General features: G+C 38.9%; 11 protein-coding genes across 13 annotated transcripts; 5 read left to right on the top strand and 6 right to left on the bottom strand.

Annotated features, from left to right (window-relative positions):
* Positions 1-26921: 26921 nt before the first annotated feature.
* LOC138905557 (uncharacterized) lies at positions 26922-28273 on the bottom strand. The gene is made up of 3 exons (XM_070194081.1): positions 28201-28273; positions 27654-27921; positions 26922-27492 (listed from the first exon to the last, which is right to left on the bottom strand). Exons 1-3 carry the CDS (start codon positions 28271-28273, stop codon positions 26922-26924), a joined length of 912 nt encoding a protein of 303 aa, XP_070050182.1.
* Positions 28274-30235: 1962 nt separating this feature from the next.
* On the top strand, positions 30236-33996 carry LOC104100545 (phosphoglycerate mutase-like protein AT74). The gene is made up of 2 exons (XM_070181035.1): positions 30236-30861; positions 33309-33996. Exons 1-2 carry the CDS (start codon positions 30393-30395, stop codon positions 33716-33718), a joined length of 879 nt encoding a protein of 292 aa, XP_070037136.1. The 5' UTR covers positions 30236-30392; the 3' UTR covers positions 33719-33996.
* A 2899-nt stretch (positions 33997-36895) lies between these two features.
* On the top strand, positions 36896-38710 carry LOC104089582 (phosphoglycerate mutase-like protein AT74H). Its single transcript, XM_009594509.4, has 2 exons — positions 36896-37531; positions 38214-38710. Exons 1-2 carry the CDS (start codon positions 37042-37044, stop codon positions 38603-38605), a joined length of 882 nt encoding a protein of 293 aa, XP_009592804.1. The 5' UTR covers positions 36896-37041; the 3' UTR covers positions 38606-38710.
* Positions 38711-53120: 14410 nt separating this feature from the next.
* On the top strand, positions 53121-54969 carry LOC117272952 (phosphoglycerate mutase-like protein AT74H). Its single transcript, XM_070181024.1, has 2 exons — positions 53121-53765; positions 54472-54969. Exons 1-2 carry the CDS (start codon positions 53189-53191, stop codon positions 54861-54863), a joined length of 969 nt encoding a protein of 322 aa, XP_070037125.1. The 5' UTR covers positions 53121-53188; the 3' UTR covers positions 54864-54969.
* A 2977-nt stretch (positions 54970-57946) lies between these two features.
* Positions 57947-61288, bottom strand: LOC104089583 (receptor-like protein 50). Of its 2 annotated transcripts, none has more exons than XM_033654398.2 (2): positions 61180-61288; positions 57947-60984 (listed from the first exon to the last, which is right to left on the bottom strand). In XM_033654398.2, exon 2 carries the CDS (start codon positions 60970-60972, stop codon positions 58168-58170), a length of 2805 nt encoding a protein of 934 aa, XP_033510289.1. In that variant the 5' UTR covers positions 60973-60984; positions 61180-61288; the 3' UTR covers positions 57947-58167. The 2 variants fall into 2 exon arrangements, with proteins under 2 accessions (XP_033510289.1, XP_070037121.1); XM_070181020.1 differs by lacking the exon at positions 61180-61288 and having other exon boundaries at positions 57947-58676; positions 59190-61129.
* Positions 61289-63008: 1720 nt separating this feature from the next.
* On the top strand, positions 63009-65805 carry LOC104089586 (uncharacterized). Its single transcript, XM_009594514.4, has 4 exons — positions 63009-63383; positions 63556-63756; positions 65185-65208; positions 65304-65805. The coding sequence occupies exons 2-4, from the start codon at positions 63567-63569 to the stop codon at positions 65600-65602; spliced, it is 513 nt and encodes a 170-aa protein (XP_009592809.1). The 5' UTR covers positions 63009-63383; positions 63556-63566; the 3' UTR covers positions 65603-65805.
* A 3624-nt stretch (positions 65806-69429) lies between these two features.
* Positions 69430-92860, bottom strand: LOC104089587 (glutathione synthetase, chloroplastic). The gene is made up of 12 exons (XM_070181008.1): positions 92387-92860; positions 91981-92150; positions 73961-74036; positions 73351-73481; positions 72973-73095; positions 72808-72888; positions 72546-72626; positions 72386-72455; positions 71024-71145; positions 70445-70584; positions 70173-70362; positions 69430-69879 (listed from the first exon to the last, which is right to left on the bottom strand). The coding sequence occupies exons 1-12, from the start codon at positions 92744-92746 to the stop codon at positions 69756-69758; spliced, it is 1668 nt and encodes a 555-aa protein (XP_070037109.1). The 5' UTR covers positions 92747-92860; the 3' UTR covers positions 69430-69755.
* A 901-nt stretch (positions 92861-93761) lies between these two features.
* On the bottom strand, positions 93762-94937 carry LOC104110088 (uncharacterized). Its single transcript, XM_009619510.4, has one exon. It carries the CDS (start codon positions 94879-94881, stop codon positions 93985-93987), a length of 897 nt encoding a protein of 298 aa, XP_009617805.1. The 5' UTR covers positions 94882-94937; the 3' UTR covers positions 93762-93984.
* A 250-nt stretch (positions 94938-95187) lies between these two features.
* On the bottom strand, positions 95188-103438 carry LOC104110089 (uncharacterized). 2 transcript variants are annotated; one of them, XM_009619511.4, is made up of 13 exons: positions 103279-103438; positions 103001-103041; positions 102179-102271; positions 101925-102025; positions 101610-101687; positions 101374-101456; positions 100163-100214; positions 99849-99938; positions 99652-99720; positions 99268-99369; positions 98275-98343; positions 96100-96156; positions 95188-95609 (listed from the first exon to the last, which is right to left on the bottom strand). In XM_009619511.4, exons 1-13 carry the CDS (start codon positions 103347-103349, stop codon positions 95523-95525), a joined length of 993 nt encoding a protein of 330 aa, XP_009617806.1. In that variant the 5' UTR covers positions 103350-103438; the 3' UTR covers positions 95188-95522. The 2 variants fall into 2 exon arrangements, with proteins under 2 accessions (XP_009617806.1, XP_009617807.1); XM_009619512.4 differs by lacking the exon at positions 102179-102271.
* Positions 103439-127765: 24327 nt separating this feature from the next.
* On the top strand, positions 127766-128752 carry LOC104120216 (uncharacterized). The gene has a single exon (XM_070194075.1). It carries the CDS (start codon positions 127766-127768, stop codon positions 128750-128752), a length of 987 nt encoding a protein of 328 aa, XP_070050176.1.
* A 4696-nt stretch (positions 128753-133448) lies between these two features.
* LOC138905550 (uncharacterized) lies at positions 133449-134469 on the bottom strand. Its single transcript, XM_070194071.1, has 2 exons — positions 134392-134469; positions 133449-134195 (listed from the first exon to the last, which is right to left on the bottom strand). Exons 1-2 carry the CDS (start codon positions 134467-134469, stop codon positions 133449-133451), a joined length of 825 nt encoding a protein of 274 aa, XP_070050172.1.
* Between the last annotated feature and the right edge of the window lie 9710 nt (positions 134470-144179).

Raw genomic sequence — 144179 nt, 5'->3', positions numbered from 1 at the left:
AAAAGCGGATAGGCGATTACAGAAGCGGAGGCAAGGCAACCTAGGCAAAACCGCAGATGCGGTTAATTATTCTGTAAAAGCGAAGGTACTGGGCAGTGAACAAAAAAATAGAGGGGTCCGAGATTTTCTCATTTTTGGACATTTCAAACACGGGTTAAGGCGATTTTTGAGAGAGAATTCATGGAAAAACTTGAGGTAAGTCACTTGTGATCATTTTTAGTCAATAATATCGAATTATCATTGAGTATTTCGACTAAATTATGTGTTTTTGAGGTAAAATTCGAGGATTTGGGCCTAGGGATTTCAAAATAATTTAAGATTTAGAGGTTGAGTTGATGTCGGAATTTGGTAAATTTGGTAAGGTTGGACTCGTGGTTGAATGGGTGTTCATATTTTGTAAACTTTTTTCGGGTTCCGAGACGTGGGCCCTACTGATGATTTTTGATTTGAATTTTGAATTTTGTTGGAACATTAGTATTTTCATATGGAATTGATTCCTATAATTTGTGTTGACTGTATCGAATTAATTGTGACTAGATTCGAGGCGTTCAGAGGCCAATTCGCGAGGCAAGGGCATATTGGAATAGAGAATTACACGGTTTGAGGTAAGTAACATTTCTAAACTTGGAGCTGAGGGTATGAACCTTGAATATACGTGTTATGTGATTTGTTTGGAAGTGATGCACATGCTAGGTGACGGGCGTGTGGGCGTACACCGTAGAAACTGTGACGTAATTGATTTTGTGAAATTGTGTAGTCAAATATTCTTAGCATTGTCCATGTACTTTCATGTGTTAAGGAAATCTAGCTGATAATCATGTTAAAAACCATGATGAGGCTATATGCCTATATTATTGAGATCCACATAGGTCATGTTGTTGTTGAATTATTTGCTTAAATTGCAATTTCGTACTCAGTCATATACATTCATTTCATATCATATCTCAGTCTTTGTTGTTATTTATTGATACATCATGTCATCATTTTGGGCTAGTTTCATGACATTGTGAGCCCGAGAGACTGGAGATATTAATGACCGAGTTAGGCCGAGGGCCTGATTGTGAGGATATTATGGGATCGCGCTGCACGCCGCATCAGACCATTTTGGCTTTGTATTTATTAATATTAAATGGATTGGGGCTGCACGGCGCAATAGGCCTTATAGGCTTTATTATTATGGGATCGGACTGCAGTAGGCCACATCGGCTTTATATAGTGCTTGGGCTGAAGGAGCCCCTATGGAGTCTGCACCCCCCACAATGAGCGCAAATGATTTTATATTTGGGATGGACTTCCCATGGCATGGAGTTGCCTTATTTATTTATAATCTCTCTGGGCATGGATCTTTCCCGAATTATTTATTATATTTGGGATAGAGTTCCCTGGGCTGGATTGGCCCTGTACAGTACTGAGTGACTGAGTATCAGTTATTATGTATATATATATGGGATGGATCTTCCCTAGGATGGATTGGCCATATACAATACTGAGTGATTGAGTACTCTGAGAGTGTGAGTAAATGAGTTCATCATTGTGCTGCATTGAATTAGACATGCATACTTGATATAGGCATAGAAAAGTATTTTTTTCTCATGCCATCTGATAATGAAATTTCTTATCTGTCGTTAAAGTTTTTGAGAAAAATCACATATTTTAGACTCACTCATATTTTTGGTGACTTTTGGCAAAAGAATTGAGTTTTACTGTTATATTGAAAAGAAAATATTTATTTTCCTGGATTTTATACGAGCTGGGTATTTTATTATTGAGTTATTACTTGTGCTGCTTTAAACTGTATTGTTATGAGATGTTATCGGTTATTGGTGTGGACTCTGACCTTGGTATAAGCTCGTCACTGCTTTCATCTAAGGTTAGATTTGTTACTTATTGAGTACATGGGGTCGGTTGTACTCATACTACACTCATGCACCTTGCGTGCAGATTTCTGATGCTAATGTAGCTGCGTACGACAGGAGCTGGATCTGAAGATGTACCTGCATTCCAGTCATTGTTGCCTCTTGTTCATGGTAGCTTTAGAATTTTTAATATGTTGATGTATATTTCAAACAGATGATGTATTTTTATTTCACACCAGCTTTATAAATTCTAAGCTTAGAAGCTCATAATTTGTACTACCAGTCCTTGGGAGTATATTAGAATTAGTTAAATATTAACTGAATCGGATTATTGTTATTTGGCTTACCTAGCGGATGAGGTTAGGTGTCATCACGGCTAGTTGAATTTTGGGTCGTGACAACAAATATGAATTCTTCTAATATGAACAATCCTAAATGCTAAATGATAACACATGAAATATTTTAAAGGTTCAATGACAAGGTAACTCACAATTATACAACTAAATTTAATTAAACATTAACTAAACCCTAATTTATATAATTAAAATAATTAAAATTACTTAAATTAAAAATGTAGATAACTAACTTTGAAATGCTAGGATAAGGGGTTTGATTTTGGGTGGCGGAGGACGCAGTGGGGCCGGCGGAGCAGTGGCGGGGGAGGGGAGGGAGAATTCTAGGTGCTTTGCTTATTTTGTGAGGAGGGAGATAGGAGTTGATTTTGGGTGGGGATTTAGGGAAATCGCGACAGTGGGGAGGAGAAGAAGAGAGATAGAGAAAAGAGGGAAATGGAGAAAAACTCGCCTGGTACAGACCTAATTTAAAATTTTCCGACCGAAATCAGTCGGAAATTTAGGTCGGTAAATTTAAGTGGCCTTTGACCCATTTGACCACGACCATTCCGACCGAAATCGGTTGGTAATTTAATGTTAAATTAAAAAAATATATTTAATTTAAATACCAACCAAAGTCGGTCGATATTTTAATTTTAGATTTTTAAAAAAATTATTTAATTATAGTTACTATATAATATATAATTAATGATGTATGTATATATGTATATATTCACACACACACACACACACACACACACATATATATATATATATATATATATATATATATATATCAATCGTGGGATTTGACCGAGTATATATTGTTGTTGCTACAACTTAAGTTTTAATATAGCACTACATCTTATAACACTATACATTTTATTTTTAAATGTGTTATAGCGTGTTGGATGCAGATACTTAGACTCGATCGCTCCAACATTAAAATTCAATATATATTTAATTTACTAAGGTCGTCAGTACGCCCGAAGTCAGTCGGTTTTAGCCAAGATCCAAATTATAGGTACTATTTAATATTTAATAATTTTGTACGTATATACATACACAGACACATATATATACTCTAATCGTGTGATTTGACCGAGTATATGTTGTTGTTGCTACACCTTAAGTTTTAATATAGTACTACATCTTATAACACTATATATTTTATTTTTAAATGTGTTATAGCTGATACTTAGACTCGATCGCTCCAACATTAATTATAGGTACTATATAATATATAATTAATTATGTATGTATATATTCATACACACACACATATACACATATACACACACGCACACACATATGATTTGTTTTCTTATTTATCATCGATCAAGCATTCGAGTATGAACAGTTGAGAATAAATCACCAACGCTGGTCATATGTATGTAAGAGTAAATTATCATAAATGAAATAAAATCATACACTCTATTAGAATCTATTACACGTATACGGATATGAAGTATAATTTATACGAAAGCACACGGGTGATAAACATTATATATATAATTGATCGAATTTAATTGATATAGTCGTTGTATCCGACATGCTATGATATATATATATATATATATATATATATATATATATATATATATATATATATATATATATATATATATATATATATAGATGCGACATCGCCGAATTGTATCAGCTCTATGTGATAATCTGCTATAAGATGTAATGCTATATTAAAACTTAAGTTGTAGCAACAACAATATATATATATATATATATATATATATATATATATATATATATATATATATATATATATATATATATATATATTACAATTTAGGATGTTAAATATATGTAGACGGTTGATAACACATTTCTTGCTTGATGTAAGAAAAGGACTTGACAAAATTGATATAGATATGGGATATAATTTTAGATCACAAGATTTTTGCTTGATGAAACATTGGACGGATGTATAATTGCAATTGCACTTGGGTTGAAAGATGTGATAGTAAATGATGGGGAAATGATTGTACCCAAAGAAAAAAAAAGATGGGGAAACGATACCCAACTTTGAATCATGAGATGAAGCCAATATGACTCCGACTTTGAAAATTATTGAGCTTGTGGGGACCAAGAAAATAGACCTCCAAAAGTAATTGACAAGGACGTATGCATGAAAATGGCCGTGAATAAACTTCCAATCATAATAAGATGAATAAATATCAAAGCAAATTCATCGAAATTTCCTTTATATAAAGCCCCTTGTAGATGTTAGTAAATTATTGTGCCAAGAATATACTCTAGCTAATGCTATTTTTTGTTCCATTCATTACAAACAAGAGGTCTCCCCCGCCAAACCCTTTACTCAATAAGAAGAAGATTCTGTTACTAGAAGCTAAGGTGTTAGATTACAATACGTATATAAGCTAGTCATCTCTAGTGCGTAAATAAGAAATTCAACGAATTAACTCATAAAAACTGTCAAATTTGATACCTCTAATAACTGCAGTGGCGGAGTCAAGCGTTGAACCTCATGAGCTCGAGATTGTAATCATTTTTAAGTTATTAGATTCTAATATAATAATTTGTATATATTTAATGGTTCTTAAGACAAATAAAACGATTGAACAAAAGTTATTGGGTTCGGCGGAACCCTCATCCCAGGGTACTCTAGCTCCACCCCTAATAACTGATACTATATTTTTTAATACTTGAAGACTATGCAGTATTATTATGATGCTATAACATGTTTTAAGCGATTTATGCATTACTTTTTACATTCCTTTTTTGAAAGCAACACAAAAAAAGAAAGTGAGGTTTGGTGATGTTGGACGAGTTGAGTCCTGTTATTTAATCCATTTTGACCGAGCGCATTTAACTGGAACCATGTTGGTCAGGCGGCTGCTCTTTTTTGATTATTCTTGCTCCAAACTTGATCACATTTGAGTCTCTACGTTTCTTTGGTATAATAATAAAATAGGCAAAGAACTCCGCGGCGACCTCGATTTCATGTCTAATTTTTACTTGACATAAATTGGAAGGTTAAATTTGAATTTTTGGAGCTCCTTATATTGACTGTTGTAAACTATATTTCCGTAATACTCTTTTTTTTTTTTAAAAAAGACTAAGAGAAGATATTTCTAGTATTTATTAGCCCAGAATAGAGAGCAAAAACTCTTTTATTCCAAAAAATGAACAAGTATAGCAAAAGTTGATGATTGAACAGAAAGAAACATCCTCATGGGTACAGCTTGACCAGCAGACACGATAAATACGTAATATTAAGGAGATTTTTTTCTTTTCTCTTATGTGAAAAAAGCAATATAGATTCTACTTTAAGTATGTTTTCATATCTTAGCTTAATTTTGATCAGTCGCACAAAAAAGTCATCATTCGAACAAATCAACTGCCACTTCTTTTCTCGTTTGGGTCGAGGAAATGGTCTGAAAGCCGACGTTCTTTTTTATATTTGGGCCAAGGTCTGGCATATCTCTTTCTTCTCGTTTGAGTGCATGAACCAGCCCAATCCCTTTTACTTTATCTCTCTTTATTTTATTTTCTGCAAATAAATAAAAGGGTAAAGATTACTTTTACCCCGTAACTGAAACTATTTATATCCGGTAGCCGTAAAAGTATATAAAAATTATATATTTTTGTAAATAATATACAGAAATGCATATATATACAAAAATAAATATATATATTTTCGGCTATTATTTTGAGAGCAACTATACAATGTCATTTTTCCTAAATAAAATGCGAGGATTAGAGTGTCGCAATATATTTGATTAAAACATAATTAGGAAATAATAAATTTATGATATATTATGAAAAATTAAAAACTAAAAGAGGGACAAAATTGACTAATTTACCGGCGCACCAATCATTGTGCTGAGCAACTTTTACAACAAACATGGAGTTAGCCTTTTTGGCCAAACTTCTAAAATCAGTTTATTTTGAAAATTATTTTTTTTAAAAGTATATTTGACGAGAAACAGTTTGTTTTTGGCTAATTAAGCTCTTTTGAGCAGCAATTATTGTTTGATCTAACTTTTAAAAAATATTTCTAGGTATATTTTTTCTCAAAAGTATTTTTCAAGAAAGTGCTTTTAGGAAAATCTACTTTTCTCGTCTTCTTGAAAATTATTTTTGCTTCTAGTCAAAATTAAATTATTTTTTTTAAAAACTTGACTAAATACTTTAACTTTAAAAAAGTACTTTCAACAGAAAAAACGCAAAACACTTTTGATTTTTTTTTAAAAAAACTTGGCCTATGAAAAAGGAAAAGACAGAAGGGAGAACATTAAATTATACTTTTAGCGGTCGTTTTCGTGGTAAGTTTTTTGGTTGCTCAATTAACAAAAGTATAAAATAGACATTTTCAAGAAGAGAATTGAGACCATGACCCGGTGCCTTTGAGACTACTCAATATTTTTACTTTTATTGACAAGTAAAAAAGGCATTCGAAGATTCATCCGAAATGACGATAGATGATATCTGCAATAACTTCAATTTTCATGTGCTATTTTGACTTGACATAAATAGTGTTATGATGTTTGAATACATAGTTTGCTAAACTGACTATCGTAAACTGTATTGCTATACTACTAATTGAACAATCTATTTTACTTTCAAACCTTATTATTCTTCCTACTCAAGTTTCAACTTAATTACATGGACATATACAATTTATCAATTATATACATTTTAGGAATTAAATGAGATATCAATTAAGTCCTTTATTCACGCTATACAATATCTAACGTGCATATCCCACTCTCCCCATGTTTCTCTGCCCACACCCCCACGCTTCTGATCGTCTCTCCCTCCATTAACGCTTTCTTCCATATTTGTTCAAAAAGCTTTTCCATTTTCTCTCTCAAATTTCCTGATTTCTCTCTCAAAATCCCTACGAAATCCTTCGTTCATCAAATTTTTCTTCCCTTACGATGAAGAAGAAAGGAACTCCGAGGAAAAGCCCTAAAAAATCTACTGATGGTGAAATTCCTACATCTGATTTGGGTACTTTTTCACATGATTCACCCAAAAAAAATGGTGAAATCCCGACATACAACACCAGAGAGAAAGTTCACGCTTTCCCCTCGTGAAGCTAGGACAGAAGCGCGAACAAAACTCAAGCATGACAGGGATGCTACTGAAGTTTCGTCATCTGCTAAATCAGTAAGACGGAAGGGAAAAGAAATTGCCGGTGATGACGATTTCGTGGAAGAAGAAGTGATTCCCAAATCTACAAAAAAAAAAAAAAAAGTTTCTCTTGCTGGCAAACCTTCAAAAAGGAAGAAGTTTCAAAAATCTTCTAAAAACATACCCCAACAGTCTTTAGGACAAGGTAAAATTGAAGTAATTACAATTTTTGTTTTTTATTTTTAGTTAAAAGGTTGCTTTCATGCTTATCTTGATAGGCTGAACTTTGGGCTGAGGGAGTTTGCTCTTATTACTGGCCTCAAATGTGTTACAGAAGTAACAGACTTTGGTTACACACCTAAATATGATAGTAAAACAATGAGGAGTTATTTTCCGAACAAGGAGAAAGTTGAGAAGTCGTACCTGAAACAAATTATCTGTAGTCGTAGTTGGGTGAATGACGAGGATGCAGTCAAGCAATATATTCTGTATCTTATAGAGTTCTTCCCCTATTCTTCAAAGAAAGAGAATGATTTAATAGACCACATTAGGTTCTATTTGGTTGACTCAAGGTAGTATGCGAATTTCACATGGAGTATAGATGTTTATACACATTTGCTTCAGTCAGTTAGGCATAAGTCGAACCCATCTGTGCATTTTTATCTTCTTCGAGGTTTTTCACTCGCTATGCAAATCTGGTTGTATGAGTGTTGCTTTACAATTAACACAGATATTGCTACAGGGATTGGTAATTCGATCCCCCATATCCTTAACTGGACAGCAACAAAGGACGAGATATGGACTTCTGCATTGGAAGAGAGGATGATCAAACCATCATGGATCAAGGTAAATTTTTCCACATATGTTAATGGTAACACAAAATATTAACATGCTTAACACAACAATTTTACATGTTTATGGTATAGATAATATAACTACAAATTGTATACATATGTTGATTAACTCCCTCATATTGTTCTTTCCCTTAGTTCACCAACATGATTGAAGCCCCAAAAGAGCTATCTAGAATGACTTTGCCATACAAAGTTGACTATATAGTTGAAGAAGCTGAAACGCAGGCCGAGCATCCGAGAAATGCACTATCTTCATCCGGTACTAAGTAGTCAATGGGAATAGATGAAAAATCGGTAATTCTGCAACAACAAAAAAATTAAGAAAAGATATTGATAAGGTAATAGCTTATGATATTCCTAACTGATTTATGTAATTTATGTTATGACAAATATTTCTTTAACTCTTTTTATTTTTCGCCTTAGGTCGGTTCAGACTTTGGATTGTTCAAGAAATAGGTATACCTAATTCTTTATTTTTAGGATTTTTAATATTTCTGTAAGCCTCTTATTGTCAGATACATTCTAAGCTTTTTTTGGTTTTCTAGGTTTTTGAATGTAACGATCCGACTTGTCATTTTAAGAATTAATGCCCCGTTCAATGACTTAAGGTCCCAAAAAACTTTATAATATATATTATGACCCGCGGGTGTGGTCTAGTTTGATTTTCGGAAGATTTAGAATTTAATTGAAAGAGAAATTCTCATTTTGAAGCTTAAAAGAAAAGAGTTGACCAAAGAGTTGACTTTTGAGCAAACGACCTCGGAATAGAATTTTGATGATGTCAATAGCTTCGTATGATAATTTCAGACTTAGGCGCGTGTTCAGATTTGGATTTGAAAGTCCGTAGGATAATTCGACGCATTTTGGCGAAAGTTGGAAAATAGATGATTTTTGGAAAGTTCGATCGAAGGTTGAATTTTTGATAACGAGGTCGGAATCCAATTTTGGAAATTGGAATAAGTCCGTTATGTCACTTATGACTTGTGCGCAAAATTTGAGGTCAATCGGACTTGATTCGATAGGTTTCGGCATCGAATGTTGAAGTTGGAAATTTCATAATAGACTAAAGTTTCAAGTGAGTTTGCACAAGACCTAAATTCAAACGAGCATACCTCTCTTGATATAGAGAGTTATATGGTGTGTTACCTATCAAAAGAAAGGTCTATGTGTCTAGTTTTTCACCCTTCAAACCGTTCATCATTTGGACATTCCTACAAGAAGTTATGACCAAATTACCAAAGGCTGACAGAATGCGATTCTGCGACCAATTATGCGACCATTATGCGATCGCAAAACTGTTATGCGACCGCAAACTGGTCGCAAAATGGTCCAGAACAGCCCAGTTCTGGGCACCAATTTGTGCGATCATTTTGCGACCCGCACACCAATTGTGCGGTCCATTGTGCGACCGCATAACTGAGTTCGGAGAGTTAATTTTTTTATTTTTATAACCTGACCCTATTTTGATAAATAGGCTTTGGGGTTTATTTTGGGGCAATTATCTGAGGTTTTTTAGAGAGAAGTGAGAGTGTTCTAGAGAGAGGAAGTAGATAAAGTATTTTGTTCATCAAGATCGTGTCCAAACTTTGAAATCCAACAAGGAAATCTCATAAGTTCTTCATCTAAGAGGTAAGGTTCCATACCCTAGTTTTCAATTTCGAATTTTGGTAGAAGATAGTTGATTAGGAGTATGATTCTTAGGTATGAGAGTATTATTTATATATGTATGTACCAATAAGATTTGTGGGAAGATTATTGGGCTAAAATAAGTAAAGATTGGGTTGAGGAGTGAAGGAAATCTTGTAGAAGAACCTTGTAGTCAAATTTGCACACTTAGTGATTGATAAAATGCTCAAATGAGCTGAAACCATGAAAATCTTCCTAATTATGGGTCACTTTTGTTATGTTTCTAAATAGATTAAAGTTGCTAGGATTTCCGGAACCTCGTAGTAATATAAGGAAGGCTCAAGAAAGATTGGAGCCGCCCGGAGGTCAATTCATGTGAGAAAGCTATTTTGGAATATCGACCTAACTTCAAAAAGGTAAGTATCTTGCTTAACCTCGAGTGGGAGAATTTCCCCTTAGGCATTGAGTCTTATGTGCAATTTGTGTAATTGAAAACCATGTACGCAAGGTGACAAGTACGTACTTAGTTTATATGTGTAAATTTTATTGAGTTAAAGTCTTGAGCATATTGTGTAATAAATTGGATAATTGTTGGCATATATTTAATCATCTATTTATCGTGCCTAAATTCTTGTTGTTGACTCTGTTGTTATATGACAAATTGATGTGATTGTTATTTGATTATTTATGAAATTTCGTGAATTTGCTGGTTTGATAATTATTGGAATTTAATTTCATTTTGGATTTTTTCCTCTGCAAATAATTAATTAAATGAGCTTAAAAAGAGGTGTTTATATAATTATTGAAAAGTTGGAGTTAATGAAGACTTTGCTTTATGTTGAGTAATTTCTATCTCTGTTGATTATTTTTGGGTGTTGTACATATTGTGTGGATCTTTCGGCTATTTGTTGTGAAATTAATTGACTTGGTTGTATCTTTAGAATTTTGGTTATAGCCATTGGGAAAATTGTGATATGAATTGATTTTGTTATGTTGCCGTGATAATTTTTCGTGTAAATTGTTGTGTTGTGTTAATTATTATTTTGAAGATATAAGAGTGGTATTTCAGCGTTGATATTATGTGGGTATAAGGGTGGCATTTCACTGTGGTTGTGGTTGTTGGAATATTGTCTGGGCGGAGCGATAAGGGTGGCAATAGGAGCGATAAGGGTGGCTATTGATATTTTCTGGGTGGAGCGATAAGGGTGGTTATAGGAGTGATTAGTGTGGCAATAGGAGCAATAAGGGTGGCTATTGTCAGGGACGATATGGGATGATATGGGGTTGTGGGTTTGATGATTTTCATGTGATGTTGTTATATTCTTGTGTTTATTTCTATACCTTGTGCAATTTTTCTTGTTGTTGGTAAATTGATGATGTCACGATCCAAAATCTCACCCGTCGTGATGGCGCCTATCTCAATACTAGGCAAGCCGAAAATCTCAACAAACCACAATTTCTCTCAAGATTGAAAATATAATATTTAAATACAATACAAACACTCCCCAAAACCTGGTGTCACTGAGTACATGAGCATTAAATATGAATACAAGTCTGAAAAATACTCATACTATAATAGTCTGAGACCAAATACGGTAAACAAAGAGATAGAGAAGGAGAGACAAGGTCTGCAGAACACAACAACTACCTCAAAATCTCCTAAAAATCAACCGCGCGAAAGCATCAACACCCGCTATGTCCGGGAATACCTGGATCTGCACACGAAGTGCAGGGTGTAGTATGAGTACAACCAACTCAGTAAGTAACAATAATAAATAAGGAACTGAAGATAGTAACGAGCTATACAGTTATGGTTTATTTCGAGTAATTCCAGCCAAGAATAGACATGTTATCAAATCTGGCAGATTAATGTCAAATCAATTTTTATACAGTTCCTGTTCATGTAATCCGTATATCAACAATATTTCAGAGATTTTCCAACAATGACCGATAGCAACTACGTGCAACAACAAATGGAAATCAAGTACAACCTCTTAGGACAACAATCACTCACTGGGCTCCCAGCCCTCATCACTCCCTGGGCTCCCAGCTCTCATCACTCTCTCAATGGGTACCCGCGCTCACTGGGGGTGTACAAACTCCGGAGGGGCTCCTACAACCCAAGCGTTATAATCTGCACGGACAACTCACGTGTTGCACGGATAACTCACGTGCCATAATATAAATATCTGGATCCGCACAGACAACTCACGTGCTGCACGGCCAACTCTCGTGCTATAGTATAATATAAGGATCCGCACGGCCAACTCACGTGCCATAGTATCAATATCTCACAATCAGGCCCTCGGCCTCACTAAGTCATAAATCTCTCCAATCTCTCGGGCTCTCAAAAATCATGAAATCAGCCCAAACAATAATGATATGATGTATCAATAATAATAACAAAGACTGAGATAAAATGTACAAGTAAAAATTGAGACTGAGCAAATATAGCATTTAGCAGGCAATTCAACAAGTACACGACCTCTGTGGGTCCCAACAGTACTATCACATAGCCTAAGCATGATTTCTAACATGATTTACAGTCAAATTTTATCAACACATAGAATGCATATAGCTAACAACAAATTATTCAACTTTACGGTTTCCCGGGACGGACCAAGTCACAATCCCCTCGGCGCACGCCCACACGCACGTCACCTAGCATGTGCGTCACCTCCAAAATAATCACATGATACCAAAATTCGGGGTTTAATACCCTCAGGACCAGATTTAAAACTGTTACTTACTTCAAGCCGTGAAATTCTTATTCTGCAATGTCCTTTCCTCGTGAATTGGTCTCCAAACATCTCGAATCTGGTCATAAATAATTCGTTTCAATCAATAATATTCATTGGAATTAATTCCATAAGAAAATAATGATTTTCCATAAAAATCCGAAATTACCTCAAAAATTGCCCGTGGGGCCCATGTCTCAGAACTCGACAAAAGTTACAAAATCCAGAAGCCCATTCAACCATGAGTCTAACCATAACAATTTTACCAAAATCCGACCCCAACTCGACCTTTAAATCTTCAATTTAAACCAAGAGGGTTTTCAAACTTTCCCAACTCAATTCACCAATTAAATGATAAAAACTACCATGGATTCGGGTAATTTAACCAATATTGAGTTAAGAACACTTACCCTGTTGTTTTCTCTGAAAATCACCCAAAAATCGCCTCAATCCGAGCTCCAAATCGTCAAAAAGTGAAAATGAGTCCCATTTTCAGAACTTAAACTCATTGCCCAGGCTTTTCTTCTTCGCAAACGCGGTCAGTGCCACGCGTTCGTGAAGCAAAAAATAGCTCCCGTCCAAATTCCTCCTTCGCGAATGCGACATCACCCTCGCGTTCGCGAAGCACAAAATGCCTCTGCCTCAATGCCTTCTATGCGAACACGTTCAACCCATCGCGAACGCGATGCTTCGTCCCCCCTCACTACGCGAACGCGTAGACCAATTGCCTGGGGTCCTCAGCTAATTCCTCTCTTCTTCGCGAACGCATAACACCTCTCGCGTTCGCGATGCAAACCCAGTCCACCCTTCGTGAATGCGTTCTTCTCTTTGCAAACGCGAAGAGCAAATATTGCCAGCCTCTCAGTTCCTCTTCGCGAATGTGAGGCTCCACTCGCGAACGCGATGAAGGAAACCAGATGGTGCATCAGCAGAGTTTCAAGTCCAAAATCCAACCCGTTAACCATCTGAAACTCACCCGAGACCCTCGGGGCCTCGACCAAATATACCAACAAGTCCTAAAATATCATACGGACTTAGTCGAATCCTCAAATCACCTCAAACAATGCTAAAACCATGAATTGCACCCCAATTCAAGCCTAATGAACTTTGAAATTTCTAATTTCTACAAACGACTCTGGAACCTATCAAATCACATCCGATTGACCTCAAATTTGGAACACAAGTCATAAATGACATAGCAAAGGTATTCCAATTTTCAGAATCGGATTCTGACCCCGATATCAAAAATTCAACCCCCGGTCAAACTTCCCAAAAATTCAACTTTCGTAATTTCAAGCCTAATTCTACTATGGACCTCCAAATAATATTCCGGACACGCTCCTAAGCCCAAAATCACTATACGGAGCTATTTAAATCATCAAAATTTAAATCCGAGGTCGTTTACACATAGGTCCATATCCGGTCCATTTGTCTAACTTAAATTTTCAATTATGAGACTAAGTGTCTCATTTCACTCCGAGTTCTTTTTGGACTCGAACCAACTAACCCGATAAATCATAAATCAATTTCAAGACATAAATTGAGCAGTAAATAGAAGAACGGGATTATAATATTCAAAACGACCGGTCGGGTCATTACAGATGACAATCTGATTTATGTTAAAATTGAGAGCATGTGCCTATTGTCAGGAGGATTATAAAATAAAATGTGGGCACGAGGTGCCGTGAGTAAATAATGAGGATATTGACACGTGAATTATCCTTGTAGTTGTGATATGAATTGTGAGCACGAGGTGCTGTGATTAAATGATAATGATATTTGGCACGTGAATTGTCCGTGCAGTTATGATATGAAATGAGGGCACGAGGTACCGAAAATATGATGATTTAATTATGGGCACGTAGTGCCATGGAAATATGAAAAATTGGTTGAGACCCTTGTTTACAAAAAATATTGAAATGGGCTGAGACCCGTATTTTTATGATTATGAAACGATGTGTCACATGGTGACTTTTTAATTGAAAGAATTATATTCAAAATATTTATTTGAAAGGATTTTTATGTAGAAGGTATTATATGAAAGAATTATATTTGAAAGGTAATTATTTGAGAAAATTATATTTGAAAGAGAGTTATTTGAAGGATTTGATTTATTATGTGTAATTGTATTTATTAATTGTTGAGCGATATTAATGGTATTCTTGTTGTCTGCTGCGCATATTACTGGTTATTTTATGTTGCCCTTATTGTTATCTTCTTCCTATTATTTTGTATATTATATTGCACAGGCTATTAGACTAGTGAGTGTCTTGACTGTACCTCGTCTCTACTCCACTGAGGTTAGTTTTGATACTTACTGGGTACCGACCGTGGTGTACTCATACTACACTTCTGCATATTTTTGTGCAGAGCCAGGTATTGGAGTTATTGGACTTGAGAAGAGTTAAAGAGGGATCGTAAGGATTCAAGGTAGAGTTGTTTGGTCGTCGCAGTCCCTTGGAGTCATTTCATTTCATTGTACTGTTAATTTTTAATCAAACAGTATTCTATATTCGGTCCTCGTGATCATTCCATGTATTCAGTTAGAGTTCGTGACTCAGTACTACCACTCTTGGGAGGTTGTACATTCATATTTGTTTGGCTGTTAGTTTTGGTTACTTATTTAATTAAAAAAAATAGCTCCAAAAATGTAATTGAAATCGGCTTACCTAGTCTTAGAGACTAGGTGCCATCACGACGCTTGTGGTGGGATTTTTAGGTCGTGACAAGTTGGTATCAGAGCTCTAGGTTCTACGAGTCACGAACGAGTCTAGTAGAGTCTTGTGGATCGATACGAAGACGTCTGTACTTATCTTCGAGAGGCTACAAAACTGTTAGGAAATTTCCATTTCTTTTATTCCTGTCGTGCAAAATTTGTTGAATTTGGAATTTGAACCTTTGTATCTCCATTCTCCCACAGATGGTGAGGACACGTGCTACTGGGTTAGCTGAGCAGGCATCCGCACATACTGCTAGGGTTGCAAGAGGCCAGGGCCGAGGTAGAGGCCGAGGAAGGGCACGTACTGCGACTAGAGCACCTGTCAGAACAATAGTTGAGGAGCCACTAGTAACTCCAGTTGGGGGACAGGTACCAGAAGCACCTGTTGTTACCCCGGGACTTTAGGAGACTTTAGCACAGTTCCTGAGTATGTTTGGTACATTAACTCAGGCGGGATTGATCAATGTTGCACCAAACATTCCGCAGATTGGGGGAGTAGATCAGACTCCTACCACAACTTCAGAGCAGCAGGTTCATGTTGGACAGGTTCCGGGTGTAGTACCGGTACAACCTGTTATTCCGGTTCGTCCTGAGGTCAGGCCCGAGGCATCAGAAGAAGAACAAAAGAGACTTGAAAGGTTTAAGAAATATGATCCACCAACTTTTAGTGGCACAGCTACAGAGGATGCCCAAGGATTTCTGGAAAATTATCACCATATTCTCCGCACCATGGGTATTGTGGAAGTGAGCAGAGTTTTCTTTACTACATTTCAACTGTCAGGCGCAGCGTATCAGTGGTGGCAAATCTATGAAGAAGGTAGACCAGCCAATGCCACACCACTAACTTAGGCTCAATTTTTAGAAATGTTCTTGAAAGAGTTTGTTCCCCAGACTCTCAGAGATGTGTGACACACAGAGTTTGAACGATTGTGTCAGGGAACTATGACAGTGTCAGAATATGCTATCAGGTTCAGTGAGTTAGCCCGTCATGCACCTATCTTAGGTCCTACATTCAGAGAACGGGTCTGCAGATTCATTGAGGGGCTCGATTATGATATTAAAATATGCATGGCTCGAGAGTTGCAAACTGATGCTCCATTTCAACAAGTTGTGGAGATTGCAAGGAAAATTGAGGGTGTTTTAGGCGAGGAAAGGGAGTCTAAGGAGGCCAAAAGTTCTCGAAGATCTGGAGGGTTCAGTGGATTTTACTCTTCAGCTAGAACCCATTATAGCGGAGGCTCGAGCAGTCGGTCAGCTCAGTCCGCACATCAGATTACTCGGAGTGTTCCAGTTTACAATGCACCACCGACACAAGATTCTTACAGTGGTTATTCCAGTTATTCGGCACAGACTCAGTACGAGCAGCCGCGACCTCAGAGGGGTTGTTATGAGTGTGGTGATACTAGGCATATCATGAGAGATTGTCCCAGACTTGGGAGGGGTGGATTTTATCTAAACACTCCAGCCACAAGCTTTATTCCAGTTGATACTACACGTGCACAGTCAGCTAAAGGTGGAGGACAGGCGGGTAGTGGGCGCTTAAGAGGTAGAGGCCCGACCCATTGATTTAATCACTATGATTTGGCTGAGGCCAATACACCATATGGTGTTGTTATACGTATGATCCTGATTTTATTATAAAAGGATATTTTGCTTAATTTGATTCAGTTCTGAATATTGAGGTGAGTCCTCCTATTATGCTCCACTTATGGGTGAGTTTCGTAAATTTGTGACCCACTTATATGTTTATCCCTGTTGGGAGATTTAAAGATGTGAACCCGTATTTGTCATTTTATTTTTGGTACACCATTGAGTGCTATAAGCCCAAAAGTAATTTTTATTATCCATTACAATGGGTTTAATGTGTTTTGGAATAATTGATTCCAATTTTTATGAATTATATGCCCTACCGGTAGGAGGGTTCATAATATGTTGTGAAAATTATTTATGAAATATATTGAAAAGAAGAAAGAAAGAAAATTAAAAATTTCAGTTGGCACAATGTGCAACATACTTATGATTCGGAGATGAGGATGAGATCCTCGTATTTTTAAATGATGTAAAATATTTAAACCGGGCTGCAAGCCGCGATGGAAGTTATGTAAGGACGAGGTCCTTGTGGTGAAATATTTATGAGTTTAAAATTTTCCCTTTGTGAAATTTAATTATACAATAGTATTAATAGGGAGTTAGCCTGTTAGGCTTATTTAATAATTCTTGTATATTTTTCTGTGCATATTCAGCCTTTTTTGTGCTGTAAACATTGAGTTTTAACCTATGAGATGAGTGCCCAGGTGGCGTTAAATATGACTCATTAATCTGAGTAAGCAATCATGAGGTCTTCATGCCTCACATTCTGTTTTTAGTGTTGTAAAAATTCGAAATGAGGTGGTGGTTAATATGAGATTAAATGATGATACTGGAATTAATTATGAACAGCTTTTAAGATTAAAGATGTGGTAATGAGCATACATATGATGTGTTTCATGTCCTGATATCATTATGATAATCCAATGCTTGTAATGCTGAGATTGGTGTTATTGATATATACCTTTTGGTATTTTATTGGGTTGTGGAGGTGTTGTTAGGAGTTGTTTTGGTATTACTCTGGCAGGTGGATAGGCCCAATTACATGGGGGACTCTGCCGAAATTTCTAAAAAATTTGGGAGTTAGTAAAATTTGGAGGATTGAGATTTGCAAAGGAAGAGATAAATATGTTATGTGTTTGAGGGCGAATGATCCTAAGAGGGGAAAAATGTAGCAACCCGGAAAATATTTGAAGTATTTCAACACTATCAATAAAGTTGATGTGTGCATAGGCACTAGTTACTATAGCCAGTTGAGACTAATACCGTGTGTCGAAGTGCAAATCAGGCCTTTTGGAAATGATTGGAGAGTTAGGAAATTTGCTTTAAAGCTTATAAGAATGGAGAAAAGAAATAATCTCAATTGAGATGATGTCGTCGGACCCGTGTTAAATTACGGGAATGTAGAATCACCCACAAGTATGTGTGTAAGAATGCACTCAGTAATTTAAAGTCCTCAGAAAGAGTCTTGGCACGTTCGAGGACGAACGTATGTTTAAGAGGTGGAGAATGTAACGACCCAACTTGTCATTTTAAGAATTAACGCCATGTTCAATGACATAAGGTCCCAAGCAACTTTATAATATGTATTATGACCCGCGGGTGTGGTCGAGTTTGATTTTCGAAAGATTTAGAATTTAATTGAAAGAGAAATTCTCACTTTGAAGCTTAAATAGAAAGAGTTGACTTTTGAACAAACGACCTCGGAATAGAATTTTGATGATGTCAATAGCTTCGTATGGTGATTTCGGACTTAAGCGCGTGTTCGGATTTGGATTTGGAAGTCCGTAGGACAATTCGACGCATTTTGGCGAAAGTTGGAAAATAGACGATTTTCGGAAAGTTCGATCGAAGATTGAGTTTTTGATAACAAGGTTGGAATCCGATTCTGGAAATTGGAATAGGTCCGTTATGTCACTTATGACTTGTGTGCAAAATTTGAGGTCAATCGGACTTGATTCGGTAGGTTTCAGCATCGAATGTTGAAGTTGGAAATTTCATAATAGACTAAAGTTTCAAGTGAGTTCGCACAAGACCTAACTTCAAATGACCATACCTCTCTTGATATGAAGATTTATATGTATGTTACCTATAAAAATAAAGGTCTATGTGTCTAGTTTCCCACCCTTCAAACCGTTCGTCATTTGGACATTCCTACAAGAAGTTATGACCAAATTACCAAAGGCTGACAGAATGCGATTCTGCGACCATTATGCGATCGCAAAATGGTTATGCGACCGCAAACTGGTCGCAAAATGGTCCAGAACAGCCCAGTTCTGGGCACCGATTAGTGAGATCATTTTGCGACCCGCACACCAATTGTGCGGTCCATTGTGCGACCGCATAACTGAGTTCGGAGGGTTAATTTTTCTATTTTTATAACCTGACCCTATTTTGATAAATAGGCTTTGGGGTTTATTTTGGGGCAATTATCTGAGGTTTTTTAGAGAGAAGTGAGAATGTTCTATAGAGAGGAAGTAGATGAAGTATTTTGTTCATCAAGATCTTGTCCAAACTTTGAAATCCAACAAGGAAATCTCACAAGTTCTTCATCTAAGAGGTAAGGTTCCATACCCTAGTTTTCAATTTCGAATTTGGGTAGAAGATGGTTGATTAGGAGTATGATTCTTGGGTATGAGAGTATTATTTATATATGTATGTACCAATAAAATTTGTGGGAAGATTATTGAGCTAAAATAAGTAAAGATTGGGTCGAGGAGTAAAGGAAATCTTGTAGAAGAACCTTGTAGCCAAATTTGCACACCTAGTGATTGATAAAATGCTCAAATGAGCTGAAACCATGAAAATCTTCCTAATTATGGCTCACTTTTGTTATGTTTCTAAATTGATTGAAGTTGCTAGGATTTCCGGAACCTCGTAGTAATGTAAGGAAGGCTGAAGAAAGATTGGAGCCGCCCGGAGGTCAATTCACGTGAGAAAGCTATTTTGGAATATCGACCTAACTTCAAAAAGGTAAGTATCTTGCTTAACCTCGAATGGGAGAATTTCCCCTTAGGCATTGAGTCTTATGTGCAATTTGTGTAATTGAAAACCATGTACGCGAGGTGACAAGTACATACTTGGTTTATATGTGCAAATTTTATTGAGTTAAAGTCTTGAGCATATTGTGTAATAAATTGGATAATTGTTGGCATATATTTAATCATCTATTTGTCGTGCCTAAATCCTTGTTGTTGACTCTGTTGTTATATGACAAATTGATGTGATTGTTATTTGATTATTTATGAAATTTCATGAATTTGCTGGTTTGATAATTATTGGAATTTAATTTCATTTTGAATTTTTCCCTCTGCAAATAATTAATTAAATGAGCTTAAGAAGAGGTATTTATATAAGTATTGAAAAGTTGGCGTTAATGAAGACTTTGCTTTATGTTGAGTAATTTCTATCTCTGTTGATTGTTTTTGGGTGTTGTACACATTGTGTGGATCCTTCGGCTATTTGTTGTGAAATTAATTGACTTGGTTGTATCTTTGGAATTTTGGTTGTATCCATTGGGAAAATTGTGATATGAATTGATTTTGTTATGTTGCCGTGATAATTTTTCGTGTAAATTATTGTGTTGTGTTAATTATTATTTTGAAGATATAAGAGTGGTATTTTAGCATTGATATTATGTGGGTATAAGGGTGGCATTTCACTGTGGTTGTGGTTGTTGGAATATTGTCTGGGCGGAGCGATAAGGGTGGCAATAGGAGCGATAAAGGTGGCTATTGATATTGTCTGGGTAGAGCGATAAGGGTGGTTATAGGAGTGATTAGTGTGGCAATAGGAGCAATAAGGGTGGCTATTGTCAGGGACGATATGGGATGATATGGGGTTGTGGGTTTGATGATTTTCATGTGATGTTGTTATATTCTTGTGTTTATTTCTATACTCTGTGTAATTTTTCTTGTTGTTGGTAAATTGATGATATCACGATCCAAAATCTCACCCGTCGTGATGGCGCCTATCTCAATACTAGGCAAGCCAAAAATCTCAACAAACCACAATTTCTCTCAAGATTGAAAATATAACATTTAAATACAATACAAACACTCCCCAAAACCTGGTGTCACTGAGTACATGAGCATCTAATATGAATACAAGTCTGAAAAATACTCATACTATAATATTCTGAGACCAAATACGGTAAACAAAGAGATAGAGAAGGAGAGACAAGGTCTGTAGAACACAACAACTACCTCAAAATCTCCTAAAAATCAACCGCGCGAAAGGATCAACACCCGCTATGTCCGAAAATATCTGGATCTGCACACGAAGTACAGGGTGTAGTATGAGTACAATCAACTCAGCAAGTAACAATAATAAATAAGGAACTGAAGGTAGTAACGAGCTATACAGTTATGGTTTATTTCGAGTAATTCCAGCCAAGAATAGACATGTTATCAAATCTGGCAGATTAATGTCAAATAAATTTTTATGCAGTTCCTGTTCATGTAATCCGTATATCAACAATATTTCAGAGATTTTCCAACAATGACCGATAGCAACTACGTGCAACAACAAATGGAAATCAAGTACAACCTCTTAGGACAACAATCACTCACTGGGCTCCCAGCCCTCATCACTCTCTGGGCTCCCAGCTCTCATCACTCTCTCAATGGGTACCCGCGCTTACTGGGGGTGTACAAATTCCAGAGGGGCTCCTACAGTCCAAGCGCTATAATCTGCACGGACAACTCACGTGTTGCACGGATAACTCACGTGCCATAATATAAATATCTGGATCCGCACAGCCAACTCACGTGCTGCACGGCCAACTCACGTGCTATAGTATAATTTAAGGATCCACGGATTATAAAATGAAACGTGAGTAAATAATGAGGATATTGGCACGTGAATTGTCCGTGTAGTTGTGATATAAATTGTGGGCACGAGGTGCTGTGATTAAATGATAATGATATTTGGCATGTGAATTGTCCGTGCAGTTGTGATATGAAATAAGGGCACGAGGTCCCGGAAAAATATGATGATTTAATTATGGACACGAGGTGCCGTAGAAATATGAAAAATGGGTTGAGACCCGTGTTTACGAAAAATATGAAAATAGGCTGAGATCCGTATTTTTATGATTATGAAACGAGGTGTCACATTGTGACTTTTTAATTGAAAGAATTATATTCAAAATATTTATTTGAAAGGATTTTTATGTAGAAGGTATTATATGAAAGAATTATATTTGAAAGGTAATTATTTGAGAAAATTATATTTGAAAGAGAGTTATTTAAAAGAATTATGTGTGAAAGACATTTATTTGAAGGATTTGATTTATTGTGTGTAATTGTATTTATTAATTGTTGAGCAATATTAATGGTATTCTTGTTGTCTATTGTGCATATTACTGGTTATTTTATATTGCCCTTATTGTTATATGCTTCCTATTATTTTGTGTATTATATTACACAGGCTATTAGACTAATGAGTGTCTTGACTGTACCTCGTCTCTACTCCACTGAGGTTAGTATTGATACTTACTGGGTACCGACCGTGATGTACTCATACTACACTTCTGTATATTTTTGTGAAGAGCCAGGTATTGGAGTTATTGAGAAGAGCTAAAGCGGGATCGTAAGGATTCAAGGTAAAGCTGCTTGGTCGTCGCAGTCCCTTGGAGTCTTTTTATTTCATTGTACTGTTAATTTTTAATCAAACAGTATTGTATATTCGGTCCTCGTGATTATTCCATGTATTCAGTTAGAATTCGTGACTCAGTACTACCAGTCTTGGCAGGTTGTACATTCACATATGTTCGGCTGTTAGTTTTGGTTATTTATTTACTTAAAAAAAATGACTCCAAAAATGTAATTGAAATCGGCTTACCTAGTCTTAGAGACTAGGTGCCATCACGACACCTGTGATGGAATTTTTGGGTCGTGACATTGAAGAACTAGGTGGCATGCATGAGCTATTCACTGATTCCATCAAGACTGTGTTACAAGCAATTAATAGTCAACATGATACTAACATTAATGCTAAAGTGTCATTTAAAATATAGACATTTTGAAAAATATTTTTACCCGGTTTATATTTATATTAGCATTCATAAAGCATATGGCCTCAGAAGATCTGCTTGCAGGTTAGTGGCAGTTCTGGAAAAAATGATGAGCATTATAAAGCAAAGAACACATAACAGTATCATGGCAACAGTGTTAAACAAGTGTTGGGCAGCAACACTAAAATAAGTATTTGAATAATTTTATCCCAATTTGATGACATGACTTACATAGGTTAAACATATTACTAAATTATCAACAAATTATCTACATTATATTTCCAATTGTTGTTGTAGATACAGGACATATGTATGACATTCAAAAAGAGCAGAATGTTCTTGTATCATGTCCTATAGGTGTTGACTTATCTTCCCAATTTCAAGAGGCATTCAAGAAAGAAACTGCAGGTATGATTTAATATATTTTTTTCTACATATTACATTTCAGCTACATGACATTATTTCAACAAATTAACTATAACTTAATTACAATTTATCCATATTTTATTTCTATTAGAACAAATTACCTACAATTCTCTTTCATTGTATACATTTGTTGTCACGGAGAAGAGAACTATGCATGTGCACTCTTCAAATCAGGATGCAAATATTGTCATACAAGGAGAGCATTTCAATGAAGAGAATGAGACTATGTATTTTCACTCTTCAATTCAAGAAGCAAATATTTCTCATCAAGGAGAGGATTGCAACGAAAATTTTAGTAGTATTAATAATATAATTATAGACAAAAAACAACAAGTTTTAAATAATTTATAATTTTTCAACATATCTGATGCAAGCAACATACCATATTATTCTTTTATTTTTTAACTTTGTAGATAAACCAGTCGACTTCATCAATGCAGCTGACTCGGACAATAATTCCAAGTATGGAGAAAGGGTAATAACACTTGATGATTTTGAGCTGCCTGAGAACTTCTCACAGATAGTTAAGTTCGGCGAGGTTAATGAAGATGAGACAACCCTTGTACAACAAGGAAGAACAAAGGTTCCTGGAAAGTTTGCTAGATCCCTCTTTCTCCCTTATTTCAGTTCTGGTGAAAGCGGTTCTGTTGGATCTCCCCTAATTTCCAACATCAAATATCCATTTACTGGGGTTATTGGCGACAATATTGATCCTGATTTGTTGGAAGAATTCAATAAGTGGTTACATTTAGGTACCGATACGGTTTCAAAGAGGTTAGATTCTGCACTTTTTTATATTATCAAGGGCATATAATTTATGGATTTTCACTTGCAACTATATTTTAATTGGATTTTCTATGTCTTTAAATAGGAAGAAGGCGCCTTATACAGTAAAAGATAACCTGCTCAACCCGTGGTTTGATTTTGGATTGGAGAAAGTTGATAAAAAGGACTGGTTTTATACTTTGGCACATACTGGATAAATCCTGAACAACACGGTTCGCTCATACCCTGGCATATAATTATAAGCTGAAGTTTATGTTCTTTTAGATATCTATAGATATTTTATTTAAAATTTGTAGTTGAATTGTCTGATATAGTGAGAAATTATGTAATTTATTTTTAGCAACACATTGATGTTATTTTATACTATTTGAGGAAAAGATGAAAGTATGGTCCTGAAAACAGAACTTGATTTACAACCACTGACTGTAGGTTCAAGACTAGAATAGAATAAATTTATAAGAGGTACATAAATGCACCTGCCGAGATGAAGCTTATTGTTGTCAAACTCCAGGACATCGTATCAGAATACATATTGGGGTACCAATTACTTGCAAATATTGCATGGGGAAAAGTTGATTTTATGATTATGCCCATCAATATTGTTGATATATTTTACTGATTGTTGGCTGTATTTGACATTATCGATATGGTTCTATATGTTTATGATTCTATAGTTTCTTCACGTAATCACAAACTTGTTGAATTTATTGTCGACAAGTTTGTTGTTATGATTCCCCTCTACTTGTTATGCACCGCCTTCTATGGCAAGCGTCCAGACGTCAACTACAAGAACACAAAGGCATACATTGAAAAAGGTATTACTGACCCTCTTGACATTCAGTGATTGGTCGGTGAAATGCCCCAACAAAAAGAGGGATCACTGTATGTACTGCTTTTTCTTCAATTTACCCAATTGAATTTTACATTGAATGCTAAAGCTTTTCCCATAATATTTATTGTAGTGATTGCGGTGTATACATGGCGGCTTTTGCAGAATATGTCAGCATTGGACAACTCTCGATTTCAAAGGAAGACTTTTCTTATATTGATCAACCCCGTAGACGCTATAGAGCGCTTCTTTGGGATTATGCTAGAAAAAAGTAAGAGCTTGGTGAAAATTAGTGAAAGTGAGGTTACTGGGAGATTAGCAAGAAGAAAAGGTACACCAGTTGTGAGGGAGATAACAAAAGTCCGAAACAGAAAGAATTAGTTACCTTTTTTCAGTACCTAAATTGTAGTGAAAGTGTTTAGTTGTAGCTCGATTGTATTAAAGTTGTAGAAAAAGTGTTTACTAAGAATAATTCAGCTACAATTTATTTGTAGCAGAATTGTGCTAAAGTTATTTTAGCTTGTGTTTATTATTTTGTCCAGAATTCTCCTACTTACATATCAAAACATCTGTAGAATATTTTTTTGTTAAAAGTTGTTAGTACTTGATCTCCTTATTGGTATTATATAATATATATATTTTGTTGTCTTATTTTAGCATATTAGATCATACTTAACATATTATGTGAATATATGTTACTCTAAATGTAAGGTCTCAAACGTTTAGCTTTACAATTAAATGAAATTTCAAGCAACGATACGCTGCTACTCTCAGCTAACAATTTCTTTACACAATAACTATAATTATGTCTACAACTATTATACAACAGTACAATATCTATTCAAATTTAGCAGTATTATTAAAAAAATCTTAAAATTAATAAACAAACACAATTATTAATGAAAAAACAATTACACACCAATGGCATTAAAAGAAAAAATCTGTTCACCAAACATTCGTTATATGAGACAATCTTTATTTAAATTAGCAACACAATTACGACACAAGTATAATTATCCAGAAGAGAACAAATACAACTGAATATGTCTTAAAGATCAGATTATCATCAACAATACTCAGTAAAACAAGAAATTCTTTAAACTACATCAATTCTTATTTCCTTTTTGAAGCATTCCTACAAGATCTTTTGTTATGCCCTTCTTATCCGCAGTTGCCACATGAAACCTTGTACGTCTTTGCCTTTATTTCATCATATGGTTTATATCTTTATTTTTGAGGTCTCCCTGGCTGCCTTTTCCCAGTAGGTGGCAGGACAACTTCTTCTGCTATATGTTGTGGCACATCCCATTTGCTTTTATCAGGTAAAGGATCCACTGGTATTTCATAAGTCTACAGAAGGCTCTCCCCCGTATAATAAGGAGAGCAGTAGTTTTCATAAGACTTGTTTTTGTACCTCAAAGTCGCCAAAGCATGTGGACAAGGAAGTTCATCAAGTTGAAATTGTCCACAACTATATCTCTTGTGTTTGAAGGCAAACAGTGAAGCGCTTCACACCATCTATCACAATATGGATATAATCTGTTGAAGCCCTCACCTATAATTTTATTACAAACATACAAGAAGTTGTTAGCACTTGATAAAAAATAAAATAACTACAATTGTACAACAACATATCTATAATTATCAGTATATATTTAGTTTAGTGAAATCAATGATCTGATGTTATGGACGATAACTTACTCTCATCTTCTGTGATAAGCCATGTTGTCCTCCAACTCTTTGTTGTATTTTTTTCTAAGGTAGGTAAATGTACCCTTTGCATTCAATAATATTTTATTAGTCCAACATTCAAGAAGTGTCCTCATGTACTCTAATAGTTGAACTACGGGCAGACCTCTTGTATATTTAGTTACCGTATTCAAGGACTCTGCAATATTTGATGTCATCGCCCATGTTCTGTTCACCGTAGCATGTACCCGAAACCATTTGCGATAACCAATATCGTATAGGTATTCTTTAACACGTGGGATGCCGGTATAAACTGTTGATGTTGCCTTCAATATACTCTCATTCTTACAATGAATCTACATTATCTGATGCATTCATTATGCTAGCTGTTAGCAAGATGGCCCTATATGCCGACTTTAAGAAGGTGCCATCGACTACTACAACTAGCCTACAATGTTCCCAACCCTTGATGGACGTATTAAGAGCAACAAATGCATACAAAAAATAATCATATTCAGTCTTCTGTAATTTCACTACCGACCCCGGATAAGTCTCCTCCAAAACATACAAATAACTCGACAGACAACTGTAGGATTTAGCAGGATGACCTCTCAAAAATTCCAAAGCCTTTTCCTTTGCTCTCCAAGCTTGCATGTATGTTAAGTTCACACCATGTTGCGACAACATATCAGTTTGTATGTCTTTTAGTGTGTATATTATTTTAGGATCCGCATATTTTGGCATGACCATGCTGCCAACTACCATGGCAGTAGCTTTACGTTGCATGTATGTGTTATCCATCAACGAGCATGTGTGCAAGCTATTAAATTTTCTAACCTTGAACAGTGCTGATTCATTTATGGTGGTGCACTTAAAGTGCCACGTACAATTGTCACCAACACATATGAGGCAGTAGCTACAGAATAAAAATAATGATAAAATATTATGCAAATTTTAGTTATCAAGACATCAGGCTGTTGATGTACAACAAATTGTTCTAAACAAAGTATATACAATTTATATACATAAAAATTATAATTTATTAACAATATGCTATTGACAAAAAAATGTTCTTACCTTCTTGCACTAGACCTTTTCACCCTAAATTGGAACTTATTCATGACAACATAGTGCTTCATTGCACTGACAATTGTTTGCTTGTCTTGGTAAACTTGGCCTACTTCAATTGCTTTTGGCGTATGTTCCGTTGTAGTTATACTTTCATACTCCACAATTGTCGTGGATGTTGGCATATCAATCAACTTCACTGTTCCTGATACTTCTTCAAATGGGTTACAATTGCTTGACATTTGTACCACGTTAGTATTACGATAATCAGTAATACCTGCACTCATTTAAAAGTATAGTAATTCAGACCTCTGTATATTCAGGTGTTTAGTATTTGACATAATTTAAATTTGTAGTATACTTGTAGATAATTTATTCTGTGATCATAATTAGCAAATTTTCATCATTAATTACTGTGTAACAGATGCACTACAATTATTTTTAGACATATAACAGTTGCACTACAATTATTCTGTAGTATAGTTGTAGATAATTTGTAGTAAAATTGTAGAGCACTTGAAATTGAAAAACATGAGGACTAAAAAATATAGCAAACCTGCAATTGTGCTCGCATTCGACATACTGCATTCCAAATTGAAATCCCTTACTGTTATACACAACAGATACATTCCTAAATTTTGTTTTCTTTTTTCATCTCTATATACACTCGAACTCCCATATCGTTCCGAATTTTTATTGGAGGACAACATTCGTTCACTGTGTATTTAATCTCGATGATTTTTACAGAAGTATCGATTATTAGGTGCTCTGCAATTGCGGCATTCAACTGACTATAATTTGAATCTTCATTGACTATAATTCCGTCAAAATCAAAATCTATATATCTCCCGAAGCTATCCCACCGACCATTGAGCTGAAGCATTATCGCCAATTTTGATATAATATCCCCAAATTCAATTCAATTATAAAGAAAAAATTACGCAATCCTATAAATTTTTTAGAAATCAGCTATATGTTCAGAGCCGATTGTCAATACTTTACGTTAATCTGCAATTGTTTTCTTCAAAAAGTATTTTTTTTGAATTTGTTGCCTTGTTTATGGAAAATCAGAGGAAATCTGCGTTAGAGAAGGATTCTGCAAAAATTGGGGCGATGATTGCGTATTATGTTTGTTGTAGATTTTTACCGTCTAAATTTTATAACTGAAATATATTATCTCCCAAATATCACGCGTCTAAAAATGGAAGTTTACCGAAATAAGGAGTCTATTTTAAACGAATGTATATTTTTTGTAGGGAAATGTGTTTATGGCGGGTAATTTCTAAAATTGGGATAATTTTGATAATAAGATTTCATATAGTGTATAGGAAAGAAAAAATCCCTGCAGATATTCGACCTAGACTCCCAGAGTAGTGAGCAAACATGCATTAATTTAATCATAATCATAGATTAGTTGAATCCGTAGCGAAGTCACATTGAAGGAAGGTGGTCAAATTGAACACCCTTCGTTAAAAAAAAATATATATATTTATAATACTATATTTTTTATATAAATCAAAAGTTACTTTTTATACACATATATTCAATCTCGAACATTTTTAACGAAATCTTATTTTCCTACTGAGTTGAATGTAACGGTATAGATGATAGTCACTACTTTCTTTGGTTCACAATAAGTGATTTTTTAATTTTTTTTAATGATTTAAAATAAGTAATTTTTTTAAATTTCAAAAAAAAATTAATTATTTTTTTTATACACTGTCCTTTAGAGTAAATAATGTTAAAGTATATGTTAGGAGTGTTGACGTGAAGTTCAATCTTATCATCATCGTCATTCTGCTTTCTTAGGCCGACATGGTTTTGCAAAGTGTCCAATCGCTGGCACATATCCCTTGGTCAAAACATCTAGAGTTTTGAATGTAATTTTTTTCTTACATGAAAAAGCCCCTAATTAAGATTCTACCTTTGGTATGGTTTCACATCTTCGCTTAATTTGATCACTCGCACAAAAAATTCATTATGTCAAATGGCTGCGAACTTTGCAGATAGGTTAAGATTTCAAGAGAGACAAAAAATGGTTGGTCATTTATTTTAATCTATCTAGGTTTTGGTGGTAATAATTATTCGATAAATATATCGGATAAATTTTTCTTAAACATGTCATTCTTAAAATTTGGAATTTAATAATACTCCTAAGTGATTGTGTACTGTTACGAAGTATCAAAACTTTTCGCTAATTTAAGCTAGTAATTTTTTTTATTTTTTTTTACGTTTAAAAATCCTTTCAATGAGTTCTCAAATAATTACTTTACTTAGTGTAGCACTCAATGGACAAAATAATCTTTTGTGTAAGCAATATATAGTTTATACACATTGTACCATATATGTTAAGCTGCAAACTGTTATGCTTTATTAGACGACACTTCATTTGGTTAACAAAATGAAATCACTATTTTCTTGTCACACGTATTGCGTGGAAAAGAAAACTCACACGATTGGATTCAAAAGTCAAAAACAGACCGCCAAAACGTACAGTCAACTCATACAATAAATGTAACTTAGAGTTTTTAAATTTCCAATGCAATTTAAGAATAAAATTCAAATTAAAATCTCCAAGTATCCAACACGTTCCCACTTCCAGCAATAAAGAAACCACCGGAAAACTGCTTCTCAAATCTCTATAAATTGTCAACCAATCACCATTTATGGCAGTCCATTTCCAAAATCTCGAAAACCAATACCTAGAAATTTTTCTTGAACAAAGAAAAAACCAAGTGAAGAAGCATAATGATAAACAGCACAACTGAAAGCAGCGATGTTAAGTACCACCTACCAAAGCGCATAATACTGGTCCGTCACGGCGAGAGCCAAGGGAACAAGGACGACAATGCCTACAGCATCACCCCAGATTACAAAATCCCTTTAACTACACGTGGGATTGAGCAAGCCAACCAAGTTGGGTCCCGCATTCTTGATGTTGTCTCCGACCACGGATCATCAGACAACTGGAAGGTTTACTTCTATGTTTCTCCTTACGTCCGCACGCGCTCCACGCTCCGGGAGATTGGCCGGGCATTTCCGAGGAATAGGGTGCTTGGGGTGAGAGAAGAGTGCAGAGTTAGAGAACAGGATTTTGGGAATTTTCAAGTGGCTGAGCGTATGAAAGTGATTAAGGAGACTCGTGAGAGGTTTGGGAGATTCTTTTATCGCTTTCCTGAGGGTGAATCCGCTGCTGATGTTTACGATCGAGTTTCCCGTAAGCATTTTGTATACTCTCTCTTTGATTTTGCAATATTATGTCTATCATTTGTTATAATACGATGTTTTAGTTCCCCTTTGTTCTATTTTTGTCTAGCAAGAATGTTAAAGCAAGATATCGAATTTCTTTAATATTTAGATACTTCCTACATTCCATTTCTATGTGACACTTTCTCTTCTTTGATCCACTCTAAAATATTGAATCTTTTCTATACTTTGAAATTCTTTAATTTCATTACATTAATTTTACCTTGAAAGACATGTTCTTGTATGAATGATATTGTATGTTGAAGATGAAAAGTTTCTAAGATTACTTTTGATATATTATATATATATATATATATATATATATATATATATATATATATGCTTATGCATAAATTGTATATCTTTTGTTCTCAGTCTGTGCCTAGTCAAACTAGTCATATAAAATGAAATAGAAGGAGCCTAATCTTAAGATAGTTAATTGTATATTGGTTGCTGGTATGCATTTGTTGAATTTTTACCACAGGAGGTTCATTTCATATGGTGTCTTAATAGCTCTGTGTTGTGATAATTTGATGAGCTTTCTAATGACTTACTGCATCAGCCTATGGAGTGCGGACTTTCTGCTAGAGATTGTGTGAGCAAGTTATTTTGTCCGGTCTACATCTGAAATGCGATCTTTATCTAGGATTTTAAGATACATTTGACTATTTGAGAGCTTTCTGGCATCTTATCTTGCCTAGGTTTTCTTACTGTGGTTGGGATGGGGGATGGTGGTGTTGCTGGTTTTAGAATATTAGAGACATTCTCCTAGAAAAGTACCAATTTGTAAGCTAAGTTGCTCGGATTCGGGTGCGGATCTAGAGGACGGATCCGATCTAAATTTTAAGATTCGAGGGTATGGATCCAGGTACAGATACGGGTGCGGGGATTCGGCTAAAAATAATTCATGTTTCTTAAAATAGAGTTATAAAAATATATCTAAATTGTAAGACATTATGTGAAAAACTAAAAAATATTCTAATAAGGAAAAATATTGATCAAAAGGAGAATCTGAGAAGGAGATAAATGGAAAAGGTCTGACATAATTTATTTTATATATAAGGTATTATGTTTTCTTCAATTTCACCCTAACTTTTGTTTGGATTTCAAAAATTATTGTATCTGTCCTGAATTTCTTTGTCGATTTTGGTCAAAGTACCCAAAATCGGTTGACCATCACACACCACACCCACACCCACGTTGTATCGACACGGGTGCAACATTGAAAGTAAAGAATCCGAGCAACTTAGTTTGTAGGGGAAAACCTCTTTTAGTTGAGTGCATTTTGTTCTAACCAAGACGTTTCTGTTTTGGCTTAGACCAAGATTAGGTCATGATGTAGGTTTTATAGTTAGCATAATGTTTAGGTTGCTATGAGATCCATCGGTTTTCGCCACTCAAAGTCAAGGCGGATTTCAGTGTGTCCTGCTCTTTGAGATTTGTGTTAAAATATGTTGGTGGTATTAATCTTGCATTACTGATGTCCACATTGAATTAGTTTAACAGCATCAGACTTTTTGACCTGTATATTATAATAGCAAATCATACTAAAAAGAGGTGCAGGTAAAATCTAGCCTTGCAGCCTGTGCCCATTATGTTGTTCATATTGCTGAACGAAGGCCAAACGTTAATTTGCTATAGCAATTCTTCCTTCGGGTGGCATTACAATTCTTTTAATGGTTTACTTGAAAATTATATTTCTTGGCCTGCATTCTCATCTCTCATATATCTCTAATTATAGCTTTGGGTCTCATAACAACTTCGCTCCGTGTCTTTCTATTTTTCTATTAATTGATCTCAACTATTATTCTGATTGAAACCAAGACACAATCTTCAAATAAAACGTTGATGAAATGGCTAAAGTAACCAGAATACGAATTTATGGTTTAAAAGAAATACTGTTGCAGAAAAGATTTATACCGCCCTTCTAGATATAAAGCTGAATAAGCTTTGGTCCTTCCTCTATTGGCTGGGATAAAAACTGTTGTGCTAATGAATAGTTGTCATGCTAAAATAAGATTAGTATATCAAACTTCTATGCTATGAGTCTCTAATGCCTTTCAAAAGATTATATTGAAGAGATGTTTTATTCAGTCTTTGTGTTAAATAGTACTGTAACTTCCATTATGTCTTCATAAAGTGTAATCGACTTGCTGTCTTCAGATTGTTACCGCCTTGAATGGATAATAAAGTGATGTGCTTCAAATAATTAACTTATACACAATAGTACACAGTAACTATTACTCCATATGCTTACATGCATCTACAAAACAATTCTCAGTTATAGTGCACTGGTGGTTCAGTGCTCTGAATGAGGAAGATGTTTGCATATTCAGCAGCAATCTAGAAGCGTGAAGTTTTAAATCTATGAACTTTTAGTTTGATATTGAGTTTCATGTCAAAACTTCTGTAATGTAGATTTCCTTGAATCTCTATGGAGGGATGTTGATATGAAGCGGCACCATCACGAACCTAATGATGAGTTGAATCTTATAATTATATCCCATGGTCTGGCTAGTCGAGTCTTTCTAATGAAGTGGTTCAAGTGGACAGTTGAGCAATTCGAGTACCTAAACAATCTTGGGAATTGTGAGTTTCGAGTTATGGAAATAGGGGCTGGTGGTGAATATAGCTTGGCAGTCCATCATAGTGATGAAGAGATGCTAGAATGGGGGCTATCCCCTGAGATGATAGCAGACCAAAAATGGCGGGCTAACGCTAACAGGGGTTCCCTGAACGATCATTGCCCTTGGTACCTTGATGCTTTCTTTGATCATCTAGCAGATTCAAATGACGAAATTGGCGAAGATGTGAAATCAAGCACATAGCACTGTTGCTGTGCATTTGTTCCAATTCATTACTTGCTGTTGTATTGTTCGTTTGGTTCACTGACAGAAATGTGTGTAAGATCTTCTCTAGTTTCATGTGGTTGTTCCAGTTTTAGGCTCGCAGAGGTTTGATTCCTCTTGTAGGCATTATCAATGTCAATTTCTTGTAAATTTAAAACCTTCAATTGTATATTTAATAGTATTTGACATCAAGGACGAAGTGTGACAGTTTGTTTTGACTGGTGAAATTATGGTTTTCTAACCATATGGAGATTCAATTAGTATTGAGTGGTGAACTTTACAAATTCTGTACCAGCTTTCACTGCTGAAAGTATTGAGAGCGGTGTTTGTGTTTTAACCAGTTCCATAATTGTCCTGTCCTTCTGCTTCCGAAAGTTGTTTGTTTCTGGAATTCTTTCCCTTGTCAACTGACCCTTGTGATACTTTTGGTGATTGATATAAAGATATTTCATGCTATTACAAATCTTTAAAATTAAAAGATAAATTTTAACTGGAGCATAACAGATATTTCATGGTATAACGATAATTTATGTAGAGCAGTAAAATCGGATCTTTTTTTGAAGTATTTTGGCATGTGAACTAGGAGGCTAATGAATTTGAGCATGAGATAATAGTTGTGTATCAGAATGAGCCAAGTTTTCTGAAATTGAAAAATGAAACTTTATAAATATGACCCCATATATATGTTTTCCAAAGTTGAGCCATGAGTTTTTCTTTTTAAGTTGGAGTTATGAGCTTTTAGACTTGAGTTTCCGAAGCTATGTTGGTCCAAGCCATTCGCCGAAAAATTATACTACATATAAGATAAAATATTATTTGTTATTAATTAAAAATAGACTTTGAACACCCTTGCATAGCACACTGACAAAAGGTGTTCAAATTTTAAACACCCTAATTAAATTTTCTGGCTTCGCCAGTGACCCCGTATATATGTTTTCCAAAGTTGAGCCATGAGTTTTTCTTTTTAAGTTGGAGTTATGAGCTTTTAGACTTGAGCTACAGCGTACAGGCATTATTGATTGATATTGAACAACAATATCATGAATATGCCATTAATTTCTTTAAACTTATGTCGAACGATTTTAAATAATTAATATAGTTGGGAAACAAATTTCTCAATGCAATATTTCGCCAGTAAGATCAGATCGTAAAAATTGCACGGAACGCCCTATTTGGTCGCCCCCATTTAACATATATCCATTTGTTTTTAAAAATTTTAACTTGTACCCACTGTTTAAACAACTTCAACTCCTCCTTTGTTTTCTAAATGCTTAAGAATTCTAATTTTAATTGCTACTGAAACACGAAAGCACGAGTTGATTCCTTGTGCTTTTACTAATGGTCTTGTTTTATATGAGTATTGCTTTTCAAATTTCCTGATAATTCCATTATTCTAAGGCTAAAATATATAATAAATAGTAGTTAGCAACTAGATCTTAATGACAACTTGTTATTGTTGTTTTAGAACTTTAGCTCTAAGAATGCTGAAATTCAACAAATATAAACAAAAACTTCAGCTCCTAGAATGCTGAAGTTCAGCAAATACAAAACAAACTTCAGCCCTGAAGTTCATCACAAACATAACAAAGTTTCAGCTAAAACATGCTGAAGTTCAGCAAATATAGAATAAAACTTCAGCTAAAACATACTGAAGTTCAGCAAATATAGAACAAAACTTCAACTAAAACATGTTGAAGTTTAGCAAATACAGGACAAAGCTTCAACTAAAACATGCTGAAATTCAACAAATATAGAACATAACTTCAGCTACTAGAATGCTTAAGTTCAGCAACACATAATATTGTATTATTGAAATGAAGTTTGCCATTTGCACTATGAACTGAAGTTTGTGTGATTGCCTTTGCAAGTCAGGCCAAACTTCATGCAAAGATATCTGAAGTTTTGTTACACTTCAGGCAAAAACTTTTGTTACTTTAGGCCCGTCTGCCTGAAATTACGCAAAAAGTGGGTACGCTTGCAATTTGTTTTACAAAACGAGTATAAATTAAAACGTGATCCAAAAAGCGGGTATAGATGCAAATGCATTGTCGATATTAATAAAATTTCACAAACGTAGGACCTGACTCTACTCATATGCTAAATGAAGACCCGACCGTATGGGACGCGGGTCGTCGCTCCTTACAAGATAGCTGGACATCACTCTTGACTCTACTTGACTTGACTTAACTTTCTAGTTAAGTTTAGTCCTTCGTTATTCAAACAAAAGGACATATAAGGAGAACAGACGAAGTTAATTGACTTAATTAGGGAAGTCTTTTGTTTATGACAGCTACAAGTTTGAAATTGTCCTTCTAATTTCATGTGCAACTGTAAACATATGTATAACCTAGCTACAAATTTTACTTACCCAAGTTTACTAAGGACGGACAATTAGATATTCTCTTACCACTCAATTAATAAATTTTAAGGAAGTGATTCCTAGTGTCTGTTTCAGCCAGACCACCCAAGAAGTCCATTGATGGAAGAGAAATTGCCTTCAGTTTTCCTAAATATGCTGCACAGTTTAATTTTTTTCTATCTTTTCAGAAAATGACTTAAAAGATGTAACTTGAATGTTTAAGTGAAATTAACTTTATTACTACAAAATTTTGCCGTTTGTTTAGGGACAGGATGATTCTGCAGGACACGTTAAATCAATATATATTGCCTAGTCCTTTTCGGCAGGTCCTTACGTTGTCTTCCACTAAAGAAATGCGAGGAAGTTTAACAATAAAAAGGAAAAGGACACAAGATGCTAAAACATCATGTGGGAAGTTCTTGGAACGTTACATACTTCGTCTCATTTGTTTTAAGTCAGGCATGTCAACGTACGTAGTTCAGAGAATATTTAGGCAGTGTATTCATTACGATTTACGAGCATGTTAATTTTAGTTCTTATTCGCAAGGTTTTGTTCGATACATTAACTTTGTTTATTGGACGTAAAGTATATCCAGGGTTAATTAGCTAGTATTTCTTTTTTATAGGAACTATTTACAAGGAAAAGACATAAACATCTTCAACTGTTTATAATAGAAATTTACATACAATTCACATATAAATAACTTGATTGTCCAATTACTTTTTACACTTGAACTTAAACTCAACCTATATTATAGGTTTTTCAAGTATCCGATGCTCAGTCCAAGTTGTAGCTTGCACCATCACTTTCAAACTATACCAAAAGCCAATATATATACAACCTCAACGTGTTGCATGATATTCACCCAATAACACAAACAAACAATATATAGACTTCATTACTAGACTTTCTACGTGTTCCCTTTGTATCTGCTCAAATATAATGTCCCTTGGTAAAATTCTAACCAGTGGCACAACTCACACCACCAGCAACAACCATTTGCCCAAACGCATAATCCTAGTCCGACACGGCGAGTGTTTAGCAAATGCTGACATTAACGTCTACGGAACAACCCCAAATCACAAAATTGAACTGACACAGAAAGGGATTGAGCAGGCCAAGCAAACTGGATCCCTCATCAAGAAACTGATCATTTCTGAAAATGCTGTTGAATCTAACAATTGGAAGGTTTTCTTTTATGTTTCACCTGCAGAGCGCACCAGAAGAACGCTGAGAGAGATAGGCCAATCGTTTCCAAAGAGGAAAGTGATGGGAGTGAAGGAAGAGTACAGGCTAAGAGAATTGAGTTTTGGTAACTATCATGATCCTGCAAGTATTGCAAAGGTTAAAGAGGAACGAGTGACGTATGGAAGGTTTTATTATAGAGTACTTGGAGGTGGAACTATAGCGGAGGTTTATGACCGCATATCAAGTAAGTACTCTTTTAACCAATTTTAGAACAAAATCGGATTACACTAGATATATTTAATGAAATTTAAATATTTGGTAAGTATTCGACAAATAAGTTGTAGTTTTCCACTTTCCTATAGTAAAGTGGCAAAAGGATACATGCCGAAGGATAGTCAACGTGTACTAAATCTAAATTGTGACGAAATAAAAGTACACGGTGAATATTGTTTGGAACAGGGTGACTGAAATTGTTGTTGTTGTTTTTTTTTAATTTATTTTACAGAATAAAGATGAGCTTTTCTATTTAATCCTTCATAATCAATGAGTATTTGTTACCTTGAGCATTCATTTGGAATGGATACTCAAACTTGATTTGACTAGTGAAGAAAATAATCTGTTTTGACTTTTCTACAGATAGCAAGCTCACAAGGCCATATACCTAAGAAAAAGAGAAATCCTACTAATGTCATCTGCTAGGAAATGAAATTAGGAGGTGGTACTAATGCAATAAGAAATTAGGATGTATACACGTGTAGTTTAATAGAGTATCAATTTGTACTTTAACTTAATGCATAGGTTTTATTTTTATCAGACTACCAATTACAATATATCATAAATATTTACTTGCAATTACTTTATATTATGTAAATACTTTCTAACAAGTGCCAATGCTTAAAATTTTGAACTCATACAATAATGTGCAGGTTTTGTGGAATGCTTAAGCAGGGACATAGAGATGAAGAAGTTTTGTGACGATCCACCTCAAGAGACCAACATAATCATTGTTACACATGGACTGAGCAGTCGCATTTTCCTAATGAAATGGTTCGAGTGGACTGTTGAGCAGTTTGAAGATCTTAACAGGATGAAAACTTGTGAATTTCAAGTTCTTCAATTGGGGAACGGAGGGGAATACAGCCTAGCATTTCATCACGACGATAAGAAACTTAGGGAATGGGGATTATCCCTTGACATGATAGAAGATCAGAAACGTAGAGCTTATGGCCCAATTGTTAATTCGCTGGAACTTTGTGATTTATATCCTTACATGGATTGCTTTGCAGAAGATTCAGATGAAGAGAATACTATTATGTAATACTCTAGTCCTCTCAAATGTGTAAGCAAATTAATTAATTAATTAAGGTGTTGGATATCTCAACTAATTAGTATATTATGATCAATAAGATCTTTAACAACTAAACGTCCCTCTCTCATTTGTCTTTTTCCTTTTTTGATGTCTCTCTCTTTGGCATTTTGTTTCAAGATCCTAATTCAATTTGATACCCTAGCGACACCAAGTAGTAAAACTGGAAAATTGTGGGATCATTAATTAGGTTTAATGAGAGTCTTAATTCTCTGAACCATTCAAAATTACAAAGTTTATCACAAAGTAAAAAAATAAAGTCAGTATGTTTTGCATGTAAATATTTTAATTTCTTTCCCTAAGGTGTATGACAAAAATGTAGGTTTAGGTTTCAATTTAGTATGCAAAATGTTAGATGTATTTAATTCACTTAGTCTCATTAATAGAATGCTTATACGTAAAAATACGTATGTATAGGGTAAAATATGTTATGACACATGGCCGTCCGGAAAAGGGACACATAGAACCCAAGATAGGGGGATGGTTGAAGACGGAAAACAACTGTTTCGTTTGTCACGGAGAAGAACAATGCTCATAAAGATATGATAAATGCTCTTCTCCGGGGGCGGATCTATGTAGTGGAGAAGGGATGCCACGCCATCCAGACGCTCGGGTAAAATTCTGGTATTTCACACAATAAAATGGATACAGGTAAAGGGTGCATAGTAACAAAGTAATGGTAGGTGCCAACGGTCAAATCACCAGTTTTTAGGCCTTTAGCCCAGGATCGAAACTCATTTTGTACGTAGTGAGACCTTTTTATTCTTTTTGTCCTTTTCTCTTATTCCTTCTTTTCTTAGTTTTTATTTTCGTCATCGTTGTATTTTCTCTCTTTGTTACAACACCAGTTTATTATTTATTTAGATTATGTATTTGCTTCCTTTTTTATTTTCTAGATCTCCAAAGTTTTGTTTGAATATAATTTTAATTATTTTTCTTTGTTATTTATCTAGTGTTATTTTTTTCTTGATATCAAATTGGACCAAATATTTTTAGTTTGGTGATTGCGTATTTATTTATGTACCAAAATTTTGGAAGCCGTATCGAATTAATTCAAGATAGATCGAACCGAACCGAGATATTTAAAATATAGTGAATCGATCAAACATCACTCTTTTTCAATATCCTTGACCGGTGGTACCTTGGCATTAAAATTTAAATTGAGCGGGACCCGCATCCATGAAATTCTGGATCCGCTTCTACTCTTCTCCCGATAGCATTTAATAGGGAATATTCATAGCATTAAGATCAGTTACCCGTTACAAGGAATTTAGCATTTATGTTCACCGTTATATATATATCTTCATCAATGTCCCTCATAGTTGACATTGAAGAAGGGCACGACTCTAGAACCTTCTTCATAGCTATAAATAGTGAGCTCAGTTGTCAAGGACACAGATTTTCTAGCAAAGTTACACTATATTTTACACAAAGCTCAATCCAATCTTATCTTCTTATTTCTTAATTTCTTTGTTGTTGTGCCCGAAAACCCTGTTCCCGAAATTGTTGCTTCTGTTATTTCGTCTATATCCTAAGGCTAAGTATTGCGCAACTCTTCAATTATATATTTATTTCAGGATCAAATTAATTCAGTTATTTAGAAATCACGTATAAATTTAACTATACCATTTTTGCATTTCAATTAGCGCATTGCACTTTTCTGTGAAGCTGCTTTATAGGTTTTATATACTATCGTATTTGATCAAGAGTTTATTGATCTAGCCAACAACAACAAATTATAAAACAATATAAATAACGGGAAGCAATATTCATTTGCAACTAATCTAATTGGGAATGAAATATTGAGGCATAGCGGACAATGGAAATGCGTCTATTCAGATACATGTAACGAGATATGTTATGATATAAAAATACCTGAAAGCCTTTAATCATCTGCGTAAACTTGGAACTTGGCTGTGAGATTTCCCTGTTTTCTGCTTCCAATACAGTTCGCTAATGCTACTAGTACGTCTTTTCTTTACATCAACCTTGCTAAATACCCGGAAAATTAGTCCATCAACCAGCTTGTTGTAACCTTCTATCCATCCTTTGGAAACCAAGAGTGGTAGAAATATGATTGTCATACCCACTGCAAAGCCTAATGCAGCGGGTACATAGATGTCGGCCTTACTAATATATAGGGAAAATTACTGACATGACACGTGGCCGATTAAAGGAAAGACACGTGAAACACAAGATGGGAATGGTTATCGAACATAGCTGTTCCGCTTGTTACCAGAAGGAATAACGATCATAAATGGAATATTAAATGCTTTGCACCCGATAACATTTAATATAGAATATTTTGCAGCATTAAGGATGATGGTCCGTTATAAGGAATTTATCATTTATGTCCAACGTTACATCTTCATCAATGGCCCTCATAATTGATATTAAAGAAGGGCATGATCCTAGGACTTTCTTTCCCTATACATAGCTATAAATAGGGAGCTCAGTGATCATTGTAAGGGGACGAATTTTCTGGCTAACTTAAACTACATTCTATGCAGCATTTTAATACAATTTTATTCTCTCGCTTTTGATCTTATCATTGTTGTGCCCAGAAACCTTGTTCCCGGACTCATTAGCTTTGTTGTTTCATCTATATTTTAAGGCTAAGTATTTTATATTTCATCAGTTATTTCATTACTTTTTTGATCAAATTAATTCACCTGTCTAGAAACCACGAACAAATTCAATTGCACCATTTTTCAGGTAAACAGTTTGGCACCCACCGTGGGGCCTAGAAAGTCATGCAGTTAAATTGATCCTTGCCTTTTTTACTAACGTGTTTGATTATTTTGTCTCAGCAAAAATCACAAAAGAAATGACTAGAAAACACTGTTAATGGCACACGCAACCCTGAAATTCAAGGGGAACAACCTCATTTCGAGGATTCAATCAGTAACACTCGCAATGAGGGGAATGACATCACACTAGTGCATGACGGGCGATATCCTCGACAGGTTCGGGAGAGGACTCCTGATGATGCTGATGAGGAACATGTAGCGGATGCAGTGAGGGTCGTGTAAGAGCAACATGCAATCATTCAAGGCCATCTCATGCGGCAGGATTAGGTTATGACGGAACTAAAGCAGGTGCTATCAGATGCTTCAAATAATGTGAACAGGCGAGATCCAATTCCTCCCGAGGTTCTCGCAAACCAAACGACGCAGAGTCGACAACAACACTCCTAGGGGCGAAGTTGGCTCCGATGGGTCCGGGGGGAGTAGATCCGGCCTCAACAACGATAACGATCCATTCAAGGAGGAACTTTTGCGGTTCATGAAGGAAGTAAACGCCCGCATGGATCAAATCCCGGGGGCACCACCAGTATTGAAGGGCCCGAACTCAAAGAAGTATATTCAGTTACCGTACAAGCCGAGTGCAACCCCAGAATTGATCCCGAAGCGGTTCAAAATACCCAAAGTGCCGAAGTATGATGGAACTTTAGATCCATAGGAGCACATTACCACCTACACAACAACGGTAAAAGGAAATGATTTGGTTCCTCATGAAATTGAGTCGGTGTTGCTGAAAATATTTGGTGAGACTCTCACAAGGGGAGCTTTAACGTAGTATTTATTATTTCCCGAGCATTCCATAGATTCCTTTGAGATGCTCACAGATTCCTTCATCAAGGCTCATGCCGGTACCAGGAAGGTACAGGCCCGAAAGGCCGATATATTCAGGATCGCGCAGGGAGAATCTGAGTTATTACGAGAGTTTGTCACCCGGTTCCAGAAGGAAAGGATGTTGCTACCATCAGTCTCAAATAAAGGGGCAGCTAAAGCGTTCACCAAAGGTTTAAATCCGAGAAGCTCGGACGCTTCCCGGAAGTTGAAGGAAAGTCTGCTCGAGTTCCAAGCGACGATTTGGGTGTATGTCCACAACCGGTACGAGTCAAAAAAAAGGATTGAAGACGATCAGGTTGGCTTTCTATCGTCGACCAAAGGACGGGAGAAGAACAGAGAAAAAATGAAAGATGATATTGACACTTATAGACGAACTTCGACGGGCCAGTTTTTGCCCTACGAGCGGACAGAAGGTCGTGGCAGGAACTTCCGAACAGCAGACTGGTTCACCGTTGATAGAACGACCGATTGTGGCCGAAACTACAGATCGCTGCAAGATAGAGAAATCCCGGGGTCACGAGATTCTTCTTACCCAAAGTTATCAGAATATAACTTCAATGTCAGTGTCGTAGAGTTGGTGTCGGCCATGAGGAATATCAAAGCATCACGATTCCCAAGACCTATAAAATCCGATCACAGCTAGAGGGATCCCAATTTGTGGTATGAATACCATAGCACTAACGGCCATCGGACTGGGGACTGTCGACACCTCCTGGAGGAAGTGGCAACGCTGTTAAAGAATGGTCATCTCAGAGAATTCTTGAGTGATCGAGCTAAAAATAACTATGGTCGTAACATGGGCGATGCGGAAACCTCGAAAGCAGGAGAAATACCTTCACGCCAAATGATCAACACGATCTTCGGAGGGAATGAAATTAACGGGGTCACCTTTTCGGCAGCGAAGAAGACAAAAGTGTCGATAACTCATAGTAAAAGGCTCCGGGAAGACGATATCACATTCACGGACAAAAATGCAAACGGATTACTACTGCCGCACAATGACGCCTTGGTAATTTCTTTAAATGTGTTAGATTGTAAAATTAAACGTGTTTTAGTAGATCCAGGAAGTTTAGCTAATATCATACAATGGAGAGTACTGGAGCAAGCTAAACGCACCAGAAGCATTATCCCAGCAACGAAACTCCTCACCAGATTCAACCTCGCAAGCGTGACAACCCGGGAAGAAATTTTGCTACTCACGAACGCTGAGGGAGTAATGAAGACAATACCCTTCGAAGTGGTAGATGGAGACATGGGGTATAGCATCATCTTGGGAAGACCATTGTTGTACGAGATGAAAGTCATGCCTTCAACATATCACTATTTGTTAAAATTTCCGACACCCGAGAGGATCAAACAAATAAGGGGTGATCAACCGGCAGCAAGGGAGATGAATGCATTTTTGGTTTCCAGTAGCAAAGGAAAGGAACGTGCGGCATAGCAATTACTGGAATTGACACCTGCCCCCGAATCGGAGGAAGATAACCCGGGGACAGAAGAGTCGGAACAATATCAGGTACCAAGGTATTTTCAAATACCAGAAGAGACAAACGCGACGAAGTCCACGACAGAAGAACTGGAGCAGGTTGTGTTATTCAAAGAATTCCTAGAAAGGAAATTCAATTTGGGAACAGGACTGTACCCGGAACACAAGTATGCTTTTATTGAATTCCTTAAAATTAACGCCGATTGTTTTACATGGTCGCACGAGGATATGACAGGGATCCCAATGGAGATAGCTGTACACAAGTTAAGCTTGGATCCCAACATACCTCCGGTAAGGCAAAAGAAGTGCCTTATTGCTAAAGCAAGGAATAAATTCGCCAAAGAAAAGGTAACCCGTTTACTTAAGATTGGTTCAATCCGAGAGGTAAGATATCCAGACTAGATAGCCAATGTAGTAGTAGTACCTAAGAAAAATAATAAATTTTGCATGTGCGTAGATTATAAGGACCTTAATAAGGCATGCCCGAAAGACTCATTCTCATTGCCAAATATCGATCAAATGATTGATGCCACGGCCAGGCACGAGTTAATGAGTTTCCTCGATGCTTATTCTGGGTACAATCAAATCATGATGAACCAGAAGATCATGAAAAAACTTTGTTTATAATAAATTTTGGTATATATTATTACAATGTGATGCCCTTCGGGCTAAAAAGGTGCTTGAGCCACTTATTAATGGCTTGTGAATAAGATGTTCGAAAAACAAATAGGAAAGACTATGGAAGTATATATAGATGATATGATCGTTAAGTCTTTGAATGCAGGTGACCACTTGAAACATTTGCAAGAAACATTCGACATCCTGAGAGAGCATAATATGAAACTCAACCCCGAGAAGTGCGCGTTCGGGGTTAATTCGGGTAAGTTCCTAGGATTCTTAGTCTCACAAAGGGAAATTGAGGTAAATCCCGATAAAATCAAGCCCATAGAGGACATCCCGGATCAATTGTCTAACATAAAAGAAGTACAGAGGCTCACAGGGAGATTGGCAGCTTTGAGCATGTTCATTTCCCGTTCATCAGAAAAATGTCATCGCTTCTTCGTACTACTCAATAAGAAAAACAATTTCGAATGTACATCAGAGTGTCGGCAAGCCTTGAAGGAGTAGAAGAAATATCGGTCAAGCCCTTTGTTGCTCTCAAAACCAAAATAAGGTGAAACGTTGCTAGTTTATCTCGCAGTTTCAAAAGTTGTAGTAAGTGCAGTTTTAGTCCGAGAGGACGAAGGTACGCAATCTCCCATTTATTACATTAGCAAAATTTAAATGGGATGAGAAATTCGCTACCCACATCTAGAGAAGCTGGCCTTAGCTCTCGTAGTCGCCGCTCGAAAGTTGAGGCCTTACTTCCAGCGCACTCGATAGCTGTGGTGACTACTTTCCCTCTGAGGAATATCCTCCATAAACTCGAGCTCTCGGGTAGATTAGTCAAATGGGCCGTCGAAATGAGCAAATTCGATATAGAGTATAAACCGAGGACTGCAATTAAGTCGCAAGTCTTAGCCGACTTCGTCGCCGATTTCAGTCCGGGACTATTGCCTCTGGTAGCCAAAGAGGCAATAATGGTGTCAGAATCAACATCGAGAGTTTGGACCTTATTTACGGACGGAGCTTCAAATTTAAAATGGTCCGAGCTCGAAATAGTCTTAATAACGCCTTCGGGGGAAACCTTAAGGTAAGCCATCAGAATGATTTCTTTAACTAACAATGAAGCAGAGTACGAAGCTTTGATTCCAGGGCTCGAATTGGCCTTGGGGCTTGGCTTCAAAGTCATCGAAATCAAATGTGATTCGCAGTTGGTGGTAAATCAGGTCTATGAAATTTTTGACACCAAAGAGGAACATATGCAACAATACGTGGTAAAGGTTCAGGCTCTATTGGCATGATTCTGGGAGTGGTCAATAACTCATATCCTGAGGGAAGATAACGCGAAAGCAGATGCATTGGAAAATTTGGGCTCATCAACAGAAATCCAAGGATCAGAATCAGGGACGGTAGTACAACTGATGAACTCAGCCTTGGACACAGATGGTTACTATGAGGTGAATTCGACTAGTTTGGTCTCGGACTAGAGAAATGAAATAATTGATTATCTCGAGCATGGAAAGTTGCGCGAAGACCCCAAAGCATCAAGAGCGTTGCACGCCAAAGCTACACGTTATAGCTTCAAGAAAGGCCAATTGTACAGAAAATCCTTTCAAGGCCGTTGGCCCAGTGCTTAGGAGCATCAGAAGCTAACTATGTCATGAGAGAAGTCCGCGAAGGGATATGCGGCAACCACTCAAGTGCATATTCTTTGGTGCTGAAACTAATTTGGGCAGGGTATTACTGGCCCCGTATGGAACAAGATGCTAAAGACTTCGTACAAAAATGTGGTAAGTGTCAACGCTACGCACCACTTGTACATCAACCGGAAGAACCCTTGCATTCGGTTCTATCCTCGTGGTCGTTCATGAAATGGGGGATGGATATCGTCGGACCACTGCCACTGGCTCCTGGAAAGGTAAGGTTTCTTTTAATTTTGACTGACTATTTTTTCTAAATGGGTGGAAGCAGGTCCTTATCAGAAGATCGGAGAACACGAAGTGGTCGATTTCCTATGGAAAAATATAATTTGCAGGTTTGGAATACCAAAAGCGATTGCATGCGACAATGGGCCGCAGTTTATCGGTGCAAAAGTTACAAAGTTCCTTGAAGACTTAAAGATAAAGAGGATTACCTCTTCACCTTATCATCCGAGCGCAAATGGTCAAGAGGAGTCAACAAACAAAGTGATTATTCAAAATCTCAAGAAAAGGTTTGAAGCAGCAAAAGGCAGCTGGCCCGAAGAATTACCTGGGGTTCTATGGGCCTACCGAACAACGGCCAAGTCAAGCACGGGAGAGACCCATTTTTCCCTTATATACGATGTAGAAGCTTTGATACCGGTGGAAGCAGAGGAACCAACCTTAAGGTATTTCTAGGCGAACGAAGGATCGAACAACGAAGCAATGCTAATTAACTTGGAGCTGCTCGAGGAACGCAGGGACTTGGCACACGTCCAAATGGGGGTTCAAAAGCAAAGAATGGAGCGATATTATAATCGAAGAGCCAACCTCTAATATTTCAAAGTAGGAGACTTGCTCTTGAGGAAGGTAACTCAAAACACCCGGGAGCTCAACGCGGGCAAGTTAGGCCCAACATGGGAAGGCCCTTACTGGGTTTCAGCTATCACTAGGAAAGGATCATACGAGTTGGAGAACCAAAATGGAGACAAGTTGCCCAACAACTGGAACGTGGATCACCTCAAAAGATATCACTGTTGACGAACAACAGTCAAATGGAAAGTATGTGCTGCACTCTTTTTCCCTTCGTTCAGTTTTTGTCCCAATTGGGTTTTTCTAGCAAGGTTTTTAACGAGGCAGCAACGGAAAGTATACTATTAAGACATAAGTTATAAGACCTTTGATAACAAGGCAAACAAGCAAGTTTCCACTCGGGGACGATTAGATAATCTTTGCTTCAATAGCAAATTCCCACCGGGAAGTTAAGTTTGCTACCGAAAAGAGGTTACCCGATTGTTCACGAGCACAAACCACTAGAGGATTGTTAGGTATTCTTCCGCTCGATAGAATGGGTTCCTAATGGGAAACAAGATATGTTGACCAGTGAAGGATTACCTATTAATTCATTGGTGGGATCTTCGAAGATACAAGACTTCCAGTGTTCCAATTCGCATTCTTCGCATTCGAATACTAGGGGGAATGATATGAGGTTACGACAACACTGAATGTCAGGCAACACTGAATACCACGTCAACCGAGGAACAGAAATCCGGAACAAAATATATCATCGGGACCGGGGACTGTGCAGCCAGCCCCGTAGAAATAAGTTGTATAAGATAACCACAAGTCATGGCAATTTCTTTATAGCCACAAGTCATGGCAATCCTTTTTCTGCATAGCAAAATGCTTATGTACTTTTGAAAATAGAAGGAATTAAATGAAATGGAATCCTTTTGTTTTTATCTTGTTTCTTGTTTGAACGATGAGTTAATTTTACTATTTGAAAGTTAAACAAGTACTTCAAATAATTGTGTCGTAATGAACAGGAGACGTCCTCTTCAAGAGCACCGTAAACATAAGAAGGCCCTCTCTTATAAAAACCCCCATGTTAAAGGGTTGGTTCCGAAAGAATCAATGCCCGGAATCCATAATGCCATCGGGGAAAAATACACCTGAAGTTGCATACAGAAAAGACACAAAAAGCAAACTTGCGCAAATACTTATTGAACCTCTCATGTAAAATGGATAATTCTCGGAACCAAAATGCTTCGAAGAAAGAGCATCCGAGATTACACATAATAAAGCACGAACAGAACAACATCCGCAGAATACTTAAGCAAGTACGAAAGTTAAAGACTTGCATGAATATTCAAAACGAAAATAAGACTCAAACGATACTTGAGCAAAAAATATGCTTTTATTTACAAGGGCACATCAGAGTTATAAAGGTATAAAATAGAAAAATAAAGAAAAAGCTAAGCTACAACGTCTCCGGAATCAGGAGGAAGAGAATTATCCGCATCCCCGGGAGTCGGTTCCACCGATGGCTTAACGTTTTCCCCAGCTTGGTCTTCGGCATCATCACCTTCCGGTCCCTCTTCAGTTTCCAAAAACTCAGAACCGGAATCAAAAAAACCTGGAGCGTCAGACTGCGTCGGGAGTCCATTTTTTGCAGCCAACTAAAGCTCTCGGGCCTTAGCAATTTCGGCATCAATATCAATGATACCAGTCTTGACCTCTTCCAAGGTTTTTTTCCTCATGCTATACATGGAATAAGTTTTTCCAACAATGAGGGAAGTCGCTCGGCGCTTGAGTTCTTCTTTGAGTTGAGTAATTTCGGCGGAAAGGTTTTTTCAGGTGGACCTAGCAAATTTGAGACTGACATCGAGCTCACGGACAATTGAACTATAAATCCTATTATGCTTGATAGTTTTCCTGTACTTCTCTTCCAACTGGGCATGTTTCGTTACCACACATCGAGCTCTTCACTTTTGGAGTTTAAGGCTACCTCTAAGTTAATCACTCTTTCAGCGGAGGCAGCCTCACGATCGTTTGCAGGATTAATAGCGTTCTGGACTTCTGCCCATTTAGCCTTGGCTTCATCAAATCTAACCCTCAGCGGCCCAATCTCTTGGCTAAGGGTTATCACTTCTTGCTTGCTTTGCTGCAAATGGGCCTCCAAAACAACGGCCTCGGTAGCCTTGGTTTCCAGTTCCGAGAGGCAGAGAACAGTCTGGTCCCGTTCTGCCAAAAGCTGATCCCGTTCAGAAGTAAGTTCTTCCTTCTCACGAATCAGTCTTTGGAGGCCCTCAGGAGCAAGAAAGTTGGCCTATAAAATAAGAAGAGGTAAAACTTAGAGTACATTTGTTCAAAAGTAGAAGAAATAACAGAAGAAGAAAAGTGCATACCGCTGCGGCGTTATGCATAGCATTGTTCAACAAACACTCTCCCGAGAGTGTCTGAGTCTTCTCCCAGACTTTTTCTGAAGCCAAAGGCTTCAAATAGTTAGCAAGCTCCACTTGCCTCGAAAGCAAGTTACACCCGGTGGAGACCGAAAGGGTAACACTTCTCCTCCTTTGTGGATATTCAGAAGGGGCAGCATAATTTTGCACCAAATTCCCATGAACTGGGGACTGTGGAGGAGGTGCACCTTCTTCGTGGTCAGGCGCGGCCGATAGAGATGATGTAGCAACCTTTGTTTGAAGAGTGGACAAAGATGGAAATGATGTAGCAGTTGCTGGTGATGGTGAATGTGGAGATGAAGCTGATGAGTGGAAGAGTGAGAAGCATCTGCATCAAATGCAGTGCTGGTTATTTGATGCTCGCCAACCAAAGACGACATGGACCCGGTACTCAGCCTCGCAGTACCGGTTACAGCAATTGGGGCCCGACAGCGAGAGTTGGCATTAACTACCAAATTAATTTCTCTCCAAAGTGCTGAGACGTCATCTTCAGTTGTTGCAATTGTCTCAACAGGTCGAGCATCCTGTTGAGATGATGAGGATCGTATCCTTTTATGTAAAGAAGCTCCCTCATCACTAGCTTCTTCATTATCGTCGATCATCACAATGTCTATGACCGGCCCGGAAGGACGACCAGTCAACATCGCCACTGGAGATGATTCAGGGGAATCAACCTTTGCCCTCTTATTCTTTTCCCCGGCCGCAGAGGAACGTCTTCTTTTTGGTTGCTAGTTCTCTAGCCGAGGACTCCGTGAAGAAACGTTTGCTCCCGAAGCAGGCCTGGAGACGCTTGTTCGAGTAAGTGCCTCCTGAAGCAGCCTCACCGCATCAGCAAGGTCAGCCAAAACATCCTCCTCGGGGATATCAACTGACCCCGCAGGTAGACCTAATTTCGTGAATATGTCAGAAGAGTTCAACCAAGTTCTTCATATACAAAAAGTGGAAACGAGGTAAATTAAAGTTACCATGATTTTTGGCTTTCCACCCGTATTTAATTGACAGCTCTTTCCACAAACGGGTTTCGGGCGTTGTGATGTCTAAGATCTTTTGAACCCACCAGTCCAAGCCCTCTACCATTGGTGGGATCCATTGAGTCGCTGAAACAAATGAAGATTGAAGGATCAATACAAGCATGAAAGGATATCTAGTAAGAAAAGGTGTATAAAAGAAAACTTACGAGAGCGGTTCCAAGTAACAGGAAAGGATGAAGTCATTGTTGGAATAATGTCACTGGTGGAGACTGCAACAAACTGTTCCATCCACCCACGGTCGTTGTCTTCATCCATGCTAGACAACAAAGCATGGTGGCCACGCTTGCAAAGGTTTATCATTCCCCCGCGAAAGATTTTGGGGGAATAACGATTCATCATATGAGCTAGGGTTAGTTCCTCTTCAATTTCTAGGCGCAAACACCAAAGGCAGGCGACTGTCCTCCACACTGAAGGACTTACCTGTGCCAAACATACTTGGTAGCAAAGGCAAAACTCCGCAATCACGGAATCAAGCTCTCCGCTCAAAGAAAACGCACCTAAAGTAAAGGGATACGTGAAAAAATATGTAAACCCTTCCCTGGGAAGGGTCACTCGCTCCGATAGGTCAGGAGCAATGATGTCACCCTCATGACAGTGGCAGTCCTCCTTCACAGCAGGAATACTGGAAGGGCGAATAGAAGAAGGGTACCTACTAACAGCCCATATGCGAGGGATATCAGCAGGAAATTTCTCTTCAAAGTCCTTCGAAGTACTAAGCCTTCTTGGGATGATGGAACTCACTGTTGGAGGAACAGAATCCTCAGTTTTGTTCTTGCCCTTTGAAGAACTAGTACGTTTTGAAGAGGAGGCCATTGAAATAAAAGGATGGAAAATTTCTAGTTCGAAGAAGATCAGAGAAAAGTTGGGAAATAAAGATGCAAATTAGAAGTTTGAGAGATTATGAAGTACATAAGAGAAGGATGGTGCGTATAAGTAAAATTTTGGCAGCTAAATTCATGGCCATGATTACCTCGATAAACGGCAAAAGCTGTGATGAATCGTGAGATGGCGCGTGTTCGGGGCATTAAATGCGGAGAGACGTGCGTCTAATCAACTGTCAGAGAACTTCAAAGGGAGTTATAATAATTCCCGCCAAAAAGGTGCTTTCTATCAACTTCTCGGTAACTCAAGATTGTGTCACCGGAAAGCAGGAGGACTATCTGTATGGGAAAAAATACGACATGATATGTGGTCGCTTAAAGGAAGGACACGTGGAACGCAAGATGGGGATGGCCATCAAATATAGTTGTTCCGCTTGTCACCGGAAGGAATAACGATCATAAATGGAGTATTAAATGCTTTGCGCCCGGTAACATTTAATACAGAATATTTTGCAGCATTAAGGATGATGGTCTGTTACAAGGAATTTAACATTTGTCCAACGTTACATCTTCATCAATGACCCTCATAATTGACATTAAATAATGGCATGATCCTAGGACTTCCTTTCCCTATACATAGCTAAAAATAGGGAGCTTAGTGATCATTGTAAGGGGACGAATTTTCTGACTAACTTAAACTACATTCTATGCAGTATTTTAATATAATTTTATTCTTTCGCTTTTGATCTTATCATTGTTGTGCCCAGAAAACCTTGTTTCCGGACTCATTAGCTCTGTTGTTCCATCTACATTTTAAGGCTATGTATTTTATATTTCATCAGTTATTTCATTACTTTTTGGATCAAATTAATTCACTTGTCTAGAAATCACGAACAAATTCAACTATACCGTTTTTCGGGTAAACAACAAAACATTTGCTCGTCTTCGGATGCTGGCTGCACAGGTGATATTCACGTAATTTCACAAAATTAGAACCTGACTCTACTCATACGCTAAATGAAAACCGTGTGGGACACGGGTCGTCGCTCCCTACAACATATATGGCTGGACATCACTCTTGACTCTACTTGACTTGACTTAACTTTCTAGTTAAGTCTAGCCCTTCGTTATTCCAACAAAAGGACATATATAAGGAGAACAAATAAAGTTAATTGACTTAATTAGGGAAGTCTTTTGATTATGACAAGTTTGAAATTGTCCTTATAATTTCATGTGGAACTGTAAACATATGTATAACCTAGCTACATATTTACTTACCCAAATTTACATGAGAATATAATTTAACAGAAGGAAGGACAAGTAGATATTCTCTTACCACTCAATTAAGAATTTTTAAGGAACTGATTCCTAGTTATCTCCCATGGGTGGTCTGGCTGATTGATGGAAGAGAAATTGCCTTCAGTTTTCTCAAATAATAACTTTAAAGATGTAACCTGAATGTTTAAGTGAGAGTAACTTTATTACAAAAATTTGCCGTTTGTTTCGGGCCAGGATGATTCTGCAGGACACGTAAATCAATATATATTGTCTAGTCCCTTTTAACAGGTTCTTAGTCTTCCGCTAAAGAAAGAGGAAGTTTAACACAAAATTAAAGAGGAAAAGGACAAAGGATGCCAACATGTGGGAAGTTCTTGGAATGTTACGTAAGTAGTTGATCAGACTTCTGAGAATATTTAGGCAGGGTATTCATTAAGAGAATGTTAATTTTAGTTCTTATTCGCAAGGTATTGTTCGATATTAACTTTGTTTTATTGGACGTAGAGTATATCTAGGGGTAATTAGTTATCTTTTGTAGGAACTATTTACGAGTAAAACACATATCTTCAACTGTTTTATAGTAGTAGAAATTTACATGATATTCTCTTATAAGTAATTAACTTGTCCAAATAATTTTTAAAACTCCAGCTTATATTATATTATACGTTTTCTAAGTCTCCGATGCTCAGTCCAAGTTATAGCTTGCCATCACTTTCAACCTATACCAAAAACCAATATATATGCAACCTGAACTTCCTACATGATCATCCAAAATAACACAAACAAACAATATATAGAATTCATTACTAGACTTTGTACTTATTCCCCTTGTATCTGTTCTAATATAATGTCTCTGGGTAAAATGCTAACCAATGGCACTACCCACACCAACACCAGCAACCATTTTCCCAAACGCATAATCCTAGTCCGCCACGGCGAGTGTTTAGCAAATGCTGACATTAACGTTTACGGAACAACCCCAAATCACAAAATTGAACTGACACAAAAAGGGATTGAGCAGGCCAAGCAAACTGGATCCCTCATCAAGAAACTGATCACTTCTGAAAATGCTGTTGAATCTAACAATTGGAAAGTTTTTTTCTATGTTTCCCCTGCAGAGCGCACGAGAAGAACGTTGAGAGAGATGGGCCAATCGTTTCCAAAGAGGAAATTGATGGGAGTGAAGGAAGAGTACAGGCTCAGAGAATTGAGTTTTGGTAACTATCACAATCCTGCAAGTATTGCAAAGGTTAAAGAGGAACGAGTGAAGTACGGGAGGTTTTATTATAGAGTTCCTGGAGGTGAAACTGGGGCTGAAGTTTATGACCGCATATCAAGTAAGTTCTGTTTTAATCAATTTTAGAACCAAATTGGACCATACTAGATATGTTTTAATGAAATATAAATATTTGGTAAGTATTCGAAAAAGATGATGTAGTTTCCACTTTCTTAACAGGGAAATGGCAAAAGAATACATGTCAAAAGATGGTCAACGTGTATTTAATTTAAATTGTGAACGAAAAGTAGAACAATTGTTTAGAACAGGGTGATTGTAATTATTGTTGTTATGCGTTTGGACTTTGGAGTGCTGTCTTTTTTCATTTAATCCTTCTTGAGGGAGTATATGATACCTTGAGCATTCATTTGGAATGGATTATTCAGTAAACTTGAACTTGATTTGACTAGTGAAGAAAATAATAATCTGTTTTGGACTTTTCTACGGTTTGCAAGCTCACAAGGTCTTCTCCTCCACTGTCCCCTGCCACCTCCCAAAAAAAAAAAAAAAAAAAAGAGAAATGCTACTAATCTCATATGCTAGGAAATGAAATAAGGAGGTGGTATAAATGCAAAAAGAACCTAAATTATATACACGGGTAGTTTAATGATTTTTTATGGTATCAATTTGTACTTTAACCTAATACATAATTTTTATTTTTTATCAGGTTACCAATTGTGATTTATCATGAATATTTACTTGCAATTATACTTTCTAACAAGTTGGCACCAATGCTTAAAATTTTGAACTCATACAATAATGTGCAGGTTTTGTGGAATGCTTAAGGAGGGACATAGAGATGAAGAAGTTTTGTGACGATACATCTCAAGATACCAACATCATAATTGTTACACATGGACTGAGCAGTCGCATCTTCCTAATGAAATGGTTCGAGTGGACTATTGAGCAATTTGAGGATCTTAACAGGATGAAAACTTGTGAATTTCAAGTCCTGCAATTAGGGCAGAGAGGAGAATACAGCCTAGCATTTCATCACAACGATAAGAAACTTAGGGAATGGGGATTATCCCTTGACATGATAGAAGATCAGAAACGTAGAGCTTATGGCCCAATTGTTAATTCGCTGGAACTTTGTGATTTATATCCTTACATGGATTGCTTTGCAGAAGATTCAGATGAAGAGAATACTATTATATAATACTCTAGTCCTCTTAATGTGTTAGAAAATTAATTAAGGAAGGTGTTGGATATCTCTACTGATTAGTATATTATACTTATATAAACAATAAGATTTTTAACTAAAAGTCTCTCTCTTTTTTCGTCTTTTTCTTTTTCCTTCTGTTATGTCTCTCTCTTTGGTATCAGGTATGCTACTAAATTTTGTTTCAAGATCCTAATTCAATCTGATACTCTAGTGACACCAAATAGTAACCTGAAATCATTTATTAGGTTTAAGGCGTGTATTAATTCTCCGAACCATTCAAAAATACTAAGTTTATCATAAAGTAAAAAAATAAAGTCGGTGTGTTTTGCATGTAAATATTTTAATTTTTTCCCCTAAGGTGTATGACAAAAATGTAGGTTTAGCTTTCAATTTAGTATCCAAAATGTTAGATATCTTAAATTCACTTGTCTCATTAATAGAATGCTTTACTACGTACTTTTTTCACTTATTGAACCGCAGCTCAACTCCTTATTCCAATAAAGAAAATGGAGTAACATTTTGGGTTGGATTCTTATTCCCAGAATCTAAATTCTCTGTGAATTGTGATCTATTAGTATAAAGGACTTCTTTGGATCATGAATTCACTTAACATGGACCTGACAAGTATGAATGGAAATTTTTGTCACCTGTGCTCACCAGACGTCTGTCGAAATGCCTGAGCACAACTTTCTGGTAACGAAAGAATGCCCTTGCCAGCTTAAGATAAATGTCATGCTTCGCGATAACTATGATGCATTTCAATTAGCACATTGCACTTTTCTGAAAAGCTGCTTTATAGGTTTTATATACTATCGTTTTTTATCAAGAATTTACTGATCTAGCCAGCAACAAACAAAAAGTACTACTATAAATAACGGGGAAGCAATGTTCACTTGCAATTAATCTAATTGGGAATGAAATAGTCAGGCATTCCATGGTCGCCGTAGCGGCCAATGGAAATGCGTCCATTCAGCTACATGTAATGAGATATTGTATGATATAAAACGACCTGAAAGCCTTTAATCATTTTCTTGAACTTGGAATTTGGGTGTGAGATTTCCCTGCTTTCTTCTTCCAATATAGTTCGCTAATGCTAGTAGTGCGTCTTTTCTTTACATCAACCTTGCTAAATACGCGGAAAATTAGTCCATCAACCAACTTGTTGTAACCTTCTCTCCGTCCTTTTGAAACCAAGAGTGGTAGAAATATGATTGTCATACCTAATGCAGCGGGTACATAGATGTCGGCCTTATTAAACATTTGCTCGTCTTCAGATGCTGGCTGCACAGATGCTTCTTCTCTGTCCTTATATATTGCAAGCTTTGTTCATTGGGAAGCCGCCCTTGTTTCCCATGAATGATTTATCATCAAAGGTTTGAATTCATCATTCCAACAAGTTCATTGTATGATAAATTTAAGAATGAAAGATGTGGGATGCCTCAGAGCTTCTCTGGGACGTGCCTTAACTTATTGAATGAAAGGTCTAGCGACCCCAATTGCTTCAAATTTCCAATTGCAGGTGGGATTTGGCCAGTGAGAGCATTGTGCGATAAGTTTAGAAGATAAAGAGATTTAAGTTCTCCGACTGTCTCAGGGATTCCTCCAACAAAACTATTGTTCGAAAAGTCAATTGAGTTGAAGGTAAACCAAATCTTTGGCACGGACATTTCTTGTCCCTTAAGAGTAAGAGTGACTGTATCCTGATAGTAAATCTCTACTTGTGCGCTTGAATCATCTCCAAAAAACTCTATTGGCAGCATACAGGTGATCAACTCGTGATATCGCTGAGTCAATCTTCATAGCTTCCAGCTCCAAGAATAAATTTCTTGGCAGAATGCCACTAAAATTATTGGAAGCTAGGTCAATGATTTGGAGAGCAGGCCAGGTATAATTGACTCCAGAGCAATCAATGTTGCCATTGAAATTATTGAAGCGTAACACAAGTACATGGAGATTTGACAACCTTCTCAACCAACAGGAAAAGGAATCACTTATCTTGTTGCTCCCCACTTTTAACACCTTTAGATTGCTGCAATTGGATAAAGACCGAGAAATCTTCCCTTCCAAGAGATTATGGCTTAGATCTATTGTCTCCAAGCGACACTCCTCTGAAAAGTTTCCAGGCATATTACTTCTGAGATTGTTTCCTCCAAGGTTCAGTACTGTCAGGCTTTGTTTAGCTAAGCATGATGGTATACTGCCGCTCAAACTATTGCTGGACAAGTCAAGTACTTCAAGATAGGTCGCACTGCATATTGAAGAAGGCATTTGAGAGGTGATTGCTGAAATCAGGTGAGATAAAACCATCAAATTTATTGCTAGACAAGTCCACATATAGTGCTGTAGGTGATGGTAATGGGACTTCACCGGTAAGCAGGTTTGCATGAATATCAAAGGAATTTAGAAAGCCAACTCTAAAGGGTGCTTGTAAATGTGAGAATTGATTATGAGATAGATTCACTGAATGGCTCTCTCTGTGAAAAGTTCCCATATCCAGCTTGGTATTTCACCTCTGATTTGGTTGTTCGATAGATCCAACAATGCCAACCCAGTTTGACTTGACCTGGATATTAAGTAAAGAGAAAAATACTCCTACTAATAATGAGACCATATTCTAAAAGCTCAATTCTAACTCTTGTAGCATAAATACAACTCTCACCTGCCTAGTGCTGAGCAGGTGGTTGTGGAAATGCTTCTTCGAAGTTGACCTGAGGTAATATTATTTTCTTTTTTGGCTTCTGACAATGCTATGCTTTGATTTACTTTTTGAGAGCGTTACATGAATATCCATTAGGACATTCTTTCTCTACTTGCTGCAATAAAAGTTTTAAACTGTTTATTTAGATGGATTTTTCTACAAATCATTCACTTTCAGGGGAAGAACGTGCTGGTGCCGGTTTTACTTTGATTAAGTCAGTATAGTAGTTATCAGGTTCGTTATGACTATGCACTGATGTTTCCTACAATTACAAAGTAGAAAGCAAGATTGCGTCTTTTTAAATTTAAACTTTTATCTTATGGGTTGACAAACTACTTTGCTATCTAATAAGTAGCAATCAAAATGAATGGACCAGCAATTACGAAACACTGATAACTCACAGTGGAAACAATTATATACTGAAGTATTACAAGATGGAGGAATGTACAAGGCACTGTTTCTTTATTCTGGCAAAAAAGGACTGCAATTGCTTCAAAAAAATAGGAAGGACTTCAGCTCAAAACTGTTATCTTGCCATACAGAGTCCAATAGAATAAGAAACATAAACCTTTCTCTGCAATCATTTCGTGAACCTAATGACTACCTGTTGATTTCCGTCTTCTTCCAAGATGGTTCGCTAATGCTCTTACTCGTTATCCCATCATGATCTCGTTGCTCAAATATCCTTAAAATCCATCTGTCAACTAGTTTGTTGTACGACTGGTTCCATCTTTTAGAGAACAAAAGTGGTAGAAAGATGATCCCAATGCCAACAGCAAATCCTAACATAATGCTTACATAAATCTCCGTCCTTGAAATTAAATTCTCCTCCTCAAATTCTGGCTCTGAAGGTGCTACTGCTGAAATATTTTTGCAAGTTCTATTCAGCTGAAACCCGCATAGCCCCTTGTTTCCTCTGAAACTTTCCGCAAAGGTATCAAATTGGGTACTTCGTGGTATCACTCCAACCAGTTCATTATATGATAAATTTAAGAAGGAAAGAAATGTGAGGCTAGCAAGCTTTTCTGGGATATTTCCATCTAACTTGTTGAATGACAGGTCCAGTGATCCCAATTGCTTCAGATTTCCAAATGCTGGAGAGATTTGACCTGTGAGATTGTTGTGTGAAATATTGAGAAGATAAAGTGATTTGAGATCTCCAACTGTCTCTGATATGTCCCCCACAAAATTGTTACTTGAAAAATCAATGGAGGTGAAGAAGACGGGGATCTTTGCCAATGTCATGTTTTGTCCTTTAAGAAAAAGACCGACTGTATCCTGATAGTAAATTGGCCTAACAGATACAGACTCAAAATGCAAGTGATCAAAGCGTGAATGGGCTATAGCTGGATCAGCAGTCATTGCATTTAGCTCCAAGAATGAATTTCGGGATAGAATGCCCCCTAAATTATTGGAAGCTAGGTCAATGATTTGAAGAGCTGTCCAGTTGGAACTCATTCCAGAGCAATCAATGTTCCCATGGAAACGATTGAAGCGTAATGCAAGTACGTGCAAATTGGATAAGTTCCTCAACCAGCAGGGGAAGGTATCCCTGATCTTGTTGTTTCCCAGATTCATTAGCTTTAGATTTGTGCAGTTGGACAAAGAACGAGGAAGCTGACCTGATAAGAGATTCTGACTGAGATCAAGGCTTTGTAACTGACAGTTATGAGAAAAATTTCGTGGTATATTTCCTGCAAGTTTGTTTTTTCCCAGGTTCAATACTTTCAGTGTGCTGCTCGTTTCTGCCAAACATGGTGGTATTGTGCCATTCAATCTATTGTTAGACAAATCAAGTACTTCAAGATAGCTGTCCTTGCAGATTGAAGAAGGGATATTGCCAATAACTTTGTTGTTTGCAATTGAGAAGAACCAAGCAATTTCAAGATAATTGCCAAAGTCAGGCGGCATCAAAGTAGCAAAGTTATTGTTGGAGAAGTCCACGTATTTAGCTGCTATTGGTGGTAGTGGAATATTTCCAGTGAGCATATTTGAATGCAGATCAAGGAAATCTAGAATGCCAAATCTATAAGGCTCTTGAAAATGCGTGAATTGATTGCCAGAAAGATTCAGAAAACGTAGATTTCCATCATTGATTTCCCACAACCAGTTTGGTATTTCACCAGTAAGTTGGCTGCTTGAGAGATCTAGCATCTGCAAGCTGGATTGGTTCTTGAGGAAGGAGATATTCTGCAGGTGGCACGACACCAAGAATAAACCACCAAGCTGGGGGAGCAAGGCAAAGTCTGATTCACTTATATTTGTGTCAATTGATAAGCTGTTGTGGGATAGATCAAGGCTTCCAAGGTTATTGAGCTTTGTAAACTTCTTCAAGTGCACAGTTCCACTGAAATTGTTGGATGAAAGTGCAAGAGTTCCGAGATCGTGTAGCTCAAAGAAAAACTCAGGTATTGGCCCTTCCAATTTGTTGGCACTCAAGTCAAGAGTTACTAGTGGAGAAGTTACATTTTGTAATTCAGTTATTTGCCCAGAAAATTTGTTGTTGGCCAGATATAAACTCACAAGTGAGGGTAGGTGAAAGAACGATGCTGGAATGAGCCCAGAAAGTGAATTATTACTCAAGTCAAGATACTCAAGATTCTCATGGCCTTCCCAGTCCGATGATATTCCTGTCAAATTATTCCCAGCAGCAGTTATATAGGTGAGGTTCTTGGACAGCTTAAAAGTTGGAAAAGAACCGGTGAAGCTATTCCAGTTGAAATCCAGATAAGAAAGCTGGGTTAGATTTTCCATAGAAGATGGAATTGAACCTGTAAAATTACATAACCTAAGGTCAACATGCGACAACATCGTAAGGTTCTCGATGGACGTGGGAATACTTCCTGAGAATCCTGTATAGCTCAGATCCAGAGTGTGTAGAGATCCATTTGAAGGAAATTCAGGTAAAGAACCCCAAAGTTCATTTTGTGATAAGTTAATAGTCTGCAGAGTTGATACCTGGAATATCTTCTGAGGCACTTCTCCTATCAAGTTGCAGGAATATAGACTCAAGACAGTTAGATTGGAGAAGTCTAAAAAGAAGTCTGGAATTGGAGCAGATAAATTGTTCACATCAAGACGGATAACAGAGAGAAACTTAAGATTTGCTAACTGGTTGATACTGCCGGAGAACGATTCATAGCTAAGGTCAAGACCAATAACTTGCCCTGCATCATTGCAGGTGATGCCCTGCCATTGACAGCAGTCAATCCTCTGATTCCACTTAACCAGCTTGGTGGATACTTCAGAATCATAAGTAAGATTATTTTTGAACTGCAGCAGCAACACCTTCTGATCCTGAAGACATTTGCTGGAATTAGCTGCGGCCACTACATAACTCATTCTACAGCAGATGGAGAGTAGCAGGATCAAGAAAAGCTGGGAAAACATTATTTGACTTCTCATTGAGAGTGTGACCTGAATGGAAAATTGAAGCTTCAGCTGATGTGAGACGTAAAAATAGCAAAACCTTGTATGAGGCACATGGGATGATAAAAAATATGGATTCTTTTTTTTTTTGGTTGTTGTATAATATTATGGCTAACAGATCAATAATTTGCCTATTTTAAGTAGAACAAGAAATGCATGGCAATAAATTTTTATTTTAGATACCTTAAACCGTGTGGGACTGTGACCAGAAAGGAAAGTTGAAGCTTCGAATAGCAATACTAATTGTCTGAGGCATGTGGGATATCGATCATCATCCTCGTGAAAATAAGTAACGTGATGCTTTTCCTGATATTAATTAGTCGTTCTTTATTATCCTTTTGCTAGCAGTACTATGATTATATTATTTCACTATCTATAGAGTGGAGGAAACAGACTACCTACTACGACACAAGGAGTCAAAGTTGGAATGCTTCATTTTCTTCTCTTTCTTGACTGTTTAATATTTAATTGCCATATGATTCCACTGAATTATTTTAAATTGAGACTTGAGAGGTTTCGTCTTTTCACACCTGCTTTACTTGAGAGATTTTCTTCTTTTTTCCTCTTTTAAACTTGTTTGCTTGGATTTAAAATTGTATTTTGGGTAATATATTATGTGAACGTTAGCTGTGATTACATTCGTATCAGGTGGTCACTGGCCAGTCTCCAGGAACGAAAAACAAGTCTTTTAGCACGTCTGTTTATTTAATATTTTATCTATTTTGCTTAATTTTGATACTTTTAACTTACTTTTGGCTTGTGGTATCCTTTGAAATAATATTGTCTTTCAACTCCTTTTCCCTTTCTCTCTGTCACTTGTCACTATTATTTCGTTTTACCTGCTTGAACCCTCATTATTTGATTTCTGGTCTTTTTATTTGTTGCTCTCTTAATGCCATTTAATTAAAGGTGAATTCGACATAGTACCCTCCAAAAATATAGTATACTTACACTATTCCTCAAGTTCCTAATGGGGCAAAAATCCCCTTCCACCATAATGGTTTGGTGTTGGATATTATAAATTCAACGATAACTAAGCAAAATTTGTTAAAAGAAAAGAGGTTTTCTTAAGTTTCTTTTTCTTTTTTAAAATTGTCAATACATAATATTAAATAGTTTGTATATTTCTGTGCTACCTTACTATCTTTCTTCTAACATCCACACCATCTCAACCATACTCAATTCAGGCTCAAGCACCCACCCAACATCTCTCTCACACCTCCAACATACATATGTGAAAATTTTAGTAAGTCCAAGTCACACTTTGGCACATCGTATCATTAAATGCATGTAGAGGATAAATAATAAAGTAACGGGCCATTACATAACCTCATGTAGTCAATTGTTCGAGTGGCTTGGCCCATATTCTATAGTCCGCTTGTAGAGGTCTAATTTGCCTTTTCAAATTTCAAATCAAATTGAAAAAATAAGAAAGAATTATCCCAAATAGTCGTCTACCTAATCTCTTAAACTAAAAATAACCGTTAGATGTTTAATATATGCATAGTTGTGTTTAATTAATATATAATTTATGTATACCGATTAAAAAATATAAACATTGAATCTGACGGCTATTTATGTAACAATCCATTGAATAATCCGTAGTGTTATATATGTGAGTGCGCACACATGCAAGGTTTTGGGAGGGGAGGAGGCTGGAGGGGGCCAAAAAGTTTAGGATAAGTGAATAATGATATTGCTTCTGTTTCAATTTATACGAACATATTTTTTTTTTAGTCCGTCCCAAAAAGAATGATCACTTTCCTTATTTGAAAACAATTTAACTTTATGCAGAAGTATCACTTAAAAAATGGGCGAATGTAGCAAAATCATAAACTGTAAATGACATGCCTGTGCCAGATTGGTCCATTCAATAATATAACTACTCTAGCTTCCCCACAACCACATTTCCCGGTTTTGATTAACTTTAATTCAAATGTGATTACTTCTAATACACCTATTCTAGTGTTTGAATCATGATCAAATACTACCTTTACTACTTTCATTAAAAAGCATGGACTTCTTCTTCACTACATAATGTCTCCGATTTTCTCTCTACACAACTGTTCTAGTAATGTTGCATCTGTAAATAACCCCATAAATTTCGTTTCTCTCCTTTTTGGGATCTGAGTCACTTTTACTTTCCCTAATAATAACTCAAAACACCTCAGCGGACATTTGGTTTTTGATAAGCCTCTCTGTCTCTTAGAATATTGAGCTTACTACTCACTACAATCACTTTGTGCTTTATAAAGTCTTTTCCATTTGGTGGTTCACAAGGCATTTATATATCCATTTTGTTAAAGTGGGTTTTTGTTCAGACTTGCTCAAATGATTGAGTTTGAGTTAAAGATAACGTAATAAAGTTTTGATCTCTTTTGACCCAGGTATGTAAAAATGTAGTTTTTTGGATGAGATGTGAAATTGGGTTTTTCAGATTTGTTCTTTTGTTGTCTTCTTGTAATTTCATTTTGAAAGTAAAAAGATTTGGTTTGTCCTATTTGTCTGTTTCTATTTCACTGACAAGTTGGGTTTTTGGAACTTCTACTGTTGTTTTAGGGGCACTTTTTATGGCTTACCCATCAGACCAGAGGTCCTCTGGTAGGGGGACAGTGAGATTTGTTATGGTTCTGGTGGGTTTGTTTCTGGTTGTTTACATGGTCAGACCGCCAAGATTGCGCCCCTCTTCTAAGGCTGTGGGTTCATGTCCTCCGTGTTTCTGTGATTGTGAGGAGGAATCCATGCTCTCCCTGCCTTTAGGTCAGTTCACATCTTTCTTTGGATGCTAAGTCTTGCTTATCTACCAAATGCTTGTTAATGGACCAAAAAAAGTATAGGTTGTGTACTTATATGTTGCCTAATTTGATCCTAATGACTAAACATAATGCCTGATTATATATTGAAGCATGTAGCATTCACCAGTTCATTTAATTAAAGTTGAAATGCTGCTTAAGTGATATGATATTGTTTAACGCCTTCGCTTGTACCTGCTATGCCTTTAATCTATGTTTGCACTCGTTTGATTCAGTTTTGTGAAATACATGTGGAATTCTCTGGGGACGTGAATTGATTCTTTAAACGGAAACTCTTAAGCCTTCTTGGGAATTTTTTCTTTCTTTTTGATAAGGTAATGTAGATGCTTTCATGGGGTTGGCTTGTCATCAAATTTGGTGAGTTAATGATTCATTTTTCTATTGAACTGAAAAAACTGGTCGAATCCTCAAATTTATATGACCTCGCTTGTTAGTTGTTACCACTTATATAAGGTGGAGAATAAACTAAAACTAGATGTTAGAAGTAATTTCTGTGACTTGAAACCTTGGAGGTACCATATGTTCCTATTTGAGTGTGGCAAGAGAATAATCATGACAGAAGTAAGTTGAAGGAGTGAATTGTGCTATATATTCAAAGACTATATCGTCCTTGTATAAAACCAAATGCTGTGTATAGTTATACTTCCAAATTCGTAACCAGGAGTTCAGGCAGTTGATCTTAAGTTATGTCTTCTGGGAAATTGATTTGTTGAGAACCGGTGCAGGTCTCAAGTTTTAAACAAAATGTTAGCGAAAGGCACTATAAGTGAAATTTCTAATTCAAGGTTCATATGAGAATTAGTGTACTGAAAGAGGAACTATTGCATGTTGCTGGCACATGAGAGAAATTCTTTATGCCAGTCAAGCTTCTTTAAAAATGAGAGCTTTTTGATAAATTTACATCAGCAAAATGCAGTACAAGAGAGGGTTCAAGAAAGAGTAGTTCCAAGAGTTTGCTGAAATGATTTATTCCCTTAGCCTGATTGGAGAGACTGAATGCCTTCAAAATCAACTAAGAGTAGAGGTACTCTACTTTTGAAGAGGAGGAGGATTGTTTACATATAAGTGATGATGCTTAAATCAATATATCTTACGCTTCAAATATTTAATACTATGCTACAGTTTTAATCCTTCAGAGTTTCTAAATCAACGTGCAAGGTATTTGAATCTTATAGCCTTCTATTTAACTGGTAGAAGAAAATGTTAAGGTATATCTTTATTCAGTAGTTCCGCTTTTCTCTTGCTGTTTGATGTTGGAAAAACAGCATAACTGTCGGAAATACATTTGTCCGAATTGACATCCTTGATATTCTCTGTAATTGTTTTCCCCCTCTTTCCTGCTGATTCTCATCTCCTATTATGTGTTGTTTTGCAGACATCTTAAACAGCTCATTGGCAGGTTAGTTCACTGCTTCATTTAGTCCCTGAAAAAGTTAAGGAGTGGTTTAACTTGGTTTTCAAATCTTTGCATTATTTTGTTTGTTGTGGATGCAGACTGTGGTAAAGACGATCCTCAAATGAATGAAGAGATGAAGAAGGATATTGCAACTTTACTGTCAGAGGAGCTTAACTTGCAGAAGAATGTTACTAATGACGTTCTGGATCGCACCAAGGTTCTAATTATGAGCGCCAAAAGAGCATCTTCACACTATCAAAAAGAATCAGAGAAGTGCAACATAGGGATAGATACATGTGAGGGAGGTAGGGAGAAGGCTCAAGCTGCACTGATAGAAGAGCGTAAGCTCTCTGCACTGTGGGAGACACGAGCCATTGAGTTTGGATGGAAGGACTAGTAAAGAGTTTATTCAAAGGAAAATAACTATTTAAATTTTGTTGTGCGGTAGAGAATAGACATGCACTTGTATGCTTCTTTCTGTGTACACCCTTTTTTTGTGAATATAGTTTATGCTTTTGGTCTTAGGTTTTCATTCTTTGTACTTCAGATTGTGTTGAATTCAGTTTATTGGTTTATTAAAGTTAAGTGGTGTTAGTACAATTCATATCTTAGTGAACATATGTGTGGTTTTCAATTTGGAGCAGCATACTTGTGACACGAAATTTCATGACTTAGGGACAACATTTGATTTGATACAATACATGCCAATTTTGGTCATCTTGCTGCCATGTCATGAGTACTGTTACGCGGCGCCTTCCTGAAGTTCCTTGGAAGGGCGACGTAAGGCTAAGCAACCGATGTCAGTGTGGTTGCTATGCGCCAACCGAGGTCCTCGCCGTACACTAGACTAGATTGTCAGTGCTGTACGGGAAAACCAATGTCGTGAGCAATTGAGCAGCGGAAAATGAGCAATTGATGATGAAAGCTGATGATTGTATTGATGATGATGAAAGCTATTACAAGATGCAATGCGGTGTCGGGGGGGAGAGACACCAGTACAGAGAATTGTTTGAATGCTTGAATGTTTGAATGCTTTGGTCCCCCTTATCCCGTATGTTTAGCATGAGTGCGAAAAATTAACGCACGTAGTCCCGCACCGACCTGGTGTGGCGGAGTTCACGCAACTTTCTCCGTGCATTGTATTCCACGTTTTCGGGGAAGAACTGCAGGCGTATGGCGGCCTTTAGTTCTGCCCATGTCTGGAGAGTATCTTCACCGGCCCTGATGGCTTCGTATTTGACTCGCCACCAGAGTTTTGCATCGCCTTGAAGATACATGGCAGCAGTTGCTACCTTCTTGGATTCCTCCAACTGTCCAACGGCATTGAAGTATTGTTCGATGTCGAAGATGAAGTTTTCCACTTCTTTAGCATCCCAGGCTCCGTTGTATGGCTTGGGCTCCGGAATTTTCAGATTTTGTGGCATGGGGGCAATGTTCATGGCACCCCTGATGTGGTTTTCGCCTCCTTTGAGCAGGCTTTGAAGGGCAGCATTGACAACATTGAGCTGGCCTGTCAAGTTGTCTATGGTTTGCTGCATGACGGTCAGTCTGTCTGCCTCTAGTTCCCGATAGGCTAAATCCTCGGCACGCTCCTGTTGGAGGTCCTCGAATTTGCCATGAATTTTGGTTGCCTCGACGGCAGCTGTTTCCCGGTCTTCCTCAGAGTCTTGACTGATGTTTGTTATGTCAATTTCTGCCTGGATGAGTCTGCGGTCCAGGTCGTCCAACCTTTGCACTAGGCTGGTCTTTAGATCGGGCACCATTTCCACGATGGGCCGTAATGCGTCAACCGTTCCCTCAAGGGTCGCGATGCGATCCCCATAATTCACTATGGTCAGAAATGGTGGTAATTACAATGTAATCCCTCGTCCGATGTCGAGCCTAGGCTTTGATACCAACTGTTATGCGGCGCCTTCCTGAAGTTCCTTGGAAGGGCGACGTAAGGCTAAGCAACCGATGTCAGTGCGGTTGCTATGCGCCAACTGAGGTCCTCGCCGTACGCTAGTCTAGCGTACGGAGGGGACCTCAGTTGGCGGACGGCAACCGTACTGACATCGGTTGCTTAGCCTTACGTCGCCCTTCCAAGGAACTTCAGGAAGGCGCCGTGTAACAGTACATATTGCACTTTCGAGAGTCCAGTAATGGAATGATATTTGAGAAATAAACTGTGCGATATACCAACTTAATAATTACAACAACAATAACACCGTGGGGTTTGGGAGGGTAGTGTGTACACAGACTTTACCCCTACCTTTGAGGATAGAGAGGTTGTTTCCAATAGACCCTCGGCTCAGGAAAGCATAGCACCACATTAATGAAAAAAATACACAAGAAAGGACAATACCAAAAGCAGAATAGAAAGAACAAGACAGTAAGGTGATCAACAATGAAAGAAAACAACGGTTAGTCATAAAAACCTACTACCAACAGAAAGCGAGACTGCATGCCAATACTATTGTTATGAACACTCTAGACTACCTACTCTACTACCCTAATCCTCGACCTCCATACCTTTCTATCAAGGGTCATGTCCTCGGTCAACTGAAGTTGTGTCATGTCTTGTCTAATCACCTCTCCCCACCTCTTATTTGGCCTAACTCTACCTCTCCGTAGGCCCTCCAATGTCAACCTCTCACACCTCCTCACCGGGGCGTCTGTGCTCCTCCTCTTCACATGCCCAAACCACCTAAATCGCGCTTCCCACATCTTGTCCTCAATAGGGGCCACATCCACCTTGTCGCGAATAACCACATTTCTGATCCTATCTAACCTGGTGTGCCCGCACATCCATTTTAACATCTTCATCTCCGCTACCTTCATCTTCTGGACATGCGCGATCTTGACTAGCCAACACTCAGCCTCATACAACATTGTAGGTCTGACCACCACTCTGTAGAACTTACCCTTAAGTTTCGGTGGCACCTTTTTGTCACACAAAACACCGGAAGCGAGTCTTCATTTCATCCATCCCACCGCAATGCGATGTGTGACATCTTCATTAATCTCCTCATCCCCCTGAATAATAGACCCAAGGTACTTAAAATTCCCTCTCCTAGGGATGACCTGTGATTCCAGCCACACCTCCCCTTCCCCTCCTTGAGTTCCGCCACTGAACTTACACTCCAAGTATTTTGTCTTGGTCCTGCTCAACTTGAAACCTTTAGATTCCAGGGTTTGCCTCCATACCTCTAACTGCGCATTTACACCGTCTCGCGTCTCGTCAATCAATACAATATCATCTGCAAATAGCATGCACCACGGCACCTCCCCTTGGATGTGGCGCGTTAGTACCTCCATCACCAGAGCAAACAAAAAAGGACTGAGTGCCGACCCCTAATGCAACCCCATCATAACCGGAAAATGGTCCGAGTCCCCACCCACCGTCCTCACTCGGGTCTTTACCACATCATACATGTCCTTAATCAACCTAACGTAGGCAACAGGTATACCTCTAACCTCCAAACATCTCCACAAAAGCTCTCTCAGAACTTTATCGTACGTCTTTTCTAAGTCGGTGATCACCATATGCAAGTCCTTCTTTCACTCCCTATACTGCTCCATCAATCTCCTAACAAGGTGGATGGCTTATGTAGTCGAACGCCTCGGCATAAACCCAAACTGGTTCTCGAAAATATACACACTCCTCGTCACCCTTAGCTCTACCACTCTCTCCCAGACTTTTATAGTATCGCTAAACAGCTTGATACCCTGATAGTTATTGCAATTTTGGATATCACCCTTGTTTTTGTATACAGGAACCATCGTGCTCCACTTCCACTCTTCGGGCATCTTTTTCATTCTAAAAATAACATTAAGTAACCTAGTGAGCCAATCCAAGCCTGCCTTGCCCGCACACATCCAAAACTCCACCGGGATTTTATCCGACCCGGTCGCTTTGCCCCTGCTCATCTTACGCATAGCCCCATCAACTTCATCCACTCTAATCCGCCTACAATACCCAAAGTCACAACGACTCTCGGAGAGTTCCAAATCACCTAGTACAATGCTCTTGTCCCCCTCCTCGTTCAAGAGACTATGGAAGTAGGTCTGCCATCTCCGACGTATAAGCTCCTCATCCAACAAAACTCTACCTTTTTCGTCCTTGATACACTTCACTTGGTCCAACTTAATAATTACATACGGTAAAATGTTTCTTAAATACACTATTATAACTAAATCATATTTAATCAATACGCATTCTCACATAAATTTATCACTTAATCATGGTAGTAAAAACAAATGTAAATAACACGAGTGATGTGCAACAAATCATACGTTCAAATTCAGTGATCAGCTTGTAGCAGATAAGTAAAGCCCTTGCATAAACAAAGAGAGCACTGAATTGTGTTTACGATCAAGAACTTTGGATCTATTATCAATCTTGTGTCCACTTCCTTCAGAAAAAATATGGAGCTCTATTTATTTAAGATTAAACAAGAAAAATACAAGGTTGAACAAGCGCTATAAGACTGGTGTGTTCCAAGGTAATGTAGGAAAGACTGATGCAGCCTCCGCATTCAACCCCAGTAACAATGCAAGAGCCAATCTCATCAAACCAAGTATATACTGTCCAACACTGCAAAACCAGCTGCAACCCCACCCTCATTTGACGAAGAGACCTTTGTTCTCATCAAGTAACCAGCCTGTTGGTTGATTAGAACTTCCGTTTTGTTCCTGCATATGAAGTACATATCAAAACAAGGCACTGGAGGACAAGAATGGTTGTAAAATTCTGGTTTAAAAAATATTCATCATTCTTGGCCAATCTTTTTATAAAGAAACTGCGCCCTATTTAACATTATGAGTCAACCATAAGCTGAAAGCAGGACTGGACAGTGGCTCAGGAATAAGGGTCGTTTCAGTGTTTCTCCCCTTCTGGGAGTTATGTTTTGATCCTTCTGTTTGGGTTTTTTGGGGGGGGGGGGGGGGGTTGTGAGGATAAGCAATACGAGACATTCACTATTTACCTTAAATAAGTTCCATATATCCCAAGTTCTGATATGGTTTGTTCCTTATGAGGGATGCCTTCTCGCATTAGTATCGAGTGAGAAACGGTTGGAAAAATCCTCTGCATTAGTATAAACGCATCACTTCCAGTGCCTTCCTTCTGCAGTTTCAGAAGAGCTTCCCTCACATCTTCCCCATAGATATTGTTTCCTGAGGTGAGATGATCTAATGTCAGACATTTTGATAAAAATTACTATTACAATATACATAGAAGCAATTTCATGAGCAAGACCTCCTCCTTCTCGTTGCGGTTTCATTACGTACAAGCCGGGTCTCTCAATTGCATCCTTGACTGTGTTGGATTCATCCAAACTCCACAAGCCTGCAAAGCATTTTCGTAGTTTGGCAATGGCCTCTTTGTTTTCAAGAAACCTGCTCATAAACAAGGACGAAAGTTTAACAGATTATACATATGGCTGTTCCAAGCAGTTAATTTCTCATGAGTTACAAGTGATTGCATAATCACATCAATTAATGCTCTCAACTTACAAAGTATACATAGAGTTATTATTTCATTTTCTTTCTAATACCCTGTCTGGAATTTTATACTATATTTTTCCCTTCCTATGTTTATTTTTTTGCTTTCCCTTTACTCCACAGAGAAAGGGTGCACGGAATGTCAATACTCATCTTTATCAATTTATGAATCACTAAATGCATTGAGTTTTGCCTTTCCAGTTTCCAGGACCCATAAAGGAGAGGAAGAGGGAATACACCAAAAATAATCCAGTCTCAACTTCAAAGACTACCTATAGACAGCTATTAACCTTATCAACAAATCACAAGAGACACAACTTGAATTAAATTTTACCTTTCTAGTACATTGGGTTTTGCAAGCTCTTGCTGAATCTTCTTGGTCCCAGCTAAATGATAGGAAATTGACGGGCACTTGACTGCACGTGACTGCTCCATCAGAAGCCTAGCACTCCATTCCTATGATAAAAAGAGTTGCATAAAACAGATCAAGAAAGACCGTTAGGTTATTGTTAAGTGCATGCATAAGTTGAAACTGTTGAATCACATTGAGATGCAATAGTAAAATGGATCATCTCTCTGTTTGTGATCACTTTCATAGTCCCAAAATTGAAAAGTAATTATGAACCAAACCCAGCTCAACCTCCAAATATTTAAAAATTTAAAAATCAGATATTAAAATGGTGCTCATGCACACACACACAGTCAAATTAGAGATGTCTCAGAAGATTTTGCAGAAAGTAGATATGCATAACACCTTCACTAAAAGAACCACAGACTGCCTCTTTAACTGTTCCTTGAAAACGATGGGAACATATATTTATAGTTATCTTACCCTGAGTTGCATTTAACCCCTTGCGTTTCAATGTCAAACAACTAGACCTCTCCATCCTCAACTAAAGGACAGAAGTCTACTGTCTTCTGTCTTCCTTCTACACTCAATCTTCATCACTAGCTTAAACCCCAGTAGCTTTTGCTTAAACCTTGTATTTGTATTAGAAAATTCATAAAATATGTATAAATATTTAATTGCGAACCCAGTAACTAAGACAAACTATGGGTTCAGTGATAAGTTCGGAATTCATAAACTTCAAATCGTAGCTCCGTCTCTCCTTTCCACCCTTCCACTCAACACACTCCACCATGTGCTCATTCATCTTCCCCCCAGGTCTTCCCATTTTGCCCTCACTCTCCTTATTTAACCTTTTATCCTGATGCAAAATATGCCTTATAAAATGGGTAGACAGCCTGTCACAAAGTTTGATCCTCCAAAAGCTGATTTTCAATAGAAAAGTTCAGAGCTTATACACGCATATTACAGTGTATACAATCAAACAGTAAGCGAAACGTGCACAACATCCACGGAAAGTTTTTCGTTACTTCAAACTCATTTGAGGGAGCCAACCTGATCCACCGTACACCCGGGACACCATGCTCACTAGTTTCACTACCGATTTCCCCTTGGAACTATTTTTCTTTCCATTTTTGCTTAAGGTATTTAGGGACTCAATAAATGAATCGAGCCATGTGCACAAAATTGTGTCTGGATAGATAATAACAGTCAGCAAAGAGTGAAGTTTTGCACGTACGATTCAGCAAAAGGTGTTTAAGATTGCTTGGTGGAGCATGGGAATTCAAAAGAATGACATCAGCAGCATAAAGCAAACCAGAATGCCAAGCAGAAAAAAAGTTGACTTACAGATTCCGCGTGATAGTCACTTGGTGCATAGCCAGCTCTAAAATAAATGACTGCCACTGCTTCACCATCTCTGCAATCCTAAGATTTTAAGCTTCTCATATAGAAACTGCAAATTCAATAACTTTAACATTGAAATGTACTTTACTAAAAAGCGACATACACAACGAGGGTACCATCTTCTAGAAGCTCTCCATGTGCATCAATTTCCGCTAGCGTCTTTCTGGTAGTTGTAACTTGATGTGTGTTAAAAGCTAAGGAAATATTTCCAGGACAATTTACAAGCAAAAACCATGACAGATGTACTACCAATCCATATCTTGTTATATTTCAAACCAATATAATTCTAACTGTCTTAAGTATGGCCATTTCCTCTTATTATGATATGCACATCAAATACAAATCCATCACGTAAAGTAGGATATTTTTCTCTCAGTGAAGCCGAAAGCCAATGCTGATCGTACATGTTGCGCTCTTCAGCTTGAACCACAAACATAACTACAGCCCTGCATTACGTATTTAAGTTAGTGTAACTTCAAAGTTATTTCATTGTAGCATAAGAAACTAAACATCCCTCGAATCAAATCGACCTTGGATCACCATATTCATTCCAAGCTTTAGCCAGTGCTTCCGCAAATTGATTTACGGAATTGTTTGTGGGAATTTTGTTAGGATTTAATGCAATGCGTTCTCTGTATTGATGAAGCAAGCTCCTGCAAATGACAGTTGAGATCCAGTTCCATATGAGTTTCAGAGGAGAAAGAGTTAGCAATATGATCTGAAATTCTGAAGTATCTTTTTGAGCATTCACACATGAATACAACAACGATTTCATCCTCTAAAAAAATGAAAACAGCAAACAACTTGATAAAATTACAATAAAAGTTCTGGATTAGAATATTAAGATAGCATTTCATAATTTCAAAAATGAAAAATTTACCATGAAAGTTAACATAAACTAATTTTACCTGTGAAGCTCACTGACAAGACAACCTAGCCCCGAAAATGATGATGAAATAGTGTTAAGCTCTATTTGCAGAAGTAATTTAGTTTGCTCATCCAGCATATAGTCTGAGCGATGCAACCCCAAGCGTATTTCCTACATTAATGTCGTATCAAATGGTAAATCATCCCCTAAAACCAAAGAAATAACAAAATACTGACAGTCTGACTACAACTAAGAAAAGTAGATTTAGGCACATAATTACAAAGCATTCCCCTTCTTATAAAGACAGAGAAAATACAAGACAACCTTTCCTCTCCTGATGATCAAATATGAGAGAATCAACATCTGAAGCAGCAAGGGCCAAGGAGAATCTTTTTACTAAAGCACAATCGGAGAACACCATCTCAATGATATAGGATCCAAACAAAATTATGGTGATTGATATCTAGTATTAGGAATATCAAAATCACGCAACAACCCCACAGAACTAGGAAACTTGACTTCGTCAGTTTATGCTTTAGACTCAACTGAGAAAACTAAAGAAGTTGAAAAGAAATGTCAATATATAAAGAGCTTACAAATGCAGTACACGTATTACGAAAACTAAATATGTATGCATGATCAAACTGTACCTCTTTCTTATTGATTTTTAGCATCTTGGAGTGGATTTCTAGTAGTCTGGAGGTGAAAGGATCAACTTTTTTCGTCCTACAATATAAAGCAGATAAAGTTCAGACCTGATCTGTCCAAATCTCCTGATCCAAAAGATACTCGCATTCACAAAGAATAATGTATGTAATCCTTGAAGGAAGAGATCTCAAAAACATTAGATGCCTAGTTCGGATCGATTTCACCCAAAAAAAGGAGAGGAAAAAAAACAAAGCTAAGAATGGTTTTCCTATTTGAAACTGAGATCTTCAGAAAATCATTAAGTAGAGGCTATTTTTAGGGTATTTGATCAATACATGTAAAGAAACTCTACATGATTTTAAACTTATTTTAAGAAGCTAGTGGAGTAAATTTGGTCATCCAGTGAATTCAATTTTCATGGGAGCTTAATCCTTGGACTTCCAAAAGCAACCTTCTATCACTAAAATTACTGAAAGTTTTGATGTCATTATGCCAATAGAACCTTTATTTTCATAGATGTCATGTCAATGGCGCTAAGCCAGGGGAAATGGGCGTGGATGTAAGGCTTGATTCGCAGGTCATCCCAAGTAGAGGCAGCTTCAAGTACCTTGGTTCGGTTATCCAGGGGGGAGGGGAGATCGACGAGGATGTCACACACCGTATTGGGGTAGGATGGATGAAGTGGAGGTTAGCATCTGGAGTCCTGTGTGACAAAAGAGTGCCACCGATACTCAAAGGTAAGTTTTATAAAGGGGTGGTTAGACCGACCATGATGTATGGGGCTGAGTGTTGGCCCGTTAAGAACTCACATATCCAGAAGATGAAAGTAGCAGAAATGAGAATGTTGCGGTAGATGTGCGGGCACACTAGGTGTGATGACCCAAAATGTCATCTTTAAAATTAATAAGTAATTTTGTTTTCTAAGACCTCGAAAAACACCATTTATCATTCCTCAACTTGCGTGCGCAGTCCGTACATTTTTCCAGAAAGTTTTTATGTGAAAAATGGATTAAAATGGAAAATAGAGCTTTAAAACTCAACTGAGTTGACTTTGGTCAACATTTTTAGCAAACGGACCCGAGTCAGTGTTTTGACAGTTCCAGTAGCTTCGTATCGTGATTTGGGACTTGGGCGTATGCCCGAAATTTAATTTGGAGGTCCCTAGCTCAAGTTATGACCATTTAACCGAACTAGCAATTTAAAGGCTAAATATTCCAAGTTTGACCGCGGGGTTCACTTTTTGATATCGGAGCCGGAATCCGATTCTGGAAATTTGAACAGCTCCGTTATGTCATTTATGACTTGTGTGCCAAATTTGAAGTCATTCTGAATTCATTTAATATGTTTTGGCACGAGATTTGCAAATTGAAAGTTTAAAACTCGAAGTTCGAATCGGGGTGTGAATTGTAAATTCAGTGTTGTTTGACGTGATTTTAGACCCCGAGTCAGTCCGTATTATGTTACGGGACTTGTTGGTATATTCGGACTGGGTCCCGAGTACCCCGAGAGTGAAACGGATTGAAATCGGATCAAGAATTCGACTTAAGCAAAATCTGTATTTTTGCCTTCTATGATAATCGCACCTGCGGATTTTTGACCGCAGGTGCGAGCTCGCAGAAGCGAGCATTCGATCACAGATGCGGCCCTTTTGCGCAGAAGCGGACGTCGCAGGTGCGACATTTTGTCCGCAGATGAGGAACCTCGCCTGGCAGCCCCTTTTCCGCAGATGCGAGATTTTTCTTGCAGATGCGAGCTCGCAAGTGCGAGCCCAGGCACCGCAGGTGCGGAAATGCCTGGGCAGTGTATATATCGAAGAGTCCGACAATTTTACTCATTTTTGAGTTTTAAGTCTCGGATTTGGGCGATTTCAAGGGGGATTTTCACGACTTTGAATTGGGTAAGTGTTCTTTAACCAAAAGTAATTATATTTCACAAATCCATGTCTATATTCATCATTTATTTCGGATTTAGATGAAAGAAATTGGAATTTTTGTAAAACTTTCCAAAAACGAAAAATTAAGATTTGAAGGTCCATTTGATATCGGAATTGGACAAATTTGGTATGGTTGAACTCGTATCGGAACGGGTGTTCGGATTTCGCGAGTTTTTTCGGGATTTGAGACGTGGGTCCCACTGCCGAATATTTTAATGAATTTCGAATTTTTATCCGGAAAATTTGTAAATTCATATGGAATTAATTCCTATGATTAGTATTGAATATATTTAATTGTTTGTGAATAGATTTGAAGCTTTCGGAGACAAATTTAAAAGGAAAAGCTGTTGTTGAATAATTGATTGGAATTTGCAAAGCGAGGTAAGTGTCGGGGTTAACTTTGACTTGAGAGAATAGAACCCTTAAATTGTTTGTTATGTGAATTGCATGTAAATTTAATATAGGCGAGGTGACGAGTGTTTATACGTCTTCAAATTAATTGTTTGCTTGCTTACTTGAAAAATCATAAATTGTTTTTAATCATAAATAAATTATTCTAATAATTGTTTCTCTCTTATTCTTTGCAAATATAAATTCTTGAATTTCTGCATTAATTGTTACATGCTATTCGAATTATGTGCATCAATTGTTATTTGACATTTAGTATAATAAATATTAAACTGCCTATTTGCTCCCCGATTTCCATAATAATTTGATATTTGTCATTGTTTGCTTCATAATTAAACCATAATTATTGTATGTTTGTTGTCTCGTAATTTTATATTAATTGTTACATTTATTGAGAAAATTTCTTCTATAAGAATTGGTAAATGAAAATGTTGGAGGAGCGGATTGCACGCCGCAACATGATTGATTATAATGAATATATTGGAGGATCGGGTTGCACGCCGCAACAGACTTATTAAAAGTCAATATTGGAGGATCGGGTTGCACGCCGCAACAAACTAATTAAAAGTCAATATTGGAGGATCGGGTTGCACGCCGCAACAGACTTGATTAAAATAAATATATTGTGAGAGCGGGTTGCACGCTGCAACAGAATTGAATGTGAATATATTGTGAGAGCGGGTTGCACGCTGCAACAGAATTGAATGTGAATATATTGTGAGAGCGGGTTGCACGCTGCAACAGAAGGTTGAAATAATAATGGATTATGACTGCTGGGTTGGTTTCAATTATTATAAATGAGTTACCTGAATTATTTATATTATTGTTGTTGTTACTAATATTGCGTTCGGGTTAATGTAAGTGACTCGTCAATACTTCGTCGATGTTAGGCTCAGCACTTACCAGTACATGGGGTCGGTTGTACTGATACTACACTCTGCACTTCTTGTGCAGATTTTGGAGTTGGTCCCAGTGGCGTACCATAGACTTGCTCGGATTTCAGCTACCAGAGAAGACTTGAGGTATAACTGCATGGCGTCCGCAGTTCTGAAGTCTCCGTCTATTGTACTTTAGTTATGTGTTTATTTCCAGACAGCTTTATTTTATTCAGACCATTAATTGTATTTATTCTAGAAGCTCGTGCACTTGTGACACCAATTCTGGGATGGTATTTAGACACCGATGTTATTATGGATTATTTCAAAATTGCTTTCGCATTTGCTTCCTTGTTATTAATAAATTTAAAATTTGTTTTCAAAATGGATAATGTTATTCTAACTGTGAGAAGGCACGGGAGAAAATATGTTATTGATATTAGATGAACAATACAATACAAGAGGTCCTTATTTATAGCTATACTATACAAGGACATACTACTCTTCTACCAATGTGGGACAATACTACACTATATACATGCTTAAAACTAACACTCCCCCTCAAGCAAGTGCATACAAATCATATGTACCGAGCTTGTTACATATATAACCAATACGAGGACCAGTGAGAGACTTGGTGAAAATATCTGCAAGTTGATCATTCGACCTCACAAACTTTGTAGCAATCTCTCCTGAAAGTATCTTTTCTCTGACGAAGTGACAATCAATCTCAATGTGTTTAGTTCTCTCATGGAACACCGGATTTGATGCAATATGAAGGGCAGCTTGATTATCGCACACAAGTTCCATCCGACTGATTTCACCAAATTTCAACTCCTTGAGCAATTGTTTGGTCCAGACTAGCTCACATGTTGCCATAGCCATTGCTCGATATTCTGCTTCTGCACTAGACCGAGCAACTACATTCTGTTTCTTGCTCTTCCAGGACACCAAATTTCCTCCTACTAAAACACAATATCCAGACGTAAAACGTCTATCAGAAGGTGATCCTGCCCAATCAGTATCTGAGTATCCAATGATCTGCTCATGACCTCGATCCTCAAAGAGTAACCCTTTGCCTGGAGCCGATTTTATATATCGAATAATGCGGACAACTGCATCCCAATGACTATCACAGGGAGAATTCATAAACTGACTTACAACACTCACAGGATAAGAAATGTCGGGTCTAGTCACTGTGAGATAATTTAATTTTCCAACCAGCCGCCTATAGCTTGCAGGATCGCTAAGCGGCTCCCCCTGTCCTGGCATAAGTTTAGAATTCGGATCCATCGGAGTGTCAACATGTCTGCAACCTATCATCTCCGTCTTATCAAGAATGTCTAAAGCATATTTTCTTTGAGAAATAACAATACCTGAGCTAGACTGGGCAACCTCAATACCTAGAAAGTACTTCAATCTGCCTAGATCCTTAGTTTGGAAGTGCTGGAAGAGATGCTGCTTCAGATTGGTAATACCATCCTGATCATTGCCAGTAATAACAATATCATCAACATAGACTACCAGATAAATACAGAGACTTGAAGCAGAGTGCCGATAAAACACAGAGTGATCAGCTTCACTACGAATCATGCCAAACTCCTGGATAACCGTGCTGAACTTACCAAACCAGGCTCGAGGAGACTGCTTTAGACCATAAAGTGACCGACGCAAGCGACATACAAGGCCACGAGACTCCCCCTGAGCAACAAAATCAGGTGGTTGCTCCATATAAACCTCACCCTCAAGATCACCGCGAAGAAAGGCATTTTTAATGTCCAACTGATAGAGGGGCCAATGACGAACCGCAGCCATGGATAGAAAAAGGCGGACTGAAGCCACTTTAGCCACGGGAGAGAAGGTATCACTGTAATCGAGCCCAAATATCTGAGTATATCCTTTGGCAACAAGACGGGCCTTAAGTCGATCAATCTGTCCATCGGGACCAACTTTGACTGCATAAACCCAACGACAACCAACAGTAGATTTACCTGAGGGAAGAGGAACAAGCTCCCAAGTACCACTTGTATGTAAAGCAGACATCTCGTCACTCATAGCCTGTCGCCATCCTGGATGAGACAACGTTTCACCTGTAGACTTAAGGATGGAAACCGAGGACAAAGAAGATATAAAAGCATAATGGGGAGATGACAGACGATGATAGCTCAAACCGACATAATGAGGATTAGGGTTAAGTGTGGTCCGTATACCTTTCCGAAGTGCAATCGGTGTACTAGGAGCAGGGTCCGCAGCAGGAGCAGGGTCAGGTGCAGGACGAGAACCAGTTGGGCCTGATGGAAGACGCAAACGACGATGATAAGTCAAGAGTGGTGTTCCTGTGGCTGGGGAACTAGGGGGAACAACACTAGACTCCTCAACGGTTGGTATGGATGAAACCTCTGTGGTCGAAGGTGGAGGAGGAGCTATAGTAAACTCCTCAAAGGTCGGTATAGGTAAGACCTCAGATATATCATGGTGGTCAGCAGAGGTAAAGAAAGGTTAAGACTCAAAAAATGTGACGTTAGCTGACATAAGGTACCTACGAAGATCTGGAGAATAACAACGATATCCCTTCTGAACACGAGAATAACCAAGGAAGACACACTTGAGAGCACGAGGAGCTAACTTATCTTTCTCAGGGGCTAAGTTATGAACAAAATACGTGCTCCCAAAAACACAAGGTGGAAGAGAGTATAAGGGTGACTGGGGAAACAATACTGAATGCGGAATCTGATTTTTGATGGGAGATGAAGGCATCCGATTAATCAAATAACAAGCTGTGAGAACTGCATCGCCCCAAAAACGCAACGGAACACGAGATTCAATTAGAAGTGTGCGAGCAGTCTCAATAAGGTGCTTATTCTTTCTCTCAGCAACCCCATTTTGCTGAGGGGTATAAGGACAAGATGTCTGATGAATAATTCCTTGAGAAGTCATAAACTGCTGAAATTGAGAAGATAAATATTCTAAGGCATTATCATTGCGAAAAATGCGAATAGAAACACCAAATTGGTTTTTGATTTCAGCACAGAAACTCTGGAATATAGAAAATAACTCAGAACGATCTTTCATTAAGAAAAGCCAAGTACATCTTGAATAATCATCAATGAAACTGACAAAATAACGAAATCCCAAGGATGAACTGACTCTACTAGGACCCCATATATCAGAATGAACTAAGGAGAAGACAGACTCTGCATGACTCTCAACACTACGCGAAAAGGAGGCTCGGGTATGTTTCCCAAGTTGACACGACTCACAATCTAATGTAGACAAACTAGATAAACTAGGCACCATCTTCTGAAGTTTGGATAAACTCGGATGTCCTAAACGTCTGTGGATTAGATCTGGAGGATCTGTAACTAGACATGTTGTGGAAGGACTGAGTGAGTTAAGGTAGTAAAGGCCTTCTGATTCACGTCCTGTACCAATTGTCTGTCCCGTACTGCGGTCCTGCATAATAAAAGAATCGTCAATAAAATATATACCACAATGGAGGACACGAGTCAAACGACTAACAGATGCAAGACTAAAAGGACAGCCAGGGACATAAAGAACGGAATCTAGGGTGATAGAAGACAAGGGATTAGCTTGTCCAACTCCTTTTGCCTTAGTTTGACATCCATTGGCTAAAGTAACAGTGGGAAGAGACTGTGAATATACAATATTTGACAAAAGTGATATATTACCAGAGATGTGATCAGAAGCGCCGGAGTCCATGACCCATGGGCCAAGAGTGCTAGACTGGGAAACACAAGCAAAAGAATTACCAGTAACAGAAGTATCAGTCTGAGCAACTGAGGCTACTTGTGGAGATGTCTGCTTACTTGCTCGATACTGAAGGAGCTCATTATATTCTTCTTTAGATAAAGAAAATCCTTGGTTACCTGGAGTCTCGGTCTGAGCAATGTAAGCATTTTTGGGTGGACGACCATGTAAGGAATAGCACATTTCACGAGTGTGTCCAAGTTTGTGACAATAAGAACACTTGGGTCTAGATCTTCCAAAACGACCTCCTCCTCGTCTATGCTCCATAGTTTGAGATGCCCGAACATCCATTGTCTGGGATGCAAGAACAGAGGAATCAAGTATCTGTGATGAGATCACTGGTGGACTTGGTGCTGCAGCAAGGCGGAGTAATCGAGAGAATAATTCATCAACTGTCGGGACAGACGGACTAGCCAAAATCTGGTCGCGTACTGAATCAAGATCATTAGGAAGTCCAGCGAGGGTAAGAACGAGAAACATCTTCTGTCGCTGCTCTTGTTGTTTTTCCACACTAGCAGAAACTGGCATCAACTTCTCAAATTCCTCCATGACTGCCTGTACTTGACCCAAGTAAGTAGACATATCCAATTCCTGCTTCTTTAAGTTTGTCATCCGTGATATCACATCATAGAAGCGAGATATGTCATTAGTGTATAAGGTCCGTGCCTTTGCCCAAACCAAATAACATGTCTGGAATGGACGAAACAAGGGCATCAACTTGGAATCAATAGATCGCCACAAGATGCTACATAACTGAGCATCGATTTTTGCCCAAAGTGCTATTGCCTTTTCATCTCCATCGCTAGACTGTTTGATTAGATGATCTTGAACACCTTGACCTCTACACCATAACTCGACAGATGAAGCCCAAGCTAAGTAGTTTGAACCTCCCATTAAAGGTTTCCGAGGTAATAATAGCACTAGAGCTTCCAGAACTCATGTTTCTAGACCCAAAAGCATCAAATCCCAAAGACATTGTTGCAAATTATTACCAAATAGGAGAAAGAATCAACTGTAATCCACTGAAACAGTATACGGAAACACAGAAACAGAATACTGAAATACTGTAGCTGTCGGAATAGTACTGTAGCTGCCGGAAAAAACTCAAAGTTTTCGGAATGAAATGAAAACAGTAGGGGTAGGATCGGAATTACCAGGCAACCCAACTGTTCTGAAGGAAGATTTTCAAAAATGGCCGGAAGTGGTCGTACGCGCCGGCGCGTGAGCTTCGCGCTGAGCTTCTGGTGGCGCGTGGAGGCGCGTGAGGAGGCTGCTGCCGTAGTTTTTCACTGGGGTTTGGTCGCCGGACAGTGACGACTCTTGTGGTAGTGTTGGATTTTGCACAACACTGACAAAAATGAAGCAGATAGAAAACAACCTTAAAAAAGTACTGATTTCTCTTTCCCGAAATCGCTGGAATTTATGCACAGCGATAAGTCTCTCACAATTGCTCTGATACCATGTGAGAAGGCACAGGAGAAAATATGTTATTGATATTAGATAACAATACAATACAAGAAGTCCTTATTTATAGCTATACTATACAAGGACATACTACTCTTCTACCAATGTGGGACAATACTACACTATATACATGTTGTAAACTAACACTAACGTTGGCTTGCCTAGCAAGTGAAATGTTAGGCGCCATCACGGTCCGAAGGTGGGAATTTCGGATCGTGACAGTTGGTATCAGAGCACTAGGTTACATAGGTCTCACGAGTCACGAGCAAGCTTAGTAGAGTCTGAAGGATCGGTACGGAGACGTCTGTACTTATCTCTCAGAGGCTATGAAGTTTAGGAACAATATCACTTCTTTTTTATTCTGTCGTGCGATTTTATTCTATCATCGATGATTGAACCATTCTACTCTTATTCTCTCGCAGATGGTGAGAACACGTAATACCTCTACCGATGGACAGGGACCAGAACCCCGGTGGCAACTACGGCCAGGGGTAGAGGTCGAGGCCGAGGTCGTTCTAGAGGCCGAGGTAGTTGCACCTGTTGAAGAACCTCAGATAGACCTTCAAGAGTAGGTCCCAGTTCAGAGTGTACCAGTTGGACCAGTTCAGGTCCCGGAAGGATTCATAGCCACTCCAGTGCTTCAGGACGCTCTAGTCCGATTGGTGAGTCTTATGGAGGGTGTGGCCCAGAATGGTACATTTCTAATGGCACCAGCCGTCTCACAGACTGAGGGAGGAGCACAAACTCCCACTACTCCTGCTCCGGAGCAGATGGCTCCCCAGAATCAGGCTCTAGCAGCCCCGCCAGTTGGGGTAGTTCAGCCAGTTGTTGCGGCACAGACCGGTGATAGGCCCGCCATGTCTTTTGAGGCCTTATTGAGACTGGATAAGTTCACTAAGCTCTTTCCAGTTCACTTCAGTGGTACACCTTCTGAGGACCCACTGGATTATCTTGAACACTGCCATGAGGTGCTGCGGAACATGGGTATAGTTGAGACCAATGGGGTTGATTTTGCTGTATTCCAGATGACGGGTTCCGCCAAGAGGTGGTGGAGAGATTACATATTGACCCGACCAGTCGGATCACCTGCACCTACCTGGGAACAGTTCTCTCAGCTATTTCTGGAGAAGTTCATCCCTATCATACTGAGAGAGGAATTCCGCAAGCAATTTGAGCGTCTACAGCAGGGCACTATGACTGTTACTCAGTATGAGTCCCGTTTTGTGGATTTGGCCTGTCATGCTCTCCTTTTACTACCTACGGAGGGAGAGAGAGTGAGGAGGTTCATTGAGGGACTCACTCACCCTATCAGACTTCAGATGGCCAAGGAGACCGGAGGTGAAATTTCTTTTCAGGCAGCTGCTAATGTCGCAAGGAGGATCGAGATGGTTCTTGCACAGGAAAGAGGGCAAAGGTCCGATAAGAGGCCTTGTCAATTCGGTGGTTACAGTGGTGCCTCGTTTGGAGGCAGGGGTAATTTTGGTAGGGGTCATCCTCCCAGACCATTTCATTCAGCACTTCATGTATCTCCCGGTGCTTCAGGGAGTCACGGTCCTATTATGCCTTACTCTGGGCAGCCAGTATTCAGTGCACATTCAGCTCCTATCAGTGCACCACCACTCCAGAGTTACTACAGTGGTTATCCGGCCCATCTGGGTCAGCTTCAGCTTCAGCTTCAGCAGCCACGACATCAGGATGGGTGTAATGAGTGTGGGAACATTGGTCACATCAGGAGGTATTGCCCTAGACTGGCGAGTAACAGATCTCGGCAAGATTCTCGTGCCATCATACCGACATCGGTTGCTTCACCGCCTGCTCAGCCAGCTAGAGGTAGGGGTCAAGCCATTAGAGGTGGAGGCCAGGCAGTTAGAGGCCGTCTCAGAGATGCAGTTCAGAGTGGTGGGGCCCAGCCCCGATTTTATGCTTTTCCAGCTAGGCCTGAGGCCGAGTCATCTGATGTTGTGATCACAGGTATTATTCCAGTTTTCCATAGAAATGCTTCAGTTCTATTTGATCCAGGATCTACTTATTCCTATGTGTCCTCCTATTTTGCTTCATATTTGGTTGTGCTTTGTGATTTTCTGAGTGCTTCTGTGTGTGTATCTACACCGGTGGGAGACTCTGTGGTAGTAGATCATGTCTACCGTTCGTGTGTGGTTACTATTGGTAATCTTGAAACTAGTGTGGATCTTCTACTTCTTGATATGGTAGATTTTGATGTCATCTTGGGTATGGATTGGCTGTCTCCTTATCATGCTATATTGGACTGTCATGCCAAGACAGTGACCCTAGCTATGCTGGGGTTACCTCGATTAGAGTGGAAAGGAACTCCTGGCCATTCTACCAGCAGGGTTATTTCTTATATGAAAGCTCGGTGTATGGTAGAGAAAGGGTGTCTAGCCTATTTGGATTATATTCGCGATCCCAGTGCGAATGTCCTTCTATGGACTCAGTACCAGTTGTTCGTGAATTTTTGGAAGTATTTCCTGCAGATCTGCCAGGGATGCCACCCGACAGAGATATTGACTTCTGTATTGATTTGGCTCCGGCACTCAGCCCATTTCTATTCCACCATATCGTATGGCCCGCCAGAGTTGAAAGAATTGAAAGAGCAGTTACAAGACTTGCTTGATCAGGGATTCATTAGACCCAGTGTCTCGCCCTGGGGTGCACCAGTATTATTTGTAAAGAAGAAAGATGGCTCGATGCGGATGTGTATAGACTATCGGCAGTTGAACAAGGCCACTATCAAAAACAAATATCCGCTGCCAAGAATTGATGACTTATTTGATCAGCTTCAGAGTGCCAAGGTATTTTCGAAAATTGATTTGAGATCTGGTTACCATCAATTGAAGATTAGGGCATCTGATGTCCCTAAGACAGTTTTTCGGACTCGGTATGGGCATTACGAGTTCCTAATGATGTCATTTGGGTTGACAAATGCTCCAGCAGCATTTATGGATTTGATGAATCGAGTGTTCAAGCCTTATTTGAATTCTTTTGTGGTTGTATTCATTGATGATATCTTGATTTACTCCAGCAGTCGAGAGAAGCATGAGCAACATCTTCGAAGTGTGCTTCACACCTTGAAGAATAATCAGTTTTATGCCAAATTTTCAAAATGCGAGTTTTGGTTAGACTCAGTTGCCTTTTTGGGGCATGTTGTATCGGCAGAAGGCATAAAGGTGGATCATAAGAAGATTGAGGCTGTTCAGAATTGGCCTAGACCTACTTCGGTTACAGAGATCCGGAGTTTCCTGGGTTTGGCAGGTTATTATCGTCGGTTCGCGGAAGGGTTTTCATTTATAGCAAGCACCTTGACCAGACTAACCCAGAAGGGCGTTCCATTCAGATGGTCAGACGAGTGTGAGTTGAGCTTTCAGAAGCTCAAGACCGCTTTGACTACGGCGCCAGTATTGGTATTACCCACAGGCTCAGGATCGTATACGGTATATTGTGATGCATCTCACATTGGGCTTGGTGCAGTATTAATGCAAGATGGCAAGGTAATTGCATATGCTTCGCGGCAGTTGAAAGTTCACGAGAAGAATCATCCTGTTCATGACTTAGAATTGGCAGCCATTGTTCATGAGCTGAAGATTTGGATGCATTACCTCTACGGTGTCTCGTGCGAGGTATTTACTAATCATCGTAGCCTCCAGTGTCTGTTCAAACAAAAGGATCTTAATTTGAGGCAGAGAAGATGGTTGGAGTTGTTGAAAGACTACGATATCACCATTTTATATCACCCCGGAAAGGCCAATGTGGTGGCCGATGCCTTGAGTAGAAAGGCTGTGAGTATGGGCAGTCTTGCGTATATTCCGGTTGGTGAGAGGCTATTAGCTGCAGATGTTCAGACTTTGGCTAACCAGTTCGTGAGGCTAGATGTTTCAGAACCCAGTCGGGCTCTAGCTTGCACAGTCGCTCGGTCTTCTTTATATGAGTGCATCAGAGAGAGGCAGTATGATGATCCTCATTTACTTGTCATTAAGGACACGGTGCGGCACGGTGATGCCAAACAGGTTGATGTGGGGGAAGATGGAGTTCTGCGAATGCAGGGCCGTATTTGTGTGCCTAATGTGGATGAGCTTCGTGAATTAATTCTTGAAGAGGCACACAGTTCCAGGTATTCTATTCATCCAGGTACCGCAAAAATGTATCAAGATTTGTGGCAACATTATTAGTGGAGGAGAATGAAAAAGGATATAGTTGCACATGTAACTCAGTGTCTGAATTGTCAGCAAATTAAGTATGAGCATCAGAGACCTGGTGGTTTGTTTCAGAAGTTAGAAATTCCTGAGTGGAAGTGGTAGCGTATCACAATGGATTTTGTTGTTGGGCTCCCACGGACTCAGAGAAAATTTGACGATGTTTGTGTCATTGTGGACAGGTTGACCAAGTCAGCCCATTTCATTCCAGTGGCAGTTACCTATTCTTCAGAGAGGTTAGCTGAAATTTACATTCGTGAGATTGTCCGCCTTCACGGTGTGCCCGTGTCTATTATTTCAGATTGAGGTACGCAGTTTACCTCACATTTCTGGAGGGTTGTACAGCGTGAGTTAGGCACGCGGGTGGAGTTGAGTACAATATTTCATCCACAAACAGACGGACAGTCAGAGCGCACTATTCAGATATTGGAAGATATGCTTCGCGTTTGTGTTATAGACTTTGGAGGTTCTTGGGATCATTACTTACCACTTGCAGAGTTTGCTTATAATAATAGCTATCAGTCGAGCATTCAGATGGCTCCATATGAGGCATTATACGGAAGGCGATGCCGATCGTCAGTTGGTTGGTTTGAACCGGGAGAGGCTCGGTTGTTGGGTACCGATTTGGTACAGGATACCTTGGATAAGGTCAAGATTATTTAGAATCGACTTCGCACAGCTAAATCTAGGCAAAAGAGTTATGTCGACCGTAAAGTTCGTGATATTGCATTCATGGTTGGAGAACGAATATTGCTCCAGGTTTCACCTATGAAAGGTGTAATGAGGTTCGGAAAGAAGGGCAAGTTGAGCCCTAGGTATATCGGACCCTTTGAAATTCTTGAAAGTGTGGGTGAAGTAGCCTACAGGCTTGCATTACCACCTAATTTATCAGCGGTTCATTAGGTGTTCCATGTGTCTATGCTCCGGAAATATCATGGTGATCCGTCCCATGTGTTAGATTTCAACTCAGTCCAATTGGACAAAGATTTGATTTATGAGGAGGAGTCGGTGGCTATTCTAGCCCGGCAGGTCCGACGGTTGAGGTCAAAGAGTTATCCTTCAGTTCGGGTGCAATGGAGAGCTCAACCGGTAGAGGCATCTACCTGGGAGTCCGAGTCGGACATGCAGAGTAAATATCCACAGCTTTTCTCCAGCTCAGGTACTTTTTCTAACTCCGTTCGAGGACGAACGTTTGTTTTAGAGGTGGAGAATGTGATGACCCAAAATGTCATCTTTAAAATTAATAAGTAATTCTGTGTTCTAAGACCTCGAAAAGCACCATTTATCATTCCTCGACTTGCGTGCTCAATCCGTACATTTTTCCGGAAAGTTTTTATGTGAAAAATGGATTAAAATGGAAAATAGAGCTTTAAAACTCAACTGAGTTGACTTTGGTCAACATTTTTAGCAAACGGACCCGAGTCAGTGTTTTGATAGCTCCGGTAGCTCCGTATCGTGATTTGGGACTTGGGCGTATGCCCGAAATTTAATTTGGTCCCTAACTCAAGTTATGACCATTTAACGGAACTAGCAATTTAAAGGCTAAATATTCCAAGTTTGACCGCGGGGTTGACTTTTTGATATTGGAGCCGGAATCCGATTCTGGAAATTTGAACAGCTCCGTTATGTCATTTATGAGTTGTGTGCCAAATTTGAAGTCATTCTGAATTCATTTAATATGTTTTGGCACGAGATTTGCAAATTGAAAGTTTAAAACTCGAAGTTCGAATCGGGGTGTGAATTGTAAATTCAGTGTTGTTTGACGTGATTTTAGACCCCGAGTCAGTCCGTATTATGTTACGGGACTTGTTGGTATATTCGGACTGGGTCCCGAGTACCCCGAGAGTGAAACGGATTGAAATCGGATCAAGAATTCGACTTAAGCAAAATCTGTATTTTTGCCTTCTGTGATAATCGCACCTGCGGATATTTTACCGCAGGTGCGAGCTCGCAGAAGCGAGCATTCGATCGCAGATGCGGTCTTCGCAGGTGCGGCCCTTTTGCGCAGAAGCGGACGTCGCAGGTGCGACATTTTGTCCGCAGATGAGGAACCTCGCCTGGCAGCCCCTTTTCCGCAGATGCGAGATTTTTCTTGCAGATGCGAGCTCGCAAGTGCGAGCCCAGGCACCGCAGGTGCGGAAATACCTGGGCAGTGTATATATCGAAGAGTCCGACAATTTTACTCATTTTTGAGTTTTAAGTCTCGGATTTGGGCGATTTCAAGGGGGATTTTCACGACTTTGAATTGGGTAAGTGTTCTTTAACCAAAAGTGATTATATTTCACAAATCCATGTCTATATTCATCATTTATTTCGGATTTAGATGAAAGAAATTGGAATTTTTGTAAAACTTTCCAAAACGCAAAAATTAAGATTTGAAGGTCCATTTGATATCGGAATTTGACAAATTTGGTATGGTCTCGTATCGGAACGGGTGTTCGGATTTCGTGAGTTTTTCCGGGATTTGAGACGTGGGTCCCACTGCCGAATATTTTAATGAATTTCGGATTTTTATCCGGAAAATTTATAAATTCATATGGAATTAATTCCTATGATTAGTATTGAATATATTTAATTGTTTGTGAATAGATTTGAAGCTTTCGGAGACAAATTTAAAAGGAAAAGCTGTTGTTGAATAATTGATTGGAATTTGCAAAGCGAGGTAAGTGTCGGGATTAACTTTGACTTGAGGGAATAGAACCCTTAAATTGTTTGTTATGTGAATTGCATGTAAACGACGTATAGGCGAGGTGACGAGTGTCTATACGTCGTCAAATTAATTGTTTGCTTGCTTACTTGAAAAATCATAAATTGTTTTTAATCATAAATAAATTATTCTAATAATTGTTTCTCTCTTATTCTTTGCAAATATAAATTCTTGAATTCCTGCATTAATTGTTACATGCTATTCGAATTATGTGCATCAATTGTTATTTGACATTTAGCATAATAAATATTAAACTGCCTATTTGCTCCCTGATTTCCATAATAATTTGATATTTGTCATTGTTTGCTTCATAATTAAACCATAATTATTGTATGTTTGTTGTCTCGTAATTTTATATTAATTGTTACATTTATTGAGAAAATTTCTTCTATAAGAATTGGTAAATGAAAATGTTGGAGGAGCGGATTGCACGCCGCAACATGATTGATTATAATGAATATATTGGAGGATCGGGTTGCACGCCGCAACAGACTTATTAAAAGTCAATATTGGAGGATCGGGTTGCACGCCGCAACAAACTTATTAAAAGTCAATATTGGAGGATCGGGTTGCACGCCGCAACAGACTTGATTAAAATAAATATATTGTGAGAGCGGGTTGCACGCTGCAACAGAATTGAATGTGAATATATTGTGAGAGCGGGTTGCACGCTGCAACAGAATTGGTTGAAATAATAATGGATTATGACTGCTGGGTTGGTTTCAATTATTATAAATGAGTTACCTGAATTGTTTATATTATTGTTGTTGTTACTAATATTGCGTTCGGGTTAATGTAAGTGACTCGTCAATACTTCGTCGATGTTAGGCTCAGCACTTACCAGTACATGGGGTCGGTTGTACTGATACTACACTCTGCACTTCTTGTGCAGATTTTGGAGTTGGTCCCAGCGGCGTACCATAGACTTGCTCGGATTTCAGCTACCAGAGAAGACTTGAGGTATAACTGCATGGCGTCCGCAGTTCTGAAGTCTCCGTCTATTGTACTTTAGTTATGTGTTTATTTCCAGACAGCTTTATTTTATTCAGACCATTAATTGTATTTATTCTAGAAGCTCGTGCACTTGTGACACCAATTCTGGGATGGTATTTAGACACCGATGTTATTATGGATTATTTCAAAATTGCTTTTGCATTTGCTTCCTTGTTATTAATAAATTTAAAATTTGTTTTCAAAATGGATAATGTTATTCTAACGTTGGCTTGCCTAGCAAGTGAAATGTTAGGCGCTATCACGGTCCGAAGGTGGGAATTTCGGGTCGTGACACTAGGATAGATAAGATTAGGAATGATGATATTCGGGAGAAGGTGCACGTGGCTCCCATTGATGACAAGATGCGGGAAGCGAGGCTTAGATGGTTCGGACATGTTTAGAGGAGAAGCCCAGATGCTCCGGTACGGAGGTGTGAGCAGCTGGTTGCGGAGGGCACGAGAAGAGGTAGAGAGCGGCCTAAGAAGTATTGGGGAGAGGTGATCAGGCAGGATATGGCGAGGCTCCAGATTTCCGAGGACATGACACTTGATAGGAAGATGTGGAGGTCGAGTATTAGGGTTGTAGGTTAGGAGGTAGTTGAGTCGTGCCTTACTTCATACCATAGTGGGATTAGCCATGTAGGGTTTTGGTCTAAGATAGCTAGTGGGAATGTTGTGGCTTACTATTTCGCTTTTCAGTGCATGTCCTATTTACTAGCTATCGCTTTTGCTTTGCATCTTTCTTCTAGATTTCATGGTGTTCCTATTTTTCTTATGACTGTTGTGGTGATACTAATATTTACTAATATTGTCTCCCTTTGCTTTGTATCTTTCTTCTGGATTTCATGGTGTTCCTATTTATCCTATGATTGTTGTTGTGATACTAATATTGTCTCCCTTTTTATCCTTTTTGTCCTTGTCTTTTTGTTTTTTTTGAGCCGAGGGTCTTTCGGAAACAGCATCTCTACTCCTTCGGGGTAGGGGTAAGGTCTGCGTACACACTAACCTCCCCAGACCCCATTAGTGGGATTTTACTGGGTTGTTGTTGTTGTTGTTGTCATGTCAATGGCATATTACGTAGGTATCTCAGTATTTATAATCATGTTTCCAACATCAGATTGGTAACAAGGCCTAACTGTGCATGCCAATAAAAACTGGACACGTTATGTTGAAGAGACAGTAATATTATATTTAGACGAATTGTACAAAGTAAAGGACTTTCTGTTACACCATACTGGTTTAAGAAAGAAATTTGAATAACAATTAAGCATAACTACAGGAGGGCCAAAAAAGGTTGCATCTTTGACATTTCAAGCAGTAGGAAATGAGGAAGCACTCAAGTTTCACTGATTTTGTGGGCCAGGTATGATATTAGCTGAGCCAAACGAGATTAATATTACGTGGACTCGCTATAAGTATCAGAAACAGGTTACCTCCATTGCGCAAGAGCTCCCACAGATATGGCATTTAAGTTTCACAAAACACTAAAAGAAGTACCATTATCTCTTTCAATCCCCAAAGACCTGAACTATGTTATATGTCAGCCAGGACAAACTATTACAAGTATACAGGCATATATACTAGAGACTTGTGCATTCAGTTTCAGTACATTTTTAAGGGCATAATAAGCACAGTAGCAATTATGTGCAAATGAGAAAATTACCAACCTAGACAGTGATTGCTGCAAAAATTCTCCATCCTGACTCACACGATCGACGAGTTCATTGAAAATTGGAGCAACTTCACAAGCTTGCTTCCATTGACTTTCAGGGAATGACATTGGTAAAAGAGCAACTGGAGCATGAACCATACCAACACCAGGAACAGTTCCTGACTTCTTCAAATTTCAAGAAAACACAATTAAAACAGTAAAGAAATAACACCTAACAACCTTCTTGATCAACAAATTACAAAAGATAAAATAAAGCACCAAACTTTAATCAAAGTAGTACAATAAATTTATAAAAAAAAAAAAAAATTCATAGATAATTCAGTAATATAAACTCCTTTCTCTGTGATTAAACAAGAAAAAAAGAGGAAATAAATAAAGTTTATATTGACATAAAGACTGACCTCTGAATTCCTGTCACCAACAACAAGACCACGAAGAGAGCAAAAGACAAGTGCATCATAAGAAAGTTTCTGCAGCAATTTCGGGTCAATATCATGAGGATCAACAATGGGTTTCACAGAATCTTCCACTTGGGTCTGCATTTTTTTAGCACACTTCAATGGCAAGATTGCCGAAAATGGGGATTTAGGTATTAAAATTTTGGAAGATTTGTGAAGATGGGGTTCCAAGAATCTAGTGGCTGAGCAGAAATTTAAAGAGTTTGAGTGTGAGTCTTGGAGTTGAAAAGGAGCGGTAGCACAATAGTGTGTTAAGCAAGTGCTGCTGCTTTGTGAAAAAGATGAAGAATAGCCGCTGCCCATTTTGACATTCTTTGGACCCCTCTTTTGTGTTGCCTTATTATCGTCCAAAGTGCCTCTTTACGTTTGGCTGGTTGCTAATGACAGAGAATTGTTTCTTGAATTTGCCAATTTGGAAAGTGTGTGGCACCTTTGTTTTATTAATTGTGGGAACAAGCGAAAAAGAAGATGCTAAAAATTATCAATTCATCCCATATAATTATGTTTTATCTCCAATCGACCCAGTCTTTAATTGAAAATGGGAAGATGTCACTGCTTACATCAAGAATTAGGGAAATGGTAGAAAACTATATATATCTACGGTAAAGTAGAGGCAAAACTAGGAGAATAGATCTTGACTATTGAAGAGTAAGAAATATCACTCTTCTGAGGATTATATCACAGTAAGTATTATGTATCACAAATTGTGAGGATTTTTTCCTCATGCCTAAATATTGCAAATATAGTTAAATTATGATGTATGTTTTGAAAAATATGAGTATATTTCATGACAACCCCAAACAGAAGCAGACGCATATTATAGGTTGAGGGGTCACCGGCATCCGAAAACTTCGACAGAAATTTCATGTATACTTGCAAATTTTTTCAAAAAATAGTTAGATATTAGCATAGGCCCGTATCAATCTTTATGAACAGTGATAAATTTATATTGAATATCATGATGTCCCGCGACCGTCGAATTCTGGGTCCGCCTAACTAGTATTGAAGTCCATTTTTGTTGGAAGATGATTAGCAATTCAAATTTAAATTGATATATATTCTTATTTTAATTTACAACTTTTAAGGTTTAAGTGTTTCATTAGGTATAAAAACTAGATGTGACTAAATATTTTTACGAAAATGAAAAAATTTGGATTACAATTTGGAAGCGAGTGACATTCTTATATGTTCGAACAAATGTTATATTGCATACATTTCAGTTATATTCCAAGGACGTCATTTCAGTTTCATATTCTCGTAATTATTTCCAACAACAAATGAATTAGAAATCTTAATTACGATCAGTATTCGATATAGATAGGATAATTATTAATTATAATTTTCATATCCATAATCAATCAGAAATTATTCTTATATCATTAACTTTTCTCTTTCATAGTAAACAAAAAACTAATATTTAATTTAATTAATAAGTTAACTTCTTTCATATCCCTAACATAATATGCATCATTAACAAGGCCATTTGTTCTATTCCACGAGAGGAATGCATTATAAATTTACTAAATTTTTTCAGCAATGATTTACTTATTCTGATCCCAATTTTCGTTTGCATTCGAGCCCACCTTGAGAATTGATTTCAATGGTTTTGGCTCTTCTTTTTCTTGTTCTTTGATGTAAGGCACTTTTTCTGTAGATTTCTTTTTCTTCTTCTTCTTCTTCTTACTGAAATAAATCTCCTCCACATTATCATTTATGCTAACCATTTTCTTCGGAGCTTTGTTTTGAGTTTCAATTGATGGTCCAGGGGCTTCTTCCTCAACAATCTCGTCGTCGTTCTCTTCACTAGTTTGCTGAGAAAGATCATTTTCTCCATTTTTAAGGACTGAATCATCTTCAACTGCAGTTTCTTCCAACTTGGGAAGTACATCAGAAGCCGAATCTTCAGAATGCAGAATCTGTTCATTGCTTGAGCTATTCTTGTTACCTGGATTAGCTCGAGATTGGCTCGTTTTGACCAAACTGTAATTCATGGAATCACCCAAAGTCACAGGCTTGATAGCTTCAGCAACAAGGCTCTGCACAACAAATTCGAAGAGCCTATTGATAATAAGGAAGCCATTGCACCAAGAATAATCCAAACTCGTGATCATGTTAACATGACCTGCTGTAGTATCTTTGAACAAGTTGAATAGCCATCTACAGATGGATAAACTGTAGCACACAGGGCATCCAAAAGACACGATATAACACAAGAATTCATTGCAAATGCCAAGGAGCTGGATCTTGTTTTCTCCTTTGTCCATTTCTTGGTCTGTTTTAAGAAAGGAAATTGAAAAAATAATGTAGGCTTTTAGACTGCTGTAGCCATTAGATTCTTTCTGCCAAAGACAGGCAACAGTTGCAAGCAATGTTCCTTTTCTTTTCTTGGGAGCAAAAACAAAGGCAAAACCAGATAGCATCTTATATTTCCCCTCCATAAAGCTAATGCTTATAGGTTTTATTCCTTCCCTCTTTCTCAACTTAGAGTTTCTTACAAATGATTACCAAAGAAGGGGCTCTGATTGTTAATTTCAGCTTGAGAACATGAAGCCAATTGACCAAGGAAAACTAATAAAGAGGATTAAAGGGCTTGTTCAGCTTTAACTGAGCACAATACTTTGGAACAACGAAATACTAATTGATCATAGGAGCACATGAAGAGAACGAAACCAAACAAGATGGATTACCATTTACCAAGCGATGAAGCAAGTGAATATGCTTCTCCTTACACAATTTTCACCAAGTCAAAGGAAAGACATTCCCTTAGATCACACTGACAACTCTTTAAAACAATTCCAGAAAACAAAAATACATCTTTATAGGTGTTCCTTTAAGAACAATTATGTAGGACTTGCACCTGCTTATTGAGTCATAAAATGGCAGCTACACAAGTCTAAAGGAAAATTTTCTGAATGGACTACAGAATAAAGCACATGAAAGTACTCTTCAACCCAAGAGGAAGGTCCCCAAATAATTAGCTTGAGAGGAACCAAAGACGTATATCTAAGGGTTGGATAAGTTACAAATTCTAGCATCTTACAAAATTGAACAATACCATTTCCTCTTCACAACAGTCTATCTAAAGTTTGATTCGTCCACATAGACGCCAGTATGCTCCAGGGTGGAAGAGAGACTTCTCAAAAACCCATATATCACGTACCAAGACCTGGATCCGAAAAAAACATAATATGAGAAAATAGTGCTTCCTACTGCTATTAAGTAGGCAGTCAGATAGTTGTACTTGCTAACAAAATGCTTCACTAACATAACTACTATGATGGTGGAAAACTATAATTTTCAGCAGGAAAACACCCAATATTTAGACCTCGTAGGGTCTCACTGTCACTAATATCTACGGTTAACTTAGCACCCCTTTACTAGATGCAACCAGGAATGCTGTGTTTTTTTTTAATATTGAAATTTTTAAGAGGCTTGAAAGGTAATGCTTCTGGCATCCCAGTCCATATGTTAATATCCCAGATAGATATTTGTAAGAAGGAAGCCATTATCTAGGGTTCTAGTCTAGATAACAACTATTCAGCATTCACCAATTTTGAAGTGTAGAAAAGTGACTTTCTTCACAGTGATGTCGGATGCATTCAGTCAATGAAATTGGCATTTGCAAGAATGCATTATATAGAATCTCTATCACATACCTCCTTATTTCTATCTCCTGAGACAACGGCTCCTTTCCCATCATATGCCTCAAACTTCTGCAATAATAGCTTAATATCAACACAGGACAGTCATTTCTAATACCCTAGACCGCATTAAAATAATAGACGTGTTGGTCTTTTAGATTTTCAATATTAAAAGTAAAACCTGATGCACTCTTGGAAACTAAATGGAGTTACTTTGGACTAGTAAATCATGAGAGAGTCTGTTCTCCAATTATTTCATTTTCTACAAACAGATTTTTCTCAGGTGATATGATGTTTAAAATCAAGGACATGAACTCTTAGCCAGCTTTCTCCAAAAGCACTTATATACTCTAGTTACTTGATTCAGACAGAGTGTCGTATCATATTCTTTGAAAAGTTTTTTTTTATAAGGTAAATAATTTTATTAACAATTGGGGACTAACCCCGTATACAAGCCGTATACCAAAAAAAAGAGAACCTACACCGAAATATAGTTCTCAACAAAACAGATCCAATCCTCTATACAAATAGGGACCTCATGAGTACACCAAAAAGAAACTAGGAACAAGAAACTACTTTGCAATTTCACAAAATCTTGTTCCACCCCTTCAAAAGCCCTCCTATTTCTCTCTTTCCATATCACCCACATGATTGCTAAGGGAGCGACACTCCATGCCCTTGGACTTCTCTTTCCACTCATGTGAACCCAACTATGCAACGCCTCCTTCACTGTACCCGGCATCACCCATTGCACCCCAAACAAATATAAATTAAATTTTGAAAAAGGTCCTTATTTTTCAACTCCTGACAAGGATAACAAAATCTCTTCCTCAGACCCTCAAAGTTTATTCCTTTTCTTATCCATAAGTGGCAGCAGGATCTCTTAGTTTAAAGGTAGCAAGATAAGGGTTTATTCCCTTATCCATAAGTTACAGCAGGATCTCGTAGTTTCAAGGTAGCAACAGTGTTATCAAAGGCGAAAAGCGCAAAAAAGCTTTAAGGTCCGTTGGGACTTTAAGCGCAAAGCGCAAATAAAGCGTGAGCTTTAATGAAAAAAGGCGCAACCGGAGAAAAAGTAAAAATATGTATATGTAGTCCAAGACTAATAATTATAATCATGAATAATTTATATGGACAAAGAAATTGAAAAAAAAAATTACGATAAAGTGAAATATCAAATGTTTAATGTCGCATTTTCAGGATTACACTCATTGGCAAGGAAAAATATGCCTTAGAGCCTTGATGCGACACTAAAGCGCCCACAAAGCGAGGCGAAGCGCTCAACATGTTTTGAGCCTCGCTTCAGGGCTTAAGCGCGCCTTTGACAACACTGGGTAGCAAGATAAGGCCGATATGATGCTAACAGAACTCTTTCTTTTTTTGAGGCTTATTTAACAACCACAAAAATTAATTTATTAACTTTTCTTTATTACACTACGTGACCAACGCATAAACATAATTTTCAAAACTCTGATGAATGAATCTGCAAAAATCAATTAATTTGTCCATTTACAGACAAAGAAGCAAGTTTGTCATTAACTGCAAATCATTGTCATTTGCAAGCACAGTCCAGTTAGTGCATCTGTTTTGGGCACAGAGGCCACTGGTTCATGAATAAGCAGCTTGAAACCAGAAAGTGAGCTTTCAATACTCTTGTTTCTTTCCTTGCAAGCAGGAAATTTTCATGAGCTAAAGTAGTCTATCAAAAGAAGCAAGCAATTAGGTCAACTCACTGCCTAATGCCATGACATGGTTCAATTTAAGGTTGTATGCAGGAACCCTGTTTTAGGTACTAGGGTAGGAGAACACCGGACGGCACCTATTCCCTTCATTCTTTTCTCAGGTTACGATCAGAATGATGACATTATCTTTCGCTTGTCTTTTTTTCTTTTCCGAGTAATTCTCTATAAAATGGATGTCTTTGATTGCCATGTTGATTAATGATTAGCGCTAAACAAACATTACTCGCCAGGTTTACTCGGAAGTCCTAAAGGTGTGGTCATATGGACAAATTATGCAGATATCTGGCCATATCAACTGGTTTGGATGTCAAGTGTTACAACTGAATCAAGCATTACAATCGTGAGATCCAGAAAAGTTGAAACAACTACAACACCATTGACGGGAGCAGGCATCAGCACCAAATGAGCTCAAAACAGTCCAAAAAAATTCGATTACTGGCCAGTTTACCTGCTTAGACAGAAACTCGAGTGTAAGCTGTATGAACGCCTTACTCAGATCATTTTTGTCAACACCAATCTGCAAAAGAAGCGGCTACAGAGTTCTATCATTGCAAAACTAAGAAGCGGTAAAAGTTCAAGGACCAAACTTTCACATGAATAATCACTTGGCAGAGAGAAAATCTAAAGACAATGAAATCCGTTTCTTGTTACATGATAGAGGTTCCATTTGATGTTATAGTATTTCCCAAATTTTTGGGGAAAAAGATTTGAGTGGAGGAGAAGGGTAAACAATTTAACATCAGAAAGTAAAGAGCTTTCAATTCACATAATCTTTTGACATAATGAGCTCTACAGTTTGTCTTCGTCTAAAAAAGGTAAGAAGAAATCCAAGACATATATATGATATCGAAAACTGAGTAGAAAAGCAACTTAAAAACTTCCAATATCCAAATAGCCTCTTAATCTTTATCCTCCCAGTTAAACTAGAACTCTCTCCCAATCAATCACATGGTAACCTCATTTTAAAGTGAAGACATAGGTGACATCACAGGCACAAAAAGTAATAATATCATCAGAAGCTCGAGTACACTATTTTTAAAGTCTAAACCCTTGTGGGTTTTGTTATCGACCCTATTGAATATGGTTTCTCCAAGAAAGACGATTACCAAAACCAAACCAGGAAGAGAATTTATGAAGGGTTAGCAAAAAAGGCTTGGCTCCGGAAAAACCAAATCAGAGAGACCAAAAAGTAGATTGTATCCATCACATGAAAAAGTGGTCATCAGAACCCGAAGAAGAGAATTTATAAAGGGTCAGCAGAAAAGGCTTTGCTCCTGACAAACCAAATAATAAGAGACCAAAAATGTAGATCATATCCATCACATGAAAAATGTAATCATCTTGAACTCCACCTAGTGTCCTGGTAGTGTTATATAATGTTTCCTACACATGCAAATCTAGACAGTTACAAGCTTAAGCAGGGTTAAGGTTTGGTACTTGCCAATCGAGCTCGCAGAGTTCGCACTTTAACAATTGGTTCAATTAGTTCCCAGTGGACAGTAGGCCACACTGATTCTCGTTGCTTGATCTCATTCTTGAGAGCCTGTCTTGTAAGATCAAAGGAAAAAATATGTCAAACAAACTAGTTTTGATTTTTAAGTCAGAAAGAGGGAATTAATTAATAGCCCATGACAGACATAGATAACACTGCACCACCTCGACGGCCAACTATGTATCGAAGTGGTTCAAGAACCACTCACACAAACAGGACCTACCCCCATGCCAAAAGCATAATCTCGACATTTCATCCAAATGACCAGGTTAAGCAGCAAGATTGAAGGCTCCGTATGAATTCAGAGTAAAAATACCAGGTAAAAGAACTTACAGAGTACATATGCTCCGTGACTAATTTCCTCAAAGGTGTCTTTCCTCCGTTTGCGATTTGCGTATTTATCTGAAAGGGAAAAGGCAGAAATACACACGAGTCAAATGCTGAACATAAAATATGTAACAAATACACAGAAACCACAGATTGACGATAAGTCGATAACTCAAAAGTCTATAATTATGAAAAAAGCACACCTCTTTGTATATGCCAACAGCTTCAGCATAGAACTTTTGTTTTGAATATCCAGATTTTCGTAATTTAGCAATGGCATATGCACTTTTGAGCTGCAAAGACAAATTTGATGCGTAAAAACTAATTCAGAACTTTGTGCGTGCTCACCCTAATATAATCTCAATAAAAGTTTTTAACCACTCAGAGTCCAGGTAAAAGGAATAGGCTACAGGAAAAGGAATTTAAGAATAGCAGATCTTGAAACAATTTCTTTTCTGTGAAGTAGCAGATACACAAAAGGGTGTACATATATAATGGTCAGATTACAAATAATTACCTCTGAACTAAGTTCCTCCTTTGTCCTTTTCCAACCACTTCTAGTGAAATACCTGATATCAACATTACAAAAGTTGAACACGGATTGTTTTGCACGATTGCACTAAGTATAAAGAACTCCAAATCACTTAATGAAGCACTTTTACTTTTATGTATAAGTTTGGTCTAGAAAGATGGTGTTGTCGTCATCCCTTCATGATGAATTAAGGATAGTGGTCTATGAAGAATAACTGAACTAAGCACAACTAAAAGAATAATGATCCTTTTCTTTCTTTGGCAAGTAATGTTAGAATTTTGTCCGCATAGAGCGGAATGGATATAGAGGAGTCTTATAGCCAACCCCAACTATTCGGGATTGAGGCTCAGTTGATTAATTGGATGATTGAATGCAAGAATTTGTAAATAGTACAATCAGCACTATGTGCTGGGAGTACATAAGTTGGTTTACACAGGCCTAGATATATGCCTGTAAGGAACTGATGAAGCCAAGGTGAATTCTCCTGCCATTCCCTACTTTGAACTAAATGTTTTTTTTTTTTTGATAAGGTACAGTTTATTGATAACAGTACCAAGATAATACAGCAGCAAGTACAAAAAACAGGACTTGTTTACATTACAGGTTCAAAGATTCTAACAAGTCCAGAATGTCATACATATTTGAACAAAATTTACTTTCATCCAATATTACAAATTTTGAACACATCTATATTTGACAACATGAAGCATCTCCTCTTTGTCTTGAAAACACCTCTTATTTCTACTTTGAACTAGAGTATTGCTAATAAAATAGTCCATTGGTTTCTTATATGTTTCTATACACCAACCCCGTAAGAACTTACTACCTCTTCTGTGCACCATGGTGCTTATTGTCCATATTTAGCTTGCCCCACTTTTCTCCACAATCCACATTATATTTTTCTACTTACAATACCGTCTCTTGTGAGCATATACAATCCCTCCTGTCTGAATCAATGCCATTTTGGATATTATAACTAGAACAAGAATATGACGGTCCCATTTATCAAGAAAATAATAAAAAGAATTGGGTTGTCCCAGCTTGCCACATCAAAAGTTACCTAAATACCATAACAGTTTTCTCTCTGTTAGATATAGACTAAAACTGATTCCAGAGAGTATTCTCTTATATTTAATGTTAATCAGAAGAGAGAGCAGCCAAAATCGATAGCCAATTTTACGAACAGTTTTACGTACCTCTTCCAGAATGGGATTTTCTCACGAGGGGTATAAGGATCATATACGATTCCCGGACTAACCATAGACACTTTGACTGCTCCCTATAAATGGAAAAAATTCAAAACTTAAACATTTATCCAACTTAATTCTAAAAGCTGTAAAAAATTAATCTGTTATATACTAACAAGTAACAACCAAAATGAAATGCATATTTATTCTTCATTAGCAGTGTCTCCATTAAAAGGTTTTGTTACCATTTGTCGTGCTTGGGCTGGAGCTTTTGCTTGCGTTGTAACTGATCGCATGTCACCATAGCTTATTGGCTCCTGCATCTACATGGAAAGTAAAAGTGATGGGAGTAATCAAATCTATCATTCAACAAAATATTCCTAATGATTCTCTTGACTTTCAATATGCTCTCTCAAACACAAGGTGCTGAAACCACTTGAGACAGCTAATAATTACTCAGCAAGTTAAAACTCAGATAAAATGCTCACAGAATAAGAATTACAAAAAGAAAAAAAGCTGGCTCCTGATACAATTTTGAATTTATTTTAAATACAACTTACTGTAGTGGAATGGAGCATTGGTTTATCTCCAGATGTCCAGGGGATACATCCATGGTCCTTACGTACGCAGGATGATATGTTCCTCAATGTGAGATGTGGAACTGACCACAGGAGCAAACAGCTGAATTAAGAAAGATCTTCGTTCTAATAATAGCTCAGAATTCAACTTTTAAAAGGCAGAAAGGTCAACAGAAAGAAAAAAGGAAAGAAAATGAAGAAAGAAACTAATTGATTTAGAGTGAGTGGTCTTGCACCAACTGAACAGGTCTTTGCCGTAGATATATTATTCCATGGATGGAAGTCCGTCCATTTATATAAGCAAGAGGAATTGCTCCAGCACTTTGTATCTGATCACAGGGAAAGACAATTCATTCCAATAGATAGAGTTATCCCTAATAAGAACTAAATGATTGAAACACAAAAAGGACAGCAGAAATTGTAAATAGGATAATCAAAAAACAACATATTTATTCCAACATGAATGCAATTAAGCTATACATACACCAGTTTAATATAGCATATCGTAGTGTAACCAATCCCATTAAGTGAACATGATACTCTTAATACAAGGGGAAATGATCAAATATGCTCCTGTACTATCCAAATTAGAGCAACGTTACCCTTCATTAATTTTTTGGTCTAATATACCCTCACTGTCATGAAAAAGTCTCATTTTTGCTCTTGACCAGTAAGGCAGCTCCAACCTGAGGGTAATTTTAAACCATAGTCAACCATTGACGGTAGAATTGGACCTATTTTCTGGAGGTTTTTGGACACCTGGAGTACACCCATTTTATGCTGAAGCTCCCGTAATGGCAAGGGCAAATACGAGAAATTCTTTTAATGGCAAGGTTATGAATTGACCAAAAGTGTAACAGAGGATTGAGCAATTTTGGACAGTACAGGGGCAAATTTGGACCGTTTCCCTAAAAACAATTAAAAGGTACAATTCATTCGCCTATTCCACTTATATCTTTCCATCAGCTTCTAGACACAACCAAAATGAAGTAAATTTCAACAACCCCATTTGAGAAATAGAACATCAGAACGTATTAGCGTTATATGCATATACATACCATTTGTAATAGCTTTTGAATAGCTTCTTGAGCTGGTTAGCCTGCATTATCAGAAAAAGAATCAGATTTGAAACAAAGAGACACATTTAATCCAAAAAAAAAATCAAAAAAAAAGGCATCAAACAAGATAGTGGAAAAAGGGTAGCTGGCTTATTGCTAATAAACTCGATATCATATGTTGATAAATTACCAGTCTTTGGAGAAAAAATTATATATGCATTACTAGAATTTGAGCATACAGAATAAAAAATGGCTGAAACTATAATTAAGCTAATTACAAGGTCGAAAACTCTCGAATTTCAAGTGTTTGATAGATGTTTCGAAGCGCATGATATCGTCCTAAAGCCATCTATGATCAAGGAGAGGGGAAACAGAGCGGAAAAGGAAGGTTTTTGGAACTTTGAGAAGAGGGTTTAAGGAGGATTTGTTTGCTCCTTCGCAGCATAACTTAGTTGCTACTTCTTACCACTTAATGACTTCCACCTGTCACCCTTTTTTTAACGGAAAAGGGCCAAAAATGCCCCTCTACTATGCCAAATTGAGGGCATCTGCCCTCCGTTAAAACTTTGGCACAAGCCTACCCCTCCCGTTAATACCTTGGGCCAAAAATGCCCCTTTTTCGTTCCCCATCCAACAGAAATGCCCCTTTTTCGTTCTTCACCCAACTTACTGCAGCGCCAACTACTGGGGATTGAGGTGCGTCGTCAGTTATAAATTTGCATTTTAGTTCCAAATTTTGTTTACAATGTTATGAAGTGTTTAATGCATTGGCTTATTAGAGATTCTGGAGGAATCAATCACTGGAGTCCCTTTTCTTAACCTTAGCACTGATGATAGCTCTTATGTAAAGGCATTAGGCTCAAACATTAACATGAATCCACTGCCAAAATAGTTTTTCAGCAAGCTTTATTGCACTGTAATTATACATTAACTTGAAAATGCATCACAATAGTAGTAGTTAAGTCAATTTGTTATAGGCTCAAACAACATTGTTAATGTCTTTTACCATACTAAATACATTTCATACTTCATATTTCGTCAAACATCCTAATGCCATTACAATCGATCGAACAACAACAATGCATTTAATACATTGGTTTCAATCTGAATATCCCAACAAAGCAACCCAATAACATAAGAATGATAATCCACTGCCAAAATAGTTTTTCTTTCAACTTTGCAACTACTCGATCATGATCAATAGAAGAAGCTTCAAAGGCAGCAACTTTTCCCTTTAATACATTGATTTCAATATGAAGATGATCTGATTTTTTTCTGTAGAAAATCTGTTTTCCTCACAAGAGCCTCCTCTTTAATTTATTGATGATAACTAAAGCTCTTGAAGAAAATTCATCATCTTCCCTAAAAAGCGAGGGGTTGGAGAGAGTGGGAGGGGAGGTGGTACATTAATCTATTTATATCTATATTATTATAAAAGCACGAATGTTTTATGCTAAACGTTGAACGATTAAAATATCCTTGAAACTTTGATTGACTTTTATGCCCTTAAGTATTTGTATAATTTAAGAATATAATTGCAATTACCCAAGGTTAGAATTCTTTTCAGATTTAAATTGCACATATGCAACCCTACAAAGTTTATAGTTTATTTCCGTTAGGATTCATATTAGATACGATTTACATTATTCAATCAAAGTTAAACTTTCACTAGGATTCTTATAATTTATACACTTAGAATTCTTGTCATCAGTGCCACATAGTTCAAGCGAAATCCAATTATTTTATATAAGTTCTCTTCTCTTATTATTTATTTACTCCTCTACGTATTGTCTCTTAGCTTGATATTTTTATATTTTAGTTTTTGAATTTCACATATAATATCATCATTGGTGATTGATACTTCTTGAGATTTATGTGATTTTTATGGATTGTAATTGCTCATCCAATTTTTAGTAACTTCAAATTATTCACATGAATTGGTTATAAGTTTAAATTTTCGTAGACTGAAATATTTTATAGTGTGTTTAATACCAACATTGAACTGAAAAGACAATTTAAAAGTTAACAAAAATTACTATAATACTTAGGAATGTATTTTTACTATACTATTTGCACGAAACTCTATACAGACTAGATGCTAATGAATAATTGTAACATAAAATACTGGTAACTTCTGAATTAGAGCTAAAAATTAACATATAGTGGAATCAATAATTAAAGATTAAAAAATAGGTTGCAAAATTTCACTTATAAATTTGAAAATCACAAGTGTATATTTTAATGTTAAAAAATTTATTCTATATAAGATTTTGTTTCATATGGTATGAGTATGATTCTTTGGACGGAAATTAGGTGGAATGACTTCTTTGAGTGTGTTTGCTTGGTTATGCATCGTTTTAACGATTTTCATTAGTTTATAAGTTAGAGTAAAATGAAAATATTTAAGAAACTTTATGATGATTCTAAAAATAAAAATTGAGGTTTCTAAGAACAGACACTTTCTAATGTTGAGTAACTGAATAATTTTTTCGAGACAATGATTTTTCTCCTTTTGTTATGCCAATAAATGGTTAATGATATCTAGCTACTTGGTGTAAAACATATTATTTAACTACATTTTTATACAAGTAATAGTACCGCCTAGTTGTTGATTTTGACGCTCTAGAAAACGTCTCTTCATTTGAAAAATTTTCCACTCATTGATACAATTATTGAAAGAACTATATCTCTTGTCATATATATTTTGTTAATTTAATATGAATTTATAAAAGTATTTTCTTATCATATATTTTTTTTATTGATTAACACGGAAAATTACGTGCAACGCACGTGGATAGAAACTAATATTATTATAAAAGTACTGTCACGACCCGAAATTTCCTACCGATGGAACCGTGATGGCGCCTAACATTTCACTTGTCAGGCAAGCCAACGTTAGAGAATCATTAAACCAATTCCTAATTTTCATTCAGTAAATAATAATAATTATCTAAGATGAAATATAATAAGTGCGGAATATCATAAAAATGTATTAATTACTACCACCCGGATCTGGAGTCACAATTCACGAGCATTCTAGAATTTGCTACAAGTAATAGTCAGAAAGAAATACAATTGTTTGAATGAAAGAAACAGTAGAACAAAAAAGATAGATGGAACTTCAAGGTCTGTGAACGCCGACAGATCTACCTTGAGTCTTCGGACAGCGGACCAATAGCAAAATCTCGATCAACCCGAGCCGGTATCAAAATCTGCACAGAAAGTGCAGAGTGCAGCATCAGTACAACCGACCCCATGTACTAGTAAGTGTTGAGCCTAACCTCGACGAAGTAGTGACGAGGCTAAGGCAAGGCATCTACAAATCAACCTGTACAATTTAACAGTATATATGCAAATAACAGAAATAAAAAACTAAACAGGAAATGTCGGGAGGGGAACATACTGAGGGGAATACAAGATAAAGAACTACAACAGCATGATCACGGAGCAGTCAATATACCATGAATCAACAGGAATAGTGAATACAGTAAGAAAAAATGCACAGCATCACCATTCGTGCTTTTACTCTCAATCTCACCATAAAATTAATAGAAACGGCAAGGCATCACCCTTCGTGCATTAACTCTCATATCATGGCACGGCATCACCCTTCGTGCATTAACACTCACAATATGGCACGGCATCACCCTTCGTGCATTAACACTCTCCCTTACCATAATGCAATGCATAAATAACAACAGGGAGATAGAATAACAAGTACAAACCTTAATTCAACATTTGGTTCCATAATATCAATCTCAACTTTGAAATAAAAAAAAATTCAATTACCACCAGAAAATCCGTAAACATGATAAGAACGATAAATTGAACAACACTAGTATAACACGTAGCAATTTGGCATAGGAATGAGACAATATAAGAAAAAAATAGAGAAATATGGAAAACAGGTAAATTGGCGGCGCATAAGTACTCGTCACCTCACATATACGCCGCTCACATGAATTTCACTTAGCAAGTAATCTAAGGTTCCTGATTCCCTCAAGTTAGGGTTAGACACAACACTTACCTCGCTCCGAAGGCCACTTAATTCTCAATCACAACTTTTCCTTTGGAATTCACCTCCAAACCACTTGTATCTATTCAAAAATGACTCAATAATATCAAATATTTCTAAAGGAATCAAATATATTGCATAAATTAAATTTCTCAAATTTTCCTCCAAAAAGTCAAAAAATCGACCCCGGACCTACTTGGTCAAAACCCGAGGTTCGGACCAAAATCCATTTACCCATTCATCCCCGAGCCCGAATATATAATTGGTTTTGGAATCAGACCTCAAATTGAGGTCTAAATCCCCAAATTTTCGAAATCCCTAGTTTCTACCCTAACCCCTAATTCTACCATGAAAACTCTAGATTTTAGGTTGAAAATTCAAGAAATGTAATGGGTAATTGAAAGAAAATGGTTTAGAATTACTTACCAATAATTTGGGGAAGAAAATGACTTTTGAAAATCGCCTCCACCCGTTTGGTTCTTGAAAAATATTGAAGAAATGGCTTAAACCCGTGTTTGGAGTATGTTTTAAGTCACTGGACAGGCCTTCATCGCGTTCGCGAGAGGCCTGTCGCGATCGCGATGCACACCGGCCTAAGGCCTTCGCATTCACGAGTCTTTCTATGCATTCTCGTAAGGCAGCTCCCCCCAAACCTTCACGTTCGCGACCCAGTGGACGCGTTCGCGTAGAAGAACATGACCCCTTCCCCCATGTCCCTTAAACTATCGCGTTCGCATGAGACAGATCGTGTTCGCGAAGGGTACCACCCCCAACGCTTCGCGTTCGCGAAGAAGAAATTTTCCCTGCCCCCATTTTACCTTTCGCGTTCGCGACACTACGCATGCGAATGCGACGAAGGGCACACCAGAACAGCTGCTGCAGCAAAAATCTCAGATTTTCTAAGTGCAAATCACCTCGTAGCCTATTTGAAACTCACCTGAACCCTCGGGGCTCCAAACCAAACATGCACACAAGTCTAAAAATATCATACGGACCTGATCGCGCGATCAAATTGCCAAAATAACATCTAGAACTCCGAATTTAACACCAAATCGAATGAAATTCTCAAGAACACTTTAAAATTATTATTTTCTAAACCGAAGGTCCGAATCACGTCAAATCAACTCCGTTTCTCACCAAATTTTTCAGACATGTCTTAAATATCATAACGAACCTGTACCGGGCTCTGGAACCAAAATACGGACCCGATACTAACAATGCCAAATATCAATCAATTCTTAAAAACAAATAATTTTCAGAAATTTAATTTTCATCAAAAATTCATAACTTGAGCTAGGGACCTTCGAATTCGATTCCCGGCATACGCCCAGGTCCCATAATTCGATACGGACCCACTGGGACTGTCAAAACACGGATCCATACCTATTTACCAAAAATGTTGACCGAAGTCGACGAAAATCAACTTTTAAGGCATAAATTCTTATTTTTATCAATTTTCAACATAAAAGCTTTCCGGAAACTTGCCCGGACTGCGCACGCAAATCGAAGAGGGTAAAAATGAGATTTTTAAGGCTTAAGAGCGCAGATTCGAGTTCTAAAACATAAGATGACCTTTTGGGTCATCACAATCTCCACCTCTAAAACAACCGTTCGTCCTCGAACGGACATAGAAAAGTACATGGGCTGGTGAAAAGGTGGGATATCTATTCTACATATCGGACTCGGACTCCCAAGTAGCTGCCGCAATAGGCTGACCTCTCCACTGCACTTGAACTGAAGGGTAACTCTTTGATCTCAACTGGCGAACTTGCCGGGCTAGAATTGCCACTGGCTCCTCCTCGTAAGTCAATTCTTTGTCCAACTGGACAAAGTTGAAATCTAACACTTGGGACGGAATAAGAGTAGAATGGTTCAATCATCGATGATAGAATAAAATCGCATGACGGAATAAGAAAGAAGTGATATTGTTCCTAAACTTCATTTCCTCTGAGAGATAAGTACAGACGTCTCCGTACCGATCTTTCAGACTCTACTAAGCTTGCTCGTGACTCGTGAGACCTATGTAACCTAGTGCTCTGATCCCAACTGTCACGACCCGAATTTCCCACCTTCGGACTGTGATGGCGCCTAACATTTCACTTGCTAGGCAAGCCAACGTTAGAATAATATTAACCGTTTTTAAAATAATTTTTAAATTTATTAATAACAAGGAAGCAAATGCGGAAGCAATTTTGAAATAATTCATAATAATAACGGTGTCTAAATACCATCCCAGAATTGGTGTCACAAATACACGAACTTCTAGAATAAATACAAATAAAGGTCTGAATAAAATAAAGCTGTGTGAAAATAAACACACAGGTAAAGTACAATAGACGGGGACTTCGGAACTGCGGACGCCATGCAGTTATACCTCAAGTCTCCTCTGATAGCTGAAATCCGAGCAAGTCTATGGTACGCCGCTGGGACCAACTCCAAGATCTGCACAAGAAGTGCAGAGTGTAGTATCAGTACAACCGATCCCATGTACTGGTAAGTGCTGAGCCTAACCTCGACGAAGTAGTGATGAGGCTAAGGCGGTTCACTTACATTAACCTGTACGCAATATTAGTAACAACAACAATAATAGAAATAAATCAGGTAATTCATTTATAATAAATGAAGGCAACTCAGCACTCATAACCAATAATCATTTCCATTAATTCTGTTGCAGCGTGCAACCCGCTCTCACAATATATTCACATTCAATTCTGTTGCAGCGTGCAATCCGCTCTCACAATATATTCATATTCAGTTCTGTTGCGGCGTGCAACCCGCTCCTCCAACATATTCATTTTAATCAAGTCTATTGCGGCGTGCAACCCGATCCTCCAATATTAACTTTTTAACAAGTTTGTTGCGGCGTGCAACCCGATCCTCCAATATTGACTTTTAATAAGTCTGTTGCGGCGTGCAACCCGATCCTCCAATATTGACTTTTAATAAGTCTGTTGCGGCGTGCAACCCGATCCTCCAATATAGACTTTTAATAAGTCTGTTGCGGCGTGCAACCCGATCCTTCAATATATTCATTATAATTAATCATGTTGCGGCGTGCAACCCGTTCCTGCAACATTTTCATTTACCAATTCTTATAGAAGAAATTTTTCCAATAAATGTAACAATTAATATAAAATTATAAGACAACAAGCATACAATAATTATGATTTAATTATGAAGCAAACAATGACAACTAGCAAATTATTATGGAAATCAGGGAGCAAATAGGCACTTTAATATTTATTATACTAAATGTCAAATAACAATTAAGGCACATAATTCAAATAGCATGTAACAATTAATGCAGAAATTCAAGAATTTATATTTGCAAAGAATAAGAGAGAAATAATTATTATAATAATTAATTTATGATTAAAAATAATTTGTGATTTTTTAAGTAAGCAGGCAAACAATTAATTTGATGATGTATAGACACTCGTCACCTCGCCTATACGTCGTTTACATGCAATTCACATAACAAACAATTTAAGGGTTCTATTCCCTCAAGTCAAGGTTAACCCCAACACTTACCTCGCTTTGCAAATTCCAATCAATTATTCAACCATAACTTTTCTTTTAAATTTGCCTCAGAAAGCTTCAAATCTATTCACAAATAATTAAATATATTCAATACTAATCATAGGAATTAATTCCATATGAATTTATAAATTTTTCGGATAAAAATCCGAAATTCATTAAAATATTCGGCAGTGGGACCCATGTCTCAAATCCTAGAAAAACTGACGAAATCCGAACACCCATTCCGATACGAGTTCAACCATACCAAATTTGTCCAATTCCGATATCAAACGGACCTTCAAATCTTAATTTTTTATTTTTGGAAGATTTTATAAAAATCTGATTTTTCTTCCATAAATTCACGGATTCATGATATAAATGAGTATGAAATCATGAAATATAATCAATATAGGATAAGAAACACTTACCCCAATGTTTTTCCGTGAAAATCGCCCAAAAATCGCCTTACCCGGGCTTAAAAATAAAAAAGAATTTAAAATGGGTCGAAACCCCATTTCCAGAACTTAAGTTCTGTTTCTGAGATTTTTACCCTTCGCGAACGCGGTCAGTGCCTCGCGTTCGCGAAGCACAATTATGTGCTGTCAAATTTTACTCTTCGCGAACACGAGGGCTACCTCGCGAACGCGATGCATGCCTGGCTTGACCTTTGCGAACGCGAGATGCCCTTCGCGAACGCGAAGGCTAATTTTTCCTGGCCAGTCTCTTTCCCTTCGCGAACGCGAGGCTTCTATCACGAAGGCGAAGCTTTGAACCTCAAGCCTTCGCGAACGCGGTCACTATGGCGCGAACGCGAAGCACAAAACATGCCAGCCCAATTAGCTCTTCGCGTTCGCGAGAGTACCTTCGCGAACGCGAAGAAGAACACACCAGAAGCTTGAAGTCTGCAGAAAACCAGATTTCCTAAGTTCGAAATCATCCCGTAGCCTATCCGAAACTCACCCGAGCCCTCGGGGCTCCAAACCAAACATGCACACAAGTTCTAAAACATCATACGAACTTGCTCGCACGTTCGAATCGCCAAAATAACACCTAGAACTATGAATCGTACACCAAATCAAAGGAAGTTTTCAAGAAAACTTTAAAACTTATATTTTTATAACCGGACGTCCGAATCACGTCAAATCAACTCCGATTCTCACCAACTTCGGCACACAAGTCATAAATGTTATAGTGGACCTATATCGCGCTCCAGAACCAAAATACGAACCCGAGGTCAATAAATCCAACATCAGTAGTTTCTTAGAAATCATTAAGCTTTCAAGCTTTTAATTTTTCATCAAAATTCTATAACTCGGGCTAGGGACCTCTAAATTTGATTCCGGGCATACGCCCAAGTCTCAAATCATGATACGGACCTACCAAAATTTTTAAAACACTGATCCGGGTCCGTTTGCTTAAAATGTTGACCAAAGTCAACTTAGTTGAGTTTTAAAGCTCTATTTCCCATTTTAATCTATTTTTCACATAAAAACTTTCCGAAAAAATGTACGGACTGCGCACGCAAGTCGAGGAATGATAAATTATACTTTTCGAGGTCTTAGAACACAGAATTACTTATTAAATTTAAAGATGACATTTTGGGTCATCACAGTAAGAGTCAATACCACATGATTTTGCAAACATAAAGATCTAAAAAGAGAAATGTTAGATCGATCTTTTTACTCTTTATAAATAAAATTTATGGTAGATAAAATTATAATTATAATTATAGTTAAATATTCAAAATAAGAGATGAACTAACATTAAGAATTTGAATCAATAGAAAATAAATTATTTTTTATATTAAGACCAAAAAAACAAAATTTCAATTAATTATTTAGCAAAAGAATTCATTGTAATTATTTTTTAAATTTATCATACGAGTAAAATTATTTTTCAAGTTAAAAAGAATATCTTAGGGTACTTAAATTTATTCTCTAAAAAGAGCGTTAGAGATTAAAAAAATTAGATCGCAAAGTAAAAAAGATTAATATAGTATTAAAAAGGCCATACAAGTGATTGAGGAAGCACAATCAAAGTTAAATCGTAAATAAAAATAAGCTTCCAAGACTATATTATAAAGAGTGGATTCTGATATAGCGGGATTATCCTTTGTAGATGCCTTCAGCGGAATCGAAATAATATTCCTATGTCATGCATTACTTGTAAATGTCATATCAAGAGGCATGATACTGTTAGCAATAATAACAAGTGGTGTACCATCAACGATTGTATTATGAGGTCATACAATTCACTTTAGATTTGATATACCCCTTCAAATAACTGAAATAACCATCACAAATATATCAAAGCGAGCAATAGTGCTAAATTTATAAGGAAGGTCAAATTGAGAATATAGGATGAGGGACTTATGGCTAAGCGTCAAAGAATCGAAACAATGGTCTAGAGTTTTAGAGATATACTAGATATCAATGAACTGTTTGGTGAAAAAAGTAATAGTTTAGGAGGTGATTTATGTCATGTACTATTAGTAGTTTCAAAATCAACAAAAACAGAGACTGTAAAAACTAGCTTGCCAAATTTATACTTATGGCCTCAAATGAAAAAGATTCAAATGACAGAAAATATAAAAGTAAGAACAGATCCAACATTGAGTGACTTCTTGCTTCCAGTCGAAAACGAAGAAGAGCACCCAAAAAAAAATAATTTGATTCTTCCAGAACACTTGGTTACAAGGGTAATAGTAGTACATTTAATAAGAAAAATATTTTCATCATTAGATTAAAATACAAATTGTGCAAATTAAATGATAGAAATTAAAGAGCTATCTTAGCTAGCAGAAATGAATATGTTGATCAACTAAATAAAAGGTTGATTGCTAAGTTTTATGGTAAAAATAAAATATTTTTTAGTTTTGACTCAATAGAAGATGATCCATACCAACAATTACTACCAAGAAGAATACTTAAATACTTTAATATCAAATGGCCTTCCACATCTATGTTTGTTGTCAAGTTTATTATTTCTTACGTATGTTAGTGTCACCGTATATATAATAGACTAAGTTAAAATTGATCTTCCATTGCATATAGGTTGATTTTGAAGAGAAATGTGCCCGTCATACTACTACAAAACTTAGATCTGGCGAATAGCTTATGTAATAGTACACAATTAGTATATACAAGTTTTGGCAATAAAGTCATACATGCATAAATTATGATATTGTTAAACGTGCTTCTAAGTATGTGTTTATCCCCAAATTAACTTTCTTCTTCCATAACTAAAGAATATCCTTTTTAATTTGTGTAAAAAAAAATTCAATATGTTTATGTTTTGTAATTATAATAAATAAAGCACAAGGGCAAACATCCTAAATATTGGACTATATTTACAACAATATATTTTCTTACACGAATAACTATATGCTGCACTTTCAAGAGGGATATTAATATCGACAACAAGAGTACTGGTAATAGTAGAACAACCAAAGCATTAGAATGAAACATGCACAAAAAAAACATCATCTACAAAGAAGTTTTCGGTAAGATACCATCATATTAGATACATTTAAATTACAAATATATAATTATCTAATTATGACTAAATTGATCATTTTTGTAAGTTCTGATGGTGTCCTTTCATTTTTAATTCACGTATTATGCTAATGTAATAATATTTTTCTTGTATTATTATATATAAAATTTCTCTCATTAATTAAATTTTTTTCTTCCTTCATATAAATAAATATTTAAACCATCATATGTCATTATTTACGTGCAACGCACATTTATAGATACTAGTTATTATAAAAAGTCCCTAAATTATTTTCTGTTGGGTGGGGAACGAAAAAGGGCAATTTTGGCCCAAGGTATTAACGGGAGAGGTAGGCCTGAGCCAAAGTTTTAACGGAGGGCAGATGCCCTCAATTTCACATAGTAGAAGGGCATTTTTGACCCTTTTTTATTTTTTTAAAAAAGTTTCATTTTCTGGTATTACATTTGTTTTTGCACCTGGTTTTACACTTTGGTATGACTAAAAATTTTTGAAATGAATTTGTTTTATTGAGCTTGGTTGGAGAGCACAGAATATGTTTTTAAAAATAATTACTAAAAATTGATATTAGTATTAGCAAATCAAACAGTATTTCAATGACAAGACTTCTAGATCCATAGAGACGACGGCAAAGTATAATTTTCATTAAAAATAATATTTGCCGCAAAGACTTCTATAAAACAACTCCTAATCAATGTATAAGAGTAGAAATGTATACGGTCAAAATTGTATGGTTAATCGAGATCGAGGTGGCAGATCGAGATTCAATCCCAAGTTATATTGGATCGTTACATGAATAAATATTGCCTAGCTCGTGATTCAGGGATCGATCGAGATCGAGATCGGCTAAGGTCGAGACCGAAAATGATAGAAATCTAGCGAGATCGAAGGAAGCCTGCTAAGTCGAATAACAGAAAGCCGAGGAATCCGTGACCGGGCAAGGATTGTGGCGGAGATCTCGGCATGTATCAAGTCAAGACCGGTTGATTAGCCAATCGGGAGATTTTCTTATGTATTTCAAATTGTACCATCTGTAGAATTTCTCTACTATATAAAGGGGGTTCCAATCATTTTGTAGGTACAGATTCACGCATAACAAAGCAATATATTACGTTTTCTCTCTTAAGCTCCCTTATTCAGTAGTTCAGTTCTTATTCTTCAATAATACACTTAGTTGGTGCGGGGGCAACCTAGCTCAAGGGCCAAGGCTGTATAATATATCGGTTTGCTTTATTTTACAGTTAATTTCTAACTTCAATTTTCATATATTCTCAGTTTGTGCCAAGTGAAATCACATGTCCTTAAAACCACTTATAAATTTAATTGTTATCCGATTTTAAGGGTAAACAGTTTGACACCCACCATGAGGCTAAGGATAATAGTGATTGCCTGGTGCTAATTTTTATAACACACACTGCTTTACACTTATTCTTGTAAGTATTTTTTATTCCAGGATCAGCATGTCGAACTCTCGAGCAGTACCCACACACATCGACAATGGCCTTGGTTTTCATGGCGAAAACGACAACGTAGCCGCCCCAGGATACGATATGCTTCTAGTTGACCTCGAGGGAGTATCAGTTGCAGACCCCATCGACGCCCGTTCCCATGTTGCCCTGAATGCAAATCTGAGCGTCGATCTCAAAAATAGCGTCCGCAGAGACGTTCGATCAGCCGGTTAGAACGCACAGGGCGGCGAAGAAGGCAAAATCAGCCTTCGAATAATATTCAAAATGCTGCAGACTCAACAAGCTGCCATAGCATAACTTCAAAATCAGAACCACGCACCGAGTAGGGTCGAACCCGAGCCATCACAGGAAGTTTTTCACAGGGCCGAACCGGTGCTGGAGAGGTCAAATAAGAATGAGTCAGGGACCAACCCCGCTATCTTGAAAATGTTCGAGGAGCCGACAAAGCGAATTGAATCGGGGGAGAAGAAGATTGAAGCAAATGACAAAAAAATAGAAATATATAACTCCCGAGTTGAACAAATTCCGGGGGCATCACCGATTTTGATAGGTTTGGATTCAAAGAAGTTCGTACAAGAGCCTCCCCCCATCCCCCCCCCCGAGTGCGGCTCCTAAGCCCATTCCGAAGAAATTTCGCATGCCAAAAATTCCCAAGTATAATGGAACTACCGACCCCAACGAGCATGTCACTTCTTACACATGTGCAATAAAGGGGAACGATATAGAGGACGATGAGATTGAGTCTGTACTGCTAAAGAAATTTGGAGAAACTTTATCAAAGGGGGTGATGATATGGTACCATAATTTGCTACCTAATTCCATTGATTCTTTTGACATGCTCGCAGATTCCTTCGTCAAACACACGCTGGAGCGATAAAGGTCGAGACTAGAAAGTCGCACCTCTTCAAAGTAAAACAGAAAGACAACGAAATGCTCAGAGAATTCATATCTCGGTTCCAAATGGAGCATATGGATCAGCCCCCGGTCGCCGACGATTGGGCCGTTTAGGCTTTCACTCAAGGACTAAACATACGAAGTTTGGTAGCCTCACAAAAATTAGAGCAGAACTTGATCGAATATCCAGTTGTAACCTGGGACTATGTGCATAATCGGTACCAGTCAAAGTGTCACGACCCAAAATCCTAACCTGTCGTGATGGCGCCTATCTCGATACTAGACAAGCCGACAACCTCAATAAACCATAATTTCTTTTAAGTTTGAAAATATAATATTTAAACACAATCCACAAGTCTCGCAAATACCGACACAAATACTCCCAAAACCTGATGTCACTGAGTACATGAGTATCTATACATTACAAGTCTGGAAAATATGGTCTATAATAATCTGAGACCAAATACAATAAACAAAAGGATAGGGAAGGAGAGACAAGGTCTGCGACACATGGCAGCTACCTCTGAATCTCCAGAAAATCGACTGTGTGAAAGAATCAACACCCACTGTATCCGAGATCACCTGGATCTGCACACGAAGTGCAGGGTGTAGTATGAGTACAACCAACTCAGTAAGTAACAATAATAAATAAAGAACTGAAAGTAGTGACGAGCTTCTCAGGTAAGTCCAAATACTGTACTTTCCAATATAAACGAGTAGGCATGCTCTCAAGTTCAACATTTAAAATTTTACTGAAATTTCATATCAAGTTTGACCGAAATAGAAAATAATGTTTTTACGAAATTTCCAAAATAGTGATATATGACAGCTGAAATGCAGCAAATAATATAATCAATGCATCCTCTCAGAGTAACAGTCACTCAGTCATCCCATTCACTCTAACCTCACAGTCACTCTTTCCTCATAGTTACTCATTCCTCACAGTCACTCATTACTCGGCACTCGCACTCAGTAGGTACCTGCGCTCACTGGGGGTGTGTACAAACTCCGGAGGGGCTCATTCAGCCCAAGCGGTATATCAAGGCAATTATGGCATATAACAATGAAATATGCTGCAGCGTGCAGCTCGATCCCATAAATATCCTCACAATTAGGTCTTCGGTCTCACTCAGTCATCAACCTCTCCAGTCTCTCGGGCTCTCAGAAATCATGATAAGCAGCCCAACAACAATGATATGATGCATCAATAATGAATAAGAGAGACTGAGGTAAAAATGTGCAAATAAAACTGTGACTGAGTGCAAAACAACAATTTAGCAAATAATTTCACAAGTACACGACCTCTGTGGGTCCCAACAGTGTAAACATATGATTTAAACATGATTCATAGATCAATTTCTCTAATACGGGAAAAAATGTACGGATATCAATAGATTTTTCAACTACACAGTTCCATGGAATTGCCCAAGTCATAATTCCTACGGTGCACGCCCACACGCCCGTCACCTAGCATGTGCATCACCTCAAAACCAATCTAATACATATCCCGGGGTTTCATACCCTAATGACCAAATGTAGAACTGTTACTTACCTCAAACCGTGAAATTCTTTATTCCGTTAGGTCTTTGCCTCATGAATTGGCCTCCAAATGCCTCGAATCTAGCCACAAATAATTCGATTCAGTCAATAACATTTATTGGAATTAATTCCATATGAAAATATAAATTTTCCATAAAAATCTAAAATTTAACTCAAAAATTACCCGTGGGCCACGTCTCAGAACCCGACAAAAGTTACTAAATCCGAAAGCCCATTCAACTACGAGTCTAACCATACCAATTTTACTTAATTCCGAGTATCAACTCGACCCTCAAATTTTCAAATTAAACCAAGAGGGTTTTCTAATCTTTCCAACTTAATTCACCCATTAAATATTAAAAACAACCATGAATTCGGGTAATTTGACCAATAATGAGTTAAGAACACTTATCCCATTGTTTTCCTTGAAAATATCCCAAATATCGCCTCTTCCCGAGCTCTAATCCGTCAAAAATGGAAAATGGGACAAAATCCCATTTTCAGAACTAAAACTTTCTGTCCAGACCCCTCTTATTCGTGAACGCAACAGGTCCCTAGCATTCCCAAAGCACAAAATCGTGCTTTCCAACATTGCTCTTCGCGAACACGAGACACTGCTTGCGAACCCGATGTTTTACCGAGCTCTTCTTCACGAAGGCGAAGGCGAAAACCCATGCCCACTATTTCTTTCCTTCGCGAACGCGATACCCAATCGCGAACGCGATGAACAACCCAGCTCCTCTTCGCGAACGCGAAGGAAAAATATTGCCTGCCTCAAATTCCCCTCCGCGAACGCGAGGGCCCACTCGCGAACGCGAAGAAGGAAACCAGAAAAACACACCACCACTCTTCAGGCAACATGCCAAGTCCAAAAAAGTTCTGTTAACCTCCCAAAACTCACTCGAGGTCCCCACCTCAACCAAGCATAACGTCAAGTCCCATAATATCATACGAACTTAGTCGAACCCTCAAATTATCTCAAACAACACTAAAACCATGAACAATACCCCAATTCAAGCCTAATCAACTTTGAAATTTCAAGTTTCCACAAACGACGCCGGAACCTATCAAATCAAGTCCGATTGACCTCAAATTTTTCACACAAGTCATAAATGACATAACAAACCTATTAAAATTTTCAGAATCGGATTTCGATCCAGATATATAAAAGTCACCCCCGGTCAAACTTTCCAAAAATTCAACTTTCGCCATTTCAAGCCTAATTCCACTACGGACCACCAAATAATTTTCCGGACACACTCCGAAGTACAAAATCACCATAGAGAGCTAGTGGAATCATTATAATTCAAATCTGAGGTCGTTTACACATAAGTCAACATCCGGTTAACTTTTCCAACTTAAGTTTTCAATTATGAGACTAAGTGTCTCATTTCACTCCAAAATCCTTCCGGACCCGAACCAACTAAACCGGTAAGTCATAAAAAACTGTAAAGAATAACTTGAGCAGTAAATGGGGGAACGAGGTTATAATACTCAGAATGACCGGCCGGGTCGTTACATTCTCCCCCTCTTAAACAAACGTTCGTCCTCGAACGGGTTTAGAATCATACCTGGAGTCTCAAATAGGTGTGGACATTTGCTCCGCATCTCCTGCTCAATCTCCCAAGTAGCTTCTCCGACTGGCTGGCCTCTCCACTGTACCTTCACTGATGCTATGTTCTTTGACCTCAGCTTCCGAACATGCCGGTCTAAAATAGCCACCAGCTCCACATCATAAGTCAAATTACCGTCCGGCTGCAGTGTACTGAAATCTAAAATATGAGACGGATCTCCGACATACTTTCGGAGCATGGATACATGGAATACTGGATGAACACCTGATAGACTAGGTGGCAAGGCAAGTTCATAAGCCACCTCTCCAGTTTTCTTAAGTATCTCAAAAGGCCCAATATACCGAGGGATCAACTTGCCCTTCTTCCCGAACCTCAACACACCCTTCATGGGCGAAATCTTGAGCAAAACCTTTTCCCCAACCATGTAAGCAACATCACGGACCTTCCGGTTGGCATAACTCTTCTGTCTAAACTGCGCCATGTGAAGCCGCTCCTGAATCAATTTAACCTTCTCTAAAGCATCCTGAACCAAATCAGTACCCAATAGCCTAGCCTCACCCGGCTCAAACCAACCCACCGGAGACCGACACTATCTCCCATATAAAGCCTCATACAGAGCCATCTAAATGCTCGATTGGTAGCTGTTATTGTAAGCAAACTCTACCAGTGGCAAAAATTTATCCCAAGAACCTCCAAAATCATTGACACAAGCACGTAGCATATCCTCCAATGTCTGAATAGTGCGCTCGGACTGTCTGTCTGAGGGTGAAATGTTGTACTTAGATGAACCCGTGTACCTAATTCTCGTTGCACTGCTCTCCAAAATTGTGATGCAAACTGCGTGCCCCGATCTGAAATGATGGACATTGGCACACCGTGTAGGCAAACAATCTCGCGGATATAAATTTCAGCCAACCATTCCAAAGAATAAGTAGTACCAACTGGAATAAAATACGCGGACTTGGTCAATCGATCCACAATCACCCAAACAATATCAAACTTTCTCAAAGTCCGTGGAAGTCCAACTACGAAATCCATGGTAATACGCTCCCATTTCCACTCAAGAGTTTCAAGTCTCTGAAGCAATCCTCCCGGTCTCTGATGCTCGTACTTTACATGTTGACACTTTAAACACCGAGCTACAAACCCAACTATATCTTTCTTCATTCGCCTCCACCAATAGTGCTGCCTCAAATCCTGTTACCTCTTTGCGGCACCTGGATGAATGTAGTACCACGAACTGTGAGATTCCTGGAGAATCAACTCACGCAAACCATCTACATTAGGTACACATAGCCTGCCCTGCATCCGTAATACACCGTCATCCCCAATAGTGACTTCCTTGGCATCATCGTGCTGAACTGTGTCTTTAACGACAAGCAGATGGGGATTATCATACTGGCGCTCTCTAATGCGATCATATAGAGAAGACCGAGAAACCACACAAGCCAGAACTCGATTCGGCTCGGAAACATCCAATCTAACAAACTGGTTAGCCAAGGCCTGAACATCCAAGGCTAAATGCCTCTCTGCTACCGGTAAATATGCTAAGCTTCCCAAACTCTCCGCTTTATGACTCAAGGCATCGGCCACCACATTGGCCTTTCCAGGATGATAGAGAATTATGATATCATAGTCCTTAAGCAACTCCAACCACCTTCGCTACAGCAAACTAAGATCCTTCTATTTAAACAAATATTGTAGACTCTGATGATCAGTGTAAATCTCACAATGGACCCCGTACAAATAATGCCGCCAAATTTTTAAGGCATGAACAATAGCTGCTAACTCAAGGTCGTGGACTGGATAATTCTTCTCATGTAACTTTAACTGTCTGGAAGCATAGGCAATCACCCTACCGTCTTGTATAAGCACTGTGCCAAGACCAATACGCGACGCGTCATAATACATAGTATAAGACCCTGAACCTGTAGGCAACACCAATACTGGAGCTGTAGTCAAAGCTGTCTTGACCTTCTGAAAGCTCTCTTCACACTCATCCGACCACCTGAACGGGGCATCTTTTTGGGTCAATTTAGTCATAGGCACCGCAATAGATGAGAAACCCTCCACGAAGCGATGATAATAACCAGCCAAGCCGAGAAAACTCCGAATCTCAGTAACTGAAGATGGCCTGGGCCAAATCTGAACTGCCTCTATTTTCTTCGGATCCACCTTAATCCCTTCACTGGACACTATGTGTCCCAAGAATGCCACTGAACTAAGCTAAAATTCACATTTAGAGAATTTGGCATATAGTTTCTCCTCTCTCAGCCTCTACAATACAATACCCAAGTGCTGTGCATGCTCCTCCAGGCTACATGAGTACACCAGGATATCATCAATAAATACCACGACAAATGAGTCAAGATACAGTTGAAATACGCTATTCATCAGGTGCATAAATGCTGCTGGGGCATTGGTTAGCCCAAGTGACATCACAAGAAATTCATAGTGACCATAACGAGTCCTGAATGCCGTCTTTAGAATATCCGAATCCCGAATTTTCAACTGGTGATACCGAGATCTCAAATCAATTTTGGAGAATACCCTCACTCCCTGAAGTTGGTCAAATAAATCATCAATACGTGGCAAAGGATACTTATTCTTGATTGTAACTTTGTTCAACTGCCTGTAATCGATACACACTCGCATAGTACCATCTTTCTTTTTCACAAATAGAACCAGTGCACCCCAAGGCGACACACTAGGCCTAATAAACCCCTTATCAAGAAGCTCCTAAAGTTGCTCTTTCAATTCTTTTAACTCGGCTGGTGCCATACGATACGGAGAAATAGAAATAGGCTGAGTGCCCGACACCAAGTCAATACCGAAATTAATATCCATGTCGGGCGGCATACCCGGCAGGCCTGCAGGAAATACATCCGAAAAGTCTCTCACTACCAGTACTGAATCAATAGTTGGAGTATCTGCATCAACATCTCTCACAAAAGCCAAATATGACAAACACCCCTTCCCAGCCATACGTTGGGCTTTCAAATAAGAAATTACCCTGCTGGGAACATAATCTAGAGAACCTCTCTATTCGACCTCGGCAACCCCGACATTTCCAACGTCACAGTTTTTGCGTGATAATCCAGAATAGCATGACATGGAGACAACCAATCCATACCCAGGATTACATCACAATCAACCATACTAAGCAATAAGAGATCAACTTTAGTATCCAGTCCCTCAATAGTTACCACACATGACCGATGTACACGGTCCACAATAATAGTATCGCCCACCGGCGTGGATACATGAACAAGTGAAACTAAGGACTCACGGGGCATATCCAGATAATGAGTAAAGTACGATGATACATACAAATAAGTAGAACTAGGGTCAAATAATATAGAAGCTTCCATGTGGCACACTGAGACAATACCTGTGATCACTGCATCTAAGGCAACGACATCTGACCTGGCACGAAAAACATAGAATCAGGCCTGACCGCCACCTGGTCGGCCTCCCCCTCTTGGGTGACCCCTAGCTGACTGACCCCCACCCCGAGTTGGTTGGGCGGGTGGTGAAGTAACTGGTGCTGAAGTCGTAGTCTGACTTCTCTACTGCATTGGACCTCCCGAGCGACGAGGACATTGTCTCCACATAAGCCCAAATTCCCCCACTCAAAGTAGCTCCCCGGTACTAGTGGTGGTGCTGACTAAATCGGGCCTCGAGAACCAGAATAACTGCTAGAAGCACCCGGTGCAAATGGACCCTGAACTAAAGGAGCACGGGACAAACTCTGGGCTGGCAGGGCACTGAGAGATGACTGACCCTGATGAGAACTATATGAACCCTGGCTGGATGAGGCACCAAAATGAACTGGACGACCCGCCTGAGTGTGTCTGTAAGAATGACCCCTACCGCGGTAAAACTGACCCCCCTAAAGGAATACCGCTGAAATCACCTGCACCACGAGGCCTCTTGGCCTCCCTCTCTCTGCCCTCCTGGCTACGAACTATCTCTATCTATCGAGAAAAGTCAACTACCTTATTAAAAGTAGCACCAGATACTCTCTCCCGAGTCATAAGTAACTATAAATGATATGTTAGTCCATCAATGAACCTCATAATCCTCTCCCTATCAGTGGGAACCAAACAAACTGTGTGACGAGCCAACTCAGAAAATCTCATCTCTTACTGCGTCACATACATACCATCCTGACGTAACTGCTCAAACTATCTACGCATCTCCTCTCTGCGAGACTGCGGCACAAACTTCTCCAAAAAGAGAATGTAGAATTCCTGCCATGTAAGTGGTACAACACCGATCGGCCTGCGCCTCTCATAAGACTCCCACCATCTGAAGGCAGCTCCAGAAAACTGAAAAGTAATGAACGAGATCCTACTGGTCTCCAAAATACCCGCTGTTCGAAGCATCCGCTGGCACTTATCCAGAAAACCCTGAGCATCCGCTGACTCAGCACCGCTAAATGATGGAGGTCGAAGCCTCCCAAATCTCTCAAGTATCCTCTGGTCATCATCTGCTATAACGGGGACTACCGGGGCCTGAACAGCTGTAGCTGGCTGGGCTGGTAGTGCCCCCGGTATATAAAGTTCCTGAACTACCTGATCTGGAGTACGGGCTACAGGTGTATGAGTACCTCCTCCGACCTGAGAAGTGGCAGGTGTGGCCTGAGCCAAAACCACCTGAGCAAGACCAGTGCAAACTGTCAATATCTGGGCCAAAGTTTTCTGAAGGCCTGGAATCTCAATGGGCACAACTGGTGCCTGAGCTGGTCCTGTCGGCTCAGCTATATCTGGAATCTGCTCCTGAGCTGGAGCAACTGGTGGTACTACAGCTGCAGGTCCAACTGTGGTAAGAGCTATACTTTGACCTTTACCTCGACCTCGGCCTCTACCACAGCCCCGGCCTCTCGCGGCTCTAGCTGGTGGCACTGGTGGCTGATCGTCCGATCTAGTAGTAAGTGTTCTCACCATCTATGAGAGAATAAAATAACAGAAATTTAGTTTCCGAAATCAACAAATTCACACGACAGAGTACAAGAAATTGAAATTTTCCTAAGGGTTCGACAACCTCTAGAAGATAAGTACACGCGTCTCTGTACCGATCCGTAAGACTCTATTAAACATGCTCATGACTCGTGAGACCTATGTAACCTAGGCTATGATACCAACTTGTCACGACCCAAAATCCTAACCTGTCGTGATGGCGCCTATCTCGATACTAGGTAAGCCGACAACCTCAATAAACCATAATTTCTTTTAAGTTTGAAAATATAATATTTAAACACAATCCACAAGTCTCGCAAATACCGACACAAACACTCCCAAAACCTGGTGTCACTGAGTACATGAGCATCTATACATTACAAGTCTGGAAAACATGGTCTATAATAATCTGAGACCAAATACAATAAACAAAAGGATAGGGAAGGAGAGACAAGGTCTGCGAAACATGGAAGCTACCTCTGAATCTCCAGAAAGTCGAATGTGAGAAAGAATCAACACCCACTGTATCCGGGATCACCTGGATCTGCACACGAAGTGCAGGGTGTAGTATGAGTACAACCAACTCAGTAAGTAACAATAATAAATAAAGAACTGAAGGTAGTGACGAGCTTCTCAGCTAAGTCCAAATACAGTACTTTCCAATGTAAAAGAGTAGGCATGCTCTCAAGTTCAATATTTAAAATTTCACTGAAATTTCATATCAAGTTTGACCGAAACAGAAAATAATATTTTTCCGAAATTTCCAAAGTAATGATATATGACAGCTGAAATGCAGCAAATAATGGAATCAATGCATCCTCTAGGAGTAACAGTCACTTAGTCATCCCATTCACTCTAATCTCACAGTCACTCTTTCCTCACAGTCACTCTTTCCTCATAGTCGCTCATTCCTCACAGTCACTCATTACTCGGCACTCGCACTTAGTAGGTACCTGCGCTTACTGGGGGTGTGTACAAACTCCGGAGGGGCTCATTCATCCCAAGCGCTATATCAATGCAATTATGGCATATAACAATGAAACATGCTGCGGCGCGCAGCTCGATCCCATAAATATCCTCACAATTAGGTCCCCGGTCTCACTCAGTCATCAACCTCTCCAGTCTCTCGGGCTCTCAGAAATCATGATAAGCAGCCCAACAACAATGATATGATGCATCAATAATGAATAAGAGAGACTGAGGTCAAATGTGCAAATAGAATTGTGACTGAGTGCAAAACAACAATTTAGCAAATAATTTCACAAGTACACGACCTTTGTGGGTCCCAACAGTATAAATATATGATTTAAACATGATTCATATATCAATTTCTCTAATACGGGGAAAAATGTGCTGATATAAACAGATTTTTCAACTACACAGTTCCATGGAATTGCCCAAGTCATAATTCCTACGGTGCACGCCCACACGCCCGTCACCTAGCATGTGCGTTATCTCAAAACCAATCACATAATACATATTCCGGGGTTTCATACCCTCAGGACCAAATTTAGAACTGTTACTTACCTCAAACCGTGAAATTCTTTATTTCGCTAGGTCTTTGCCTCGTGAATTAGCATCCAAACGCCTCAAATCTAGCCACAAATAATTCGATTAAGTCAATAAAATTTATTGGAATTAATTCCATATGAAAATATAATTTTTCCATAAAAATCCGTAATTTAACTCAAACATTACCCGTGAGGCCCATGTCTCGGAACCCGACAAAAGTTACAAAATTCGAAAGCCCATTCAACCACGAGTCTAACCATACCAATTTTACTTAGTTCCGACATCAACTCGATCCTCAAATCTTCAAATTAAACCAAGAGGGTTTTCTAATTTTTCCAACTTAATTCACCCATTAAATATTAAAAACAACCATGGATTCGGGTAATTTGACCAATAATGAGTTATTAACACTTACCCCGTTGTTTTCCTTGAAAATCTCCCAAAAATCGCCTCTTCCCTAGTTCCAATCCGTCAAAAATGGAAAATGGGATGAAGTCCCATTTTACAGAACTTAAACTTTTTGTCCAGACCTCTCTTCTTCGCGAACACGACAAGTCCCTCGCATTCGCAAAGCACAAAATCGTGTTGCCTAACATTGCTCTTCGCGAACGCAAGACACTGCTCGCGAGCGCGATGTTTTATCGAGCTCTTATTCGCGAACGCAAGCTCCTCTTCGAGAACGCGAAGGCAAAAACCCATGCCCACTATTTGTTTTCCCTTCGCGAACACGATGAACAACCCAGCTCCTCTTCGCGAACGCGAGAAACCCCCGCGAACGCGAAGGGAATATCTTGCCTACCTCAAATTCCCCTTCACAAATGCGAGGGCCCACTCGCGAACGCGAAGAAGGAAACCAGAAAAACACACCAGCAGTCTTCAGCCAACATGCCAAGTCCAAAAATGATCTGTTAACCTCCCGAAACTCACCCGAGGCCCCCGATACCTCAACCAAATATACCGTCAAGTCCTATAACATCATACGAACTTAGTCGAACCCTTAAATTACCTCAAACAATGCTAAAACTACGAACCATACCCCAATTCAAGCCTAATGAACTTTGAAATTTCAAGTTTTCACAAACGACACCGGAACCTATCAAATCAAGTCCGATTGACCTCAAATTTTGCACACAAGTCATAAATGACATAACAGACCTATTAAAATTTTCAGAATCAGATTTCGACCCCTATATCAAAAAGTCAACCCCCTAGTCAAACTTTCCAAAAATTCGACTTTCGCCATTTCAAGCCTAATTCCACTATGGACCTTCAAATAATTTTTCGGACACGCTCCTAAGTCTAAAATCACCATACAGAGCTATTGGAATCATCAGAATTCAAATCCGAGGTTGTTTACATATAAGTCAACATCCAGTTAACTTTTCCAACTTAAGTTTTCAATTATGAGACTAAGTGCCTCATTTCACTCCGAAATCCTTCCGGACCCGAACCAACTAACCCGGTAAGTCATAAAACAACTGTAAAAAATAACTTGAGCAGTAAATGGGAGAATGGGGTGATAATACTCAAAACGACCGGCCTGGTCATTACACAAAGATTAGGGTCGAGGATGATCAATTGAAGGCTCTTTCCGGGTCCGTTTATCCAAACAGGACCATCGACAGAGTTAAAAGGGATATTGACCAGGAACCACAGTCAAATAGAGATCGAATCAGCCATAAGGTAGAGATAAGAGAAACAACGGGCTTGGACGCAACCTCGTTCGAATTGATAGAAGAAATGATCGAGGACAGAGCTATCGAGGGCTCATGAGTAAGAGTGGTTTCGACATAAATGTCAAACCCAAAGAAGCACCACAACTATCGGAATACAATTTCAACGTTGATGCATCAGCTATTGTATCGGCCATTGGGCGCATCAATGACACCATGTGGCCCAGACCTCTACAGACTGATCCGACCCAGAGAAATCCTAGTCAAATGTGCAAATATCATGGCACCCATGGTCATAGAATAGAAGATTGCAGACAACTGAGGGAGAAGGTAGCCCATTTGTTCAACGAAGGGCATCTTCGAGAATTCTTAAGCGATCGGGCTAAAAACCACTTCAAGAACAGAGATTCAAACAGACAGAATGAGCAAGAAGATCCGCATCAAGTGATCCACATGATTGTTGGAGGGATCGATATTCCTCAGGGGGCCGTATTCAAACGCACCAAGGTGTCGATCACGAGGGAAAAATGGACTCGAGACTACGTACCAGAAGGGACATTGTCTTTCAATGATGAGGATGTAGAGGGGATCTTACAACCCCACAATGACGCACTGGTAATATCTGTCCTTATGAATAAAATTCAAGTTAAACGTATTTTGATTGATCCAGGTAGCTCAGCCAACATTATTCGATTGAGGGTCGTTAAACAGCTCGGCCTACAAGATCAAATTGTGTCCGCAACCCGAGTACTTAACAGCTTCAACATGGCAAGCAAAACCACCAAAGGTGAAATTACTTTGCCAGTGAACGTGGTCGGGACCATCCAAGAAACAAAGTTCCATGTGATCGAGGATGATATGAGGTACAACGACTTGCTCGGAAGGACTTGGATCCATAACATGAGGGCAATACCCTCGACCCTTCACCATGTTTTGAAGTTCCCGACATCGGAGGGAATCAAAATAGTGTACGGGGAACAACCCGCCGCCAAGGAGATGTTTGCAGTTGATGAAGTGATACCGGTATTGGCACTCTTATCAACGAAGGGATCGGATTCGAAGGGAAAGCAGGAGGCTAAATAGCAACCAAAGACACTGGCCTCGACCCAATTGTAGAAGAAAGGGATCAACGAGGATAACGACTACTGGATCCCTCGATCCTTCATAATTCCCGATGACTGCGACGCCACTAAATCAATGGTAGAAGAGCTGGAACAAGTCACACTGGCCAAGCATCAGCCCGAACGAAAGGTATACCTGGGCACGGGGCTATCCCCCAAGCTCAGGAAAAAACTTATTCATTTCCTTAAAGCTAACATGGATTGCTTTGCTTGGTCCCACCTTAATATTACATGGATCCCACAAGAAATTACCACTCACAAACTAAGCCTGGACCCTAAATTTCGCATGGTGAAGCAAAAAAAAAAAGCCCTAGTCCGAGGTCAAACATGCCTTCATCAAGGATGAGGTAACCAAACTTCTCAAAAAAGGATCCATTCGGGAAGTAAAGTATCCCGAATGGTTAGCAAACGTAGTGGTAGTCCCTAAGAAGGTAAACAAACTTAGAATATGTGTAGATTATAAAGACCTGAATAAAGAATGCCCCAAGGATTCTTTTTCTTTGCCTAATATCGATCGTGTGATCGATGCCACGACCGACCACGAGACTCTCAGTTTTCTCGATGCCTACTCCGGGTACAACCAGATACAGATGAACCTAGAGGATCAGGAAAAGAAATCGTTTATCACTAAGTACGACACCTACTGTTATAATGTAATGCCATTCGGTCTAAAACATGTTGGTGCAACTTATCAACGCCTAGTAAACCAAATGTTCGAAGAATAAATAGGAAAATCAATGGAAGTTTATATTGATGACATGTTAATTAAGTCCATGCGAGTAGAGGACCATTTAAAGCATTTGTAGGAGACTTTCGATATACTAAGGAAGTACAATATGAAGCTCAACCCGAAAAGTGTGCATTCGGGGTTGGCTTGGGCAAGTTTCTTGGTTTCATGGTGTCCAATCGGGGAATCGAGATCAATCCCGATAAAATCAAAGCTATCGAGGATATCACGGTAGTGGATAATGTAAAGGCCGTACAAAGGCTGACTGGGCAGATAGCCGCCCTAGGACGATTCATGTCGAGATCCTCAGATATGAGCCACCGATTCTTCTCACTGCTTAAGAAGAAGAGCAATTTTGCATGGACTCCGGAATGCCAACAAGCCTTGGAGGAACTAAAGCGGTATTTATCGAGCCCGCCGCTGCTTCACACCCCGAAAGTGGACGAACAACTTTACCTGTACTTGGCAGTCTCGGAGATAGCGGTAAGTGGAGTCCTAGTCTGAGAAGAACAAGGTATGCAATTCCCTGTCTATTATATTCGTCGGACCTTAGGTGAGGCCGAAACTAAATATCTACACTTAGAAAAATTAGCACTTGCTTTAATAAGCACCTCTAAGAAACTAAAACTATATTTCCAATGTCATCCAATATGTGTTGTAACAACTTATCCTCTTCGAAATATTTTGCACAAACCCGAGCTTTCGGGTCGATTAACAAAATGGACCGTAGAAATCAGTGGGTACGATATTGAGTATCGACCCCAAACTTCCATCAAGTCTCAAAGCTTGGCGGACTTCGTGGATGATTTTACGGCGACCCTCGTACCCGAGATTGAAAAAGAACTACTGATAAAATTTGGTACATCTTCGGGAGTCTGGACCCTCTTTACGGACGGTGATTCGAACGCGAAGGAGTCCGAATTAGGCATCGTAATAAAATCACCCACAAGTAATGTAGTTAGACAGTATATCAGAACTACAAAATTGACTAACAATGAGGCCGAGTATGAGGTCATGATTGCAGGTTTCGAACTAGCTAGAAGCTTGGGAGCGGAGGTCATAGAGGCTAAGTGTGATTCCCTCCTCATGGTAAACCAAGTTAATGGGACTTTTGAAGTCCGAGAATAATAAATACAGAGGTACTTGGATAAACTACAGGTGACTCTACATCGATTTAGGGAATGGAACTTACATGTACCTCGAGAACAAAACAACGAGGCCGACGCTCTTGCAGACTTAGGTTCATCGGTCGAAGATGACGAACTCAACTCGGGGATTGTCGTACAACTCATGAGATCGGTAATCGAAGAAGGTCACGCTAAGATAAAATCCACAAGTTTAACCTGGGATTGGAGAAACAAGTATATAGAGTACTTAAAGAATGGGAAGCTTCCATCAGATCCAAAGGAGTCGAGAGCTCTGCGCACAAAGGCAGCGCGATTCACTTTGTCTGAAGACGGAACGCTGTATAGAAGGACGTTTGATGGACCGTTGGCAATATGTTTGGGACCGGGAGATACCGACTACATCCTACGGGAAGTTCACGAGGGCACTTGTGGAAATCATTTCGGTGCCGAATCGTTGGTCCACAAAGTAATGAGTAGGGTACTATTGTTCCGATATGGGGAAGGATGCAAGGGAGTTCGTTCGAAAATGCGATAAATGCCAAAGGCATGCGCCCATGATTCATCAACCCGGGGAACTACTCCACTCGGTCCTGTCCCCATGGCCCTTCATGAAATGGAGAATGGATATCGTTGGCCCTCTCCCGTCGGCCCCAAGTAAAGTTCAGTTTATTTTGTTTATGACTGATTATTTCTCTATATGGGTTGAAGCACAGGCTTTCGAGAAAGTCAGAGAAAAGGAAGTCATAGACTTCAGTTGGGACCACATCATATGTCGATTCAGGATGCCCTCCAAGATTGTATGTGATAATGGAAAATAATTCATCAACAATAAAGTAACTAAATTTCTCAAGGATCACAAGATCAAAAGGATCCTATCAACACCTTATCATCCCAGCGGTAACGGACAAGCCGAATCGACCAACAAAACCATCATCCAGAATTTTAAGAAGAGATTGACCGATGCCAAAGGAAAATGGAGAGAAATACTACCCGAGGTTCTATGGGCATACCGCACAACATCAAAATTCAGTACCGGAGCAACACCGTTCTCGTTAGTTTCTGGCGCCGAAGCTCTGATCCCGGTCGAGGTCGAAGAACCTAGCATCAGGATTCGATATGCAACAGAGAAGTCGAATAACGAGACCATGAATACGAGCCTAGAATTGATGGACGAAAGACACGAAGCCGCTCTCGTCCGATTGGCCTCCCAAAAACAGCGGATCGAAAGGTACTACAATCGAAGAACCAATCTTCGACGTTTTAACATCGGGGACTTGGTGCTAATAAAAGTCACCCTCAACAACCGAAATCCGAATGAAGGGAAACTGGGTCCGAACTAGGAAGGACCGTACCGGGTTCTCGAAATCATCGGAAAAGGATCCTACAAGCTCGGCACGATGAATGGTGAACAATTGCCGAGAAATTGGAACGTATCGCACCTAAAATGATACCACTGCTAAGGTACGACCCCTTCCATTTTCATTTATATTTTAAACTAACCCTTGCAAGTGTTCGACCAGAAACAACGATGGATTCTTCGACACGAAGCCTTTAGGTTTGAAAGCACGCGTTGCACTCTTTTTTCCTTAGACCGGTTTTGTCCCAAATGGGTTTTCCGGTGAGGCTTTTAATAAGGCAACCATTGATCATGCTAACTTAGAACAATTCAACAATATCCGAGGTTTCTTTACAATCAACCTCCAATACTGGGGGGCATTTCCCTCGAATGTCAACTTTGATGTGAAGAAATTACTTCATGGCAGCAGGGTCTCGATAGAAAAAAATTGTAAGGGCCAAAGGGTTAAACGAACCGTGCCCGCGTAGTTTGCTCGAGCCCTGGCACAGAACATGTACGCATGTATAAAGAGAAGTATTTTTCTTTACCGATATCTCATGCCTTAGAAAATATTTTCTACTTTACAATTTCATACTCTCGATCTATTATGTAAACAAGCTTAAGGGCCGACCATAACCAGAGTTCGAATAATTACCCCCACGCTCGGAGACTGCCTACCGAAAAATAAATGAGATAGAATTATTAAAACTCAGAGATCATAAGACCTTTTAGGCAACCCTTGATTTTTATAGGCCACGGCCACCCCACTCGGGGACTAACACTTCGGGCAAGCTCGAAGTAAAATGGGAAAATAAGCCCAAGGAGCAAATCCCGAACTAAAAAGGCTACGGCCGAATTAACACGGTTCGGAGACGTCCAAATTCCTAACAAAATAGGCCTTCGAATTCCCTCATAAAATGATTAAAAGGGCTACCCCCAGCAAAATCATAAAAGGATTCGATAATATCAAGCTTCGAAAACTCTAATGAGTACAAAATTGTTCGAACTCTCGAACAGTTCCTTATTGCATGCTAAGGCATTACAAATTTTGCAAATACAAATGATAAAAACCTTTTCAAGCCAAAAAGGGGAGAAAGCCATAAACAATCTTTTTACAAAGTCTATATTGACCTAAAACAAAAGCCCAAGGGCTGTTTTTGCTTTGAGTTCGAGAGACCATCCTCGCTCAAATAAAAAACCTAAGGGTTACCTTACTTCGAGTTCGAACAAGCACTCACTCGATCGTAAATCCTAAGGGTTATACTAGTTCGATTTCAATCAAATTGTCTAAACCTCGGACCTTAGAATACAACTTCATAATTTTATAAGGCAGAAAGGAAGAAAGTTTATATATATATATATATATATGTCAAAAATCATTTACAAGGGCAACATGGCCCGATCAAATTTCTCTACAAAAGACTGAAACAGTCTTAAAAGAAACACAAAAATACTAATCCTAAAAGACTTAGTCATCTCCGGGAGTAGCATCTTTTCTCTCGAGGCCTTCTCCGCTTTCAAATCCGCTCACACACAGAGAATCATCATCATCAGGAAAGGCCAACACACTAGCTTCAGCTTCGAGCTCCTTAGCATTCTCAATCTCGGCTGTAAGATCGAAGCCACGAGCATGGATCTCCTCGAGAGTCTCCCTTCGAGACTGGCATTTAGCATGCTCGACAACCCAATTTGCTCGAGCCTGAGCAGCTTCGGTAACCTCCTTTGCTCGTACCTGAGCAGCTTCAGCGTCAGACCAGTAGATGGCCACCATTGCATCATCATTAGCCTTGGCCGTTTCGACCTCCGATTTAGCCGCTGCAAGTTCTGTGGCCAGCCTCTCTCGATCGGAAGTTGCTGAACCCAACCGAGACTGGAACTCCTCAATTTTCTTGGCCTGCACCAAGGCCTTCTCTTTCAAGCTTCGAAATTGGGTCTCATCCGAGGCCAGTTTAGCTTGGGCAGCTTCCTTTTCTGAGACAAGGCAGTCTATGTTCTTCTTCCATGCCTTGGGCTCCGCCTTCACTGCGTCCACTTCCTCACGAAGCTGTCCGATCACATCGAGCTTTTGCTGGACCTGTGGGACCGAACTGTTAGCCACCTCACCCGAGTCAGTGTCATTAACTTCAATGATTCTATTTACCTGCTCGGCCAGATCAACTTGTTTTTTCTGAGCTGCTTCTAGCTCAGCCCGAAGTCCTGCTGCTTCCCCTTCTCTCTGCTCACTAAGAAGCTTGAAGGCTTCTCTCTCCTCAGTAAGCCCTCAGTTTTCGGCTTCGTACCGGCTCAGCTCCACTCGCAATCGGAAGAAAGCCTCGTGATGAAGCATAGAAGTCTATAAAAATAGAAATAAGGAATTATACAAGGGGAGAAAAGTACAAGTATGAAAATTGACAAAGAAAATATGAACTTACCCGGTTCAGGGCCTGTTGGGCTTCGTTGAAAAGACAAGGCGCTCCCACCTCGTCCATCTGGGCTTGGTCTTCTTCCATGACAAAACGTCAGAGGTAGCTAGCCACCACTACGGGGGAAGCAAGAACCCGGACATCCTCCGGGACTGTGATAATGATTATTCGCTTGCACCCGAGATCGGCACTAGGGGACGGAAACTGATTGGTCAGTTTAATACTCGAGGAAGCCTCGCCCGAACTCTTCTTTGGAACATCCAAGTCACTCAGACCGGTGACACCTTCTACCCCAACAAAATAACCACATAAAGGATCTTCCTCCCCATAGGCTCCTTCCCCGTAACAAGGCTCCATGGCCTGAGCGTTGCGTATCATCGACTCAGAAAATAAAGGAAACGAGAGGGAATCCCCGATCTCTATTTCCCCAAGTGGGTCGAGCCTGATTTCTGCACCAGCATCCACCACCTCTTCAACGGTCTCTTTGCCCTGAGATAAATCATCTTCGGTTTCTCTCGGCTTGGGGACTTGGGACGAAGTCTCCTCCTTGACCTCATCTAGCCTAGATGGAGTAGTATCAACTCCACCGGTTCTGGAGTTCTCCGAATCTCGGTTCTAGCTCGCTCACGGGCCACCATCCCAGAATCATCTTCTTTCTCTTCTTCTTCTTCTTCTTCTTCTTCTTCTTCTTCTTCTTCTTCTTCTTCTTACCTTAGCCTTTGGACTGACTCCATAGTTAGTGGGATTGTGCTCCCCTTAGGTTTACAAGCTGTTCTCTTCTTGGGTTTTTGACCCTGGGAGTTTGAGACCCTTTTCCTCTTATTCTCCTTCGCCGGTTTCGAGATAGGTGATGAAACTTCTTCATCACCAGATGGGGGTCTCATAGTCGCGTCCTTTCTGAGACCTACAAAAGGAGAAAGTAAGTAAACTCATGTTTGAAAATATGTTTGAACGATAGACAAATCGGTAAGTTAGGAAAAAGGCTTACTATGAGTACGAGCCTCCCAACGACCCTTTGACAAATCGCGCCATGCATGCTCGACATGTGTTGACATCGAAACCAGGCTCCTAGCCCAGTTCTCGAGGTGGAGAACTGCACCCGACATCCAAGCAATGGTTGCATCAAGAAAAATACTAATAAGAAAGGATAAAGAAGTAAAAACAACGAACAAAAATTAAAGACAGAATCATACTTATGTTTCATATTCCATTTCTCAGGAAATGGCATGCTCTCAGCCGGGATTAGGTCCGTGGTCTTTACCCGAACGAACCGGCCCATCCAACCCTGATCTTTATCTTCATCTATACTCAAGATAAGAGCCTTGGTGGCCCGGCGTTGAAGCTTTATCAGCCCACCTCAATAGAGTCGAGGGCTATATAATCTTATGAGGTGGTCAAGGGTGAAGGGAAGCCCGTCGAATTTGCTCACGAAAAAATAGAGCAGTATCACGATCCTCTAGAAAGAGGGATGAATTTGGCTGAGGGTCACCTGGTATTTCTTGCAGAAGTTTACGATGATCGGGTCGAGGGGACCCAACATGAAAGGATAAGTGTAAACACTCAGTAACCCTTCCACGTGGGTAGTGATCGCTTCTTCTGGTGTCAGTATCACAACCTCTTTGTTTCCCCAGTTGCAATCTTTCTTCACCTGATCAAGGAGGATTTTGGGTATCGAGCATATATATCTCGATATCGGCTCGTATCGACCAGGAACCAATGAGGGTTTCTCGACCTTAAAGTCAAAATCTATGACACACCCCCCGGTAATAAGTTCTTCAGGGTGTGGCTCCACCACTGGTTTCTCGCCGGCCGACCGAGATGAGGAAGCAACCTCTTTCTGTGGAACAATTTTAGATGTTTTGGCCATTTAGTTTTTATGGGCAAAGAAGAATGGAGACTGAAGTATTTGGTGTTTTAAGAAGAACAAGCAAAGAAACTCAAAGATCTGAAGATATGAAGCTTTGAAGAAGACAAAGGACTATAGAGATTAAAACGAAAAAGATTTGAAAGTAAAGTTTGAAATAATGAAGAAGGGGGCTATTTATTAGTTTCACAACGACGGTTCAAAACTGGTAGTGGCTGACCGTCGACTGACGCGCATTAAATACCTGGGAAACTGTACCGACGAGACATTTTGGTCACTTCTGCTGCTTATGTCACGGCGATTATGTCATAATCGAAGGCTCAAATCATTTCTTATCATTACTCTCCAAAAAATGAGGGGACTATCTGTATACAATCAAAATCAGGATGGTTAATCGAGACCGGGGTGGTAGACCGAGGTTCAATCCCAAGTTATATTGGATCGTTACATGAATAAATATTGCCTAGCTCGTGATTTAGGGATCGATCGAGATCGAGACCGGCTAAGGTCGAGACCGAGAAGGATAGAGATCTAGTGAGATCGAAGGAAACCTGCTAAGTCGAATAACAGAAAGCCGAGGAATCCTTTACCGTGCAAGGATTGTGGCGGAGATCTCGGCATGTATCATGTCAAGACCGGCTGATTAGCCAATCAGGAGATTTCCTTTTGTATTTAAAATTGTACCATCTGTAGAAATCCTCTACTATATAAAGGGGGTTCCAATTATTTTGTAGGTACAGATTCACGCATAACAAAGCAATATATTACGTTTTCTCTCTTAAGCTCTCTTATTCAGTAGTTCAGTTCTTATTCTTCAATAATACACTTAGTTGGTGCGGGGGTAACCTAGCTCAAGGGCCAAAGCTGTATGATATATCACTTTGCTTTATTTTACAGTTAATTTCTAACTTCAATTTTCATATTTCTCAGTTTGTTCCAAGTGAAATCACATATTCTTAAAACAACTTATAAATTTAATTGTTATCCGATTTTAAGGGTAAACAAGAATCTTGCTAGTAGCCTTTTTTAGAAGAAATGAAGGAAGAATTTGTTGTTCTTTTGCGAAATTGTAACGACCCGACTGGTCGTTTCGAGAGTTATAGCCTCGTTTCCCCATTTCTGCTTCTTTATGTGTTATTTAGCTGTATTGTGTTGTATCGGGTTGGTTGGTTCAAGTCCGGAGTGGTTTCAGAGTGGAGTGAGACACTTAGTCTCTTATTTAGAACATTAGGTTGGAAAAGACAACCAGATGTTGACCTATGTGTAAACGATATCGAAATTTAATTTTGATTGATCCATTAGCTTCGTTAGGTGATTTTGTACTTAAGAGCGTGTCCAGAATATGATTTGGAGTCCGAAGTGGAATTAGGCTTTGGCGAAGTTGGAAATTTGGCGATTTCGGTCGGCAGTGGAAAAATTTGATATCGGGGTCGAGATGGAATTTCAGAAGTTGGAGTAGGTTCGTAGTGTCATTTGTGATGTGTGTGCCAAATTTGAGGTCATTCGAACGTGGTTCGGTTGGTTTCGGCATCGGATGCCGAATTTGGAAAGTTAGAAGTTCTTAGGCTTGAATCCGAGGGTAATTTGGTGTTTCGATGTTGTTTTGAGTGATTCGAAGGTTCGACTAAGTTTATTTGTTGATATATGACTTGTTGGTATTTTTGGTTGAGGTCCCGAGGGCCTCGGGGTGATTCCGGGTGGTTAACAAATTTGTCAAAGTTGGAAAATGCAGCTGAAGCTGCTGCTACTATTATTTCCGCACCTGCGGAAGAGGAGTCGTAGGTGCGGGCCGCTGGTGTGCATGGGGGTTCGCAGGTGTGGGCAGTTCTGGGCTAGGTAGGATGCGCAGGTGCAATAAGGCTATCGCATCTGCGAGCCCACAGGTGCGAGACCTGGGGCGCATATGTGGAAGGAAGGAAGAAGGCTGGCTTCGCAGATGCGGCGTGTCACGCGCAAGTGCGACAGGTTGGCCGCAGATGCGGAACCTGGGCTCATAAGTGACTTCCGCACCTGCGATGAATTTTTTCGTAGGTGCGGTTGCGCAGAAGCGAGGAATGGTCCGCAGGTGCGAAAAGCCTGGGCAGAAACCATAAATAGAACCCTTCGCGAATTTGGTTCATTTCTACCATTTTCAAGTCGGGTTTTGGAGCTTTTGGAGTGATTTTCAAAAGGTGATTCGAGGGCTATCAGTGAGGTAAGTTTCTTGATCCCTAATACTCGTATATATGGTGATTTTTCGTTGTTTAATCATGTAATTAGTGAAAATGAGGGGTTAGGGCTTGGGATTTTGGAGAGTTTAATTTAAGGATTTGAGGGACCAAATGATGTCGGATTTTGACAAATTTCATATGTATGGACTTGTGAGTGAATGGGCTTTCTAGTTTTTTAAATTTTGTTGGATTTCGAGACGTGGGCCCAGGGGTCAGGTTTGAGCCAATTTCAGGTTTTGGGCTAATTTGATAGTTTTTCTTGTGGAATTCATTCCTTTAGCATAATTTGATAGTATTGTACTGATTGGGAATAGATTCAGAGCATTTGGAGACCGAGTCGAGGGGCAAGAGCATAGCTGCGTAGAGATTTGACCGGTTTGAGGTAAGTAACGATTGTAAATCTAGTCCTGAGGGTATGAAACCCCGGATTTCGTATCATTCTACTATTTTGAGGTGACACACATGCAAGGTGACGGGCATGTGGGCGTGCACTGTTGGGGATTGTGACTTGGTCCGTCCCGTAGCAACTGTAAAGTTGCATATTTTATTGAAACTATATGATACTTATATGTTTTAGAAAGAGTTTTCTGTAAATTGGGCTGAATGCCGTGTTTGGGCCTTGTGCCAGTGCTGTTTGGACCCTTAGGAGCCTTTTCTTATTATCCTCTCAATGTTTTCGACTGAAAATATATACTCAGTCATGGTTATATTTCTTTACTGCATAACTCAGTTTTATTACTCTATTTTGATGCATTTAAATGTTGTTTTGGGCTGAGCACCCTGTTTTTTCTGAAATGCCCGAGTGGCTTGAGAGGTTTATGACTGAGTGACGCCGAGGGCCTGATTTGTGAGGATATTTATGGGATCGGGCTGAGGGCTTGAGTGATTTATGCCATGATTTGGCTTGATATAGTGCTTGGGCTGAAGGAGCCCCTCCAGAGTCTGTACACACCCCTAGTGAGCGCAGGTACCTACTGAATGCGAGTGCCGAGTGATTGGGAGGCATGAGTGACTGTGAGGTTTGCCCGAGGGGCTATATACGAGTGATTGTGAGGTATGCCCGAGGGGCTGTTGTTTATGATTTCATCAATTTTTGCTCACCTTTGCATTAAGCCTCTGTTTGAAACTGTTGAAAAATATCTTCAAATGATTTTACTGGAACTAGGTTTTAAACGAGATGATTTGATTCAAACACTGATTTTTTTAAGCGTGCTATACTTTACTGAAATTTTATGATATGAACTTGATATGTTTTATTGCTCGTCACTACTGCTCAGTCTTTATTTATTGTTGTTACTTACTGAGTTGGCGTACTCACGTTACTCCCTGCACTTTGTATGCAGATCCAGGTGTAGCTGGACACGGTAGCGGTTGTTGATTATTCTGGTTGCAGATTTTCTTGGGGATAGCAAGGTAGCTGCTTGGCAATCGCAGCCCCTGCTCTTCTCCCTCCTATTTTCCTTTAGTTGTATTTATCTATTTTCCAGACTATGTTAGTCTTGATATTGTTAGACAAATTGTAGTAGATGCTCATGACTAGTGACACCCCGATGTTGGGCTTTTCTTTTCCATACTTTTGTTTTGATTTGAACTCCTTTACGAAGGTTTTTATGTTAAATGGCCTTGAATTTATCCTTGAATATAAAAATATCGGTTTGTTTTGAAAATGAGTCGGCTTGCCTAGTTCCACGATAGGCGCCATCATGACAGGGTTAGTTTGGCGCAGCACCTCTTACTTGGAAGCAGCTCTCCGTGGTATTTTTTGAGAAGTTCGTGCCTCGATCCCGCAAAGAGGAGCTGCGCAGACAGTTTGAGTGGCTTCACCAAGGTGATATGTCTATGACACAGTATGAGATGCAGTTCTCTGAGTTGGCCCGTCATGCTATCTGGTTGGTTCCCACGGACAGGGAGAGGATCATGAGGTTTATTGATGGTCTCACTTATCAGCTATAATTGCTCATGATCAGAGAGAGGGTTTCGGGTGTTACTTTTGATGAGGTTGTCAACATTGCTCGGCAGATTGAGATGGTTCGCAGTCAGGAGAGGGTTGAGAGGGAGGCCAAGAGGCCTCGTGGACAGGGTGGATTCAGCGGTGCTCCTTTTGGGGGTCAGTTCCAGCACGGTAGAGGTCGTCATTTCAGACAAGCTCAGTCAGCTCGGCCATTTCACCGTGGTGCATCATCTGGACATGGTTCTCACCATTCTCATCAGGGCTACTCATCACTTAGTGCCCTTCCAACTCAGAGTTCGTCCCGTGCTCCACCTGTTCAGGGCCCTTCCATGCCGAGTTCTTCTACCAGTTATCCTGGTGCTAGAGGTTCCCTTCAGTTCCCGCCACCAGCACTATAGAGTTTTTTTGAGTGTGGGGAGTTTGGGCATATGTGGGGGCATTGTCCTCGTCGTCATGGAGGTCTATCTCAGCAGAGGAGTCAGCCTCCGACTTCAGCACCAGTTACTTTACCACCCGCCCAGTCAGCTCGGGGTGGAGGTCAGTCAGCTAGGGGTCGCCCTAGAGGGGGATGCAGATCCGGGGGTGGTCATGCCCGTTTCTATGCCCTCCCTTCCAGACCAGATGCTATTGCTTCAGATGCTGTGATTACATGTATTGTCTCAGTTTGTCACAGAGATGCCTCAGTATTATTTGACCCTGGTTCCACGTATTCATATGTTTCCTCGTATTTCGCCCATTTTCTGGATATGCCTCGTGAGTCTTTTATTTCATCTGTTCATGTATCTACTCATGTGGGTGATACCATTATTGTGGACCATGTATATCGGTCATCTGTGGTGACTATTAGGGGTCTAGAGACCCAAGTGGACCTTTTGCTGCTCAGTATGGTTGACTTTGATGTGACTTTGTTCTAGATTGTCACGCTAAGATGGTGACATTAGCTATGCCGGGACTTTCGAGGGTTGAGTGGAGCGATTCTATAGATTATGTACCAAGTAGGGTGATTTCATATTTGAAGGCTCAGCGTATGGTTGAGAAGGGTAGCATATCTTATTTGGCTTTTGTGAGGGATATTAGTGCAGAGACTCCTGTCATTGATTCTGTTCCGGTGGTACGTGATTTTTCGGATGTGTTTCCTGCAGACCTATCGGGCATGCCGTCTGACAGGGATATTGACTTCGATATTGATTTGGTGCCGGGCACTCAGCCCATTTCTATTCCACTGTATCGTATGCCACTAGCGGAGTTGAAGGAATTGAAAGAACAACTTCAGGAACTCCTTGATAAGGGGTTTATTCGGCCTGTGTCACCTTGGGGTACACCAGTTCTATTTGTAAAGAAGAAGGATGGTTCCATGAGAATGTGTATTGATTACAGGCAGTTGAACAAGGTCATAGTCAAGAACAAGTATCCTTTGCCTCGTATTGATGATTTATTCGACCAACTTTAGGGAGCGTTAGTATGATGACCCCCACTTACTTGTTCTTCAGGACAGGGTTCAGAAAGATGATGCTAGGGATGTGACTATTGGTAGTGACGGTGTGTTGAGGATGCAGGGCCGGATATGTGTGCCTAATGCAGATAGGCTTTGGGAGTTGATTCTTGAGGAGGCCCACAGTTCGCGGTATTCCATCCATCTGGGTGTCGCGAAGATATACCAAGATTTGAGGCAGCACTATTGGTGGAGGCGTATGAAGAAGGATATAGTTGGGTTTGTAGCTCGGTGTCTCAACTGTCAGCAGGTTAAGTATGAGCATCAGAGACCGGGTGGCTTGCTTCAAAGGTTAGAGATCCCAGAGTGGAAGTGGGAGAGGATCACCATGGACTTTGTAGTTGGGCTCCCACGGACTTCGAGGAAGTTCGATACTATTTGGGTTATTGTGGATCGGCTGACCAAGTCCGCGCACTTCATTCCATTTGGTACAACTTATACTTCAGAGCGGTTGGCTGAGATTTATATTCGAGAAATTGTTCGCCTGCATGGTGTCCCAGTTTCCATCATTTCAGATAGAGGTACTCAGTTCACATTGCAGTTTTGGAGGGTCGTGCAGTGAGAGTTGGGTACTCAGGTTGAGTTGAGCACAACTTTTCACCCTCAGACAGACGGGCAGTCCAAGCGCACTATTCAGATATTGGAGGACATGTTGCGCGCTTGTGTCATTGACTTTGGGGGTTCATGGGACCAGTTTCTGCCACTTGCGGAGTTTGCATATAACAACAGTTATCAGTTGAGTATTCAAATGGCTCCGTATCAGGCTTTATATGGGAGGAGGTGTAGATATCCGGTTGGATGGTTTGAGCCGGGTAAGGCTAGGCTCTTGGGTATAGACTTGGTACAAGATGCATTATATAAGGTGAAATTGATTCAGGAACGGCTTTGCACGGCGCAATCTAGGCAGAAGAGCTATGCGGACAGGAAGGTCCGTGATGTATCTTTCATGGTTGGGGAGAAGATTTTGTTGAAGGTATCACCCATGAAGGGTGTTATGAGGTTTGGGAAGAGGGGCAAGCTGAGCCCCCGGTTCATTGGGCCTTTTGAGGTGCTTCAGAGGATAGGGGAGTTGCCTTATAAGCTTGCCTTTCCACCCAGCTTGTCGACCCAGTGTTTCATGTTTCCATGCTCCGGAAGTATATCGGAGATCCATCCCATGTTTTGGACTTTAGAACGGTTCAGTTGGAGGGTGATATGACTTATGATGTGGAGCCAGTGGCCATTTTGGATTGGCAGATTCAGAAGTTGAGGTCAAAGAATATAGCTTCGGTGAAGGTGCAGTGGAGAGGTCAACCTGTGGAGGAAGCCACCTGGGAGACTGAGCAGGAGATGCAGAGCAGATATCCATGCCTATTCGAGACTCCAGGTATGTTTCTAGACCTGTTCGAGGACGAACGGTTGTTTAACAGGGGGAGGATGTAACGACCCGACCGGTCGTTTCGAGAGTTATAGCTCTGTTTCCCCAATTTCTGCTTCTTTATGTGTTATTTAGCTGTATTGTATTGTATCGGGTTGGTTGGTTCAAGTACGGAGTGGTTTCGGAGTGGAATGAGACACTTAGTCTCTTATTTAGAACCTTAGGTTGGAAAAGTCAACCGAATGTTGACCTATGTGTAAACAATCTCAGAATTTAATTCTGATGGATCCATTAGCTTCGTTAGGTAATTTTGGACTTAGGAGCACATCCGGAATGTGATTTGGAGGTCCGGAGTGGAATTAGGCTTGAATTGGCGAAAGTTGGAAATTTGGCGAATTTCGGTTGACAGTGGAAAATTTGATATCTGGGTCAGAATGGAATTTAGGAAGTTGGAGTAGGTTCGTAGTGTCATTTATGATGTGTGTGCAAAATTTGAGGTCATTCGGACGTGGTTCGGTTGGTTTCGGCATCGGATACCGAATTTGGAAATTTAGAAGTTCTTAGGCTTGAATCCAAGGGTAATTTGGTGTTTCGATGTTGTTTTGAGTGATTTGAAGGTTCGACTAAGTTTGTATGTTGATATATGACTTGTTGGTATTTTTGGTTGAGGTCCCGAGGGTCTCGGGGTGATTCCGGGTGGTTAACGAATTTGTCAAAGTTGGAAAATGCAATTAAAGCTGCTGCTACTGTTATTTCCGAACCTGCGGAAGGGGAGTCGCAGGTGTGGGGCCGCTGGTGCGCATGGGGGTTCGCAGGTGCGGGAAGGGCTGGGCTAGGTAGGATACGCAGGTGCGAGAAGGCTATCGCATCTGCGAGCCCGCATGTGCGAGACCTGGGGCGCAGATGCGGAAGGAAGGAAGAAG

This window comes from Nicotiana tomentosiformis, chromosome 1, assembly GCF_000390325.3.
Source record: "Nicotiana tomentosiformis chromosome 1, ASM39032v3, whole genome shotgun sequence".
NCBI classification, from domain to species: Eukaryota; Viridiplantae; Streptophyta; class Magnoliopsida; order Solanales; family Solanaceae; genus Nicotiana; species Nicotiana tomentosiformis.
Note: the sequence above shows the minus strand (reverse complement) of the source record. Positions and strands in the feature narration are given on the sequence as shown.

Coding starts and splice junctions, on each gene's coding strand:
- LOC138905557 (XM_070194081.1), bottom strand. CDS start 28,273: ATGTATCTGTTGTGTATAACAGTAAGGGATTTCAATTTGGAATGCAGT. Junction 27,922..28,200: donor GAATGCGAGCACAATTGCAG/GTTTGCTATATT, acceptor AAATGAGTGCAG/GTATTACTGATTATCGTAAT. Junction 27,493..27,653: donor AAAAGGTCTAGTGCAAGAAG/GTAAGAACATTT, acceptor TTTATTCTGTAG/CTACTGCCTCATATGTGTTG.
- LOC104120216 (XM_070194075.1), top strand. CDS start 127,766: ATGAGTAAGAGTGGTTTCGACATAAATGTCAAACCCAAAGAAGCACCA.
- LOC104089582 (XM_009594509.4), top strand. CDS start 37,042: ATGTCCCTTGGTAAAATTCTAACCAGTGGCACAACTCACACCACCAGC. Junction 37,532..38,213: donor GGTTTATGACCGCATATCAA/GTAAGTACTCTT, acceptor AATAATGTGCAG/GTTTTGTGGAATGCTTAAGC.
- LOC104089583 (XM_033654398.2), bottom strand. CDS start 60,972: ATGAGAAGTCAAATAATGTTTTCCCAGCTTTTCTTGATCCTGCTACTC.
- LOC104100545 (XM_070181035.1), top strand. CDS start 30,393: ATGATAAACAGCACAACTGAAAGCAGCGATGTTAAGTACCACCTACCA. Junction 30,862..33,308: donor TGTTTACGATCGAGTTTCCC/GTAAGCATTTTG, acceptor TCTGTAATGTAG/ATTTCCTTGAATCTCTATGG.
- LOC138905550 (XM_070194071.1), bottom strand. CDS start 134,469: ATGGAAGAAGACCAAGCCCAGATGGACGAGGTGGGAGCGCCTTGTCTT. Junction 134,196..134,391: donor CCCAACAGGCCCTGAACCGG/GTAAGTTCATAT, acceptor CTTAGTGAGCAG/AGAGAAGGGGAAGCAGCAGG.
- LOC104110089 (XM_009619511.4), bottom strand. CDS start 103,349: ATGGCTTTAGGACGATATCATGCGCTTCGAAACATCTATCAAACACTT. Junction 102,272..103,000: donor TTCAAAAGCTATTACAAATG/GTATGTATATGC, acceptor CCCTGTGATCAG/ATACAAAGTGCTGGAGCAAT. Junction 99,939..100,162: donor AGGAGGAACTTAGTTCAGAG/GTAATTATTTGT, acceptor TTGTCTTTGCAG/CTCAAAAGTGCATATGCCAT.
- LOC117272952 (XM_070181024.1), top strand. CDS start 53,189: ATGATCATCCAAAATAACACAAACAAACAATATATAGAATTCATTACT. Junction 53,766..54,471: donor AGTTTATGACCGCATATCAA/GTAAGTTCTGTT, acceptor AATAATGTGCAG/GTTTTGTGGAATGCTTAAGG.
- LOC104089586 (XM_009594514.4), top strand. CDS start 63,567: ATGGCTTACCCATCAGACCAGAGGTCCTCTGGTAGGGGGACAGTGAGA. Junction 63,757..65,184: donor CATGCTCTCCCTGCCTTTAG/GTCAGTTCACAT, acceptor GTTGTTTTGCAG/ACATCTTAAACAGCTCATTG. Junction 65,209..65,303: donor CTTAAACAGCTCATTGGCAG/GTTAGTTCACTG, acceptor TTGTGGATGCAG/ACTGTGGTAAAGACGATCCT.
- LOC104089587 (XM_070181008.1), bottom strand. CDS start 92,746: ATGGGCAGCGGCTATTCTTCATCTTTTTCACAAAGCAGCAGCACTTGC. Junction 74,037..91,980: donor TTGCAGCAATCACTGTCTAG/GTTGGTAATTTT, acceptor TTTATATTGTAG/GACGAAAAAAGTTGATCCTT. Junction 72,456..72,545: donor GAAGATGGTACCCTCGTTGT/GTATGTCGCTTT, acceptor TTAGGATTGCAG/AGATGGTGAAGCAGTGGCAG.
- LOC104110088 (XM_009619510.4), bottom strand. CDS start 94,881: ATGGAGGGGAAATATAAGATGCTATCTGGTTTTGCCTTTGTTTTTGCT.